We start from the raw sequence: 127,224 nt of genomic DNA on the forward strand, positions 1-127,224 counted from the left end.
TTAAATATTCCTTCTGGGCAGTTGAACAGACGTATTGCTTTATTATAACTGGCAGTTGAGCGCTATTAGAAGTGCACCGCCTTCAATGTGCTCTCAAACAAGTCATTATTATTCAAGACACCACATTATAATGAAAAATCTGCATTAAAATGTAAAATACTTCAGCCACTACTTTGTCAATTTGCTGTACTCAACAACACAATGTATTTTTGCTTTTTTTCATTTTCTAATGTCTTATTATTGATCGTGTTGGGTTGTGGTCCCGTGGTTAGTGTCGCAGACTCATGAGCCAGAGTTTCTGGGTTCGAAACCACTACACCACAATATGATACCTTTATTAAGGTAAGTTAAGAATTAATATTTTATAGAAAAAAAACACCTTCCTTACCATCAAAAAGTGGTATTACACAAAGTAAACCATTGTTTACTTTGTGTAATACCACTTTTTTTACACTTATTTAATGATGGAATGATTTTCCGAAACCGGTAGTCACAAATAAGTCTTCAAAAAAGTGGTATTACACAAAGTAAACAATGGATGGTAAGGAGAGTGTTTTATTACTATACCACAAAGGTATCAATGCTTTTAATATACAAAATAATCAGAGAAAGCTCATTCGGGAAGCTTTTCTCGTTTGTCAACAAGCACTATTTCTATGTACAGTATACCTGCCTTTAACGTCAAGATTATCGTCCGCGTTATCAGAGGGAACGTTATAAGGTGTTTATCTTCTTTTACCATATCCGCTCCCTATGTGGAGCATATGGAGTCCACAAAGTGTTTCCAGACATTTTGTCGCCCGCCAGCTCCCTTGCATCCACCCAAGTCAGGTCCGCGTCCCGAAGTTTAGACGAGAACTGCCGACAAATTGTCAGCAGTGGTCGTCCTGGGCGGCGTGAACCTGATGGCTCTTAAAAAAGGCAAGCGTGAGTAAGGCTCTCGGGAGGCATGCGGAGTACATGGGTAAGCCAACTGAATCGCCTTTTCGTGACGACAGTTGGGACCAAGATTTGCTGCGTCCTACGCCTTATCTCTTCATTCCTCATAAAGTTAAATTATTAATTTCTTATTCTCAAATCTATAGAGGAGTTTATGTTCTAAATAGTATTTTACATTTTATCCATCGCAATCTAAAACATTTACCCTCCATAACGTTTCCTCCGATAACGCAATACTTATATCAGCGTTATAGGGGGGTTTACTCTATACATATTTTATACGAATGCACCGCCTAGGAGATATTAGTCTTCAGGTGTTGCGGTGTGCAGAGGTCAAAACGGTATAACTACTTTAAACACTTATAACGACTAGTATATATAAATTTCATTGCGTTATAACAGATTATTGTGAGATTCAAGATATCTAATCTATTAAAAGTAACAGCCGTTTCACAATTGTTTAAAAGTAATATTTCATACCAATGCGAACGTTTAAAGTTATGACCACGCTAATCAATTCAGAAATGAGCCCTTAAATAGTTATTATATTTAAGAGGGAAGATCAAGTATTTTCACAAAACCAGCTACGAGTTTTCCTAAAATTTTATTCACATACTTAGTATCCTACTTGCAGTAAAGCCTACAAAATAAAGAAATTGAGAGTTAATCCTTAAGAAATTATGTTCACGCATAATGTATTGTATTTAGTCTAAATAACTTAATGAAACATATTTATTTTATTTTTATTTATTTTATTTTATTTCGAACTTTTTGTACAATATGTGTGTACATTGGAGGGCTTATTGCTATAAAGCAATATCTTCCAACCAACCAAAAAAAACAGACTAGTGTGAACGATCTAGGCTTGTACCTTTTGATGTCTGTTAGAAATTAGTGGGGAGATAATGCTTGAACAGGTTAAGACAAGGATAAGAAAAAAGAAAATCAAAGAAACATAAGAGAGCATAATTACAAATTAAGAATTTAAACAGGGTAACATGAATAGAAAAACAAAATGACGATAGAGTAAGGAAGGCATGGGAAAAGGGAATCAGGTAGAAAGTTTAAGGAAGAGAGGAGGGGTCAGGGGAGGAGGAGATGGACAGTTAGGGTTCTAAGGTAAGATAATGATGTTTCAGGCGTTTTTTGAAGGTTAAAATAGAAGGTGCATTTTTTACGTGTAGAGGTAGTTCATTCCAGAGTCTAGCCGCTTGGACATTAAAGGAATGACTGAGGAATGCTGTGTTGTGGCAAGGAATGGAGAGTGTTCTCTCTTGGGAAGAGCGAAGCGATAGACCATGATCAGAAAGGTAAACGAAGTTTTCTACAAGATAAATTGGTGCACTGGGGTCGTGAAGAATGTTATAATAATAATAATAATAATAATAAAATTGGATAACTTATATAGCGCCATTTTCGTAAAAAAATACGGAAATATACTAAAGGGCGAAAGATTGTGAATTTATGCGTTGTTTAAAATGATTGTTGTTGTTTATTCATTTAATTTCTTGCACAAAATTAATACGTTGGCGGGCTTATTTTTAAGAATAGAAGCAATACATGTCAACCAACCGGAACAAACGAATGCTATATGGCATTGGTTTTTTCTGGTTGGCCTATAGGTCAAAGTTTATACTTTATACAAGCGTTTGAAAATCATTGGATAGGTAGTGATTGTATTATAATATATATGAGAAAATTAAAATACTTCTACTACTATTTTCACACCGTTTTTTTGCAGTGGTTGGATATACACTCCTAGCTTTCCTCACATCCAAACATCTAGTCATTCATGTGCTTTGGGTACGTAGACTCAGGTTAAAAAGGTTCGCCATCACTGACATATTGTGTCCAAAATAGACGAAGCATCTTTTTATACGCACGTAGCATATGAAAGTCTAGGCGTCCTCAGGGGCTTCAAACTGGCATAGGATGGTTCAATTGATCAGAACGTTATATAGTGTATAGTGATTAAGTAATTTGACCAGAACGATTAAGAAGAGTTCTTTAAGGTGGTATGGAGTTTCTACTTCATAAAAAGCTTCTTTACATCTTACCAATAGATGTCTCTAGTGATTCAAGAACAAGGTTTCTAAATTGGTTCAAAAATATAGAACTTCCAAGAATTTGAGTAGTGTGGTTGTCAATAATAGGTAGAATTGGTGAATGTTACACGTGTGTAAAGTGATCACTTAAACCAGCCTATGACGGTCGTCAGCCCCGTAAATGGCCAGACTTCCATATTCTTCTTCATCTTTGATAGGATGTCAAAAAATATTATGAAAATAACTCCTGTAATTGGAGATAATCCAGATTTTATGAACAAGTATTTGGACATACTCAAAATGTTGTATAAAGTGATCACTTAAACTAGCCAATGTATGTAAGTGCTGTGAATACCTAGACTTCCATATAAAAATATTGGTCTACGAAGGGCATAAAGACGTCTGGTTACATTTAAAATGAGATATATCCGAGGTTTTTATTATTGTATATTTGTGAGTTGGCTTTTCCTTGTTACAATTCCTTGCCTATTATGAACAAGTATTGCATATTTAGTATTTATCTCTTAAAAATAAAAATGGATGAGTTTAATTCACAATAAATTAATAAAGTTGATCCCAAAAAAAAAACAAAAAAAATAAAATATTCAGGTGTTAAATCCAGTGCTTGAATATAATAAAATAAATAATACTGTATTTTTAATTGAACAGTGATTAGGCCTATATTCTATCTATGGGATGCCATAATTTAATCTAAATCTTTTGGCTTCCCTTTATCCATGTGATTAACACACTCCAATCCATCATTTGAACATTCATTAAACAACGCATGTTGACATGTTGCGATAATCACACTTCTTCGTGAGATGAATCAATCCTGACATGATGGTCGACAAGATGTTTTATGTATAACAACATAATGTATGTGACTACTCTGATTTTACCAGAATCTGGATCATCATAAGGGACAATTTCGCGATTGAAAGTGTATGAAAATAGCTTTTTCGCCAAAATTGAAATTAAAACAAATATTGAAATTTTAATACATTAATTATAAAAATTATATAAACAAATATTATATCGTAGTAGTACAGGAGAAAGTGACCAACTAACAAAACGTAAAATGTTCAGGAGGGCCATTTAAGTCACTATTGCTTGGCAAAAAAATAAACATCAATGCAGTGAGTAAATTTTAATAATAGATTTATATTATCCACTGACACTTCGTGATGGAATTGCATTTTTGATATGTTATTAGATTAAAACCAATATTCTTAGCTTTTCCACTTTATTTAAATAAAGTGGAAAATAAAGTGGAAAAGCTAAAAATATTGGTTTTAATCTAATAACATATTAAATTTTAATAAGTCGAAATATTATACTTCCAAGTTAAAAATCCTTCGGGATTTTTTTCAGGTCTATATATATGTATATATATATATATATATATATATATATATATATATATATATATATATATATATATATATATATATATATATATATATATATATATATATATATATATATATATATATATATATATATATATATATATATATATATATATATATATATATATATATATATATATATATAAATATATATATATATATATATATATATATATATATATATATATATATATATATATATATATATATATATATATATACATATATGTGTGTATTTATAAATGTCTACTATGTTTTTAACAATTATAAGCAATCAAATCTAACAAATAATGCCGAGAACAATGGATTATTATTCGATTAACGAGTTCTTGCTTTAGTTTCGCTTAGTAAAAATGTGAAAATCAACAATAGACCGTAAAAAGTGTGTTACCAGCTTACAGTTTCTTATTGATTTTATCGACAATGTGCCTTTAGTATATTATGCGCAACCTTCGAATATATATATATATATATATATATATATATATATATATATATATATATATATATATATATATATATATTGTATATATATATATATATATATATATATATATATATATATATATATATATATTGTATATATATATATATATATATATATATATATATATATATATATATATATATATATATATATATATATATATATATATATATATATATATATATATATATATATATATATATATATATATATATATATATATATATATGTGTGTGTATATATATACATATTTATATTTATTTATATATATGTATATATATATAAATACATAAACACAAACATATACATTCAAATTTAATTAGTTACAAGACTTTTTAGTTATTTTAATAATAATAATAATAATAGAAATAAGCGTATGAATTTTTAAATGTTAATGATCATATTGAAATCAGAGCTTTTTTTCACTTCATGTCAAGCTTTTCAAAATATATGTATTTAAATGTCATATAAACATTCATGACAATACCATATTTTTTCATTTTGAAATCACGTAAGCACATATTGGGTGTGATACAAAATGAGGCCTTAGTAGCTATTTGCATATTTCATAAAATTAGTATTTTTAGTTTATATCACATGTTGGCCAATTTGATAACATCATTAAAATGCACGCTGCATGTAGACACATTAAATCTTAAGTTCACAGGCAGATTTTATTCTGAGGATGAGCAGAACGATAAAATTCAGCGATTTGTGTAATGTTGAAATAACTTTATAGCTTCTTGCTAGGCAGTATTAAATGGCAGGTAGGGAAATACCGCCTTCAAAATACGAACATTATATCCTTAGTAGATAGGAGCATAAAATTTACCCAACCAAGCAAATTGTACTAAATTCAAGATCTCTCACGAATAATATTTTTATTGCATTTTAAATCATGTAATATCATCCAGGATCATGTTATTTTTTGACATCTTAACAAAGATGAAGAAGAATATAGTAGTCTGGGTGTTTACGGGGCTTACAACCGTCATAGGATGATCACTTTACACACGTGTAACATTTTCCAATTCTACCCATGATTGACAACCAAACTACTCAAATTCTCGGAGGTTCTATATATATGATCCAATTTCGAAACATTGCACTTGAATCACTAGAATTTTATGTTGAGATGTCAAAAAATAATATGAAAAATAACTCCTTTATTGGAGAGAATCCAGATTTCGCTCACTCCTTTCAAATTTCAATCAAAATTCGTCAATTTTCAGTTGTGCATGTTTTCGGAATGCCCAGAAAATGTACCATATCCCAGGAAAAGAGGGATATTTTAAACTTAATATTTACCCGCTCCAGGGCAGAAAGTGTTGTTTTTGCATTTTGAAGAAAAGGTATTGTTTAATTATTTTTTTAAATAAACTAAATATTTTTCAAATTGAGAAAAAACATTCAGGTTTTACTTAAAAAGATCTGTTGCACAGTAAAAAGTTCAGTAAGTGGCTTGATATTTATTTTTAACACATTGTATTATATTTTTAAACTTTAAAAACGTTCTCCTGAAAAATCAAGTTTTTTGATTTATGACGTTCTTGAAAGGAGTGAGCGATTTGTGAACAAGTATTTGGACACACTCAAAATGTTGTAAAAATCATGTAATACTATCCGATATATTTTTTCCTTCTATTCGTTTGCGAGTGTTTTAAGAAATCCAAGATCAATTGTTCGCTTTCCTCTATGGCTCCAATTGCTGGAGGATGTACAACACCTACTCTGGGAAACTAGAAACTGCTGAAATGCGAATGCTTAGTGTCCCTTAGAGATAAAATACAGAGCATATCCGCATTCGTGGAAGCCTGGGTGTAACAGACATCAATAGTAAGGTAGAGGAAAGGCGATTGAGATGGTATGGGCACATAGGACGTAGAGAACCAGAACATGTTGTAAACCAGGCAATTTCTACGGATCTTCCTCGAAATACATCTAGAGAAAGACCAACAAATTCATGGCTGTTACAGAAAGATAACATATTTATGATAGAAGGACCTTACCTGAGGATAAGGAGAGCTGACCCCAACAGTCTACAAAGACGACAAATTGGGATGGAGCCAGGAAGAAGAGGAAGAAGATCGTTCTCTAATAATGTTTTTATTTTACAAAAACCATGTGTAATTGTCCAAGTTAATCACTAATTATATTTTTATTGTATGAAAAACCATGTCATGTTATGCAAGATCTTCTACTAATAATATTTTATTGTAAAAAAAACCATTCATAATTGTCCAAGTTAATCACTAATTATATATTTTTTGTGTATGAAAAACCATGTAATATTATGCAAGATCTTCTGCTAATAAATTTTTTATTGTATTAAAACCATGTAATATTATGCAAGATTTTCTATTAATAATATTTTTATTTTGTAAAAACTATGTAAATAAGTTGTTGGGGAAATTTAGAAAATTGTTCTTTCTTTATCTATAATTGATGCCCCTAAATATAATAATTTAAAAAAAAAGATATATTTAAGAAAAGAAATACCCTCTAATATTGTGAAACTTATAAAAGATCTATTCACCAACAGCTACACAAGGATCAAAGCAGATGGCGAACTCACAAGTTCAGTTCCCACTTCAGTCGGAATCAGACAACGAGACAACATCAGCCCATTTCTTTTCAATTTGATTATGGACAAATTGATAGAAGAGGTTGCCAATATGAACCTGGGCTACCAACTGGGCGAAATAAAAAATCAGAAAGAATCAGTAATATCTGCTACGCCGATGATGCCACCATTATAGGAGAATCCGAAGACGACCTCCAAAGAATGCTTTTCAAGCTCCACTTGACATCGGAAAAGTTCAACATGATGATATCCATCCACTTACTTCCACGTATCGCCCTCCAAGGCAACCCTGAAGGACGCAGACCCCCAGGCAGACCTCCGAAAAGATGGAAAGACAGCTGAGAGTCAACATCCAAGGCACAAACAGATCCCTAGGATCTACAAAAAGAAGGAGAAGAAGAAGAAAAAATATTATCTAGAAATTATACAGAACCCCTCAATATCGTAAGGATTCATTATTTTTACAATTTATTTAATACGATAATTACAAAAGTGATAGTTTTAATAGGGTTATTTTAATTTCACCGATCAAAATTGTTGATCGAGATATTCTTAAGCGAAAACTTCACTTTTCACATTTTCTCTTAAACTTTGATTTGAGTTTGGCTTAAACTTTTTGTTAGCACGTTTACTGGTCCAAATAATAAAGGGATAATGACGATTTTTTTCAACATTGTGTGAGCAAACATAAGTCACGCGTCGTATTTAAATCAATCGATCAAAAATTTGTTCGAGAAGATGATTGTTGAAAGATGACGACCAAAATAATTGTCTTCAGAGGGCTGATTATACGAACTATACAATAGTTACCTACGAGTGAATTTTTTGTGATAGTGAAAATCATTTTATCTTTATAAAATTAATAAACTTTGTTTTCATATTATTTTTTGACATCTCATCAAAGATGAAGAAGAATATGGAAGTCTGGGCATTTACGGGGCTGACGACCGTCATAGGCTGGTTTAAGTGATCAATTTACACACGTATAACATTCACCAATTCTACCCATTATTAACAACCACACTACTCAAATTCTTGGAAGTTCTATATATATGAACCAATTAAGAAACCTTGTTCTTGAATCACTAGAACTTCACTAGAGACATCTATTGGTGAGATGTAAAGAAGTTTAGTTTTACTAAGCAGAAACTCTTATATTAGTATGTGAGATCCGAATCCTGGATTATAATCACACACATGAGAAACGCCAGAAAATACCATTCTCATTTTTATTATTAAGCTTATAATTTGACCAGATAATTTATTTACAACATTTTGAGTGTTGAAAAAAAAAAAAAAAAAAATAATAATAATAATAATATGAAAATAACTCCTGTAATTGGAGATAATCCAGATTTTGTGAACAAGTATTTGGACACACCAAGAGTCGCGTCCACTTTGTTGGACGCGACTCTTTTCCAATGCAGGCCCTCTGCTTTCCTAATGTCATCGGACCATATTGTCTACGGCCTACCCACGCTTCTGCGTCCTGTTCTAGGCCTCCAGTCAAGCACCTTTTTCGACCATCTATCTTCAGACATGCGAGCCACATGTCGCTCACTTCTTTCAACTCCTTTATTGGAGAGAATCCAGATTTCGCTCACTCCTTTCAAAATTCAATCAAAATTCGTCAATGTTCAGTTGTGCATGTTTTCGGAATGCTCAGAAAATGTACTATATCCCAGCAAAAGCGGCATATTTTTAACTTAATATTTACCCGCTACAGGGCAGAATGTGTTGTTTTTGCATTTTGAAGAAAAGGTATTGTTTAATTGTTTTTAGAAATATTCTAAATATTTTTCAAATCGAGAAAAAACATTCAGGTTTTACCTAAAAAGATTTGTTGCACAGTAAAAAGTTCAATAAGTAACTTGATATTTATTTTTAATACATTTTATTATATTTTTAAACATTCAAAACGATCTCCAGAAAAATCAAGTTTTTTATTTATTTGTGAGCGATGTGTTACTTTGGTTTTTTCCCTTTCATTTGAAAACATATTTACGCATGTAATTAATTGATTCCACTGTAATCTAAAATAATATTCGCGTATAACTAAATCGCACAAAATTGGTATCCGTCATTTTTTTCTAATTAAGATTTCGTATCACGTAATCATCGTCCGGAACTATCGGCTGTGTCAACTGGTGTCGTTCATTCAGCAACACTTTGACATATGGCGTTACGTGATACGAAAATTAGTCTGTAATTTACTTATTATGCAGAAATATTCGACCATGATAATACTAGCATAGATATCGTAGTCATACAGGAGAAAGTGACCAAGTGCATTTCTTACAAAAACGTGATCATTGACTATTTGATATCTTACTAGCTTAATATTGCCCTGAAAAAATTCCCATAGGATTTTAAACTTGGAAGTATAATATATTAACTTGGTAAAAATGACTTACTGCATTGATGTTTATTTTCTTGCCAAGCAGAAGTGACTTAAATGGCCCTCTTGAACATTTTACGTTTTGTTAGTTGGTCATTTTCTCCTGTACCACTACGATATAACCATGACGCCTGCAACTTTAGTGCAAATATTGTATTCTCAATATTATTTATATTTAAAGCATTTACTTTGTATTATTTTTTGACATCTCAACATAGATAAAAAAGAATACGGAAGTCTGTGTATTTACGGGGCTTACAACCGTCATGGGCTGGTTCAAGTGATCACTTTACCCACGTGTAACATTCACCAATTTTACCCATGATTGACAACCACACTACTCAAATTCTTGGAAGTTCTATATCTTCTTCTTCTCGAGCCCACTGACCTCCTCTGTTGGATATAGGCCTCTTCCTCTTCTTTCCATTTACTCCGGTTGGTTGCTGTTTTTACCCCCCACAGCGACAATATGATCAGACCATCTCTTTTGGGGTCTTCCAATACCTGTCCCTCTCCCAATATATATATAAATATATATATATATATATATGTAATAAAATAACTAGGTACCTACCTATACATTTTATTAAGTACTTACAAAAAGTACCTACATAAAACAGTTCTACCACCAGATGCCGCATGCGTCGCACAGAATTAAACAAAAGAGATCCGATAGGAAAAATTAACTGTCAGAATCAGATAGATAGATAGATAGATAGATATAAAAATTATTATAAAGATAAATTAAGAATAAACTTTAATTATAAACTTTAATTACAAAGCAACACATTGTTTATTTTATTATTATACACCCACTTTACATATTATTTACACTTAATTTTCAAAAGGAAAATATTACCACGTTATAAAACGACAATTTTGTTAATTGGAAATGGATTATGAAACATTAGATGTATTAAAACAATTACTACAATATGTTCGGAGTGAGAGAGAAAAATTAGAAGATGATCAAAGAAAACGATTAGAAGATAATCAAAGAAGACGTGGAAATTTAAAAACTAGTGATAAAATTAAAAATAAAAATCATGTGAAAAAAATTTCTACAAAATATAAAATAAAATATACTCCAGAAAAGAAGAATTTCGAAGCAGATTGTATGAGCAGGAATCCAGTATTAGAATCGAAAGAAAATGCAAATGAACAATTAAAAGTTGTAAATTTGGTTAAATTAGAAGATATTTTAAAAGATCAGAATAAAAACGAAGACATACAAATAACACAGAAACAGTGCTTGAAAAATGAAAATAAAAATAAAGTAGAAAAAACTTCTACGAAAGATAAAATAAAATATACTCCAGGAAAGAAGAATTTAGAAGTAGATTGTCTAAGCAGGAATCCAGTATTAAAATCGAATGAAAATGCAGATGAACAATTAAAAGTTGTAAATTTGGTTAAATTAGAAGATATTTCAAAAGATCAGAATAAAAATGAAGACATACAAATAACACAGAAACAGTGCTTGAAAAATGAAAATAAAAATAAAGTAGAAAAAACTTCTACGAAAGATGAAATAAAATATACTCCAGGAAAGAAGAATTTAGAAGTAGATTGTCTAAGCCGGAATCCAGTTTTAGAATCGAATAAAAATGCAGATGAACAATTAAAAGTTGTACATTTGGTTATATTAGAAGATACTTTAAGAGATCTGAATAAAAATGAAGGAATTCAAAAGAAAAAAACAAATGGATTGAGAAAAACTGTGTCTACTTTAAAAGGGTCAAGAAAAAAAAAATACAAAAAAAGAAAGAAAGAAAAAAGAACGGAAAAAAAGAAAGAAAGAAAAAAAAAAACAAGAAAGAAAAAAAGTCAAAACCAGTCCCTTCACTACAAGAAGATGATCCGGAGGACGAGTGAAAATTTTACTATGAATTTTCATCCCCAAGGGGGGAGATGTAATAAAATAACTAGGTACCTACCTATACATTTTATTAAGTACTTACAAAAAGTACCTACATAAAACAGTTCTACCACCAGATGCCGCATGCGTCGCACAGAATTAAACAAAAGAGATCCGATAGGAAAAATTAACTGTCAGAATCAGATAGATAGATAGATAGATAGATATAAAAATTATTATAAAGATAAATTAAGAATAAACTTTAATTATAAACTTTAATTACAAAGCAACACATTGTTTATTTTATTATTATACACCCACTTTACATATTATTTACACTTAATTTTCAAAAGGAAAATATTACCACGTTATATATATATATATATATATATATATATATATATATATATATATATATATATATATATATATATATATATATATATATATATATATAATATATATATATATATATATATATGTATATATATATATATATATATATATATATATATATATATATATATATATATATATATATATATATATATATATATATATATATATATATATATATATATATATATATATATGTAATAAAATAACTAGGTACCTACCTATACATTTTATTAAGTACCTACTTACAAATAGTACCTACATAAAACAGTTCAACCACCAGATGTCGCATGCGTCGCTCAGAATAAAACAAAAGACTTCCGATAATATTATTAACTGTCAGAATCAGATAGATAGATAGATAGATATATTATAAAGATAAATTAAGAATAAACTTTAATTATAATCTTTAATTACAAAGCAACACATTGTTTATTTTATTATTATACACCCACTTTACATATTATTTACACGCAATTTACAAAAGAAAAATATTACCACGTTATATATATATATATATATATATATATATATATATATAAATAAATATATATATATATATATATATATATATATATATATATATATATATATATATATATATATATATATATATATATATATATATATATATATATATATATATATATATATATATATATATATATATATATATACAGTATCTACTCAATGAATTAGGGCCACCCATTATTTTTTTGAATACTCTGAAATCTTTTGGATTATTATATTTATTTTACATAAATACTTTAAGTTTTCTATTGACATCTAATATCATGTATATTACCTTCAATAATATGTAAAATTTACCTGTATTATTTAAGCCTTTACAAAATTTCAAACCCTTTTTCTGAGAAAGGTCCCTAATTAGCACAGGTAGACAGATAGTTGAAAGTTCAAAAAATAGTCCTATCTCATTTATCAGTGAAATTTCTTGAGTTCTGGTTGTTGTTTTGTTCAGAGAGGTTATATAGTTATCGTGTCTTGTGAAAAAAACTTAATTTTTAATTTTAGTTCATAAAGTATAATTTTTTTTTGTAAACACAAGTGTTTTTTTTGAAAAGGACAAAATGGGAAAAAGTAAAGACATTTCTGAGGAAAAAAAGTCTAGTGTTATAGTGCTACTGAAATAAGAAATACTATCTAATAGAGAAATTTCAAAAAAAGAAAACGTTTCTCGTCAAACAGTGGACAGAATTTCAAAATCAATAAAAAATCAGTCACCCGCCACCAGCAATCGGCGAAAGAGCTGTCGTAGGATTAGAAAAACAACAACGAGGAATGATCGAAAAATCGTTCAAAGTGCCTTAGAAAACCGTAGTGCATCAGCAAAAACATTAAAAATAAAATTGGAAGAAGAGGGTATAAATATATCGGTATCAACACTGAGGCGACGTCTTTACGAAGTAAATCTGAAATGCAGGCGCCCTGTAAAAGTACCAAAATTGACACCACGAATGAAAGCGGATCGATTAAAATGGGCCAGGCTACATCGAAATTACTCGGTAGATGATTGGAAAAAGGTATTTATTTAAATTGAATTTTCAACATATCATTTTAGTAAATAAACTCATATATTTGAATTAAACTTAAATTTTCATTATTTTTCAGGTCATCTTTAGTGATGAGTGCCGGTTAGAAGCCGTGACAGAGAGCCGTCGATTCTTCAGGAGAACACCAATGGAACGTTACAATGAGGCCTGTGTGGTAAAAGTTATCAAACACCCCCCTGCAACAATGATATGGTCATGTATTATTAACAATTTACCTGGGCCGTTGTTTTTCGTGGAAGGAACAATGAACCAAAATTCCTATAAGCAGGTCCTCGAACGAATTTTATTGCCCTTCTACCATACACTCGACCCAACAGAAGGTCCATACACCTTCATGCAGGATGGGGCACCTTGCCACCGGGCTAAATCAATAATAAAATTTTTGTCTAAGAAAAATCTGCCTTTGCTCCCCTGGCCTGGAAATTCTCCGGACCTTAATCCTATAGAAAACGTATGGAGCATGTTAAAAAATAAGGTATACTCATTTCCAAATCCGACAGTAGACTGTCTAAAAAAAAATATTCAAAAAATTTGGTCAGAAGACGAAGAAATAAAAAACATGATAAAACAGTGCATTTTAAGTATGCCAAAAAGAATTGAGGCAGTTATTTCTGCCAAAGGTGGAAATACTAAATACTAACTATATTTATATGAAAATATATGCATAATTTAAGCGTAATAAAGTGTTCATGTGTAAATAAAATTCAATGTTGTTTTATTCAAGGTTTTCTCTGAGTTATTCCTGTTTGAATTGAGAAATTGCGCGAAATTCTGCGTGGCCCTAATTCATTGAGTAGATACTGTATATATATATATATATATATATATATATAAGACAAATGAATTACAATTGTGATTCACAATCACAGGCTTGATGGTTAGTTCGTTGATAATAAGTTGGTAGATGCTCAAATCTATTTGACAATTACCATGTGGTATGATTAAGTAATATATTATGCTAAATGTTTTGTAACATCGGGAATTTCGTAGTATTTCAGTAAGTCCCTGCAGTAATAAGTAAGGTAACTTTGAAATTATAAACTACAGGTATCTACATAACTCTTAAAATAACAAAACTTCTATAAACTTAGTCGGGAGAAAGATTTATTATGGTAAATAACATAATATAGGTTTTAATTTGTTCAGTTTAATTTTTCTATTACGTGACATATTTATTTCATCATCTCTTCTTCTTCAAACCCTTATTAACACCAACGCGGTGTTATCTTGATTGTTTACATATGAAGGAAAGGTGATCAGCTCTCTGCTTCAGGCACCAGTACAGGGTAATATTGAATCAATATTATAGTAAGAAAATCAATTATATTTATTTGACCCCCCCCCCTTGGAATCGAACCCGGGACCTCCAGTACGTTTGTGATTAACATTACTCTACGGAACGAAGGATATATCTGGGAGTTCCATAAATTAGAGTACCTAGTATGGTTGTCAATCATGGGTAGAATATGAATGTTTCACGTGTATAAAATGATCACTCAACCAGCATACGACAAATACTCAGACTTTTATATTATTATTCATCTACAGTATCGAACAGATTAATTTAAACAAAACATTTTTTCTGTTTTTCAACACCCTCTAAAAAAATGTTTTGGGGATGTTCCTCGTATTATGGACCAGGGATGCTTCTTTCAGTGATTGAGATGATGAATAGCGAGAAGTAATACCTAATTCTACTGGCAAAGATACTACTAGAGATACAAATACGAAGGTTGAATGGTAATGGAATATTTCAGCAGTATTTAACCCCCTGCCACAAATCCAAAAAAAATGAAATTTTTCACACAAAAACAATGAACTGTGTTGGACTGGTCAACAATTTGGCCAGACCTAATTGAAAATCGGCAATCTGTAAGAATCAGCTCTCCAAAATTGATTTCACTACGGTGAAAAAGCTCATTTTGTTCATAATTCAGGTATGATTTCGAGACGAAAAAATGGCATTCACGTGCCGAAACCTTATACAATAGATGCCAAGAAGAGTAAAATCTTTGATTGAGCCCAAATGAGATCATATTAAATAGTAATTTGTGATATAACTAATAAACAAAAGATTTTACAAAACGTTTTACGAAAATACAACAAAAAAAGTTTTGTTGTATTTTCAAATGAATCTGTTTGATACTGTACATTGAAATGTAAAAAAAAATATTGATTTACAGCGTTATTAATTGTTGAATACTTAAAACTATGGATGATTCAAAAGCATTTCTTTTTATTTTCTGCTTATGTAAATTTAAGAGAGTGCATTACACGTTTTTAAAAGCTTATATTAACGCAGCATGCTCCAATAACTTACATTATATACTCGTACACTACGTATCATGTTGTATTGTTGTCTCCCAGGGTGTTTTACATTTGAGAGCTTTTTAATGGCTTGTCACATTACAACCTCCTAGCAATCACTCTAACCTTAAAATGTTTACAATTTAAGGAATTGCTTTTGGTAGACATTGGCTTCATTTTAAACCTTTCTCATCTTATATCATTATGTTATTTTACTTTTAATTTATTATACTTTTATAAGAGAATTAAACGTCCTATGGCTAAACTTTTAAATATACATAAGTAGGTACTCGTAAAAATCAGTAGGTACGTGACCGGTTGCCTGAGAAGCCACACAGAAGTCCACGCATTTTTTTTTATAATATACATACTCTGTTTTTTTTTAGAATATATAATGAAAATATATTTGTGTAACTCCTTACCTTTCAGTACTCTTTTCTTTTAAAACCATTTATTTATTTCGAAGAAAAACTTATTTTTCCAATGCGAAAACGGTGCTTTAGGCAAAAATTCAATTATGTTTGCATTGAAAAATTAAATAAAATTAAATATTTTGTTTAAATGTTCCTTTCCCCTGAATCTATACTTATATCGTCTGCGTTTTCATATTAGACACGTCTCTCAGACTAAAAATCAGACGTCTATTACACTGTTGCATTATTATCCTGGTGCCAATATTCAAATCAAAACTTAGAGTAAATAATGTTAATTCTAATATATTTATATTTTTTCACCATGGTCACCCTATGAGAGTTTGGCATTCTTAACTGGTGACAACTCTACGCGGTGAATGTTTAGATTACTAGACCCAACCCTTATAAGATTGACACAAAAGAGACTGCACACGCTTGTCCATTTACTGTCATAGCGACCTGTTGAATAAACCGAATGCATCCTAATTACGAGTAATTATTACCGATACCCGAGCCCCGTAGTAAGTAGATACATAGTACACAGTAGTACTCATATTTTTCACTATCCTTTTTTTTATATTCAGACAACCTCAGAAAAAAATACGCACTCAAAAAGCCGCTACGAAATAAATAAATTATTTTGAGAAAAAGAATGTAAAATTAGAAAATTTCTCGAGCAGATCTTTGATGCCTTGGAGACACCTATCTTTTTGATTGCTTTGGGAATATTATGTGCTACGCGAAGTGGATTTTTAACATTACATAATTTTCAATCTGCATCTGTTAGAAGTAGATCACTAGTAGTAACTCACATAAGTATCTTGTATAAAAAAACTTATTTTTTATTTTACGTATTTAAATACGATACAATAGGAAAATGTTTTTGGTTATGTATAATTTAACAAGATGTAAACTGATAAAATTTGGGTCCAAATGGGATATTTTTTTAAACACGCGGATCAACAATTTTTCTGAAATAAAAATATGTTTTATTTCCCTATAGGACTGCATAAATAAAATATAGAATTCAAATATATTTTTTTATGGGTTAACATTTTTTGTAGCAACTTTTTCCAGCCAGAGGATGGATGGAAAAAGAATATAAATAATTAACAATAAATATAAACATAAACTTTATTTTTCTTACATATAAGTATAAATCTACCACAGATTTTCATTTACTTTATTTTTTATTTTATTTTATTTACATAAATTGTATACATTTCTTTTAAGAACAATTATAAACATATTTAAAAAGTAATTTATATTTGAAGCACAAAATTTTTATAATTAAAATGTAAAATCTTGGTTTTAAAATCACTATAAATATTTTATTAAAGCTTGATTATAATGTCTACCGGTTTCGAAGCTAACCGCTTCTTTATCAAGACTGATTAATACTAAAACACTATATACTTAACAATACTCAAAATATTTTGACGGCTAGGCAAAGGAGCTTGGGTAGATCTCAAGTGGCTTTATTTTGTATGATATAGACATAGTCTAAATAATAATTATTATTCTGAATTTGCCAATCATTTAATAGAAAAAAATCACTCATTTGATAAAAATAAAGGTCTAAATATATTACACACTTGCAACGGAGGACTTTAATTAGATTGTTAGAAAAATTAGAAATTAAAATGGAATAATTTACAACTAATAAATACTCAAGTAAACGAATTTTCTAAAAGTCCGTTATTAAATATGTTTCCAATCACTCAACATTCCTGATCCCTTTTGACTGTGACTGCTAATCAATACAGAAAAATAAAGCCACCTCTTTTGCCTGACTGTTAAAATATTTTGAGTATTGTTAAGGAGATGGTGTTTAAGTATTAATCAGTCTTGATAAAAAAGCGGTTAGCTTCGAAACCGGTAGACATTATAATTATGTTTTTAATAAAATATTTACAGTGATTTAAAAAAAAGTTACATTTTAATTACATTTAAAATATTTTTTGCAGAGACCCACCAAGCCACCTTGTGTATCTTGACGGTGGAGTTTGATTGCCACAATATTTACCACTTTATATACATAGTGTTTTGTTTGCTAATGATTATCACTCAAGTCTACTGATTGATGTACTTTATTAATTATTATCTCAGATTTAGTCTGCAAAATAAAAGAAACAAGAAATATACTAACAGTGGCATATACATATCGCTCACTCCTTTCAAGAACGTCATAAATCAAAAATTGTCGATTTTCAGTTGTGCATGTTTTCGGAATGCCCAGAAAATGTGCTTTATCCCAGCAAAAGTGGCATATTTTTAACATGATATTTACCCGCTACAGGGCAGAAAGTGTTGTTTTTGCATTTTAAAGAAAAGGTATTGTTTTATTATTTTTTTAAATATACTAAATATTTTTCAAATGGAGAAAAAACCTTCAGGTTTTACCTAAAAAGATCTGTTGCGCAGTAAAAAGTTCAAAAAGTGGCTTGATATTTATTTTTAATACATTGTATTATATTTTTAAACTTTAAAAACGTTCTCCTGAAAAATCAAGTATTTTGATTTATGACGTTCTTGAAAGGAGTGAGCGATATATAAATCAAACTGCTACCAACCAATACCAATGTAGTTCATACATACATACGTATGAATTCCGGAAAATTTAAAACAAGGATCAGGGAACATGAATTATATATGAGAAATAAAAAAAAATCAAAGATCACTAGCCATTTAATAGATAAATATCACACATATAATAACAATAACGTAGAAATCCTAAAATACAAAAAGTCATCAACTGCAACAATATTTTGAAACAGTAGAAATTGATAATATTATTTACAAATATGATAATAATATATATATATATATATATATATATATATATATATATATATATATATATATATATATATATATATATATATATATATATATATATATATATATATATATATATATATATATATATATATATATATATATATATATATATATATATATATATATATATATATATATATATATATATATATATATATATATATATATATATATATATATATATATATATATGTATATATGTATATATATATATATATATATATATATATATATATATATATATATATATATATATATATATATATATATATATATATATATATATATATATATATATATATATATATATATATATATATATATATATATATATATATATATATATATATATATATATATATATATATATATATATATATATATATATATATATATGACCCTTAATTAACAATATGACTGACTAAAGCCTCTCCCCTATTGTCATTGTTCCCACTGATAAAAAAATATAGATACAACTACTTCATCCTTCAAAGTTCCAAGGCCACAGCTCTAAAATTTTGACTTTGCTTCACATACCGTGTTTGGAAATGGTGCGGAATGCAAAATAGATTTTAAAAAATAGTGATATTTAACAAGTAAAATTTAAAATAATATAAATACAGCTTGTTTGTTAAATCACTCTTCCCTTAACACTAGCAGTATACTCTATTATAGAGGTAACTCAAACATTATATAACGCTCTCCTTATCATTCATCATTCACATTGTGTATGCTTTTAATATACAAAATACAAAAATTATATAATGCTCTCCTTATCATTCATCATTCACTTTGTGTATGCTTTTAATATAAAAATACAAAAATTATATGGTTTAGTAATACTGTATTTTTTATTTGTATTTTTAATTGGTAATAGTAACGAGTGAATTTGAAGGTGGTTTTCATAAAAAAAAAACATTCTTAATGATGCAAATTATACAGTTTTCAATGTTCTTTAAACTGGCAAAATACACAGTATATTTTATATATATATATATATATATATATATATATATATATATATATATATATATATATATATATATATATATATATATATATATATATATATATATATATATATATATATATATATATATATAAGTGTGGTTTTAAAAGTAAATTCAACTTTAAGTTTAATAGCTAAAAGCTTTAAATAATAGGGATCATTCAAACAGGGATTCTAGAGTTAACGTTTTTTGCCTGTATACCAATGATATGTTTTAACTAAACACTGTAAATGAACAAATAATAAATAAAACCCTTATCCGCACCCCAATGGTGCATAGGGCACTGCGTCATATAAACGCAGTGTTTTCTTGATCGTTTACACATGAAGGAAAGGTGATCGGCCCTCCGCTTCATGTACCAGTCCAGGGTAATATTGAATAAATAATACAGTGAAAAAATCACTCATATTTATTCATACCCCCCCTGGGAATCGAACCCGGGTCCTCCAGAACGGTAGCCGATCTTACTGACCATTACACTACGGAGGCGGACTAAATGAACAAATTTAATTAAAATATTTATAAGATATATGATAACAATTTATGACTACAACTATTGTCATATTTTAATATATGGCCGTAGGTAAATCTAGGTAATTACATTTTGAATTTTATGAAATAACTTCCTACACTACAGAAAAAACTTTATCATGCGTCCATGAAATCATCTATCACACAATATTAGAAAATTTAAACTAATGACTATCCATAAAAATCAATTATTTTCGTTCATCAAATGAAATTCTGAAAATATATCTGTTAAAATAAAAATATCAATTAGGAAAATAAATAATCTTACAGTAATTTGATTAATTGATTCGGCAGTCACTTTGTGGTAAAATCTATCCATTTTTATTTAATGTTTTTCACGGTAAACACCACTTTTTCTTAAAATCTACTATGATACGTGTTTCGATGCATTCTGCATCATTTTCAAAAACCGTATATGGTGTTTGAAAATGATGCGGAATGCATTGAAACAAGTGTCACAGTAGATTTTAAGAAATAGAGTTATTTACTAAGTAAAACATTAATAAAAAATCTTACAGTTTACTTTGAAATACTAAGATAAGATTAGATAACATTGCGTCACAAAATACGATTAAAAATGTAAGATTTTTTATATTAATATATAAAATCAAATTTATATATTACCCTAGACTGGTACCTGAGGCGGAGGGATGTTCATCTTTCCTTCATGTGTTAAGGACCAAGATTACTCTGTGTCAATGTGCTGCAGTGCCCTATGCACTATTAGGTGCAGATTAGGTTAGAAGAAGAAGAAGATATATGTATTTATGAAATTTTATCAAAGAAGATGAAAGTCTGAGCGGCCCATGGCTGGAGTATGCTATATACGTCACAAAATTATATATATATATATATATATATATATATATATATATATATATATATATATATATATATATATATATATATATATATATATATATATATATATATATATATATATATATATATATATATATATATATATATATATATATATATATATATATATATATATATATATATATATATATATATATATATATATATATATATATATATATATATATATATATATAAATATCCAAATCTATCAAGTATCAACTAACCTACAAAAGGAATCCAACAGTGCATGTATATGTTTTTCAAAAATAAATGCAATATGAATGTTAAATAATGGGCAGAATGGTTAATATTACACAAGTGTAAAATGTGATCACTCAAGCCATCCAAATGCCAGGTTGTAAGTCCTGGGATGCTCCACAACCACCATCTACCATCGTCTTTTATATATTTTTTTAAGGAATACCCTCCAAAGCGTCTACTTTCAATAAATTATCCGCAGGCAGGATACTAAGGATAGGGGAGGTAAATGTGAAGAATACATCACAAACACCCAGACCTTCTAACACAGGAAAGAAATCTTTCTTGAACTTATTTTGCAACTGGTGGGAATTGAACATTACTTGCCGTATAACTATCGTATACCTATAATATCTTCTTCGAACCGTCATCCGCACCCGATGGTGCATAGGGCACTGCATCATATAAATGCAGCCTAAAATACCTTTAATATCGTAAACATATAGTAAAAATTCTGGCATAAAGATCTTTTCACTGGGTGACTGCCGAATAAATCATTTTAGAAAAAAAAAATTATAATAAAAATTATAATGATAAAAATGTATGCTCTTATCATCAAGAAGGTAGCAACGTTTCAATAATTTTCATTCACTTAACTTTTTTAAGATAAATTGCCATTCTCAAGTTTGTTTTGAATTCTGGCATTTGGGAGTATCCGTCGTCACTTTTCTCTGAAACAATATAGTTGACATCCATACACAGTTTGATGAAATCAAATTCCTCTTCTTTCTTAGAAATTAGATCGCAAAGGGTTTGTATGAACCACGTGCCATTTAAAGGGTCACGATACGATACTAAACCAGAACCAGTGGCATAAAATATAAGTATATCCGACCTATCGGGGATGCTGAAACTTGGACCATCAGTTTCGATCGCCGGCAAGAGTGACTTTGGTAGCTTGTCTTCCCCCTGACAAGCTTGTAAAAAGAATAATTTTGGTTTCCCCGCAAGCTTGGGACACTTTGTAGCGTAAAACATTTTCTCTATGACTTCTACATCGATTTTCTCACCATCTGCTGCGAGAACCGCCCCGTTGACTCCATGAGATAAAATGCACAGAGCGAATATGCAGTGACTCTCTAGCACCATATTCGCACAGACGTTCCTCATTTCCAATAAAAGTTTATCCCGATTCAAGTCAGTATATACTTTGACGGAGAACCCTAAAGATTCTGCGGCAATCTTTAATTTTTTCACATCTGCATCGGAGCCCCACCGTTTATCGAAATCCTTTACGAGCTCAGGATTGGATTCATTTTTAAAATTTACTTGGTTGATTATTACAAACAATCCAATTTCTTTTCCTGAATAATCTATTTTATATTTCTTTTCCAGTGAAGTGTCACTCTTCACTCTTAAATTAGTCAAGCCTTTTTCCAGGAGCGTAGATATGTTCTGCGAGTGATTTTCCATGACAGATTTTGTCGATGCGCAATTATCAAAATGCGTTCCAATTTTTTGCAAATCATTTGCGTAAGTCGTTAACCCTAATTTCTGCAATACGGCACATAATTTCCCTACATCCGAAGGTTTGTTATCAGAAGTACTGCTAGTACCGCAGCACGTGTGCGTATCAAGTGGAATATAATTGCACGCATATAGCTTAAGAATGAAATGTTCTAAGCATTCAGAGTCCAAAAGATCGGAAGTTATATCCGGGCAATCTTGGAAGACGGCAGTGATAAATGCATTTGTTTCACTTTTCCCGAGGGACTCGCATAGATTATATAAAAACTTTTTCTTAGGGTGAATGAAGAGTGATGTATGTTTACAAGACGGTAAAAAGTGGTCTGTGAGCATTTTTAAATCGAGTCCCAATTTTTTGATATTGCTATTCGCTCGAATGATTAATAGCGCTTCAACTAACCGCTCCATCCAATGAGGTCCACTTTTTTGAGCCCAGTTGCTCAATAGATCAATGGAAACATTTTCTTTTACTTCGTGAGCTTTAGCAACGAGCAACATTTGTTGCTGGGCAACACGGATGTCGCAATAAAGCAAAAATATTAAAGATATTTTTTCATTTTTCCACAAATCTTTTTCCAAACAATCGAGTTGTGAAAAACTTATCGGATTGGGGAATAAACAATTACGCTGGTCTTTTTCCATTATTTAAAATAATGAACAACTATTTTCACGAAAACATAAAAATAGTAAACGGTGGATCTTCGTAACGAGCACAGACTAACTAATTACATATACGAATTACTAATTATTTATATTGTACAAGCACAAAAATTAATCAAATGACAGAGCAATGACTAATTTGAATGACACTGATGACAGATGATTCCATAGAACAAAGCAGCAAAGGCATGAATTGATAATAACCAAAGACTATTTATTTATGATAATAACCTAATAACGGATTTTTCTCCAATGGTAGGTAATTATCACGCAACATTCAAATTCAATTATGAGAATTTATTTAAAATCAATCCCCACGTTAGGGCGCCAAAAATTATCAAGCTCTTATTATTTTAAATTTTGAGTTAGGGTTTGTTGGAGTTGTAAGAACAATAAAGATGCGGTACATAAAGCATTCAAGTCTTTTAATTATCCTTCCGTTACTCAATTTCATCTTAGATAAAAGTTGGGTTCTTTCTTTCTTTTAGATATTTAAATTCACTAGGTTAGATGCAACTATCATTGCTGGTTTTAATATAAGGAAATACATGGCGAATAATCAACAACAATGAGAATAGTTGCTTCTCCTTCATCTCACCTATATTTGGTATCCAAGATGTGCCACGGGAAACGGATTGTTTCCGTCTTTTCATACGCATGGTTACGGAATTTGAGTTTTACCGGCTTCGAGAGAATCTTTAATGACTCTAAATTTTTTTCCATACCACCGCTATCCATGCTATTCTTATAACAACAAACCCCACCTCAATATTAGAAATTAAATAATCTATCAATATCACCAATATCCTATAAATAAATACAAACTAAAATAGTCTTTGCTGTAAGTGTAATAAAGTGCATATGTGCATATCAAGGTTTCAATATTTTCATACACGTTACACTGATATTGTTCTATCTAGCCACGGATTAAAGAAAAATTGACAATCTTTGCGAAAATCTATGTCAACCATCAACGGTCGAAATTGAATTTGAAACTTGTTTTATACATTTTGTAATTTTTATTTTAACGCCTTCGACGTTTATTTTATAAAGTTGTTATATGTCATTTTTGGATCACCATATTTCCAGTCGATTTAAGCTTTCTTGTCTATCACAGCGGAACATCTTTTGAATTCGGAAGATCTCCGATTCGCTTACAGATGGCTCAGTTTAATTATCTTAATGAAATCAATAGTCTAATATCATTGGATGGGCCCGTGACGAAGGGTCCGATGCCAAGGTGGCAGAAAAAAAACCTCGAGAATTCTAAAATAAACATGGCGAACATGAAGAATACCAACTCCAGTCTTCTGAATATGAGCTCCAATATATCATTCCAAAAGCTCTCGGTTTCTTCTAATCAGAGCATGAACTCGAGTTCCGCCAACGTGAAGTCTAGAAGTCCTTCCGAGAAGAAAAAGAAGACTCCTTCAAAGAGTAAGTCTCCAGGTCAGTCTGAATGTACTAGCCCTATTTTTTTACTAAAGTATTCATTGTTTATTTTATCTTCTTTTTTTTAAAAAAAACTTTCGTGTCACTCAGTTTTAAAAGCTTCCTTTTTCTTCTTCATCTTGGTGTAGGCCTTGTTGCCTGTTTTTAAGAGAGATTAGCCTCCTGAGATGTCGATTCCCAGCTATCGACCCATCTCTTTGGTGGTCTGCCCGGGGATCGTCTACCGTAGGGTTGGCCGTACAGTGCGATGTGGGGGAGTCTGGATGGTTCCATTCTCCTCACATGCGCATACCATTGTCTCCTTCGTTGCTTTCCCCACCTAACGGCATCTTCGATCTCGCATATTTCCCTGATCCTGACGTTTCTTATTCTATCTCGAAGACTCTTGCCAGATGTGGATGTTAGAGACTTCATTTCTGACACTAAGCGCGTTTTTTGTGCCAACTGTGCCCGCTCTACTGTCAATCCCATACGTCATGATGGGTCGGACACAAGTTTTGTAAATCTTGATTTTGCTGCCGATCTTCAACTCAGGATTTTTCCACAAAGCATTTTTCAGGCATCCTGAGATGGCTGCAGCCTAGTTTACTTGCCCCATCACTTCGCATCGCTGATCCGTTTGACCACACAAGTCCACACCCAGCTATTTAAACTTTTCCACCTGCTCTACTGAGACGCCATCCACAGTCACGCTACATCCCACTGGGATCAGAGAGAACACCATACTCTTAGTCTTTGTAGCGTATATAGTCATATTATATTTTTGACTAGCAAGATGAAATGTGTGCGAGAGAAGTTGCAGGTCCCCTCCACTCTCAGCGAATACAACAGTGTCATCAGCATAGCAGACAACATCGATGGTTTTATCTCCCAGTCTGTATCCTTTATGTAGTCCTTTAATGTCCTCCACAATCCCATCCATGATAAGATTGAAGAGGAATGGACTCAGACTGTCGCCCTGCCTCATCCCAGTACCGACTCTTACAGGATTTGAGAGTTTACCATCTACTTTGATTCTGGTGTTTGTGTTTGAGTTGAGTTGCCTGATTATGTTGACTATTTCCGGGAGCGCTCCTTTTTCAGCCAGTATTTGCGTTATATCATTAAGTCTGGCTCGGTCAAACGCCTTAGTGAGGTCAATAAAGCATACGAATGCAGGCTAGTTTTAAAAGCTATCAAATTTAGTAGGCCCGAATGGGTATGCTTTATTGACCTCACTAAGGCGTTTGACGGAACCAGACTTAACCCATCCGCATATCAGTTTTTTTTTCAAAACATGTATATAAAGACACCAATTGAATTTATCCCCGCAAGTAAGAAAGTTGCCCCGCCCGGAGGGGAGGTGATATGGGTTGTCAAACAAGGAGGCGCTAATATTTTGCACCTGATAAAACGAGAACAAACATAGAAATAATCTTTAATGCAGAAAAAGGTACCGCACGCTAAACATTTGATGTATTGAGGTATTATTTTGTGAAAATGGCGCCATATAAGTTATCCAAATTTATTATTATTATTATTAGTGCGCGGTCCAGCAGCCGACCAATGACACCGCGCGCGTGGCTGCGGCATCAACAGCGTTCAAATTCATCTCATAAAATTATAACTTTTACTGTTTTACCAATAAATATGGTACATATAACTATTATGCACGTATTTTATTGTGTGTCTAGATCAGAAATGTGATAAATTAACATGAAAACTTGAAAAAATAACTCAATAAAACATTACTCTTGGGATGTAAAGTTTTGATTTCTCACTGATTTTAGTTGATATTTCAATCAAAAGGATAATTCTATCCTTACAGGGACATCTTTGGTCAAGTGTCGTCAGTAAATTTGTATTAAAATTATAAGAATTAATGCATTACAAAAAGCTTTCTATACTGATTTGTAGATATCACACGAAAGTATCTTTATAATATGAACTACCACGAATGGGGGCGTGGCTTAAACGGCGGCTGATTTGCAAATGTAAAAACATACCTACCGCCAACGGTTGGCGGCCGATGGGTTAATAATATAACGCAAATATTGGCAGAAAGAGGAGCGCTCCCGGAAATAGTCAACATAATCAGGCAACTCAACTCAAACACAATCACCAGAATCAGAGCATACAGTCAACTCTCAAATCCTGTAAGAGTCGGTACTGGGATGAGGCAGGGCGACAGTCTGAGTCCATTCCTCTTCAATCTTATCATGAATGGGATCAAAAATACAACATGACTATATCAGTTATAAAGACTAAGAGCATCGTGTTTTCTCGGATCCCGGTGGGATGTAGCCTGACTGTGGATGGCGTCTTAGTAGAAAAGGTGGAAAAGTTCAAATATCTGTGTGATGGGGTAAGTAAACAAGGCTGCAGCCATCTCAGGATGCCTGAAAAATTATATATGGAAAAATCCTGAGATGAAGATCGCAAGCAAGAGATTGAAAGAAGATCAGACATCCTAGTCACAAAAAACGCGCTTAGAGTGTCAGAAATGAAGATTCTATGAAGCATATCTGGCAAGAGTAAAATACAGAATAAGGAACACCAGGGAAATATGTTAGATCGAAGATGTCGTTAGGTGGGGAAGGCAACGAAGGAGACAATGGTATGCGCATGTGAGGAGAATGGAACCATACAGGCTCCCCTACATTGCGCTGCACGGCCAACCCCAATGTAGACGACTCCCGGGCAGACCACCAAAGAGATGAATTGACAGCTCGACAGCTGGGAATCGACATCGCAGGAGGCTAACCCCTCTTAAAAACAGACCACAAGGCCTACACCAAGCAGTAGAAGAAGAAGAGAAGTTTCAAGAACCTGGGAAATAATGTCAAGTTGGCCAAGTTCCCTAATTTCATCTCTGATTTGAAAATAAAATCAGCAAATTAGTATATTTTCCTTCAGAAAAGTTTTAGTACACAATGTCATTTTCAGTCGTACAAAAGTAATTGACATATTCTTTTCTTTATTTGTAGGTAGAAGTTCTTCGACCCCGACCCCGAGAAAAGGATCCAAGACACCCAACAGTGGAGGAGCAGACAGGTTCATTCCCTCCCGCTCCAACTCCAATTTTGACTTGTGTCATTACATGGTGCGATTCTTTTATTTCTGATATGTTAACATCTGATGATGCACCACTACGTATAAACATTACCTTTTATTTCTGATATGTTGACATCTGATGATGCACCACTACATATAAACATTACCTTTTATTTCTGATATGTTGACATCTGATGATGCACCACTTCGTATAAACATTACCTTTTTCAATTCAATTTATTCAATAATAAATATATACATTACAAACTAACATTTAAGGCGTATACATTATAAAAACAAATTAAAAAGTAAGCAAGAAGACTCTTGTTAAATGTGTAGAAGAATCCCGCTTCGGAAGACTCCTTCGGACACATGGAATAGATCAATATCCAATGTGATATTGTTCAACATAGCGGTAGCTCTTCCTACAGGCATAACCATCGGCAGGTTGGTCCTGTGTATAGGAATGTGAAACAATCTATGCCGACGCTGTCTTAGGTAACTATCGGGAACGTATAGACCAATGCTCCGGATAATTTCAGGATTATCGATCATACCATACGCAACAATCGACAAAAATGCGTAATCAAATACACATTCCTTCTAGTCTCTAAACTATTGTAGCCAAGCATACCCTGGAGAAACTCAGTCGGGTAGAGCCAAGGATAATAGCCGTACTCTCTCATGTAGAGATACCTCAAAAACTTCTTTTGGACTTTCTCTACCATAAGAGAGTACTTAAGCTCGTGTGGCTCCCAAATCATCGAGCCACTCTCGAGTCTACTTCGCACCAAGGAGGTATAAAGAGTTCTCAGCACGCGGGTATTTTCGAATACCCTGGCAGTATGCAGAACAAATCCTAGAATTTTCAATGCATTACCACTGACTGCCTCTATGTGATCGTGAAATGTCACTCACAAACTCAATGTCAAATGTCACTCACAAAATGGGTACTCACAAACCTAACGCCCAGATCCCTAACATTCGACGCTCGCATCAGATTTTGGTCGTTCATTTTGTAGCAATAAAATAAAGTTTTTTGGGCCCTAGTGAAAGACGTGACCGAACACTTAGAAACATTAAACATTAGTTTGTTTCGTCTTCCCCATTCACATATATTTAATATATCTGCTTGGAAAAGATGAAAATCGTCAAAAGTTGTCACCTTTAAGAAAAGCTTTAGGTCATCCGCAAATAATAGAAACAGTGAGTTTAAAATTATATTCTTAATATTATTAATGAAAATTGAAAACAATAATGGATCCGGTTAGAGCCTTGCGGGACACCCGAGAAAGTATTGTAGGACTCTTGATGCAAATAGACCGTAGGAGACGTATTGGTTTCTGTTTTGAAGGTAGCTCGCCATTAATTTTAGCATACCATCCGAGAAACCGATCTCATACAGTTGGCATTATGGGAGTCATGTTAGTTATGTTACTTGTCCAGATGATGCAGAAAGCCTCGCAGGCGGAGGCAGAGGGCGAGGAGGAGAGCGGCACGGAGGCCCAGGAGGCCATGCGCCGCGCGCTGGCCGAGAACATGAACGCCCCTGTGCCGCAGGGCCAGCGCCTGCTGCAGTACACCTGCAAGGCCCCCGCCGCTCCGGAGGGACACCAAAACCCCCTTCGGGTGGTCTACTCGCAGGTATTACGCATTTGACACTCTCCTTGTCACTCATCCGCCACTGTGTGCAATACCACACTTACATATTCATGTGTTGAGATGTCGTAAATGTAATAATAATAATAATAATAGTAATAATTTATGTATTAATTTTAAATCAAACACAGATTTTTTGAGTCTACTAAGTTGTATTTTATTAACAAAAACACATAAAATAGACATTCGTTTGATAATGCCCTAACAAGGCGAAACAATTGTCACAATATAATTTTTTATGTGTTTTTGTTAATAAAATACAACTTAGTAGACTCAAAAAATCTGTGTTTGATTTCAAATTAATACATAAATTAAAATGGAGTTCTACAAATTAAACGCCAAATCAATAAATAAATAATAATAGTAATATTGAATCTTTATTCCAGCTTGACTTAAGTGGTGGGTGCAATACTTAGTCAGCCATATATGTTTTACAACATTTTTTTGTATATAAAATGAAATAAAAGTAATAATTAACAAATAAAAATAGTGAAAAGAAACGGTGAAAGAAAAAAAAAAAAAAATTTGGAGAGATGTAGATGAAGATTAGCTCGCTGGTAAACGCAGCACTGTGCTCCAGTGCCGCCACATGCTCAGCCCCCATCTGTGCTCCACAAGCTGCTTTATGATGAGGTTTAATGAAATGGTTACCTTCTCAGATGCAGAACAGTTGACCATGTACCAGTGGTCACAGATTAGCATCCTCTGCTGGAAGAGAGTTGTGTTAGGGCAGGAGTAACTGAACTGTCTCCCTAGGCCAGTGGTCTGCAAACTTATTAGCCACATATCGCTCACTCCTTTCAAGAACGTCATAAATCAAAAAACTTAATTTTTCAGGAGAACGTTTTTAAAGTTTAAAAATATAATACAATGTTTTAAAAATAAATATCTAGCCACTTATTGAACTTTTTACTACGCAACAGATCTTTTTAGGTAAAACCTGAAGATTTTTTCTCCATTTAAAAAATATTTAGTTTATTTAAAAAAATAATTAAACAATACATTTTCTTCAAAATGCAAAAACAACACTTTCTGCCCTGTAGCGGGTAAATATTAAGTTAAAAATATGCCTCTTTTTCTGGGATATAGTGCATTTTCTGGGCATTCCGAAAATATGCTCAACTGTGAATTCGCGATTTTTGATTTATGACGTTCTTGAAAGGAGTGAGCGATATGCACATTACAATGATTAAAATTTTATTTTCAACCCCCCCCCCCCGCTGGGAATACTCCTCCAGTACGGTAGCTAAACACGCTGACCATTACAGCTCCGACTCGGACATTACATTACACGCTGACCATTACATCATTTAGGTTTCTGAAACACCATGCCAACACTTCACATCTTATCTCTTGCAACTTGCATCCCTTTAGACTTGAAAAAGATAATTTACGATGTTGTCGATTTTATAATTTGGTGTATATATGGTGCACACTGTTAGTGAGGTGCCCTATTTATACTGTTACGGGAAAAATGAAAATTTTGATACATGACCGCAGTGGGACAAATCTAAAAACGAGTTATCCTAAAGTGTGGATAATTTTATCTATGTGCATACATATATCGGTGGTGTAATGGCAAAGGGGTATATCTGTCAAATTTTTCATTTTCTAAGTTTGTTCCATAAAACGTCTAAAATATTCCATAATCTAGTAAAATGATATAGCTGTAGTTGCAATACTTATTTAGTTTTTCAAAGATATGTGCGTATAAAAATACATAAAACAAATGAGTTATTTAATTTCACAAGTTTGTTTTTGCTCTCCTGTAAAACTTGGTCTCAGACAGATTTACCCCTTTGCCTTTACACTACTGATATATGTTACATATTTCTTTTTTTATTGTTTTTTTTTATTTATATACATTTATTTAAATCACAATTTAAACATATTTACAGCATTTTTCTTTTTGCAGAGACCCACCAAGCCACCTTGTGTCTTGTAGGTGGAGTTCTTTTATTTATTATCAGTATAGCCCTATATATATATATATCTATATAAGAGCGAGCAATGATCCAGTTATTCAGATTTGTCTTCACTGTTTGAAGATCACATTTATTGTATCTTATGTAATGTAAAAGTATTTATACATTTGCAGTCGAAAGCTCCCTCAACTGTTAAAGCAAATAGCAGATACATTCCGCAAGCTCCTGACAGAATCTTGGACGCTCCCGATATCATTGACGATTACTGTGAGTCCTTACTTAATCTATTTATTTTATACACATACATATGAACATAAAATAATGTAATATAAATGCCACATAATTAATTTTCAGCTAAAATAATTGCATTCCATGGCAATATTTTGTATTTCAAAAGAATCGTGTAGATGATGTATTAAAAAACCCTTTGTATATATGCAGAGTATGTTAAGTCCGCCTCCCGTTCTGGAGGTCCCGGGTTCGATTCCCAGGGGGGGTCTAATAAATACAAGTGATTTTTGCACTGTAATTTTTGTTCCATATTACCCTGGACTGGTACCTGAAGCGGAGGGCTGATCAACTTTCCTTCATGTGTAAACGATCAAGATAACATTGTGTTTATATGACGCAGTGCCCTATGCACCATTGGGGTGTGGATAAGGGTTTTATTATTATTATTATGTTAAATTAAATTTTTCTCCCGACTGGATAATGCACTATTTGTGTGAATAAATTTGGAATTTCTTTTAGATTGAAAATTATTGAAAAAAGGAAAAAAATATGCAAAAATTAGGTGTTTTTGTGTACATAGTTTGAACACCCATAAAATTTGGTACATATTGGCATATGAAATATCTTTTTTATCAAAGACACTACGATGATCATTCTCAAGACCATAAAATTGGCTGCCCTTGAAATAGATGAAAGTCGTCTAGAACATTAATCCGCAAAGTGTGTGCCGCGGCACACTGGTGTACTGTGGAAAAAAGTCTAGTTTTGTGAAAATAACTCAATTGCTCCAAATTTTTATTGCCTGTGCTCAGTTAAGTAGGCTCACATTTCGCATTAAACATAATATGTTAAATATGTTACCATAATATGGTAAGTATGCACCTGAAATTTCTTAATTTGGTTGGTGTACCTTGAATAGAAAAAGTTTGCAGAACACTGGTCAAGAGGAATTCAATTCCAAAGAATTCATTGATGCTACAGAAAGGTAGCATGATTCAAAGGCACGGCCTAGGTGACGCTGCCCATGAAGAATATGTTGTCATAGAAAGTCCTACATTCTGAGGAAGAGGAGATCTAACCCCAAGGGTTGTGGTAGTAAAAAAATCTTCTTTTTCTTCTTCTTTATGTAGATCCTAGGGATCTGTTTGTGCCTTCGCATGTCGCTCTTGGGATGTCGACTCCCAGCTGTCTTTCCATCTTTTCGGGGGTCTGCGTCCTTCAGGGTTGCCTTGGAGGGCGATACGTGGAAGTCTGTCTTCTGACATTCTGTTTTTATGTTCCTTCCAGTATCGCCTTCTTTGTCGTCCCCACCTCACGATATCCTCCGTCTTACACATGCTTCGAATGTCGGTATTTCTTACTCGGTCTCGCAATGTGTTTACGGCTATGGATCGGAGAGTCTTCATTTCGGAGGTTCGAGATTTTGTAAAAAAATCAATTTGATTAAACTTGTGGTTATAAGAGTGCGTTAGGCCAGATTTGTATTGTTTCCAGATTTGAACCTGTTGGATTGGAGTGCATCCAATATGCTGGCGGTGGCGCTAGGAAATGCGGTGTACCTGTGGAATGCGGGCACCGGCATCATACAGCAACTGCTCTCGTTGGACGGCTCGGAGCACGTGTGCTCGCTGGCGTGGGTCCAGGGCGGCGGATCCCACCTCGCCGTCGGGGTCACCAACGGCACCACCGAGCTCTGGGACACGGAGCAGATCAAGCGACTGAGGGTAACATTTTGAAATCTACAAAAACATTTCATAGTATTCAAATTTTTTAATTTTTTGGGGACCCCAAAATGAGTAGGGTAAACGGCTAGAGTAGGGGTCAGCAACCTCTTGGACCAAATGAGCCAAACGTGAGTAGCAAAACGGTTTGGAAATTTTTGGGAAGCCAAGTTCTAATTTACAATAATTTAATTGAATATTTTGAATGTTTAAAGGAACCTACAAGTATTTTAGGTAACAGATTTTTAATCAGAGATACTTTTTGTGCACATTTTTACATCTATCATAGATTTATAAATCAGCCCGAAAAAGATTTGAATACCGCCTTTTTCTATTAAAATAAACAATAAAAATAAATAATAAAGTTTTTTTTAAATATCTGTTACTCAAAATTTTATAAAGGTACCTTCAAACATTCAACGATTTGTGTATTTTATTGTGCTTTTTTGATTTTGATGTAAAGATGACAGAATAAAACTTAAGTACATATTTAAAAGTTTTAATTTCTTTTATGCAAAGAAAAATGTCATTTTGAATTTGACAAAGAAAGAGGCACACAAATCACTTAAAGAGCCACATGTGGCTCGCGAGCCACACGTTGCCAACCACTGGGCTAGAGGCATTTGAGATGTGGATGCATCGAAGAATGCTTCAAATACCCTGGACGGACATTGTCAGCAATACGAGAGTTCTCCAAAGCGCCAGAGATTTCCAACTTAACAACTTTTGACAGATTATGTTAAACATAGACGTTATTATGTATTTTCAATTTTCTACCAATTGCTGCCATTGGCCAAAAAAAATTTTTTATTTTAACATAACATTGTTTGCAAGTAGACTACTGATAAATCATTTTTACTTCAATATAAAACAAATTTCTCTAACCCTGTTTCTGTGAAAGTTTATTAGGTGCCTAAAAATGGTGTGTTTAACAATGTTAACATGTGTTATATTCATTGATTTATTTATAATTTATTTGCTGTAATCATTATCTCAGCCTTGCATAATTTCTCTATATCATAAATATTATTTATGGATAGATTGTTCGACGATTGCTGTTACTTGATTTTTTCCGTGAAAAACCTTTGGAAATTTTACCTGTCTCGCAGTTCTCATAAGGTTATTTTTTTTAAATCTTCCAGATAATGGAGGGTCACGTTGGGCGTGTTGGATCACTAGCTTGGAATACTTACATTCTATCCTCTGGTAGTAGATCTGGGACCATTGTTCACCACGATGTCAGACAGAGAGATCACATTGTCTCCACGGTAAATGGACATTCGCAAGAGGTAATAATACTTTCTTTTCTGATTAAATTTACTTTTGTTAGTATAGCTGTAAAAATAGAACTTATCCTCCATGTAATGAATGATGCTCTTCCGATAATAACTATTTTATAGAATGTGAAATTTTCGCAATGTCTGAGACTCATTGCTTTACTCGACAAAAACCAAGTGTCTTCTCTTTAACGCCTGCATTCTAACAGTGCTGCTGTATGGGTGTGAGTCGTGGCACCTCACCAAAGCTCAAAGCAAGAAACTAGCAAGTTTTGAAAAAAGGTGCCTGAGGCGAATACTGGGTGTAAAGTGATATGACTTCGTCAGGAATGAGGATGTGAGGAGAAGACCCCACAGGCCCTCATACTGGAAGTCCTGAAGAGGAGAAGGTAGACATTGTTGAGGATTCTGGCGCCCCGGAAGGCCGCTGAAGACCATTCACCGACTATACTCAACGGAACTTCGAGATGATCTCGAGGGAAGCCAAGGAGATGGCGCACAGAGTGACTTGGAGATGTCTCGTGTTAGCCATATGCTCCACCTAGGAAGCTATACCCTTAATGTGTTTTACCTTGTATATATTGGACACAAATTATATTTATTAGGTTTTCATTGTTTAGACTTGTCTACTCATGCTGATTTCCAATTTCCCTCTTTCTTCACTTTCGCTGTCACATTCTTGTGTTACTTGCCTTATTATGTCATTGTCATTTCTTATTACTACTGGAAACAAGAAAAGAAATCTCGTATTTTTTAAAGAAATCACTTTTTTTTTAAAGGCAGTGAACGTGTTATGGTAGGGACTGACGGGAGCCTTTTTGTTGCATAACACGTTACAATGTAAGCATTCGTATAGTCAGTACGGTGAGCCAAGCGCTCCATCCATAGTCGGAGTGCTCACCGCGAGCGATGTTACGACGTTATGTTACGACGAATTTCTCCGGTCAGTCCCCACCTTTAAAGGACCACTGGGCGGCTAAAGGTTATTTTGTATCAGGTGTGCGGGCTGAAGTGGTCGCCGGACGGCAGGTATCTGGCGTCGGGCGGCAACGACAACCTACTGAACGTGTGGGCCGTGGCGGGTGGGGAGCACCACGCGCAGGCGCAGCCGCTGCACAGCTTCAACCAGCACATGGCGGCCGTCAAGGGGCTGGCTTGGTGCCCCTGGAGCGCCGGCGTGCTGGCCTCGGGCGGCGGCACCGCGGACCGCACCATCCGCATCTGGAACGTCAACACGGGCGCCAACATCAACACCGTGGACGCCAAGTCCCAGGTTACTTTACTACTAACCTATGCAATAGGAGCTCTTATCGCAAACCCATACTTTTGATCCTAGTATGTGGTATTAATAATAATATTAACCACTTAATATCATTAAGGTAGGGTTTTCTTACATTGAAATAAAAGGAGAATTTGTTTCTTATTTTGCTTGCATGCAATTTGCGCGAATTTTTTTTGCCAGTCATCGTTCTGCATTGGTCACGTCCACGTGTTGATATCATTACGTTACAGAAACAAAATTCTCTCAATTTCTCTATTAATTTTTGTAATAGTAAAGATCAGAGGTATGTTTCCTATGCAATAACAAAAAAAACAGCTATACGCAAACGTAGGAAACTCCCTGATAATTTGAATAAAAAAAAAATTTGTGTTATTATTTACATAAATATTTCAATTTCATACACTTTCTGTGAGCCTAAGCGGCTCATTATTAGAAATAGGTATCAAATTGTAGTAGAGTGGGTTCAAACCGAGAAAGTCAACTTAAGAGTCCGCGACACTAACCACGGGACCACAGCCCGATACCCAATTGATTTTTTTTGGGTCAAGAGTCGTGGAGTTGGAGTTGTGTTGTTGGTAAATATAGATATCGAAGTCATATTTTTTTTCGGACTCCACAGCCCTGGTAAAAGCTATAAAATATTGGTTGATACTCCATATTTATTCCACATTTGATAAGATGGCCTTTATTCAATTAATATAAATGCTAACTATTCACTTTGTCAGGTCTGCTCTATCCTCTGGTCGCACACGTACAAGGAGCTGATCTCCGGGCACGGCTACGCCAACAACCAGCTCATCATATGGAAGTACCCGCTCATGAGCAGGGTGGCGGAGCTCACGGGGCACACGGCCAGGGTGCTGCACCTCGCCATGTCGCCCGACGGCACCACCGTCCTCAGCGCGGGAGCTGACGAGACCCTCCGGTACAGCATTCACTTGTCTTTATTTATTTTTTGTTTGTTTTGATCTTACGTCATTTCTCCAGAATCTTATATACAAAACAGTGGAACCTCTCATATCGAGTAATTCGCATAGCGAGTGACAAAAAAAAGTGAAAAAAAAAGTTGCTCCCTTAACAAGTGACATTTCTCATAGCGAGTTACAGAGAAAGGTCTAGTCCGTTTTACACGACATTAACTTGTGAGCTGGGACTTCCGCGCCAGTCTAAATCTAAAAATATTTCACCTAACTAGTAAGATTTTGAAACAAATTATGTTCGTTATGAGAGGTTCTACTGTATTTGTATTTGTATTCCTTATTTTTTTGTTACTTTTATTTGTATTTCAGGTTTGTGGTTAATTTATTTTTATTTTTTATAGACTATGGAAATGTTTTGTTCCCGATCCGTCCAAGAGCAAGAAACCCCAAGAAGTGACCGTTGCAAAGAGCATATTCAAGCAAAGTATTCGATGAATTTTTTTTAAAATAAACTGACACTTTTTAGCTATTATGCAATAGCATTTTTTTAAATTTAGAGGATTCATTGAAACACATCAATTCCATTTTGCTCTTTCTTAAACAATATCTTCAACAGTTATAATTAAAAGCAATCCATGGAACATACTGTTGAAAAATGCCTTGTAATTTAATAATAATGAACACACAACAAATGTGACATTAGTTCCTTGAGGCGAGTTAAAGAAATAAGTATTTTTTTTTAACCCTTTGATTAGCAGGACTTTTCGGGTTACTATGCCAGAAAAACCACGATTTAAACATGAATAATTCAAAAGTTAAAGTTGTTTGATAATTTATAAATTTTCTGTGTCATTGTTTTATCTTCGACATGACGAAAATCTCTCGGATTTTATTTAACTAAATGTATGCAACGTTTTAAAAATTCACCAATTAAATGACTAACAAGTAAATGCTGCTCGCTTAATTTCCGTCTCCTTTTTATCCCGTACGTATAACACTGGAGATCAAATGACTTAACAATTTTTTTTTTTTAATAATGCAGTACATGTATTTTATTTGTATCAATTTATTGCATATTGCTTATTAACCTTGACATGTAAAAATGTATATTTTTTAATAATATCAGAGCTTTACACAACTTACTTTTTGCGGAAACAAAATTGGTTTAATGTTCTTGGTTTTTCTCATTTCCCTTAGTATTTTTGTAACTTCAATTGTTGTAATTTTACAGCAGTAAGATGTAAATGAACAAAAATTCTAAATTTCGATGTGTAACTTATTTAAATAAAAAACATAATATGAATGGAAAATTTTTGAACAACCCTGAAAGAATCCCTAACATACTGTCCAAAATGTATCTGATACTTTTATAAATCATGACATCGGATTCAACGGATCCAGTATTTCTTGCTAGAGTACCGAAAGCCGATATATCGGATTTTGGTACCAAAAGGTTTTAAAAGAAATCATTGAATCCTCTAATTATTTTGACGTAATTAATGATTGATATTTATCTTTGTGTTTTGTTTGTTTATTGACATAACGTTTGTATTTTTATTTGATGTAAACATTTTTACCATTGTACTTTTAATTTTATTTTTAACTTTTTTTTTTATTAATAACTTTACAGTAATGATTATTTTATAGTAGAAAACTGCACCTTTTTTATTCACACACATGCATATTTATTTAATGTTTTGAAATAATGTTTTTAAACAATGAAATAATGTTTTACCAGCATATGAACGATCTCAAAAATATTTATCTTATTCACAATGAATACTTGAATATTGACTGCTTAAATGTGAGATAATCTCACTTATAATATATATAACATTTAAAAAAATTATTTAATGCAATTTATTTTTATTTTTTTATATAATATGTAGTAGTTTTGCACCCTAGGGACATTTACAAACAAACTGAAATAAATGTTAATTTTTTATAGTAAATAATATAATATATTTGTATGAGTTTTTTGTCTTTGTTTAAGTTGTTATTAATCAAAACAATTAATATTTTTTAAAGTCTTCTTCTTCCTGGCTCTATCCCAACTTATTGTCTTCGTAGACTGCTGGGGTCAGCTCGCCTCATTCTCAAGTTGTAGGTCCTATCATATACAACGTCAATAAGGCCATGCCTTCGAATCATGTTATATTTCTGTAGCACCCATGAATTTTTTGGTCTTCCTCTAGATGTCTTTCGAGGAAGATCCATGGCGATCGCCTGGTTTACAATATGTTCAGGTTCTCTATTTTATGTGCCCATACCATCTCAATTGCCTTTCCTCTACCTTAAATTTGATGTCAGTTACACCCAGTGAATGCGTGAACTCTTAATATTTTAAATAAGTCATATGTATAAATGTTTATTTGTGTTCAATAGATTTGCAACTTGAATATGTAATTCTTTATTTAAGCACTTTGAGATGTCACTCGTGTAAAATGCACTATGCACAAAAAAATTAAGCTAAGAGGTATTTAAAAAATGTATTTCTACATTGATATTGCTTCTGAGCAATAAGCCCGCCAATGTGCACTGATTATGTACCAGAATTTTAATAAATTAAATTATTTGGAAGAGGTCCGTAACAAAGTATACTTCATTAATTGATTCCGCAGTCACTTTGTGGTAAAATGTATCCATTTTTAATTTAAGATTTACTTAGTAAATATCACTATTTCTTAAAATCTATTGTGACACGTGTTTTGATGCATTCCACATGTTTGAAAATGATGCGTCACAATAGATTTTAAGAAATAGTGACATATATATTTACTAAGTAAAACTTAAAATAAAAATTATTCTTCATTAATTTATTATTTTTTGCATGAGATATGATATGTAATTTTATTCAAATTGTAATTAATCATTTATATATTGTGTTCTCATAATTTTTAATGTTTAATTTTTCATACATTTAATTTATTCTTGCATTTTGATATTACTAAAATTAATGAAATGTGTTATGTTTATACATAAGTATGTAATAAAGAGTTTTCAATAATTCACTTGTTTCATTAAGGCGGGATGGGATAATCGATAATCCGGAACTAAATTTTCTTTACACCCAGGTAACATTTACAGCACCTTTACTGTTTCGTCTTATTACATAGACATTATCAAACACTGACTAATCGTTGGTATTTCAGAAGACGAAACGCGTCACATATTATCAAATATATGTAAATAAAAATAGAATTCAATCCAATAATCTTGTTTAATTTTGGATATACATATCGCTGAGTCCTTTCAAGAACGTCATAAATCAAAAAACTTGATTTTTCAGGAGAATGTTTTTAATGCTTTAAAATATAATATAGTGTATTAAAAATAAATATCAAGCCTCTTATTGAACTTTTTACTGTGCAACAGATCTTTTTAGGTAAAACCTGATGTTTTTTTCTCCCTTTGAAAAATATTTAATATATTTAAAAAAATAAGTAAACAATACATTTTCTTCAAAATGCAAAAACAACATTTTCTGCCCTGTAGCGGGTAAATATTAAGTTAAAAATATGCCTCTTTTGCTGGGATATAGTACATTTTCTGGGCATTCCGAAAACATGCACAACTGAAAATTGACGATTTTTGATTTATGACGTTCTTGAAAGGAGTGGGCGATATGTACTACCCAAAAATTTAAAATGGAATTCTACCAACTGTCTGAATTCAATCCAATAACCTTGATTAATTTTGGATATATGGTATTACCCAAAAATTTCAAATGGAATTCTACCAAATGTCTGCAGTTACAATAAATACCTTTACTGCATTGAGAAAAATAAGTTTTCTTGGAAATAAATGTATGGTTTTGAAAAGAAAAGAGTTATTGGAAGGTAAGGTAATTTAAAAAAAAATCAATTGTGCGTGAACAACACGTGTGGCTTCTCACGCAACCGGACGCGTATAATTGCATTTTGAGAGTACACCCTTAAGACCCCACAATCACTTTGACAGTTTGAAGGTAAAAATAATCACTTATAGAATGGTGACCTAAATTTACCATAAAAAAGCCTTTTTTCTTTGTGTTTGGGACGGATTTTAAAATAATATAAATAAACTTTATAAAATAAAACATCTTTGTTTTAATCAATTAAAAATGGTTAAAGCAAAGTTGTTTTATTTTGTAAAGTTTATAAAATGTGCCACAATGTATCTGCAAAAAACATTCAAGAAATAAAAATAAATACCATTGCACTAGCATTATGTATTGCGTTTTGTCAGATTCACATTTTGGCAATCCATTTATAACAAATATCAACTAGTGTGCATCTTAGAAACAGTACATCGGATGATATGGGTAAACCAATTCTTAAAGTGGTTTGTACACATCAGGAATGTATTATCTAGAAGGCACTGTATTTTGGACTAACACATCTGAATACCTTTAATATAAAATAATTTAATACCAATTGAAATAAAAATATTTGTTTTGAGTACTTTACTTTATTAAGATAATGCCTTCTTTTATTAAAGATTAATTAAATTATTAACATGCTAAACTCATAGAGGTATCCAATTTTAGTCTTAGAAAGTTTTTAAAAATAATATAGGGTGATTTCACATAGTTTTTTTTATTAGAAAATAAATTAATATGTATAAAAAACACGCAATCAAAAAACGGTACTTTTCTTATTGAAATCTGCAAAGGAGCAAGGATTCAAGTTTCTATAATTTGAATGGTGGAAAAATGGACAAATTGTGATGTTATTACATGATCAAAAACCAATTGTTGGTGTATTATAAACCTTGTGGTATGTATATAGCAGCAAGGAAAATAATCCACTGGAAGAAAACAAGACAAGTTTTTAAAAACATCACTGTATGTAACTATATTAGGTTTGCTGATTTATTTAATACAGTAAAACCTTGATATAATGGACCTCTATTTATTGAACTTTGGATATAATTGACAAAAAATCTGGTCAAATTATTGACTATTTGTCAGATAATGAGTTCAATTATATTAAATGCATTTTTGTAATTTTAGAGTTGATTATAAAAAAAAAACTAGCAAAACTTGATTCCTTTTTCAAAGCAGGATTACCGAAAACAAGCACGTCGATATCAAAGAGCAACGTCACTTCATAACCAGTATGTACAGTTTTCATATTTGTAAAAAAAAGTTTTTTTAATTTATTTTAAAACTATTTTTATATTACGGGCTATCGGCTTTAACAGACACCCCCTCCACCTAATTAGTCTGTTATATCGAGGTTTTACTGTATTTAGAATCAAACCTGTTATAAATTTAAAACTGTCATTCACTGCATCAAATTAATTTGCTCAAAAATGCATGAATGCACTTATTTGCTTTCTGAAAAAAAAATTATACTACATATTATTTGCATCCTTACTGTGTCTTAGTACAATCCACAATTTTTAATGCTAGGTTTTAAAGATATTTGTAGAATATTATCTACAGATGTAAATCATAAAATTAAAGAATATGTGTATAATGTAGCTAATAAATAGTAAAATTACACAAGTTCAAATATATTTGTATGTTAACAATTAGTAAAAGTTTGAGGATGTTCATATACTATGTAGGAGTAAGTTTGTTATATTGATAGTTTAATTAAATAAATATGTATATTAAATTATTTATATTATTTTACAAATTCTTAATGAAAATTGAATACATACTGAAGTTTATTAAATACCCCATTTATTTCAAATAGAATTATAAATTCAAACGTTCATCTATATGTTGTGTCAATTGTTTTATTTGTGTTTTAAGTTTTCGTTACCCATTCAATAAGATTTTTTAAAAATCAGTAAAGAAAACATTAGTGTTTTTTCTGATAAAATGTAAGTTGATAATCTTGGATTATTTTAAATGTGCAATTAGATTTGATGAACTGCGTAAATTTATTTTATGTAATATGAAAATATGTGCAGATGAGTTATATGACACGTTAATGTTGTATATCAGTGTTCATGGGAACCTATTCCATTTTTAGACTTTAAAATCGAATCCTATTCCGTGTAAAGATTTACAGAATTCAATAATTTAACAATATATGTAACAACATACAATAAAATTTATCTAGCTAAACTATCATACTTATTACTTTATTTTTTCTAGATTTTTTTAATATGCGTCATTGTGGAATGGATAGGAAAGTGATATTTATTTACATTCCATACATATTCGTAGTGGAACAGGGTATTTAAAGACTTCATTTACATTAAGTAGGTACTTACAAAGTTTATTATTTACAAATGTCTAAAGTTAATCTTATACTAATATTGGCAGGACTTATAGCACTATCTTAAATAGTAAGAGGGCGTATCCGATGTCTCGTTTTATTGTACTGAGATTCACATCACAACGCACTGGAAATGTTTGTTTAGTATTCTACAACTGTTTGGTATAGTAAGTAGGTCACAGAGTGTCTCAACGTCGTATCATCACGCAGGGTTTGCACGTGCCGGGAACGACGAAGGAGGGATGACATTGCGGGCATTGCGCATTTTCTCCATAATATGGATGCGCCTCATTCTCATTCAACGCTTGCGGTATTCTCACTTGGAAGGAAGTTATCGCTCCGTCCTCCTGATAGCCCGGGTGTTGCTTGTCTAAAGGAAAAACGTAATTAGGAATGAAATAAGACGATGACTTGAAATCTACATTTCCTTCACTAGTGACTTGGTCCGGTGTAGATCGTTCCGTCGGGTTGGTATCCGGTTTGACTGTCGGAGGTCTCGGCTTGGCAAAATCCGGTTTCCCTTCCGGTTTTACTGTTTCTTCTTGTCCTCGCTTTTGAATATTGTCTTTTTCATTTTCCACCGGTGGGAATGGAGGTTCTAATTCTTGAGCCGGTGCTGCCCATTTCCATTCGTAATATATGATCGGGCCCATGGTTGAAGAGACTACTTCCGAATATTCTGTTTCTGGTGGCAAAAGTTCCAAAGATGGTGGTGCGATGTCATTATTAGTAATTGTTGTGAGATTATTTTCTTTTATTTCGGATTCTTTACTTGGTTTAGTAAAAATTTGGGTCTGAATTGACTCAACAGGCGCGATTGTAGTCTGCTTCGATTGTTGGATTCTGTTGTTCTCTTGAATGTTCTTTCTGTTTTGAGTAGGAATTTGATTTTTCGTCCCGGATTGGGTGATGAAACCGGCTGTTTCGGATGAAGATTGAATTTCAAATCCTTTATCGGAAGGGCCACTTCCACCGAAACTATCACCAGAGGTAAAATCATTTCTATTGATTGGGTTATTTTCTATCGGTCTGGGTACCACCTCGTCAGTATTAAACCGCTTAATGAATTTGAACACTGCATCATTAGTTTTCTGGGCTTCGTTCGATTGGTTCTCATCCGAAGCTTCTAAGGAGATTGGCGGTTGGAACTCACTAAGCAATTCGTTATTGAAAGAAGATATAGATTTGACAGTTGTGCTCTTCAAAATGTTTATCTTTTGATCTGGTGCCGGAGAATCAATATTGAACACGGGTGGATTCAAGAATTTAGATGGCGGAGTTACTCCAGATTCAATATCTGCATTCGCATTAAACTCTGTCTTGAAATTATTGTTTGGAATATGGTTATTTGTGATCTGCGTATTAAACACGGGTTTGAAGGTGATGTCTTGTCCTCGGTTGAAAGCGGGGGAATGACTTAAAAATCTGGAATGTTCTGTGCTTTGTGCTATCAGTCCGTTACTATTACTTTTAAGGGTGTTTTCTTCATCACTTTCTATGATTATGGGCTTTCCAGTAAATCCTTTATCGCTTGTTCTGGGTGCTATCGTTGTGAATCTATGAATATTACTTATTTCAGTAGACCAGTGCGTTGGTAAAGGAAATCTCTGAACTCCATCGTTCAAGTCATTATTTCCATTTGCGATTGAGTTGTCCAAATCCTTTCCGGGCCCGGATTGAATCTGTGAGGGTCAAACAAATTAATTAGTACATTACAAGACAACTTTTATATTTAAAGCATTTTAGGTGACGGCTTCTCTAATAAATTGGTTCATTGGATTTTATAAAAGAGTTGCAGTTTGTAACTTACAATATAATAACTAAAAAACCTGGTTTTACGGTTTATAGTGTAGAAATATTTGAAATTATAATATTTCACATGGTTAACCCCTTCAATACCCAAAAGTATAATATGACCGTACCCAGCAGGCTGTGATTTTTTAAACAAAAATGTGAAAGCTTTTAGAAAGATGACTAAAACTTTGATAATATCGGTAAATTGTTATATTTTAGCATTTCTTGATCTTCTTATAGATGTCTCTATATATTCTAATAAAAAAATGTCATCCTCGTTCTATGGTCCCAGTTCACATTCGTCAAATAAACTTTCTTTGTCATTTTCTCGTTATCCATTTGTTCCGCATGTCCATACCGAACCAAATTGTAATTTTAAAAAGAAAAAAAAGTTTTTTTACTGATTCTTGAAAGCCTCCGTAGTTATTGAATCCTTGAGCATACGGAGCAGAAAGGATATCGGGGCGAGGGGTTCTCTGATGATCCTCGGAGTCCGATACAAACGGTTTATCCTTCTGGCCTGCAAAAGAAAGAAGAAAAATATCATTTTACACATCACCGTTTCATGTAACATCATGTTTGCTTAGGTGTAAAAAGTGTTTTGAATATTGAAAGCATTAACTTTGTGGATCATATTGATATATTTTTTTGAGAAATAAAAAGACTTTGACATTGACTTTGACTTTGACAACCAACAAGTTTCGGCAACAACCTGTTGCCCTCTTCAGGGTTTAATATCAGAGTCATAAATTAAACCCTGAAGAGGTTGTTAGTAAAAATGTGAGTGGATCAAACAACAGTCTTTTTATTTCTCAAAATAATATGTAAAAACTGTTGCTTAATTTTGGGCTAGGTTTATATGGTGAAAGAGTTGAAACTCCTTAATTAAAAATTGAAAAATATTTCAACAAACCAACACGCTGCCTCCGCAGGGGTAGGCAGAGAGAATAGAATACCATATAAATCTGTCTTAGCAAACAATCTTCGACTCTTCCACATTCATACATCTCCTCATAAATACCCGCCGATTATTCCGACTTCTAACATAACCATGCCCAAGTATTTGAAAACTTGATCTTACCAAGTTTTTATCGGTCTTCCTCTGCTTTTTTTACCAACCACATTTGCTTTATAAATTTGTTTTAGTATTCTTTCTTCACTCATTCGATTCACATGCCCAAACCATCTCAACACACATATTTCCTAATTTCATTTATATTTATTTTAACTTCATGTACAGAAACAAAATATGCACATTGGTGGGCTTATTGCTAAAAAGCTATATCCTCCAATCAACCATTTTTTTTCATCTATGATGCTTACCTTCTTAGCCTTGCATTCTTTCCTTATCGATGGCCCCTACGTAAAGTACTCTATCACCAAATCTGTTACTTTACAGGAGAGAGCTTAGAAGATTTTTTCAACATATTTTTTTTTATTAACTAACAGTTTTATCTGAAATTCTAAACTAGTATTATACATTAAAAACACGATAAAATAATCTATTAAATCGTTTTAAAACTTTATGCTTTGCCAAAATTAAGTAGTTAGCATTTTAGGAGTTCAGTTCATTTCGAAAATTAGATGTAGATAGCGTATTATACTCCTGAAAAGTAGGCGTAATTCATTATATACATTTTTTTGTGTATTTATATTTATAGATAACGGTCAGTTGATAACGTACACCAAATATCTCAAAATTGACAAAAATGTAGTTAGAGCACTTTACGTAGGGCACGTCGTTATATCACCATTCAAAAATCTATCATACATCGTTTTGTCGTACATTTGTCTGAAAGATCAAATTTTGACTGCATTCAGTCTACTTTCATCCTTGTTTTGCTAATTCCGTGCTTCACTTCCATGGGTTGGAACCAGCACTCTATTGTGCACTGCCAGTTTAGCAGAGTAAGTGCCATACATTATGTTTATGAAAGCTCAGAAGAATGTGCGACAAAACGATGTATGATAGATGTTCGAATAGTGTAATAAGGAAGGAATGCAAAGCTGAGACAAGCATTATCGATAAAATTAAGAAAGGTGTGTTGAGATGGTTTGGACATGTAGAACGAATGAGTGAGGAAAGAACGATAAAACAAATTTATGAGGCAAATGTAATTGGAAAAAAGAGCAGAGGAAGACCGAGAAAACTTGGTATGGTCAAGTATGCCAAATACTCGAAAGTGCTCAGATTAGGAGCCGAAACAATCGGCGGGTATGTATAAGGAAGATACATAAACGTTTAAGAGGCGAAGAATGTTTGCAAGGACAGAGTGGTGTGGCGTTCTATTCTCTCTGCCTACCCCTGTGGAGAAGTGGCGTGAGGGCTAGTTAGTTAGTAAAGCTTTACAAATCATGGAACCGAGAGTCACAATCAGATTGTAATCTGAGAACGGATCCGTTTTTTTTAACGATTTGGGATGAATGAAATGAACAGTTACCGATAAGAAGATTGGCGCTGTAGTCCTTTTCAGATGCAGAACAGTTGACCATGTACCAGTGGTCACAGATCAGCATCCTCTGCTGGAAGAGAGTGGTGTTGGGGCAGGAGTAGCTGAACTGTCTCCCCAGGCCATCGCACATGTGGTACACCTAAAATAAAATACATACATCACATTACATCTTGTATATTGAAAGGATTGTTAACTTTGTGGTACGGTAATATAACACTATCTTTATCATTCATTGTTCACTTTACATAATACCACATCACAACACTACTTCATGACTACCGCTTTCGGAATAATCATTCTGAAACCATTCTGAATCATTCTGAACGATTATTCTGAAACCGGTAGTCATGAAGTAGTGTTTTTTAAGCAGTATTATATAAAGTGAATGATTAGGCGGCATGCATGGTTTGTCGTTTAACTCGAGTGCCGCCATAAAGGCGGCATGCATGGTTTGTCGTAGAACTCAAGTGCCGCCATAGAGGGGGCATACATGGTTTATCCTATAACTCGAGTGCCGCCATAGAGGCGGCATGTATGGTTTATCCTCTAACTCGAGTGCCGCCATAGAGGCGGCACGAAGGTTTGTCGTATAACTCGAGTGCCGCCATAGAGGCGGCATGCACGGTATGGTGTATAATGAAAAAAGTAATGAATTAACCAGTAAAGAGGAGAAAAAAAATATGATTATATGGTATAATAAAGAAAAAAAAGATATTACCTGACATCCTGTGTCGAGATCTGCGTAGTACCCGGAAGCTCTTCCCTCGCAACTAAATTTAGTTTTGGGAATTTTGACGTGCTGCTGAAAAAACAATGGAAAAATACAAAATCAGTTTTCTCATCGAAATATATTTTTAATGTGTAAATAGCCCTGTGCCATGGATATTCAAAATTCCACTATTTAAGGGGAGCTCATTAAAAACATCATTTTCGTATTGAAAAAAAAGTTTTTCTTAAAAATAAAAATACGATTTTGAAAAGAAAAGAGTAATTAAAAGGTAATGGGTTAAATAAATATGTATAAAGAAAAAATTTCAATGAATATTATAAAAAAACAAAAAAAAAACAAGATACTCGTATATTCTTTAAAAAAATCAGGCGCGAAATGACGTGCGGTTTCTAGTTTTGCCGAACAGTGAATGAGATCTGTTATTGCGAGTATCCCCTTAACTCCTTACCTTTCATTTACTCTTTTCTTTTCCGAACCATATATTAATTTTAAGAATAATTATTTTTACCTATCTACATTGTTTTATTTATTTATAGATTTGGCGTTTAATTTGTAGAACTCCATTTTAATTTGTGTATTAAATGATAAATCAAACACTGATTTTTTTTGTCAAATTTGTATTTTATTGTTAAAAAACAAATAAAATCAATTTTGTGACAATTGTTTCGCCTAGTTATGGCATTTTCAAAGTTTGAAAGGCGAAACAATTGTCACAAAATGTATTTTTTTTCTATTCATGAACAACAACAAATCAGTTATTTTTTGACAAATCATCAAAGATGAAGAGGAATATAAATGTTGGTTTAAGTGATCACTTTAGACAACATTTACCAATTCTACCCATTATTGACAACCACGCTACTCAAATTCACACTACTATTTAAACCAGCCTATGACGGTCGTCAGCCCCGTAAATGTCCAGACTTCCATATTATTCTTCATCTTTGAAGAGATGTCAAAAAATAATATGAAAATAACTCCTTTAATTGGAGATAATCCAGATTTTTTGAACAAGTATTTGGACACACTCACAATGTTGTCAAAAATCAGTGTTTGGTTTAACATTTAACGCATAAATTACATTGTTTTAGTTACAAAAATAAAAATAAAAGCCCTGGACATGATAGTGGACTCAGGTTTCCTGTTTTCCTTGAAGCGTTGCCCCACTGTGAGCTCCAGTCTCAAGGTCTAGGTACAGATAATGTTCGATGATCAACATGACCATCGACCTCACATCGGGTAAGTCCGTACACACATCGCATCAGATATTCTCATATCGCTCACTCCTTTCAAGAACGTCATAAATCAAAAAACTTGATTTTTCAGGAGGACGTTTTTAAAGTTTAAAAATATAACACAATGTATTAAAAATAAATATCAAGCCACTTATTGAACTTTTTACTGTGTAACAGATCTTTTTAAGTAAAACCTGGAGGTTTTTTCTCCATTTGAAAAATATTTAGTATGTTTAAAAAAATAATTAAACAATACCTTTTCTTCAAAATGCAAAAACAACACTTTCTGCCCTATAGCGAGTAAATATTAAGTTAAAAATATGCCGCTTTAACTGGGATATAGTACATTTTCTGGGCATTCCGAAAACATGCACAACTGAAAATTGACGATTTTTGATTTATGACGTTCTTGAAAGGAGTGAGCGATATGTAAACGGACTCAATACCGATTAGTAGTGGAAAGCTAGTGACATTAAAATGTAGTGTTTAGTCACATTTTCTTATTTTTTTACCTTATGTTTTTTGTATTTTCTCATTTGTTATTTTTTCTCATTTTTTATATTTTCTCATTTGTTTATTTAAAATATGCTTCTTACTTTATGTTTTTCTCATTTATTTCTTTTTAATATGCTTCTTATGCCTATTTATTATCCCTGTTTATTGTTTTTATATTTTGCCATGGATTAGATTTGGTTGTTTAAAAAAAATATTTTTTTTTGTAATTTTATTATTTGTGTTCCAGTCTTGTAAACCTTAATCCCATGTCCCAAAATGAGAACTAAAAATTACTTATCGGGAATATTATATATATGACTTATATATGTAATATGTTTTGAAAATAAATAAATAAATAAAATTTAGTCGTACGTGTAACGACAGTTACATTTTTTTACATTTACTGAAATTAATAATTTTGATACTTAAGGCCTTACTCGCAATAATATAATTCATTTAGTGTCTGGCAACGCAGAGAGCCAGACGCCAGGACACGCCTATTTTTTTTATTTTTAAGAATACGTATCGCGTTTTTTATTTTGTTTTTTGAATATATATTGAACTTTTTTCATGATAACTTATTTTTTATGATTAAAAAAAAACAAATACGTTAAGGCCTTAAGGCCCAATAAACGATAAATCGCAATTTAATTTTTTTTAAACCCAGGAACATTGGACGTAATTGAATTTTTTGCTTAAAATACCGTTTTGTATTTTTTTTAATTTCTTCGAAATAAATAAGTATGGTTTTGAGAAGAAAAGAGTTATTAAAAGGAGATAATTTTTTTTAAATATATGGTATATTCTAAAAAAAGCAAATTACATTATAATAAATGTTTTTTTAAAAACCTTTCGCAGAGATACGACCGGCTTCTGGCGCAGCCCATCGCATACTGAATCATGCAAATTGTGAGTTACCCCTTAAATAAATCCTACGATAAATTTAAAGGTTTGAGTTATGATTATAGTTACATTTATATATTTTTTTGCGTAATATTAAATAATGAGTAAATCTTCAAAATAAAAAAATTCTAGAAAAAAAAAATGAGGGTGTATTAAATACAGTGGAAACTCTAATAACGAGTAATTGGCATAACGAGAAAAATATGTGAAAAAAACACTCCCTTAACGAGCGGCATTTCGCATAACGAGTTACAGCGAAAGGGAAAGTCCCTTTTCCACGACATTCACTTGTAAGCCGGGACTACCGCTCCAGTAAAAACAATGTTTGCTTAACGAGTGTTTCGCTTAACGAGTAAGATTCTGAAACGAGTTATGCTCGTTATGAGAGGTTCCACTGTATTTTAAAGCGCGGTTGTCAGCATTTAAATAGATAATTAGATGCGCTGAATGCTGAATGGATATTTTGTATTTTTATTTGCCCTAAAAACATTTTACGTATTTAAGATATGTACATACATTACATGTGCAAGAAGTTTTTTGTGGACACATTGTAAAGACGTTTAAAGTATACCGCGTTCGCAAGAATCGGCCTTCAGTCGTGAACACAATACATCGTGACATGTATTGAGATATTTGCATTGAAAAATACAGCTTCTAAAGCATAACTCAAAAATGCATTAAACAATGTTGAAATTAGTGTGAAATAACGAATCGCATATAGTTCATGGCTGAATATTTAGATTCTGAACAAAGATGAAGATGAATATGGAATTCTGGACATTTACAGTGCTGACAACCTGTCATAAGCTGGTTTAAGTGATCACTTTATATGCGTGTAATATTAAGCATTCTATATTATTTATTGATTCGGCATTAACTTTGTGGAATGACATGATTATTTTAATAAAATTAAACTCTTGAATAATCCACTGAATTGAGTTTTATTTTTATTTACGACTAGTTTCGTAAACGACAGTTGGTTTCATCTTCTGGTACAAATCAAAACTGTATTATTGTTTTGATTTGTACCAGATGATGAAAACAATTGTCGTTTTCGAAACTAGTCGTAAATAAAAATAAAACTCAATTCAGTGGATTATTCAAGTGTTTAATTTTATTAAAATTAAGCATTCTATTCGTGGTTGACAACCACACTACTAAAACTTCCAAAGTTATATTTATGCTTCAATTAAATATATTCAGAGACATCTATGGTTAAATAAGTGTGTTTTTATAAGCAGAAACAACCATAAAATATATGTAAGAATCTTTCCGAATTATTTTACATGCCAGTAGACGCCTGAAAATATCATTTTAAATTTTTACTAAACTCACCAGTATTTTTATTAGTAATTTGTGTGTATTTTTTGTTCGTAAATTTTGAATGTTTGCTCCATTAAAGACTTATTTGTAATGGAGATTTTAAAAAAATGCAACAAATCGATTTAACTCCTAAGCTGAGTAAAATCCATAACATTGCAATAAAAAATTGATAAAAATAATGGATTTTATTTTATTTGATCTATCAAATACTGGATAATCATTCACCCATAAGTACATCAAGATATATAAGGTGTTTCAGAAATTTTTATAAGGGAAAATGATTGTTTAAATACTGCATATAAGCTCCTTTTTCTTATAGACGTATCACTAATGTAGTTACTTTACTATAACTTTTTACTTTTTTACATAGATTTTTACTATTTCATCTTTTTTATTTTTATTTATTTTTATTTTTCATTATATTTTTTATTTACTTTATTTTATTTATGTTTTCTGTTTGAAACGTATTCTGTATTTTTTGTATTTTATATTAACACTTTTATTCTAGTTCTACTTTTATAATACTCACAAAGGCATGGCCTGTGTGGGATCTTTTTTTGTGTTTATATTTTATATTTATTTTTTGTATTTGTATTTATATTATATATGTCTCTAGTGAAGTTCTAGTGATTCAAGAAAAAAGTTTCGAAATTGGTTCATATATATATAGAAATTCCAAGAATTTGAGTAGTGTGGTTGTCAATAATTGGCAGAATTGGTGAATGTTACACGTGTGTAAAGTGATCTCTTAAACTAGCCTATGACGGTCGTCAGCCCCGTAAATGCCCTGACTTCCATATTCTTCTTCATCTTTGATGAGATGTCAAAAATAATATGAAAATAACTCCTATAATTGGAGATAATCCAGATTTGAGAACAAATATTTGGACACACTCAAAATGTTGTATATTTATCTTATGTTGTATAATGCAAAATAATTTAAAATAAAGAAACAAAATACCACTTTTGAAAATTGACGCAGTATGGATCCTCAATACTGGTAAGAATGGTGAACGTGGCTAATATTTTAGAATTGACGTCAAATGTTTATATATAATACATACATGCATACAGGTTATGCATTCACCTATACACTGCTAGGTTCATTCGACTTGCAAGGAATTTCTCTAGCAGCCTTGACCTTTAGATTCTTCCACATCCGATACTGAAATAGTTCAGCAATCTATCATATGTAGGAAACCCGACACGCCTTCTGCTTCGTCTACGCGAGTAGGTAAATTAATAATAATAGCATGTTGGGTACATTATAAAAAAAAATTGAAATAACAACCTTCAAAGCTTTTTTATTTAAACTTCTTAAGGAATATATGTATGTACATTGGTGGAAAAAGCTGTATCTTCCAACATACCAAAATTCACTCCATAATAATATTTTCTTCTTCAAACTCTTATCCGTACCCAAATGGTGTATAGGGCACTGCATCATATAAAAACTGTTATCTTGATCATTTACACATGAAGGAGAGGTGATCACCCCCCGCTTCAGGTACCAACCAGTCCAGGGTAATATTGAATAAATATCAGAGTAAAAAAACACGTATATTTATTTGACCCCCCCCCCTTGGTGGGGTGAATAATGCAGTGTCTGATAATAAATTATCATTTTAAATAATTGTTGCGTAATATATCCAAAATTAAACAAGGTTTATTTGGTTGAACTCTACATTTATTTATGTATATGTTAATACGTGTGAGTGTTTGATAATGTCCTAAGAAGACGAAACGCGTCACGTATTGACATATACATAAATAAATGTACAATTCAACCAAATAAACCTTGTTTAATTTTGGATATTACCCAACAATTCAAAATGGAATTCTACCAACTGTCTGCAGGTACAATAAATATTTTAAATAATATTTTTTTTATATTAAAAAATATGATTATATTAATTGAACAAGCTGTTGGAACTCTTTACCTGATGCAAAATAAATACTTAGCCCTGTTTTTTAGAAGCTTTCAAAATTTGAATTTGTTAGTTTAAATTCGTAGTTATTTTTTGATAAATATGTAGTAACGCATTTCCACTTCATCTAATCCACTTAACCAAATGATATCATATAATATAATATAATTATCACTTCAATAGCGGTGTTCGGTAGCACAGTAAAGATGTGCTGGTCGAAGAGTATTATATATAAATATAGGGTAATAACCTGAGAGTATTTTTGACTTTTGCACTCGACACATTAGCTCTGAGACAGGCCATCAATTATTTATCAATGCCAACGAGTTAGTAGAAGACACCATGGGTCGTGATGGCGTCTTACCTGATATGTAATTAGCAGTTTTACTGCGTTGTTCTACGTCGTTACTCGCTCAAATAAAATAACATGTAATTAGGATAAAAATGACCTACCGACAACTCTCTACTAAGATGCCATAACGTACGTTGTATGATTATTATTTATTATTTTTCTTATCTAGAAACTCCACGACGGAGGATGGATAACATCATGGTAATTTTATCTTTATCTGCAGATGCTCTGATCGATGATTTAGTGCTACTCGTAAAGCGAAACATCACTATCTCAAGATCTATATTGAATCGCTACCCATATGTTAAATACGTCCAAATCATTGTACACACATAACTTGATTCAAGCTTCGATGGATTGTTATCAATATATTGAAATAAAAAAACAATCTCTCGTGTGTGATATCCAGAATTTATGTAATAATTCGCTGTCGATATATTGAATATGTCTAAATCATTGTACACATAGCTAGATTCAACCCTCGATGGATTGTTATCAATATACCGAATTAAAAACAATCTCTTGTGGGTGAAATCCAGTATTTAAGCACTATATCGCTATCATTTTATTGAATATGTCCAAATCATTGTACACACATAGCTAGAATTAACCCTCGATGGATTGTTATCAAGATAACAAACTTGATAAAATATTGATTTAACACGTGACACAGTACATGTGAGTTCACAACACCTATCTACATATGTAGGAATAGGGAAAGTTTTTTTTAAAGCAGAGACTCTATTTATTTGTATGCAAGGTCTGAATCCTGGATTAAATTCACATATAATACTTTGAGACCCGTCTGAAAACATGATTTTTTAAAATTATTTTCATATAGCTTATAATTTGACCAGTTATTTTATTACAACATATTATGTTGCAAATAAATGAAATTCGTTTCGTTTTTGACGCTTTTCTAATATTCAACTAATAAAATATATACATGGTGGCACTAAATGAATTAATTTTTTCTATAGGAAGATGTTATCATTTTGGCAAATGGCGTTGTACGTCAATCATATTTGATATTTGTGAACTAGACAACTGCAATAAACAGATTGATAAAACCGACACAAATGTGTATTAACACTGGCGGCAGCCACTTGTCGATATCATTTTTTCTACTTAACAGGAAAAAAATTAAAAGTCGAAATAAAGATTTCCATCTCTTAATTTTTTTTTGTTAAAAGTTATTTAAAAACTAAATTGGATGATTTATTTTACGTCACGTTATATTTGTTTGTATACAGCAGCTGTCTTGTTCGCAAGTATGAAATTTGATTGATGTACGTCATTTGCAAAAATTATAACATCTTCCGATAGCGTGATTAATTTTGCGCCACCTGTACATGGTTGTTCTCTGCATTATATTTTAAGCGAAACGAGAACTTAAAGTAGGCATCCAGTTGAGTGAGTTACCTTGAAGATTTTCAGACATATTATTATATAATCCAACCGAAGATGGTGGATCCAAACTTTTCACGGCCAAATTTCGATTACAAATTTACATAATTTAATAGCATCGCACGCTTGTCAATCATAAATAATTTTACTCGATGTGTGAGAATGGATAAAATTTTAAAAGTCAAAATAACTTTAACATATCGTAAATCCTACCTTTCTAATATCAATTCTAGTCGATTCGTATTTTTTACTGTTTTATTACTAAAAATATGATTTTTTCGATATCTTCTTCACAAGGTTGTTATTTTTTTGGTAACTGTAAAATTTGGCGATGTAAATAAGTAGTATGTGTATCCGTACCTTTATTGCAATCAGTACATGAAATTCTGCGTACTTACAGGGCAAACGACTTGTCATTGGCTGGTTTATCTGATCAATTTACAAAGTACGTACAACTCACCATTCTACTTATGATTTACAACTAAAATACTCAAATTTCGAATGTTGTGTATGTATATTTGAAGTGATAGAAACATTAATATGCTTCTTATTTATTATTTAGTAGCTGCTTGCGTTGCTGTGACTCTGTCTGGTTAACCCTTTGAGAACAGAAAAAAAATTTACTTAACACATTTTTATTTCTTGAAATTATTTACAAATAAGTGTATACAGCAACTGAAAATTCACTGAAAATTATGCACACAGATTGATACAATATTTATCCCTCAACAAAATTAAAAATACACATTATGTGCCTGGTAGTTAGCAACAAAGACCATGTTTTATAAAGTATAAATAAAAGCATGTATTCTTGAAAATATGAGGTAATATATAAAACTACTTATTTTTAATATTATTTTGACAATAACTCGCTATTGTTTATTTCGTTCAATAAAAATTGATAAACGAAGGTACAGATAACCTATAAATATCCCGACATGTGCACATCGCCACAATAAATAGTCTGAAATAAGCTCCAAGTCAATGATACCAACATGAAATCCATACAAGTACTATTTCTGTTACATAGGCAACACATATTGCACTATGGTTTTAACTAGAAACCTGTAGGCCTCTTAAATCAGTAACCAGTTGTCCTGAAAGAGTTAAATGCAAAATAGAAAGCATACATTTGTAATATGTTTTATTCCATAATTTTATTTATTTATTTATTTATTTAAACTTCATGTACAGAAAATAAAAAGTACATTGGCGGGCTTATTGCTAAAAAGCAATATCTTCCAACCGACCAAAGACGGACTAGTGATATTGATCAAAACGTTTGATAACATATATAGCCGTTTGCAATCAGAGGGTAGATAGTACTTGAACATTTAAAAAACATAAATTAAAAATTGACATTTAAAAAAAAAACATAAATTACATATTAATATACCAATTACCAATTAACAAAAGACGATAATAAGGAGGGCAAAGGAAGAAGGGAGTTTAGGGAAGGAGGTAGAGGGAGGAGGTTTGATCGACAGTTAGGATTCTAATGACAGATAGTAATGTCTCAGACGTTTTTAAAAGTTAATACATATTATTGTCTGATGTAATAGATTTTATCAAAAAACTAAAAAACAAAAAGATGAAAATGAAAAAAAAAAACAAATAACTATTCTAGGATTCTAATGATAAATAGGTAGAGTCAGGTAGCAAGTTTAAGGAAGAGAGGAGGGGTCAGGGGAGGAGGAGATGGACAGTTAGGGTTCTAAGGTAAGATAATGATGTTTCAGGCATAATGCTTATAAAACAAAGAAACTTCAAAGCAATCGGTGGATTCGAGGAGATTTGAGATTCGGAACAAATTAACATTCGAATTTTATTTATATATTATGGATTGTTGAAATATTTACTCAAATTGATATGAGAAAAAATGCATTTCTGATTCGTGAATTTCTTGCAAAATGAAAAATGATATTTATAAAGCAAAGGTTATATTAATTTTTCAATCACATCTTATTTTACGTACCGGTTCATATGAATAATATTACAAAATTAATATTATTTTTTTGACATCTCATCAAAGATGAAGAAGAATATGGAAGTCTGGGCATTTACGGGGCTTACGACCGTCATAGGCTGGTTTAAGTGATCACTTTACACACGTGTAACATTCACCAATTCTACCCATTATTGACAACCACACTACTCAAATTCTTGGAAGTTCTATATATATGAACCAATTTAGAAACCTTGTTCATGAATCACTAGAACTTCACTAGAGACATCTATTGGTAAGATGTAAAGAAGCTTTTTATTAAGCAGAAACTCTTATATTAGTATGTGAGATCCAAATCCTGGATTATAATCACACACATGAGAAACGCCAGAAAATACCGTTTTCATTTTTATTATTAAGCTTATAATTTGACCAGATAATTTATTTACAACATTTTGAGTGTGTCCAAATACTTGTTCACAAAATCTGGATTATCTCCAATTACAGGAGTTATTTTCATATTATTTTTTTGACATCTCATCAAAGATGAAGAAGAATATGGAAGTCTGGGCATTTACGGGGCTTACGACCGTCATAGGCTGGTTTAAGTGATCACTTTACACACGTGTAACATTCACCAATTCTACCCATTATTGACAACCACACTACTCAAATTCTTGGAAGTTCTATATATATGAACCAATTTAGAAACCTTGTTCATGAATCACTAGAACTTCACTAGAGACATCTATTGGTAAGATGTAAAGAAGCTTTTTTATTAAGCAGAAACTCTTATATTAGTATGTGAGATCCAAATCCTGGATTATAGATTATGAGTAGTGTGGTTGTCAATAATGGGTAGAATTGGTGAATGTTACACGTGTGTAAAGTGATCACTTAAACCAGCCTATGACGGTCGTAAGCCCCGTAAATGCCCAGACTTCCATATTCTTCTTCATCTTTGATGAGATGTCAAAAAAATAATATGAAAATAACTCCTGTAATTGGAGATAATCCAGATTTTGTGAACAAGTATTTGGACACACTCAAAATGTTGTAAACAAAATTAATATTGAACTTTGTAAAGCAATGTTCATTTTTTGGACAATGTTTATTTTTCTCTCAATCTCTAACGTGTATATTACCAAAATTGTAAATAAAAGTGATCATTTAAGATGGAGTATGTAGGAGGCTGTAACAAGTTTACCCACATAAATATTTTTTTAAAATAATTTTTATTTATTTAATATTGTTACATTGTTTTTAACAATTTTAATTAATTTTCTAAACATTTCTAACAATCTTCAAATTAGGAACGCAGTTCTCTCTAACAGAGAGACTAAGCTTTTATGCTTGGAGGGGGACTTACACTTGTTTTACAAATTACATTTTTTTTCTTTCTGAATTAACATTTATAATTTTTTTTTTAGCATTTTAAAGTTTCCAATTTTTTTATGTCTGTAGTAAGGTTGTTGGAGTACTAGTTCCCAATTTTTTTTGTTTAAATAGTAATAAACGACTTATTATTTACTAATATTTTGTTGATAAATATAACTCGATCTAATTTATTTTATTTTTTCTTTAATTGATTCGGCAGTCAGTTTGCGGTAAAATCTATAATTTTTTTATTAAACTTTTACTTGGTAAATACCACTATTTATTTAAATCGATTATGACACGTATTTCGATACATTAAGCATTATATTCAGTTTTTCAGAAACATTTTTTTTTTAAATCTCACAAAGATGAAGAAGAACATGTAAAAGTCTGTGCATTTACAGGGCTTACGACCGTCATAGGCTGGTTTACGTGATCCTGATGATTGACAACCACACTACTCAAATTCTTGAAACCTCTCGTTGTCAATTGCGTGTAGAATTGGGGAACGTTACACGTGTGTAAAGTGATCACTTAAATCAGCCTATGACGGTCGTAAGCCCCGTATTTTTCTTCACACGTTCTACCTGCCTGTATCGTAATTTCCAGACTCCGTCACTGAGCGGTAGGTACTGCCGCCGTGAGCCTAATATGAAAGCAATCTCATATTCCAATAAATATTGAGATTTCATAATAAAACTAAATGGCAAACGACTATTCCTCTAGCTCAAGGGTGGCCAACCCGCGGCCCGTGGCCCGCGGAGCATTTCATACATTTTTTTCTTTCACATACATAAAACCACAAAAAGAACATTCTATCGTGCGTAGTTCGTATCATATCCCATATACGGAAGTATCTTACTATCGTGACAATTTCTTCAATGGTATATTCGTGTTCACAAACAATCACAACAATTTGCGATCGACTTTTAATACACATTGATAAGAATAGAAGCTGTTATAACATAACATAAGTCAAAATAATATGTAAAAGCTATTTATTCAGTAGCCATGATAGCTAGTCGAATGAAACACATTAAAATCTCAAATGAGAACAAGAATCACTGATGAGCATTTGGAAAAATGTTTGCGTGTAGCATCAATCGTTTAAGTATCAACATCGATGCACTAAGTTCTGACAACAAAATCAGACGTCTCACAAATTTTTATTTTTAAAATTTCGTATAACCTTACTCTTATTTTATTAATATGTTTGTTATATGTTTTTCATATTTTTGCTATATCGCTCACTCCTTTCAAGTACGTCATAAATCAAAAATCGTCAATTTTCAGTTGTGCATGTTTTTGAAATGCGCAGAAAATGTACTATACAAAAGAGGCATATTTTTTACTTAATATTTACCTGCTACAGGGCAGAAAATGTTGTTTTTGCACTTTGAAGAAAGGGTATTGTTTAATTATTTTTTTAAATACACTAAATATTTTGCTAATGGAGAAAAAACGTTCAGGTTTTACCTAAAAAGATCTGTTGCACAACAAAAAGTTCAATAAGTGACTTGATATTTATTTTTAACACATTGTGTTCTTTTTAAACTTTAAAAACGTTCTCCTGAAAAATCAAGTTTTTTTGATTTATCACGTTCTTGAAAGAAGTGAGCGATATCTTATTTAAAGATTTTTTTAAGGCCCGGAAAGATATCTGATTTCTTAAACCTGGCCCGGCTGCTGTAAATGTTGGCCACTCATGACTCTAGCTGATCACGATGTGATGAGTGTCGGGGAATAACTTCTAAAAATATAAGTGCACTTATTACATGCAACTTCGAATCACTTGATCCGATTTCACGAGAGGGAATTTAAGTGGCTTATAAATATAAAGGTCAAGGATCTTCGGTAAAAAAACTGTTGTTAGGAAAAAATCAAAAATACAAAATATATACCATACCTTTTTATATATCTATCAGAATGTGTTAATTGAGATGTGTTATAACTACGCGCCATACTTTTGTGTTTTTATCAAGATTTTTTATTGATTACCAAACATAAATGAGGAAGACTATGGACGTCTTAGCATTAACAGGACTTATGAGCTATCATTGCCTGGTTTAAGTAATACCTTTATACAAGATTCTACCCATGATTGACAATCTCATTGGTCAAATTTTTATTTATGCTTTATTGAAAAGGTATTACACAACTTTTGAGTGCATCCAAATACTTGTTCAAAAATTATATTCAGTTCGGGGTTAATTTTCCATTTTTGACATCTAAACGCTATGTTTATGACAAGTCATAAGCCCTGTAAATACCCAGACTTTACATACCTTTCTTAAAATATTAAAAAAAGATCTAATACTGATACGCGTAGGCGACATCTGTGATTGATATTGGTAATTTATTTGTTAGCTGAATCCTTCATGAAATGTATCGTAAGCCCTGTAAATATTTATGTTTGTTATAACACATCAAAATATAAAAATAAAATAAAATTAAACTAAAATTAAAATAAACGGGAAACAAATGAGAAAATATAACTAATCACTAGCACAAATATCTTTATTTTTATTTTGAAAGAGAAATATATGTGTTTTTATTATTTACACAAATATTTCAATTTCATACTATTTCTGTGAGCCTAAGCGGCTCATTATTAGAAATAGGTATCAAATTGTGGTAGAGTGGGTTCGAAACTAGAAACTCTGACTTAAGAGTCCGCGACACTAACCACGGGACCACAACCCGACACATAAAGTATAAAGTGTTTTTCCATAAAGTATTTTTTCTATAAAGTACCTATTTTATTCGATTTATGATTTGATAATGATAATTAAATAAAAATGTCCGCCTCCGTAGTGTAATGGTCAGCACGCTTAGCTACCGTTCTGGAAGTCCCGGGTTCGATTCCCAAGAGGGGTAAAATAAATATTAGTGATTTCTTCAGTGTAATATTTATTCAAAATTACCATGGACTGGTACCTGAAGCGGAGGGCTGATCACCTTTCCTTCATGTATAAACGATCAAGATAACACTGCGTTTATATGACACAGTGCCCTATGTACCATTTGGGTGCGGATAAGGGTTTTATTATTATTATTAAATAAAAAACGATATCAAGACTAAAACTGTGTTTTCTACTTCATTCAAATCTTAATTTTGGGATACCTTTATAACAATAAATGAACAAGAGGAGATGAACAACAAGACACAAATAACAAGAGATGAATAACGATTGATTTGCTTCCGACAAATCGTCAACTCAACGTCTTTAACTTGACTCGACCTTGATTAAACAATCCAATAGAATTATCTAAAGATCACGGTCTGTCTATCAGTAAACGTATAATTTGATTCCATTATACGGCTCTTCAATTTTTCTCTGTATTATTTGTATATAAAAATATCATAACATAATAATCTAATTCATATTATTTTTTAACATCTCATCAAAGATGAAGAAGAATATGGAAGTCAGGGCATTTACGGGGCTGACGACCGTCATGGGCTGATTTAAGTGATCACTTTACACACGTGTAACATTCACCAATTCTACCAATTATTGACAACCAAACTACTCAAATTCTTGGAAGTTCTATATATGTTACGGACAGATCGCGCACCCCGTGCGGCGGCCCTGAAAAAGAATTCCAGGCGCCTGGCGGCGAGCGAAACGGTCGCCCGTCGGAATGCGGCCCGAAGAAGGGCCTCTAGGGATTGTACCGATTTCTCATGTATTTACAGAATGTATTAGATATAAGAAAGAATAAGACAATGTATTAAATGCGCCTAGATACTAAGTAGTATAAATAGATTACTGATATAAGATAGGATAAAATAACGTGTAATGTAATAACGAACTGTTGGAACGGCACCGGTACGGTATGAAAGTGTAGCCCGTCCGGTGCCCATTAGAGAGAGACAGAGATATGGCTGTCTCTCTCCCCCGGCCGCTGATTGGCTGTACCTTCCCACTGTCGGGCGGTACGCGATCACGGCCGGGTATATAGAGGGCGCATTTTTTAATAATAAACCAGTTCTGGTGTGACTGTTGAAACCTGTGTTTCATTTCTCCGCTCCCGCTCCTTGGACTACTCGCCGCGCCGCCAGCCTGGACCGCTTCGCCTCATTATACCGATTCACGGACCAGTTTCGGAAAGCCCTTATCAGGGCTATTGAGGTTGACTTGTCGGTCCAGTGCCGCTCTTCCCGGCTCATACATCCATTCACCTCCGTCCGTATCCAGCTTACTCGGTAACTCGGTACGGCGGGGCCGTCTGGAACGTCACCCCTTACAACGGTGGCATAGTTGGGAGATTCCGAAGAAGGCCAGGCGTGTACATTTTTGAGAGTCATCGCACGTAACCCACGCCGGTTACAATATATATGAACCAATTTAGAAACCTTGTTCTTGAATCACTAGAACTTCACTAGAGACATCTATTGGTGAGATGTAAAGTAGCTTTTTACTAAGCAGAAACTGTTATATTAAGACTTCCAGACTTCCATATTCTTCTTCATCTTTGATGAGATGTCAAAAAATAATATGAAAATAACTCCTGTAATTGGAGATGATCCAGATTTTGGACACACTTAAAATGTTGTAAATAATCTAATTCTACCGAGTTAGGATATCGAATAAGTTGAACAAATTTACTCCGCTTGTATTCATCAGACTCGCTGACCATGACATTAGGAAGAATTCCATTGCTTTTATTCGCTTGGTCCATCCATAAATGTTTTTCATTAAAGTAACGTGCTTCTAATAATAAATAAATCCGTAGTATTATGAATTATTATTAATTATTAATCAATTGTCGTTTTTGGACCAACAGTATCAATTTATTTCATTAAAACAATTACTAATTTATTTCCTTAAAAAAAGTTTTAATTACAACATTTTGAGTGTGTCCAAATATTGTACTTGTGTTTGGACACACTCAAAATGTTGTAAATAAATTATCTGGTCAAATTATAAGCTTAAATAATAAAAATTAAAATGGTATTTTCTGACGTTTCTCATGTGTGTGATTATAATCCAGGATTCGGACCTCACATACTAATATAAAAGTTTCTGCTTAGTAAAAAGCTTTTTTACATCTCACCAATATATGTCTCTAGTGAAGTTCTAGTGATTCAAGAACAAGGTTTCTAAATTGGTTCATATATATAAAACTCCAAGAATTTTGGTAGTGTGGTTGTCAATAATGGGTAGAATTGGTGAATGTTACAAGTGAGTAAAGTGATCACTTAAACCAGCCTATGACGGTCGTCAGGCCCGTAAATGCCCAGACTTCCTCATTTTTCTTCATCTTTGATGAGATGTCAAAAAATAAAGTTTTAATTGTTAAATCGAACACAGATTTTTGAGTTTACTAAGTTGTTACAGTTGTCACAATATTACTTCTTATGTGTTTTATTTCTAAATAATAAAATAAAATTTATTTTTTGACGTCTCATCAAAGATGAAGAAGAATATGGTCTGGGCATTTACGGGGCTGACGACCGTCATAGGCTAGTTTAAGTGATCACTTTATACACGTGTAACATTCACGAATTCCACCGATTATTGATAACCACACTACTCAAATTCTTGGAGTTTCTATTTATAATATATGAACCAATTTCGAAACATTGTTATTGAATCACTAGAACTTTACTAGAGACATCTATTGGTGAGATGAAAAGAAGCTTTTTATTAAGCAGAAACTCTTTTTTAGTATGAGGTCCAAATCCTTAATTATAATCACATACATGAAAAACGCCAAAAAATATGATTTTAATTTTTATTATTTTAGCTTATAATTTGACCAGTGAATTTATTTACAACATTTTGAGTGTGTCCAAATACTTGTACCCATTACAAATTTCATCTTCATCTTTGATGAGATGTCGAAAAGTAAAAAGGAAAATAACTCCTATAACTGGAGATAATCCAGATTTGTGAACAAGTATTTGGACACACTCAAAATGTTGTAAACAAAATAAAGAGTTCACTCATTCGTGGAGGTTTGGATGTAACTGACATCAATAGTAAGATAGAGGAAAGGCAATCGAGATGGTATGGGCACATAGGACGTAGAAAACCTGAATATATTGTAAACCAGATCGCCATGGATTTTCCTCGAAAAACATCTAGTCTATGTGTGTACACAATCCCAACATGAGGAATGGAAGTTACTCATCGGGAATATTATATATGTGACTTATGTATGTGATATATTTTAATAATTAAAGAAAACACTTCGTTTTTTACCACTTGAGTTTTATTATAGACTACATGTTTCAGAAGTTAAACATATAAAATAGTTAAACGTTAAACTATAAATAAGGAGAGGGGAAAGTAAGGGGAAGGGGTTAGTCAAGGAACGGAGTTTGAAAACAAAGGAAAAATTGAAGGCAATGGCGAAGAATTTTGAAACAATATATTATTTAATAAATTATTATTAGAATTCAGGTTTTTTTGTATTTCTAAATTTTCAAGATAATTCATAATTTGGCCTTTATATGGAACAAGGTGTAATTATTTTAATTTATAAATAAAATAATATATTTTAATAAAAATAAATAAATTATTTAATGGAAATTGCGTCACTCGAACCCCAAGCGTGCTCATGTTCATTGAAAACTACCTATAATTTTCATTAAGCAGTATTTTAAGTACTGTCAATGTCCATTTATAGGCTTGCGAATCTTGAACAATATTGGTTTTATGCACGTTTTATCTCTTTCCTAAAACCGATCCGGTCTAGAGCTCTGCAAACACTACAAACGTAATTCTTGACATTACATCTTTAAACCAAATATGTATTTTTATACACCCAAGTAATTTTTATAATATTCTCGACAGCTGTATATTATATATATTTATAAAATTCGTAGGATGCTGCCTCACTATCTCTGGAGATGACTGACTAACAAACATACGGATACAAGTCAGATTTATTTTTTAATTTTTAATTTCTTTAAGACCTTTTACTTCTTAATTACCCTGGACCTGAAGCGGATGGCTGATTACCTTTCCTACATGTGTTTACGATCAAGATAACACTGCGTTTATATGATGCAGTGCCCTATGCATCATCGGGTGCGGATAAGGGTTCGAAGAAATTCTTTAGGATAGTTTTGATTTCTAGTTTCTTCCGATACTTAGGACCTATGGGTATGTATATTCGGATCGTTAAAAAATCCTCATCTGAATCACTCAAATGATCCGGTCATAAAGAATGATCAGTTAAAAGGATCTATTAAATTATTCTGTCATTCGTTCTTCATTATTCGGATGGATAAAGATCGTCCACCAAAAAATCTTTTTTTACATGCGTCGGCTAGTTAGGAGGGGTAGGGAAATTTCTTTACAAATTGTATCGACAACAATGACTAAAAAGAAAAAAAAGGTCAAAGAAATCTTACTTTACACTTTAATGAAGAAAAAAAAACTTGATATTCGTATTGAACACTGAGCCAGATTTAAGAGACAGATTTATTCATCGTATCAACCATTCAACAAATCGCCAAAATCGTTTCTTTGCGAACGATTCACATCAATCATGTGGAATAATAAAAAAGGATATTTCCGAGATCTGTTTTTTCGTCTACCAACCAGCGAAAGTTGAATAATTTTTTACCAAATTTATTTTAATGTTTTAAAACATCATTTTGAAAAATGTTAATATTATAAAATACGGAGGTATTAAAAAGAGTTCAGGCAAGTATATTTCACTCTCTCTCTCTGGTCTCAATCCTGCGGATTGGTCTGTAGCAACAGATGACATCTCTTTCGCCATTCTCGCTTATTTTCGGAAGTCCTCTTCAGCTCCTCATACGTTGAGCAGCCCTTGTCTTCGTTTAAGTCGCTTAGGTATTCGCAGCGTGGGCGTCCTCTGGCGTTTATTCCCTCCATCGTCCCCTCTATTATTTTATTCATTATATATTATTTATTTTACGACAAAGAATTAGTTCAAAACAAAATGTAAGTACGAAACTTAAAGACAATAATAACATCTTGTATCTCTCAATAATAAATACTTGTTCACAAAATCTGGATCATCTCCAATTACAGGAGTTATTTTCATATTCTTTTTTAATAATATGAAAAACAAGTATTTGGACACACTCAAAATGTTGTAAATAAATAATCTGGTCAAATTATAAGCTTAATAATAAAAATGAAAATGGTATTTTCTGGCGTTTCTCATGTGTGTGATTATAATCCAGGATTCGGAGTCACATACCAATATAAGAGTTTTTGCTTAGTAAAAAAGCTTCTTTACATATCACCAATAGATGTCTCAAGTGAAGTTCTTGTGATTCAAGAACAAGGTTTCTATTGTAAATTAGTTCATATATAAATAACTTCCAAGAATTTGAGTAGTGTGGTTGTCAATAATGGGTAGAATTGGTGAATGTTACACGTGTGTAAAGTGATCACTTAAACCAGCCTTTGACGGTCGTCAGCCCCGTATATGCCCAGACTTCCATATTCTTCTTCATCTTTGATGAGATGTTAAAAAATAATATGAAAATAACTCCTGTAATTGGAGATAATCCAGTTTTTGTTAACAAGTATTTGGACACACTCAAAATGTTGTATATACAATTATTATGTTTTTTTTAATAAATTAAATTTTAAAACATGGACGAGTGATAAAATTTGCTTGTGTGATAAAATTCGCTATCTACTGACGTCAAACTTGTGCTGGTATAGTTGTGAACTTCAGGTGACACGAAAGATAGGTACTTCTACAACAGATGCTTTCAACCCACTACCCAAGTATTGGGTTATTGTTACTTCCATAATATTCAGCCATTCTTACTTCATACTATTTTATATGCCAAGGTCACTATTAACCTACTTCTGACATCTTTCTATTAAAATGTATTGAGTTTATTTTAATTTGGACATTAAAACATGGATTTCTGGAAGCCCAAATTACCGTTTTTGAACGGGTTCTGATAGAAAGTATTCTTTCATATTATTTTTTGATGTCTCATCAAAGATGAAGAAGAATATGGAAGAACATTTACGGGGCTGTCGACCGTCATCGGCTGGTTTAAGTGATCACTTAACACACGTGTAACATTCACCAATTCTACCCATTATTGACAACCACACTACTCAAGTTCTTGGAAGTTCTATATATATGAACCAATTTAGAAACCATGTTCTTGAATCACTAGAACTTCACTAGAAACATCTATTGGTGAGATGTACAGAAGCTTTTTATTAAGCAGAAACTTTTATTTTAGTATGTGAGGTCCAAATCCTGGATTTCAATCACACACATGAGAAACGCCAGATAATACCCTTTTCATTTTTATTTTTAAAGCTTATAATTTGACCGGATAATTTATTTACAACATTTTGAGTGTGTCCAAATACTTGTTCACAAAATCTGGATTATCTCCAATTACAGGAGTCAAACCCTGACAAAACTTGACAAATCAAGATTTTTTTCCGCTATAGTGTATATAATCGTCATTATTTGCATAAACTTGTCAACGTCTAAAATGAAATCTGTTGGTGTAATTGTTCCCCATTTGTCGAATTGTAACTCATGAAACACGTTTATCGGTTTAAAATATCGCTGTATTCAATAACTAAATAATGGCGAAGGCTCTGAACTCGCTTGCAACGTATTTCTCAACGATATCTAATCATGAAAAGACCATGTCGAATCCATCTCTTGCATCCACTTCACAGTATTGTGTCATACCAAACTTAAACGTCCTCTTTTTCCAATGCCTTCCATGCCACTTTTTTCACTCACATTCGCTACAATGTAACTGAAATTTCAAAAGATTTTTTGCAGAAACCTGCGATGTCTAAAATCGAGAACAAGTTCAAAATCTTAAAATACGAAATAAAACAATAATGTATGAATTGTAGATGAGTCCATCAGAATATTGACATTATATTTTTTATTTTTATAAAAAAGATACCAACAATATACAGGTGGCGCAAAATTGATCACCCCGTCGGATGATGTTATAATTTTTGCAAATGGCGTCGTACTTCAATCATATTTGACATGTCGCTCACTCCTTTCAAGAACGTCATAAATCAAAAATTGACTATTTTAAGTTGTGCATACTTTCGGAATGCCCAGAAAATGTACTATATCCCAGCAAAAGCGGGATATTTTTAACTTAATATTTACCCGCTACAGGGCAGAAAATGTTGTTTTTGTATTTTGAAGAAAAGGTATTGTTTAATTATTTTTTGAAATATACTTAATATTTTTCAAATGGAGAAAAAACCTTCAGGTTTTACCTAAAAAGTTCTGTTGCACAATAAAAAGTTCAATAAGTGGCTTGATATTTATTTTTAATACATTGTATTATATTTTTAAACTTTAAAAACGTTCTCCTGAAAAATCAAGTTTTTTGATTTATGACGTTCTTGAAAGGAGTGGGCGATGTATGAACAAGACAGCAGCGTTTACAAATTAAAGATGGCGCAAAATTAATCATCCAATTTTATTTTTGTATATATTTTTGGTAATATTTGTACTAATATAACTAACATTTTTGTATAAAAATTTTAAAGTAAAAATGACTTACCACAAATTGAACGCTTTAAATATTAATAATATTGAGAACATAGCTTTAGCTAGCTTTGGTATTTTTACAATATTTTGATATATGCATATATACAATAGACAGGTCTGCACACAGATGTGCGAAAAACGGTATAAAATTAGCATTTTTTCTACTCTTGATGTCAAAATCAACTCTCAACACATCGAATGACTTTTTTCATTCATGACTCATTAAGCAAGCACCGTTCGAATAATGACATGTGCAATTATATTATAAAAAATACGTATTTCGATGAAAACGCTAGACAAAACGTAGAAATTCACAATCTTTCTTATTAAATAAAAAAAACAGTTTAAATTGATAATAGTCTGCCACATAATATTACAAGGTCATAATTGTTACAAGCAGAGAGAAAATTTCGAAAATATTTGGTGTAAAAAATCTTGATATACATCCAATACCATTAAGGCCCAGTATTTGTTAAATCGCTACTTAATTTTCTATAAATTTAGATAACGTTTGTCGTAATAGAATTTATTTCTTAAAAAAATCGTTTTTGTATTGAACAAAATAAGATTTTCTTAGAAATAAATATATATTTTTAAATAGAAAAGAGTAATTGAAAGGTAAGGAATTAAAAAATATATAAAAATATTTTTTCATACATTATAATATATCTAAAAAACAGAAAAAAAATGTATGTGTATTTAATAAAAATCGGGTTTTAAATGACGTCCGGCTCTCAGCGCAACCGGACGTTTAATGAATTCTATGATTGCGAGTAAGGCCTTAAGATTTCTGTATCTTGGATGAACTGTTTTATTTTTAACGAGACGGCTACGCGTTGCTGTGGTGAAAATCAGGTGAAATGGAAAATAAAGAAAATAGAAAGCACACAATTCTATTATGTTTAATTTCACAATATATTTTTTAATTTTTAACCTTCATTACAAAAACGGCGTTTTAAGATAAAAATTCAATTACGTCAAATGTAACCTGGGTTTAAAGATAATTATGTTGTGATTATGGCCTTAATATTGCCCCCAAATATGTTTCTAGTAACTGTTAGATGGTCGGTAATAGAACGTTTGCATATTTCATATCTGAGAAAATTCCACATAAAAAGCAATTTTACGACATTTTAAAGACCACAGTTCCACATTTTTCTAAAAAAAAACCTAGAACTACTCAGTTTGTATTGCATTTGCGGTGACAAAATTTCAAAATTGCACAATTATCCATCGTGAGCACCTATTTGAATATTTTATACACAATTGGCAAATTGTTTTCAATTATGCTATCATTAGACCGCTTTTATTCGATTATGGTTTAGACAAAAAATATATTTATGCGTTTTTTTTCCACATCATGTTCTGTTGACATACTTTGTCACTTCTGATGGTTTCTCAATTTTATTTTTTACTGTAACTGATGGCGTTAAAGACAATGTGTATATTTTTCGCCTTAGCTTAGCAGATATTTGAATACTTTGACTTGTACATAAAAGCACAAACGTATGCATTCACATATTTAAAACCGGCATATAAAAATACCAATCTTTTTCTACATATAGAATTTCAATTATTAATTAAAAATAAACATGATTAATTTATGCATACAAATAAAAGAATATGGACCTATATTTACATATATTGTTTAGGCAATAATAATAGAAATATAAACATTAATAAACCGGAAGAATAAAAGGGTTACAATATTAATTTCAAATGCATATCCCATGTTTGTATTGTAAAAATTACTACAATATAGTGATAACGCGTATATATTATATGTATGCCCTTATAAATATGCATTCACAGATATTAAAATAACAATTATATAGTTTTTCCACATTTATTTTATTTGACCAGTGACAGGGTTTCGTCGTTACCGACATCATCTAACTGGTGATGTCAATGATCCCTTAGTAGATATCCCAGTCTAATAATGTCGGTAATGACGATCACCGGTCAAATAAAATAAATGTGGACAAAACTATATAGCTAGTGGTTATTTTATTATATAAAATGTAGTTCCACCAAGAAGTGTCAGTATAAATCTTATAAAAACGTATGAATACGTTATTTTAGTAGCCGAACAAAAAGTGTGAGAGTAAAATGGATAAATAAAAAAAAACAAACAGGCAATGTTTCACATATATTGTTATTCTTTGATTGGTACTCCAATTGTTAAAGGTTTAATCGCCATACTGGAATCAATCTCTCTTTTTTGTGTTTATATTAGGTTAAAATCGTTAAAAACAATAAAAAAATGTATTAAAAAAAAACTCCACCGATAAGACACACAGGGTGGCTTGGTGGGTCTCTGCAAAAAAAAAGTTCTAAATAAGTATGTAGATTTAAATAAATGTTTACAAATAAAATAAAATTAAATTAAAAAAATGTTTCTCTAGGGTGAAGATATCCTTAATACGTTAAATCTCCGTCGACTTCCTTGTTGGGGAGAGATATCCATGAGTCAGGACTTCCTCGTACTGCCATTATCCTTCAGGACCCCATTCCCGCATCATTATTGAATAGAGAAGTTGGTACCGGTCATGTATATATCATGATGTATCCCAGTTACTCAACATCCTTTCCCTTGATTACAAGTCAGTAGTTGGTAAATTTTCTGTAATCTGCTTCAATTATAAAGATCAACTGCATTTTCGAATAAAGTTTTGTATTCTACATCTTTGGTTAAAAAAGGGTAATTATTGTTTTAGAACTAAAATAATAATTGAATAAGTTTATAATATCATTTAATGTAATCAAATTAAAAGTAATACGTTCCATTTATAATATAATATATACATTTTAACATCATACATACGTACCTATACACTTCTGATTCAATAGTATCAATATTAAAACGAAAAAGTACACAAAAGTCACATGATACACCTCCACAAATAAAATAAAACTGTTTCAATGGGTTGTTTAATTTTGTCCCATTATAACTACAAATTATTGTACGGACATATTTCTGGATACAACTTTAATTTATTCACCCAACTAAGATAATCCTGTCTGGACATGGGGAATTCATTGCAGATGGTAGCACTAGTTCCGACAACACACGTGACAGAATTTCCATCAGTAAAACGAGAAGGTCCATGGTTAATACCATTGTCTTCGGCAGCTTCTAATAAAGAGTTCAAGCAGGCGCATTTCCAAGGGTTACCACCCAAATAAATCACTTTATCATAGTTCGATTTTACCTCGAAGAAATTCAAGGATATCTGCGTCAAGTTGTTGCAAGAAATATTTAGTTCGATTAGTTTGTCTGGATAAAGCAAGTCGTCAGGAATGCTGCTAAGCTGATTACTGTCTAGGTTCAGAGAGATCAACTCTTTCAAGCCTGAAATTATCTGAATTGAAAATGATGACAATTTGTTGTTGGAGAGATTCAGATACCTTAGAGCTACGGTCTTTTGAAATGTGTTTGTGGTAATGGTTTTGAACAAATTCCCAGAAAGTAAAATCGAATCCAAAGCAACATTTTTAGAAAATACACCTAATGGAAGACTGAACATCAGGTTATTTGACAAATCTATATAATTCAGATTTGCGAGAGTATCAAATAGTTTTGGCGGGAGCCGCTCTATTTTGTTTTTGTTCATATTCAAAACGAGCAGATTCTTGTTTTCTGCAAATAATTGAGCGTGCAATAAAGATATTTCATTATGCGAAAAATCCAGCATCTTCAGATTTTTGCTGGAAGAAAACAACCCGGGATCGTTGAGAGAGCTAAGCAAATTATGGGACAGATCGATTCGTTTCAAATTTACGTTGTTGACGAAGAATTTTCCTGGGAGTTGAGAGAATTCATTAAACGAGAGATCTATCGAGTTCAACAATTTGCAATTTTGCAGCAATTTTTCAGGCAGTATGTTAATTTTACATCTGGATAACACGAGGGTACTAAGTTGAACAGTTTTGGTCAAGCTTTTGTCGTCGAAAGTGACCATCGGTATCCTCGATGCTATTAGGGTCTTGAGATTCGGTCGAATATTCAAGGTCGATATTTCAATTTCTTGATTTCCGGCAATGTGCAGAACGCGAAGCTTTTTCAAGTGGTCCAGGCAACTTTGGAACGTGTCGTCAATCGTTAAAAGGTTAAACGAAAGATCCAGCTCCTTAAGTTCAATCAAACCTTTGAAAGTGTCAGGTTCGATACTTGAGATGACGTTCGTAGAAATATTGAGGGTCCGCAAATTTGTGACGTGTCTGAATGTGTTATTCTTGAGATCCGTCAAAGTGTTTTTAGAAATATCCAAATGTTGGATGGGCCTGGCGTTGATAAAAGCGTTGCCATCCAGCAATGCGATGTTGGAGTTCCACACGTTGATGGCGATCACCTCGGTCCACACTTGTTCCCCGAAGTTAGCTTTATCGATCAAAGCGTTGAACTGAATGCCCAATGCGGAACAATCCAAAACGCCACTTTTATGTTTCTCCAGTTCACAGTATAATTCGGCTTTCGTTAAACAAACACAAAGCAAAGCGCATAGCCACGATGCCAATAAAGCCATTGTTGATATTCGAGTATGTATTATACTATATAAAGATTAGATAATAATCCTTGTAGAAACGAGTTCTTGCCGAGTCGCGTCTGACACTCGCTAAAGTTAAGAACGGAACTGAAATGGCCGAGTCCGATTGTTATTTGAGAACTGATGATGTAGAAATCCTGATCGATAATGATATCATAACCAATGGGTTATTAAGGTGACCACGACTTTAGTTATTTTATTCTTTATTTATTCGACAGCATAATATTATTTATAAACTCAAACGCAAAAGTATTTTTATTATTATTTATACTATAATTTTTTTTGGTCCATGTACTTCTTTTGTATTTGATCAATTATTACGATGGATTTTAATTTTCTCTGATTGGAATAATTAACATATTTACGTTTTTTGTACAGAAAATTTTGTATTATTCGTAGTTTATTATAATTATGATTTTATGGTATACTAGCTGTACTTGGCCATGCGTTGCTGTTGCTCACTTGCTTAGTCTTGTTAGTAAAGTAAAGAATATTAAATAATGAAAATAGAAATCAAGCATTTTCAAAATGGTTGTGACGCAAAATGAATATTTAAAATCTATGAAACAACAATGAAATAAAAAATTATAAAAATGCTAAGTAACAGCAGCTGTCTGTTTATTATTGCGCGTGTAGCTGTTATGGTCAACAGATCAAAATACAATTGCGGTCAAAAAAGTTTTTTTTTAAACTAAAAAATATGTTTTTACTTTGGTAAAAAAAATATATAATATTTTGATTTTTCTACGAAGGGTGACACCCTACTTCGATTTTTTTTACAAAAACTTGTTTGGTACAAGATACACATATGTTTATACAAATTCAACATTATAAAATTTGTAGGCGCAATGAGAATTTCTGATTTAATTATTATATCATTTGATTACAATTTTTTTAAAGATAGATAATATTCACAATAATTATTTATCTACTTACTCCATTAAACAATTGTTAGTGAATACGGTGAATATTATACATATGTGAATATGTATAATATTCACCGTATTCTTATGTGAATTTAAATGCATTTTAAGGCACAGTATTCGTTATATCGCAAGATAATTTTCTATAAACCCAGGCAACATTTGTCATGATTTTTTCTTTTTAAAACTGCGTTTTTGTATTGAAAAAATAAGTTTTCCATCGAAATAAATAAATGGTTTTGAAAAGAGTTAAAAGGTAAAGGTAAGAAGTAATTTTTTTTTTTAATACATATTCTAAAAAACAAAAACAAAAATCCAATATACTTTATGAAAAAAATTGAGCGTGAAGACACGTGCAGCTCTGAGCGCGGCCGAAAGCATTCTGAGTTGAACGGTTGAGATCTAAGCCATAAGAATGAAAATAGTTTCTCATGTATGTGATTATAACCCAGGATTCGGAACTCACATACTAATAAAAGAGTTTCTGCTCAATAAAAAGCTTCTTTTCATCCCACCAATAGATGTCTCTAGTGAAGTTCTAGTGTTTCAATAATAATTTTTCAAAATTGGTTCATATAAATAGAACTTCTAAGAAAAGTGAGTAGTGTGGTTGTCAATAATGGGTAGAATTGGTGAATGTTACACGTGTGTAACGTAATCACTTAAATCAGCCTATGACGGTCGTCAGCCCCGTAAATGCCAAGACTTCCATATTCTTCTTCATCTTTGATGAGATGTCAAAAAATAATATAAAATAGAATAGTTCATTCTGGATTCATGAGGTGGATTGTAAATTTTTATTGAAATAAAAACATATTACCGATATATTTTTTTTCAACGAATATTCATAACTATACTCTGTTCTTAGACCGCGACATGTGACCCCAGAAATTTGATAATATTACACAATCAATGTTTACGTATAAAATAATGTACATGTAAAACTAAAATTTTAAATAACCGCTTACATTCTCCTTGAACTCCATAGTGTAGTGGTTAATATCTTAGATGCTGACGAACGAGCTCATGATTTGATTTCAGGATCGATAAATTGATAAGTTGATGAGACACAAAAGAGATGACTATATGCAATGTTTAAGTACCACATTTGACAATGAATATAACTTTTAGAGGTCATAGTTAATGTTATCAATGTTGCCACGTAGACAAATATGGGAATTTATTAAGTTATCTATTTTTATTTCAATATACACATAATTACAAATGAAATAAGTATAATAATTTCGTTAATATAAATTGATTCGGCAGTTACTTTGTGGTAATAACTGTCCATTTATAATTTAAGTTTTACTTGGTTAAATACCACTATTTCTTAAAATCTAATGTGACACTTGTTACTATGCATTCCGCATAATTTTTTAATCATCACACGGTTTGTATTTTTAATGACTTTATGGATAGTATTTCTGTATTGTATTACTATCCACATATCTTTAGAGACCGTTCGAGGTTATCTTCCCAGGTTAGTTAATCAAATATGTGCAGATGAAATTACTAATGTCTTATACACACACACACATATATATATATATATATATATATATATATATATATATATATATATATATATATATATATATATATATATATATATATATATATATATATATATATATATATAAATATATATATATTTATAAATTAACTTCTATTCAGTACGCTTATCGCTTATCGCTTAACGCTTATCCAGAACTTTTCAGGATTGAGTTATTTATGTCCCGACAAAAAAATTCCATTTCAAAAGAAAACATTTTTAAAAAATATGTATTTAAAAAAATAATAAAATAAAAATACAAAATTGATACAAAATAATACCAAAATTATTTGTGTCGACACAAAAGTGGTACCTATATCGATTCTTTATAAATAAAAAGATTGCTTTTTTACTAACCTGTACAGATAAAGATGCTGCTATAAACGCAGTTAGCACTGCAACGCGTACCATCGACGCCATTTTTGAAGAAAAAAAATATTTTCACTTCACGATTTTTTGTTCAGTTTTAAATATCTTCACTCTTTTTTAGATAATCCAATCGGGCAGTGCCAAATGGCCATTACATCTGAAAAGAAAAAGTTTATTATTATTACATTTATAAAATACATAACAAACCACGATCAAACGCGGTTAATTTAAGGATTGTTTTTTCATAGTTAGGCTGTACAAACTTAAAACACAGTGAGGGACATTTTTTTATAGTACTTTTTTTGTATTTTTGGATTAAGTAGATTCTACTTAGTCCAAAAATGCAAACAAAACGTACTACAAAAATGTCCCTTTCTGTGTTTTTAGTTTGGACAGCCGAGTTGACATTTATCATAAAATCCACTTCATAATGATATACTTATTTGTCAAATAAAATATATAGAATTTATAATAACTGTTGAATCCAGTTTCATTTAGGTACTACATACATGTAAAAACTCACGTTACTTCATTCGTTGTTATTGATATTTACAGGATGAAAAAACTTGAACATATATTATTCCTATTGCCAAGTGTTAAACGAAAAAAAAAACTTTATCATATTTATTTAGTATTTTGTATGGTATTTTGATGTAAATGTTTATTCTTTTATTATCGTTTTAATATTGTCTGACTAATTTTTGAAGGAAAAACAAACTGAAAATTAACCGTATTTTATTCAATTCCTAGTAAAAAATGGATACAATTTTAAATGGTTCCCTTTGAACGTAAAGTATAAAAAATTTCAGTCGGATTTTTTGACAAGACGCTTTTCCAGAATTTTTCACAATTGATTTTCTTGAAACCCAGGTAACAATTCACATAATTAGATTTTATGCTTAAAACGCCGTTTTTGTATTGAAAAAATAAGTTTTTTACCGAAAATTATATTTTAAAATGAATAGAGCTATTGAAAGGTAAGAGTTTCAAAAATGATAATAAAAAAATTATTTGAGGAATTTTAAATAGTAAAAATGCACGTATAACACGTGCGGCTACTAGCGCAGCAGGCCGCGTACTGACTTTGTATATTTAACAGTACAATCTTAAATAAAATGGATGAATATTTAACCACCCGGGCAGACCTCAAAAAATATAGATCGACAGCTGGGAATTGTCATCGCTGGAGGTTAATTCCTCTTAAAAACAGGCCTACACCAAGAAGAAGAAGAAGAAGAATATTAAACTTTGAGGTTTTGCTATTAACTGCGAATAAATAGCCACGTGACTCGCTTGGCGATTTCTGTTTGTTTCTGAAACACTCATAACGGTGAAAGGAAAATTATTGGCATATCGCTCACTCCTTTCAACAACGTCATATATCAAAAATCGACAATTTTGAGTTGTGCATGTTATCGGTATGCCCAGAAAATGTACTTTATCCCAGCAAAAGAGACATATTTTTAACTAAATATTTACCCGCTATAGGGCAGAAAGTATTGTTTTTGCATTTTGAAGAAAAGGTATTGTTTGATTACTTTTTTTTAAATACTTAATATTTTTCAAATGGAGAAAAAACATTCGGGTTTAACCTAAAAAATCTGTTGCACAGTAAAAAGTTCAAAAAGTGGCTTGTTATTTATTTTCAATACATTTTTTTGTATTTTTAAACTTTAATAACGATCTCCTGAAAAAACAAGTTTTTTTTATATATGACGTTGTTGAAAGAGTGGGCGATATGTGAAAGTGATTTCATACATCGCACTTTAGAAAGACTTCTTATCCCTTCAAATACGGGAAATTCAAACGTAATTCTACCTAATTGGTCTGATAATCACTTCAATGTGCATTGTCTGATTTGTTACTGCAATGCATCATGCAATATTTAAACAATGCATTAAGAACCTAATTATCAAACGACAGAACACGTACAATATTATGCGGAACACCAATGGTTTATGCTTTAAAATAAAACTTGTATTACCCGGTCTTGTATATGCAATTCAATTCATCAATAAATAGTCTACCAAAAAGGGTATTTTAATTATTGTAATTGCAATTGAAATTGATTGTAATTTTTTTATGTTTTAGCTTCAATCAATGTTCAATACTTATAAAAAGATAATACCACGTTTTAAAATTAATCCATACGAATAGATTCAAAGATATTCTACAGTAGGTATCAATCAATTTACAATTTATTACAGTCGCAATTGATTGTTATATTCTATGTTTTAGTATGAATTAATGCAATATACTTTTAGTAGGTTCAAAATTAATCCATAAAAATAGCTTCGTAGATATTCTAAAGTATGTATCAATCAATTTACAATTGATTGCAGTTGTAATTAATTGATATATTCTTTGTTTAAACATGAATCAATGTACAATACTTTTAGTAGGTAATATCTCGGTTCCAAATTGATCCATACAAATAGATTCAAAGATATTCTCCAGTATGTATCAATCAATTTACAATGAATTGCAGTTGCAATTCATTGTTATATTCCATGTTTAAACATGAATTAATAATGTACAATACTTTTAGTAGGTAATACCTCGGTTCCAAATTGATACAAACAAATAGATTTAAAGATATTCTACAATATGTATATATCAATTAACAATTAATTTCAATTATTCAAGTATTTCTAATAGTCTATGTTAAAGCATCAATTAATGGACAATACGTATAGTATGTAGTAATCAATTCACAATTAATTGCATTTGCAATTATTTGTAATAACCTATGTTTAAGCATCAATTAATAAACAATACTTAAAGTCAGTTCAAAATTAATCCATAAAAATAGATCTTAAGATATTCTACAGTTTGTGTCAATCAATTTACAATTAATTGAAACTACAATTAACTGTAATATTTATTTAAAAAAACACTTGAAATAAACCACTTACTTCATGAACTTTCATTAATTGGTTTATTGCAAGGGTTTAATTATTTTTTAAATAATCAGCTTGTCATTTCACAAAGTCAAGCCGAATATAATAAAATTGTAATATTTATGTTAAATCATCAGTTGATGTACAGTACGTATAGCAGGTAATATTCAATTTATAATTAATTTTAACTGCAATTATTTATAAAATTCTATGTTTTAGCATCAATTAATCCATAAAAATAGATCCAATGATGTATGTATCCGCATTAAAATTAATTTCCATGCATCCAAAACTCTTATCCCTTACTCTCTCGTTTTTTTTCGTAAAATATTTATATTACTCATATTTACATATTCATAGAATAAAAACTTAAATAAAATTAAACGATGAAATTATTTATGTCCAACATCGTGACTTATGGTGTGCTGATGAGATAATTTAAGACATTCGTGTTAATGAACTAAGAGTTATAAATTAATACCATAATACCTTTTATAACACAGTATTTGCGAAAGTAATGTACAAAAAAAATAATACTAATAATTACTTGTATAAATAAGTGTTATACTGACATTTCTTGGTGGAACTACATTTTATATAGAGAACAATAACTGTTTTTTATTTTTCTATTTTTATTTTATTCGACCAGTGACCGGGTTTCGCCGTTACAGACTAGTCAGATAAAATGAAGGTGAACTGTACAGAAAAACTAAACAGTCAACTCCCCTATAGCATTGAATAGGTTTATCGTTGTCGGATGGAACATTATAGGGGTTAAAAATTTTAATTTTATTTTTACATTTTAAGCTGAAAAGACTCGCGCAATCAAGGCACACGGACCTACTGCGTTATACGGGGGACCATCGTTACAGGAAAAAAACTGCCATAAACGTTATAGGGGGAAATGTTATCAGAGTGTACGTTTAAGGAGGGTTTACTTTATGGTTTACATTTATTTTCGAGTGTGTCCAAATCCTTTTTTCACGTATCTGAATTTCTACCCTTAGGAGTAGTTTTTTGGCATCTCAACATAGATAAAGAAGACTATGGAAGTCAGGGTATTTACAGGGTTTATGACCTTTAATAAGCTGGTTAAGTGATCACTTTACACACGTGTAACATTCACCATTCTACTCATGATTGACAACAACACTACTAATTTTTTTGGAACTCCTACATATACCATAAATTGATGATAGTTCTAGATCGGGGTGACGATATTCTTTTCTTTTTTATAATACGTCTACTATAATATTCCAGCACGGTCGCTTAACACGATAATCATTACACCACGGAGGCGGAGGTGGGCTGGAGGTCCCGGTTCGATTCCCAGGGGAGGTGAGAATAAATATTAGTGATTTTACACTCCAAGTTTTATAATTGATATGTAAGTTTGTTTTAAAATCGCTATGAATATGGTGATTTTAAAACAAAGTAAAATTTAAATTATGAAATGGAAAATCACAAAGCTAGTGCTTCAAATATAAATTATACTCTGTATATAATATTTGTTTAATATTTCCCTGGACGGGTCCCTGAAGCGCAGGAGTAATCACCTTTCCTTCATGTAAGTAAGGATTAAGATAATACTGCGTCAAAACGATTCAGTGCCCTATGCACCATTGGGTGCAGATAAGGATAAAAAGTAGCAGAGGAAGATAATATTTACATTTTTATACTATAGGATGTACATGCTAAAACTTAGGTGCATAACAAAATGTACATACCTATCTATCTAACTGCAATTTTTGAAAACACTAGTGGGTGATATTCATTAAATTTTTATATTTTTTACATATATTCCATCGCCTGAGGGGTCAAGTATGATTTAATTAAGGTTTTTAATACGCTGTTTTCATCTGAATTGCAAAACGCATGTCAGACAAAAGATTATGCGTTGTATTGTGTAAGCATAAACGCTATACTTTACATGGAAATTAAGCAGAGTGTAGGTGAAAAACATACTAATTTCATTTCTCAGGTCTATGGTTTGTAAATATTTAACAAGTCTATGTCCAGTCTTACATAATTTAGCAGTCTGGTATTATTTTATCATCATAATACAACTGACTAAATTTGTACCATTATATCGTAAAAGATTATGTTTATTTCAAAATTTCTCAGAATGGTTAAAACAAATTAACTTAGGTATTATACAACACAATGACAGCGTTCAGAAGGAATTGAGAGTGCGTTTAGGGCTTATGGGCATAGTATTAAACAATATGGAAGCTTTCATATTATTTTTTGACATCTCATCAAAGATGAAGAAGAATATGGAAGTCTGGGTATTTACGGGGCTGACGACCGTCATAGGCTGGTTTGAGTGATCACTTTACACACGTGTAACATTCACCAATTCTACCCATTATTGACAACCACACTACTCAAATTCTTGGAAGTTCTATATATATGAACCAATTTTGAAACCTTGTTCTTGAATCGCTAGAACTTCACTACAGACATCAATTGGTGAGATGTAAAGAAGCTTTTTACTAAGCAGAAACTCTTGTATTAGTATGTGAGGTCTAAATCCTGGATATCAATCACACACATGAGAAACGCCAGAAAATACCATTTTCATTTTTATTATATAAGCTTATAATTTGACCATATAATTTATTTACAACATTTTGAGTGTGTCCAAATACTTGTTCACAAAATCTAGATTATCTCCAATTACAGATGAGATGAGATGTCAAAAAATAATATGAAAAGAACTCCTGAAATCGGAGATAATCCAGATTTTGTGAACAAGTATTTGGACACACTCAAAATGTTGTAAATATGGAAGCTTTTCATAGGTATCTCAACTTGATGTGAAACATTTTTTTTATTTTAAAGATAAATAATTGTTTTTTTATTATTATTATTATTTACACAAATATTTCAATTTCATACTATCTCTGTGAGCCTAAGCGGTTCATTATTAGAAATAGGTATTAAATTGTGGAGTGGGTTCGAACTGAGAAACTCTGACTTAAGAGTCCGCGACACTAACCACGGGACCACAACCATCGCTAATCTTTATATGAAAGAAGATAGAAGTCTGAGCATTCTAGGTTTTACGAACTGGCATTTGGCTGGCTTAAGCGATCACTTTATACACTTGTTTAACGTTCACCATTCTACCTCATACATACCCGCCGATTATTCCGACTCCTGACTTGACCACTTTCAAGTATTTAAAATACTTGATGGTGCCAAGTTTTCCTCAGTCTTCCTCTGCTTCTATTACGAACCGTATAAGGACCGGATATGGATAAGTAATTAAACACGCTTTGACAGATGTTATTCTCCACAACGTAGTGAACAAAGATTTATTTTAAGAAACACGATAAAATATTGATTAAGTAATTAAAGTTATTTGCAAACCCCCTCAAAAGAGTCACCGTTGACATTTTAAATCCGGTTTTATTTTTTTCCCGGATCATATAAGGCGTTTTTAAAATTTACATTCATAAATTGTCAGAGCAACACACTTCATAGAAAGACAAATACGTTTAATAAAAATCTTCGAATAGATAATGCCCTCTTCAATATATTCAAACAATTGACTTGAAACCATGTAAGTATATAATTTAATGTGCTTAACTGAATATTATTAGTATGCAAGCTTTTTTCCAGTAGCATATACTCGTAAATATAATCGCAAAAAGATCTCTGCCATAACTTATGTCTTAAAAAAATCGTTTATTTTTTTTTTAAATAAAACTGGAATCGTGTTTGAATATTTGAATAAAAGACATAATAATTTAATTTTATGATTTTAAAACCTTTTACAGTTGATAATTGGTATTAATACATATAAATTAATTAGGAGTAAAAATATTACAAACAAATGATGAAGCGTCAAAATTAAATGACATTCTTTCCTAAACCATGTAACTATTTCGAAGAAAAACTATTTTTTTCAATGCAAAAACAGAATTTTAAGAAAAAAATCAATTACGTTCAATGTTATCTGGAGTAAGAGAAAATTCAGTGCGACTTAACGAATGCTGAGCCTTAAGAATACAACAAATAAAACTTGAATTTATTTTACAACTGGTAGAAATCGAACCTGCATCGAGCGACGCCAGTTTCGTAGTATAGCGTCTACCTTAAGACGCCGACGTCACGGTGCCAATCAACTGATTAAAAAAAACTACAATTATGTATATATGTATTTGTGAATATTTTAAATTTGACTTGTAGTTGTTTGGTGATTTTTTCTGAACGGGTTAAAATATACCTATAATATTCCACTATTGACTAAAGGATGGCGATATTATTTATTGATTCGGTTTTAAATGGAATGACAGGTTGATTATTTAAAAAATATATTTGTATTATACCACTCGACTACCGTTCTGGAGGTCCTTGGTTTGATTCCCAGGGGTGGTCAAATAAATAAAAGTGATTTTTTCACTGTAATATTTATTCAATATTACCCTGGACTGGTACCTGAAACGGAGGGCTGATCACCTTTCCTTCGTGTGTAAACGATCGAGATAACTCTGCGTTTATATGAAGCAGTGCCCTATGCACCATTGGGGTGCGGATAAGGGTTTTATTATTATTATTTATTATACATCTTAATGAGTTTTATTTCATTACACACCACTAGTTTAAAAACTAACAGATGTTTTCATCTATAGGTGAAAAGTAAAACTTTTACTTTTCACCTGTTCATAAAAATGTCTCTTAGTTTTCGAAACAGTCGTGTGGAATGAAATAAAACTCATTAAGATGTATAATACAAGTGTTTAATTAAAAAAAAAATATGGCGATGTTAGAATTGATAAAATATTATGCATTATCATAAGTACGAGTATTTTGATTGGGCTATTTTGTAACATATATTTTTCGGACATGAAGTATCATTGAAATGAACAGTCTCTATAATAATATATTATAAAAATACACGTTTTAACAAAAACAATACGATTAGGATACATTCCATCACGCTTCGTAGATTATCGGTAAAAAATGGACATGAAGTGTTATTTTAATATTTTAGCAGATACCTTATTCAATATAAAGAGTGTTGGAATCACCAGGGCCAAAAAAAAGTGTATTTATACAAGTGCGTTTAATCAAATCAAACGCACTGCATATTTGAATCGAACTCAAAGCACCGTTTCTTATAAATACTAATGTAAGCCTTAGGGTGAAGTGGATTTGATGCGTCTTTCGCAAATTAACGAGAAAATGGAAAGAAGTCTTAATTTAATTCTTTCCGAATGTGTGTTATGTGTGCTTTTAATGAGCTCATGGGGTAATAATGTATTCCAATAAAAATTTTCATTAAAAACACAGTAATTTTCACTGAATAACTACTAATTTTATATTATTTTTGACATCTCAACATACGAGTACATAGATGAAGAAGAATATGGGAGTCTGGGCATTTACGGGGCTTACGACCGTCATAGGCTGGTTTGAGTTATCACTTTACACACGTGTAACATTTACTAATTCTACCCATGATTGACAACCACACTACGCAAATTCTTGGAAGTTCAATATATATATCGCTCACTCCTTTCAAGAACGTCATAAATCAAAAAACTTGATTTTTCAGGAGAACGTTTTTAAAGTTCAAACATAAAATACAATGTATTAAAAATAAATATCAAGCCACTTATTTAACTTTTTACTATGCAACAGATCTTTTTAGGTAAAACCTGAATATTTTTTCTCCATTTGAAAAATATTTAGTATGTTTAAAAAAATAATTAAACAATACCTTTTCTTCAAAATGCAAAAAAAACATTTTCTGCCCTGTAGCGGGTAAATATTAAGTTAAAAATATGCCGCTTTTGCTGGGATATAGTACATTTTCTGGGCATTACGAAAACATGTACAACTCAAAATTGACGATTTTTGATTTATGACGTTCTTGAAAGGAGTGAGCGATATGATTCAATTCCGAAACACGGTGTTTGAATCACTAAAATTTCACTAGAGACGTCACATTGCTGGTGAGATGAAATAATATGAAAAATTAACTCCTATAATTGGGATAATCCAGATTTGTGAACAAGTATTCGGACACACTCAAAATGTTGTACTTCTTTTATATATGAACAAATATATTATTAAAAATATTTAGGAGATATTTCAGCCTTCATTTTTTTCAGTATTTATTGATGCTTTTTTTGCAATTGGCAAAAATCAAACCCTTGACTCTCGCTATTTAGTGTTAACCTAGCTTGATAGATGTCTTGACACTTGTCGTACAATTAAAAGTACAAATTACTATAGATAGGGTAAACCTTCAGTCATGGGCCGGCTCACTTATTTTTGACCTCTTATTTTTAAATGTTTGTCTGAGAGAACATTTTATCAACGCATGAAAATTCTATGTTTGTGATATTTTGTTGTTAACGTGTATTTTTTTTACCCTGACCTAATAACTTAACCAAGCTAATTGAATCACAGATAATACTCAAACACAGAAAAGTTGCCAGTACAAAGAGAAGCATGACACTTGAAAATTAAATGTCCCATACGCGCTAAATGCATTGCTTAATCTACAGAACAGTACAATATTACTACTAGATACTTCTACCAACACTCTGCTGTAGTCTGTGAACAAATTAACTCAAAAACTTTTCTAAAAAAATATCCCTAACTCAGCTAACTACTCATAAATGATGTTTTAATTTTTTATTCTATATATATCGACTTTGAGATTTCACAAATCGCTCACTCCTTTCAACAACGTCATATTTCAAAAATCGTCAATTTTCAGTTGTACATGTTTTCGGAATGCCAAGAAAATGTACTATATCCCAGCAAAAGCGGCATATTTTTAACTTAATATTTACCCACTACAGGGCAGAAATTGTTGTTTTTTTTTCATTTTGAAGAAAAGGTATTGTTTAATTATTTTTTTAAATAAACTTAATATTTTTCAAATGGAGAAAAAATGTTCAGGTTTTACCTTAAAAGATCTGTTGCACAGTGAAGTTCAAAAAGTGGCTTGATATTTATTTTAATACGTTCCATTATATTTTTAAACTTTCAAAATGATCTCCTGCAAAATCCAGTTTTATGATTTGTGACGTTGTTGAAAAGAGTGAGCGATATTTGTTAAGGAGATCGTTTTAATATGGTTTGAATAAAGTTTTGAGGGTAAAATTTGAAAATGTAAATAGAATATATTTAAAAGATCTAGAAATATGAGGTATGGCCAGAAGACAGATCTCCTGACTCCGGAATATACGAGTTTGGACGGGGATCAGAAATATTGTTCGCAAAGCCGAAAATATACTGTTGACTTACGGAAATAAAACAGTAAAAAAACAAAAGTCAATAAAAGATTATTTACAATGCATTATATAAAAATTCTTTTGGTTCTGTCCAGCTTCGTATTTTCTTTAAATAAATAGGTTTCTGTACATCCTAAAATTGTATTCTTCTTAGAATTTTAACCTACCAATGGTTATTCAGATTGGGAGGACGGTATCTGTACTCGATCGTATCTCCTTATGTATTGACTTCTCTATCCCGCTTTCAAAGTTTATTTTAATAGGTCCCTTTAAAAGCGATACATGTATGTGTTATATGTATTATAGCTCTTATTCAAAGCGTACCTCAAAAAGTTAGGTCAGTTCCGCATCGAGGTAGACTTTTACGGATTAGGCCGGCGATACGATAATGTCACGACCACGCCTACGCTGGCACCACTCTGCCCACTATACAATAACCCAAGGAATATTCTCACTCAGATGACAGTTTAATTACTTTTACCCACAAACGCCCGGTTATTGCTGTATTTAAAAAGAGGCATGTAAAACTAACCGCAATCGAGCATAGCGGCCATTGTTTCTCCAGACAATGGGACTTGTCGCAATGCCGAAATAAAAACATTTTATATGAGAAGTCTACTACACTGTCACGCAATATGCGCCGCACAATGGCGAATAACCTGCAAAATTAAAAAAAATGGTTTTGCATAAAACGGTAGGTAGTACCTACCTACTAACCAGTGGCGAACTGTCACTTTTTACTTCTTTTATATTGACATCTCAATATAATTAATTGTTTCGACATTCACTTTGTGGTGACACATGATAAATTCTAAATAAAACACTTGTTTTTTTATATCATATTTCCCCGGACTGGTATCCGAAACGTGAAATTGATTACCTCCCCTTCATTTAATTAAGGATCAACTCAACATTTTATAAATTTGATGGAGTGCCCTATGCACCATTATGTGCAGATAAGTGTGAGAAGAAGAAAAAGTCATGGGTATATACTACACTAGTTTTAGTATTATAAGTGTATATATTAATGGATATTTTTTGATAATAATCGATTTCCCTGGATTCATAAAAAATGTTTTTAGAATAAAAATCGTCTTGTTTGAAGGTCCTTTATTTGTTTTTTTTTTTTATCAATGTTTACATCGAATGCCAACTACTGAAAAATTTAGAACAAAATTTGTTTCTATATGTGATCGAATTAATGAATTTTTTTTGTCAGTCAAAGTTATCCGGATAATATATATTTCGGATAATAATTCGTATTTCAATTAAAAATACTAAAATTTAATGTCTCCATCGTTTTCAATCCGCTTCTGTCCAAAACAAACGAATTGTTGTCATTAGAAATATTTATAAATGACCATTTGTAGTAATTAATAGATCGTGTAAGATATTCATTACTTTTACTGAGGTTAAGAAATGTTATTTTATTCGATGTTTGGACGCAATGATACTCGTAAACATTCTTCTCATACCAGCGAAATACTTCTCCGTTCGTGCAATTTGACATTCTTCCAGCATCGTTCAAAATTAAATTCGACATTCGTACGACCGCGCGATATTCAGACAAACGAACGAATGTCGAATGTTACCACGCGATCCTTAGGTCTGCGTCTTTCTCCGTTTTACGTGTATCAAGTAAACACACGAAAAGTGGTAAAATTACCATTTTTTATATCGGTTGTCAAAAATAGTAATTAAATCGACATCTTTTAAAACAACATATACACTGCTATTTATTTTATTATTTTATGTCATGTCATTATTATTGTTTCATTATATTTTAAATTATGCATATACCATTTGAACTTGAAAGCTCTTTGAACTTTTTGCCTCATAGTTTGGATTAAAAATATAAAAAATAAAAATAAATAGGTATCGAACTTTTAAATAATAATTTAAATTCTGTCAAATGCATTGTTTTCATTCAATATAAAATTAACGAAAAAAAAAGCAAACAAATTCACCCTGCTGTCAAATTTGTGTAGCAACAGTTAAGGGGAAACTCGCAAACATAGAATTCAGGGGACCAGAGGTCTCTCCACGCCCATTTTTGTTTTGAATAAACATTTTTTTATAGAATATATTTCGATTTGTTTTTTAACTCTTCACCTTTCCATAACTCCTTTGTTCTCAAAACCATATTTTTATTTCGAAGAAAAACTATTTTTTTAAATACAAAAACGGTGTTTTAGGAAAAAAAATAATTGCATTAAATGTTACCTGGGTTTTAAACCCAAAGTAAGTTGGGGCCATCAATTATTCCGCCTTACGAGAGCGATTATACTGTATTATATGTAGACTAGGTGATCAGTCCTGTGGTAACTGATATAGGAGTGGTATAAATTTAATGAAATGCAGATGATAACTAGTGTCGGGTTGTGGTCTCGTGGTTAGTGTCGCGGACTCAGAGTTTAAGTCAGAGTTTCTCGGTTCGAACCCACTGTACCAGATTTTGATACCTATTTCTAATAATGAGCCGCTTAGGCTCACAGAAATAGTATGAAATTGAAATATTTGTGTAAATAATAAAAACACAAATATTTATCTTTTTTATAAAAAAAACAGTCAAGGAGTTAAGGGTGAAGGACATGTGAAAAACAAAATAGAGGAGGAAAACAAAATAGAGGTAGGTTCGAGAATTGGAATAGCTGCAACGTTTTAAAAATTATTAAAAAAAAAATACTTATATACGTATATCGTAGTAAAAGGTAGTGTGAATGGACCATATTAATAAATGAGAATACCATATTACTCATTGGAAAATATCTCCTCTGCTTCACTATAATTTGCCTTTTATACATTTCTCGGTCAGTGGATAAACCTATTACAACCAAACTATCAATGATTAATATTATAAGTAACGTTTCAGAGAATCCATATATATACAATATATTAGAATGTTAGAGGTCAAAATAAAATATGGAACAAAGACAAAATAATGGAATGGGTAAATGATCAAGAGTTAATACTGTAAAAATTGCAAAATAGTTTATACTCTTAATTTTCTCACTCTTTTTGTGTGTATATTAGGTTAAAATGGATAAACGCAATGAAAAAAATGTATGTAAAAAGAACTCCACCGACAAGACTTGGTGGCTTGGTGGGTCTCTGTAATAAAATATTTTTTGTTTACAATTGTTCTTTAAATAAATGTATACTATATATGTAAATAAAAAATAATAAAAATATATTAGTTTTGCCTAGATGTAAAAACGTGTTTCCTGAATGTTCAGTTGAGTTTACTGACGCATTAGTTAAAAAGAAAGACGGGAAAAGTTGGAATTTACGCGGACGAATTAATCAGGTCAAAGTCTGTAATTTACCCGGAAATATGAAGTGAATCATAAATACTTTTTTTTCAAATAAATTTCAAACAAGTATCTATGAACATTTTTTACTAAATAGACCTTTGTATTTTGTACTCGGTATAAGTAAAAAAAAATATCATTTAAAAATATATGTATATCAATGTGAATTCACTACTACCAATGACCTTTGTAGGCAAGCAATGGTCCAAAGGGCACTGCGTCAAAATGAATGTAAATTTGATAATTTTGACACCCAACATAGATGAAGAAGAATATGGAAGTCTGGATACTTACAGTACTTTTGACCCATCATAGGTCTCACGGTTCATCTATGTTGAGAAGTAATAATGTAAAAATAATTCCTAAGGAAGGAAACTTATATTTGGGGACAGTAATTTGAAATTAATGAAAGAAATCAGAAGGATAAAAGTAGACTGAATGCAGTCGAAATGCGATCTCTCAGAAGAATGTGCAACAAAACGATGTATGATAGATGTACGAATAGTGAAATAAGGAAAGAATGCAAAGCTGAGATAAGCATTATCGATACAATTAAGAAAGGTGTGTTGAGATGGTTTGGACATGTAGAACGAATGAGTGAGGAAAGAACGGTAAAACAAATTTATGAGGCGAATGTTAGCGGGAAAATAAGCAGAGGAAGACCGAGAAAAATATGGCACGATCAGGTATGCCAAATACTTGAAAGTGGTCAGGTTAGGAGTCGTAACAATCGGCGGGTATGTATGAGGAGATGCATGGACGTGGAAGAGGCGAAGAATGTTTGCAAGGACAGAGTGGTGTGGCGCTCTATTCTCTCTGCCTACCCCTGCGAGGAAGCGGCGTGATGGTTAGTTAGTTAGTTTTAGTTAGTAATTTAGATACACCCAAAAATGTTGTATATTTTTTAAGCTGTCCCGAGAATAAAGTTTAAATCCCGTGTTCGGTCTCGAACTTCATTCCCGCAAATAAAAAAAGCAAAATAAAAGTGTAAACATTTGAAAGGTTTAAGTTGAAAAATCTACAAAGACGAGAAGATTAAAAATTAACATTGAGTGACATCAGAAGAAACCGGCTTGTTAATTTTAGATAATCACGCTTAAAATACGTCATTTAAATTAGCTAGACACATTAAAAAATATATAATAAATTATTTGTAGATTCTACAGCAAGTCAAATACGTGTGTCTTTTTGGAAAATCTATAATAAGTAATGCAAAATAAAAATTTATTAACAGTTAAATCAAATACAAAATACTACATAAATAAAATAAGCTATAGGTATAAGGTATCAAAAGTTTTGACTAATCACCAGTCTGTTTTGGTAGATTGGAAGATATTGCTTTTTAGCAATAAGCCCAACAAGGTACTTATTTCTTTTCTATACATAATGTTTAAATGATTAAGATAATAAAGAAAACAAACGTGATTTTTTTCATTAATTGATTCGGCAGTTACTTTGTAGCAATATACATATGTATATCTATTTTAAATTTAAGTTGTACGGTATTTTATTTATTGTTTCTGCATTAACTTTGTGGTAAGACATGTTACAATGATTAAAGAAAACACTTGTTTTTTAACACTTGAGTTTTATTATAGACTACATGTTTCAGAAGTTAAACTTCCACCATTCAGGTCTGTATAATAACATTTGAGTTATTATACAGACCTGAATGATGAAAGTTTAACTTCTGAAACATGTAGTCTATAATAAAACTCAAGTGGTAAAAAACAAGTGTTTTCTTTAATCATTGTAAGTTGTACGGTGTTTGAAAATGATGCGGAATGCATCGAAACACGCGTCAATATAGATTAAAAAAAATAGTGGTATTTGCCAAGTGAAATTTATGTTTAGAATGTAATTTTTATTAGATTGATGTTTTATTTTGACATTTCTAGGTAGAACTGCATTTTATATAATCAAAAGACATAATATATAGCTTTTCCCACATTTATTACATTTCACCAGTGACCAAGTTTCATCGTTACCGACATCATCAGACTGGTGGTCGATTCAAAAAGACCTTTATTACTTCAACCTGTATATCCATAAAAGAATATAAAAACAAAGTATTTTCAACAATCTTCTTAAGGCCCAGTATTCGATAAGTTACAACTTAATTAAACCCAGATAAAAATTGACGTAATTGATTTTTTATTAAAATACTGTTTTCATATTGAAATTATAAGTTTTTCTTCAAATAGTTATATAGTTTTTAATAGAAAAGAGTTTTTGAAAGGTATGGAGAAAAAATGTAAATATATAAATATATCTTAAAATACCGTTTTTGTATTGAAAAAAAATGTTTTTCTTCGTAATAATTCTATGGTTTTGTTATTGATAGGTATGGAGTTGAAAATATATAAAAGTATTTTTTTTCTGTATATGTTCTAAAAACCAAAAAATATCTAGTATACATTCGTTCAAAAAATCAGGCGTGGAAAGATTTGTTACCTCCTCGGCGGTTGGCAGGCGGATGAGTTCTGTCTTTGCGAATATCACCTTAAACCCCTTTAAAAATGACATTATACATAAAACTAGATATCTTTTGAGTCCATATTTTTAATTACTTTTGAAGTAAACTTCACTTCACGAGTAGGTACTTCAAGATTTTTCGTAACTGAGAATCATTATTGTATCTTTCAAGAATAATTCGTTCTATTTTGTTTATTGATTTCTCACACAATGTAATAAAACAATAAATGCGTTCTCTTCAGAACATTTAACCTAGTTTCTTATGATTATTATTATATAATTCTCAAATGATATTTGAACACTTTAGTATAAAATGACGTTGTATTTCTTTTAAAAAAGTACTGCCGAATCTTACTATTAGATCAATTCTCTTTCCGCAATATCTGAATTTCAACCATTTAAAAAAAATGTAAAAATAAAACGATTTTTTTTACTATGAATACTCTTACATACATCACATAAACATGATATATTTATATATATATATATATATATATATATATATATATATATATATATATATATATATATATATATATATATATATATATATATATATATATATATATATATATATATAAATATATATATATATATATATATTGTATATATATATATATATATATATATATATATATATATATATATATATATATATATATATATATATATATATATATATATATATATATATATATATATATATATATATATATATATTTAAATATATATATATAAATATATATATAAATATATATATATATATATATATATATATATATATATATATATATATATATATATATATATATATATATATATATATATATATATATATATATATATATATATATATATATATATATATATATATATATATATATATATATATATATATATATATATTTAAATATATATATATAAATATATATATAAATATATATATATATATATATATATATATATATATATATATATATATATATATATATATATATATATATATATATATATATATATATATATATATATATATATATATATATATATATATATATATATATATATATATATATATATATATATGTATATATATATATAAATATATATATATATATATATATATATATATATAAATATATATATATATATATATATATATATATATATATATATATATATATATAAATATATATATATATATATATATATTGTATATATATATATATATAATATATATATATATATATATATATATATATATATATATATATATATATATATATATATATATATATATATATATATATATATAAATATATATATAAATATATATATATATATATATATACATATATATATATATATATATATATATATATATATATATATAAATATATATATATATATATATATATATATATATATATATATATATATATATATATATATATGTAAATATATATATATATATATAATATATATATATATATATATATATATATATATATATATATATATATATATATATATATATATATATATATATATATATATATATATATATATATATATATATATATATATATATATATATATATATATATATATATATATATATATATATATATATACTCGCATATGTGTGTAATTATATACAATTTTTAAGGCGAATGTATATGGAAAAAAGAGCAGATGAAAACCGATAATAAATTGGCATGATCAGGTTTGTCAAATACTTGAAAGCGGTTAGGCCAGATGTCATAACAATCGGCGGGTATATATGAGAAGATGCATGAATGTGAAAGAGGCGAATAATGTTTGCAAATACAGTGTCAACGGCCCAGCATAATATGATATACATAAACATGTATGTAAAACACGTAGTATAATTTAGGAGTGGGCATAACTTTCCCTCGAAACAATAGATCACTTCCACAAGTCATTAAATCACTGTAATTAACCGGATGATATATTAATCGAATCAAAACATGGCAAAACATAAGTTGCATGTATCAAGGTATAGTGCGGACTATTAATCAGGGAATTACAAAGTATTCATTTCTGAATACCATAATAGGGTATTATCACTCGGGAGGAATATCCAATTTAACATACTCAACCTATAACAGATTGTGTAAGACCCGTTTTGTGTTTGTAACAGCCGATATAATAAATATTTTCATTCATCATTTTCTTGTGCAAAATTCGCGTTCGTAAAAACGTTGTTTTCGTAAGTTGGTAACGAATGACATCACAGAAACGAATCCACACAACTACTATTATAGCTCTATAAAGCAGATATATACATAAAGAGAAAAGCCCCATAACACACCCGATGAAGTAAATTATGACGATAGCGGTGTCCGTTTTTCGTTGTATTAAAATATCTCAAGTTTAAACCTTAATATCTCCCTTACTTCTCTGCAGATTTCAATAAAAAAATTGCCGTAGTGTTGTGATTTTTCATATTAATTTATTAGCTAATAATAACACAACATCAGAATGATCCATTCTCTAGTACTTAACCCTTTAGTTACTAGGACTTTTGGGGTTACTACGTCAGAAAAAGTACAATATAAACATAAATAATATAAATATAATTACGTTCGATAATTTATAAACACACTGTGCCATTATTTTATCTTCGGCGCGACAAAAATATCTCTCGGATTTTATTTTACTAAATGTATTCAACGTTATTAAAAATCACTAACTAAATGACTAATCTTTTCATCTTCTTTTCATCTCACCAATAAATGTCTCTGGTGAAGTTCTAGTGTTCAAGAACAAGGTTTCTAAATTGGTTCATATATATAGAACTTCCAAGAATTTGAGTAGTGTGGTTGTCAATAATGAGTAGAATTCGTGAATGTTACACGTGTGTAAAGTGATCACTTAAACCAGCCTATGACGGTCGTCAGCCCCGTAAATGTCCAGACTTCCATATTCTTCTTCATATTTGATGAGATGTCAAAATAATAATATGCATCTTTTTTATTCACACACATACATATTTATTTAACGTTTTGAAATAATGTGCATCTACCAACATATCGTAGTCATACAGGAGAAAGTGACCAAGTGCATTGTTTTACAAAAACGTGATCATTGACTATTTGATATCTTACTAGCTTAATATTGCCCTGAAAAAATCCCAAATTATTTTAAACTTGGAAGTATAATATATTGAGTTGGCAAAAATGACAAACTGCATTGATGTTTATTTTCTTGCCAACCAAAAGTGACTTAAATGGCTCTCCTGAACATTTTACGTTTTGGTAGTTGGTCACTTTCTCCTGAACGACTACGATATGGTTGGTCTCGACCATATGTATGTAATTCACGATGAATGCCGAAATACCGGATTTCGGTAACCAAAGGGTCAAGTCCAGTAAAGTAGAGTCCGGTTAGTCGAGAATGACGTTACGTAAGTTAATCATTAGCGGTTAGCGGTATTACAGATTACACACTCATCTCCGCTTTACTGATCCGGAAAAGTAATAATTCTAGCAATTCATTACAGGTACGGTACAAGCTGTGGATCCCCGTTCGCGGATGTGATGTAATTCTGCGGTATTTTGCCAATACTGGCGAATTTGTACTTTTTCCGCGAGTGAATAGGAAGTTAGAAATTCTGCGGTCTTTCTCAATAAAAAAAACAGAGTTAATATTTTAACGGAGAATATTTTATTATTGATTTGAAAAAAATATATGAAAATTAATTTTAGCGGAAATTTTACAATGCTTTCTTGCCTAAGGTAAAATTATGTGGTTCCTTCTGTTCACTTTCCGTAGTAAAGTGGATTGTAATTTTGGTTATCAAAATATATCTGTATGGTTATTGGTTCGATTCTCTGTAGGATTATAATAAATCAAAAAAAGTGTTTGCTTAATGGTTTTTTCGGATACATTGTACATTTTATAAACTTTATAAAATATATAATAAAAAATTTAAACCACTTAAATATTATATACTATTATTGATTAAATGAAGAATTCTTGATTAAATGAAATATTTCTTTTGAAGATCACTTTCCATTTATTCATACTCTAAAAAATATGAGACAATAGTAGCTGAAGCGTGATACAAATAATTTAGACTGAAATTTTTATAAATAACGAAAGAATACTGCTTCAATGGTAGTGCCTGATCTGATTAACATAGTCTGATCTTTGTCAGGCGTTCAATTTTAACTTGTTTAATTTTTTTTTAAATCACACACATATAACATGTTAGAAGGAGAAGAAAATGACTATATGAAAACAGTACAACAAAAGCTTTGGATTTACGATTCCTTTCATATCATATCAATAAATTTAATTATCGTATTCAGGTCAAAAGAAAACGAAAGGAGACTATAAAATAATACATTTTATGAGCATTGATACTTCATACATACTACTCGTACTTATAATTGAATAACGTCAGTGATTTTCCAATGTACCGTATCTGACAAAAACAAAATTTGATACAGGGTATACTAGACGTAATAACTCCATTTCCTAAAACACAGCGAGGGTACTTAACTGTGTTCTATAATTTTTAATTATGTATATGATGAAATAAAAAAATAAATATAATAAAAAATAAGTAATACCGTAAATTCAAAACGTTGAAGATTTTTTTTCGTTATTTATCTCATTCGTAATTAGCTTTTTGGTGAAAATTTTACGATCAAAATAATATACAGCCAAATAGCCAAATACTATTCAACCGTTTAGAAGAATAAGAAAATATTTATTTCAAGTAACAAAAATGCGGCGAATTTTTCTTTAAATAAATACATTTTTGCTATAATTTAGAAAAAATATTAATGTTTCATCGTTTAATTTGATTGTGTTTTATATTGATTTCAACGAATATTTAAATACAGTTTTCGATACAAATATTCAATTTGACAACTATCTTTTGTAGGTGAGATAAAATTTTCAACTAAATACTGTTACTAAATTATTTTTCACATGTGCAAACCATCTCAACACACCTTTCTTACACTGATCAATAATGCTTATCTTAGCTTTGCATTATTTCCTGTTTTCAACATTTACTTAATTTATAAAAACAAATTATAAATCGGTATTAAATTGAATGGCAGATGCAGGGTTTTGATAAATCAACGAGTATATTATCAAGAGCTTCTTCGATGCAGAAGTGCAGATAATTTCATTTTAACTGCACCATTCAATTGCATCACCATTAAGTGAATAAAATTATATGCATATAAAATAATTAATTTTATTATTAAAGTACTGTGGGTATGTACCTACATAAAATCAATCTATAAGGATTAAAAATTGAAAACTTACCGAAATTCAATAAAAAATTAAAAAATATATACATACACTCGCTTTGCGTAGTTTCACTTTACGCTTTTCCGAAGTTGCGTCGTTACTGAATTAAGACACATTTTCGCTATATTTGATGTTTATATGATTTCCAATTAAAAATAGCAATTCACTTTGCGTTGTTTCAATTTACGTCGCGATATTTTGGAACGTATCTACGACGCAAATTGAAACAACGAAAAGTGAGGTCTTAGTGTATATTGCTACACTTTCTGAGGTGCCAATATCGATAAAATTGATGTTTTAACCTCTAAACACAACATGGCATAAAGTACAAAAAAAGATGGATTAAAGTATACTGAATGCAGTCAAGATGCGATCCCTTAGACTAATGTGAGGCAAAACTATGTATGATAGATGTTAGAACGGTGAAATAAGGAAATAATGCAAAACTGATAAAATTAAAAAAGGTGTATTGAGATGGTTTGGACATGTGGAACGTATGAGTGAAGAAGGAACGGCAAGATAAAATTATAAGGCTAATGTAGTTTGAAAAATGAGCACAGAAAGACTGAGGAAAACTCGACATGATAAGATACGTCAAATACATGAAAACGGTCGGGTCAGGAGACGAAATAATCGGCGGGTATGTATGAGGAGATGAAGAGGCGAAGAATAAGTAAAGACAGAGGGTGTGGCATTCTATTCTCTCTGCCTACCCCTGCGGAAAGCGGCGTGATGATAAGTTGGTTAGTTAGTTTTAAACACAACATCCTATGTCTAAATGTGTTACGCGAATTTCGCATACAGAGTATATATTCCTCTCGATGAAAGAGTAATGTATACTTTCATTACACACCTTACTTTGTATACTTAGCTCGTGTAACATTAAGATATTCTATTGTTAGGCTAGTCACTATACCTACAGATCATTGCTCCATTCTACATCTTGCTGTTTCTTAATGGAAACAATATTACTGTCTCACATTTGAGACCATCACTATGAGAATATTGGAAGATTGTTGACGGATTGAATTTAATTTAATTTATTTAAACTCCTTTGTTTTCAATAACCCCCTTTATTTTCAAAACCATGTTTGTATATTTATCGCTCACTCCTTTCAAGAACGTCATAAATAAATAAAAAATTGATTTTTCAGGAGAACGTTTTTAAAGTTTAAAAATATTATTTAAAAATATATTATTATTACAATGTATTAAAAATAAATATCAAGCCACTTATTGAACTTTTTACTGTGCAACAGATCTTTTTATGTAAAACCTGAAGGTTTTTTCTCCATTTGAAAAATATTTAGTTTATTAAAAAAATAAAAATAAACAATACCTTTTCTTCAAAATGCAAAAACAACACTTTCTGCCCTGTAGCGGGTAAATATCAAGTTAAAAATATGCCTCTTTTGCTGGGATATAGAACATTTTCTGGGCACTTCGAAAACATGCATAACTGAAAATTGACGATTTTTGATTTATGATGTTCTTGAAAGGAGTGAGCGATATATCGAAGAAAAACTTATTTTTTCAATACAAAATTTGTTCTAAGACATCAAATGTTACCTGGGTTTAAAGAAAATTAATTGGTTATTTAACGTATGTAGTCTAGTTTTTAAGGATAAGTATAGTAATAATGAAATAAATATCATCAGCAGATAGTTCGTTCCATTCCAAAAAATATACAGACAGGTAGCTCAAATATTCTGACAGCAGTGTAAATGCAATTATATCATGTAGAGTTTAATTTATTACATAAGTAATTACGAGTTCGGCCATGAGGCAGATAGTTTAATTTTTTAAGTAAACACCAGCATCCCCGCTGCTAGCTACGAATACGTTTCTATTGTGCGTCGTAAGGAAGTGTAATGTTCTTCTTCTTCTTCTTGGTGTAGATTTAAGGTCCTGTTTTTAAGAGGGATTAGCCGCCTGCTAAGATGATTCCCAGATTTCATCCCATCTCTTTGGTCGTCTGTCCGGGAATCGTCTACTTTAGGGTTGGCCATTTAGTGCGATGTGGGGAGTCTGAATAATCCCATTCTCCTCACATACCATTGTCTTCTTCGTTGTCTTCCCCACCTAAAGACGTCTTGGATCTCGCATATTTCTCTTATCCTAGTATTCCTTATTCTCGTAGACTCTTGCCAGATATGCTCCTTAGAGTTTTCATTTCTGGCACTCTTAGCGCGTTATGTTACTGGATATGATTTTCTGTGGTATATCCGGTATGTGGTGTTTTACCAAATATCCGGTCGATTCGACTACATGATTTGATATGAAGATTTAAGCTATAATGCTAGTACCACAAAGTCTGCTAATAAAAAATATTTTATATATTATAAATAAATTTTTATATTTTTATTAATCTCTTTTAAATTTCGGTAATCAGTCAGGTATTAACAGAATAGTTAAAGTTCGGTTACAATTATTTATCTGCACAATTTTTTTTTACTGATGCATCATCTAACAAACTTAACAATTTGAGACTGTTTAAAAAGAGATTTGGGAAGTTTTTTTAAATGATTTTGTCACAAATTCTGTTATTATAAAAGACAACTGAAAAAATTAAATTGTCGACTGTTTTTTTTTTTATGATGACGTTTTTATAAACTTCAATTTTTTATATCAAATTTGTCATTGTATTTTAACTATACTGTGTGATTAGTCTTACCTTATTTCAGTGCGTAGGTATCTACTTTAAAAGGTCGTAATATACATACAAACCCATAATAATTGCACCATAGAAATTAAACATAGGTTGTTCACTAATGGTATATTAATAATCAATGACATTTCACTGTAGAGAATCGCCTCACTTTGTAAAAATCATGATTAAAATACATAATTAGAAAAATAAAATAATTTGATTGGCACTTAATTACACACTTATTCATATTAACACTTCAAAATTATCTATCGATAGATTTTTTTTTAAAATACTTATTTATATTTTTTTTCAATATTTTCAGATTGTCAAAATTTGGTGAAAAAAATTCATTTCATAGAAACTTATTTTCTATTTTTGGTATGTATATAAGTATATTTTTAAAAATCGTATTCGATTCGTAAAATGAGTTTCAATGTTGTTTTTTTTTTCTTTGTTGTAGATCTAGACTGTTTTTTCGACATCTCAATATAGATTAATAATAATTTGGAGTCTGAGCATTTACAGGGCTTACGACCTGTAAACGCCTTGGTTAAGTGATCAATCTACACACTTGAATGTTTCACCAATTCTGCCCATCATTTTACAATCGCACTTCTCAAGTTTTTAGAACTCCAAAATACTCGTATATTGATCAATCTCGTGACACTGTACGTGTGAGCTCACAACAGCCATCTATGTTAGACTGTGTAAAGCTTTTACTAAGGAAAACCTCTTTTTATTTGTATGTGAGGTCCGAATCTTGGATTATATTCACATACTTGAGAAACGCTTGAAAACATGATTTTCAATTTATTTTAGCTTATAATTTGAACAGTCAAGTTATTTACAACCATCATTTTTATTTCAATGCTACGTCCGAATACTGGATTTAAAAAAATATATATATCTAAAGCACGTTTTCCATAATAAACTGAAGGTTTTTTAATTTATTTTATTGAAAAGTAATAATGCTCCACCTATATTTTGAATTTAAACAGCACCAGATACCTACGTATGGTCAAATAAACCTCGTAATAATATGTATTTTATACGGACATATGTATACTAGTATGAAGACTGGTTTATGGCTGATAATTATGTCTTTTATTAATCGATTGACCCGTCAATGAAAGTGAAAATGTGTAAAGTTTAACGTCTATAACGCAGCTGTTAAAAACGAGCTTTGATAACCTTGAGAATACGTTATTTAAATTTATTCGATCATCTAATATATATTTATGACACTATAACACATACGTACATTAACATAATAGGATGATGCATAGGATGCTGCATTTGAACAATTTAGCGACAATTTTTTAACGTTTACATATCCGCGCGGTGACGAAATATATGACATTAAGGCGGGATAATCAATACCTCGCAACTTAATTTTTTTTATGGCTTTACTCGCGATAAAATAAATCATTAAGCGATCGGCTGCGCTGAGAGCCGGTCGCCACTTGAAGACCGATTTTTGTTAAGAATATGTATTGGATTTAGTTTGTTTTTTAGAATATATATTAAAATGTTTTTTATATACTATTTTAAACTCCTTATCTTTCAATAGCTTTTTTCTTTTCAAAACTATATATTTAGTATTTCGAATTGTTTTTCAATTTGAAAACGGTGTTGCTTGTGTCGGGTTGTGGTCCCGTGGTTAGTGTCACGGACTCTTTAGTCAGAGTTTCTAGGTTTAAACCCTCTCTACCACAAATTGATACCTATTTCTAATAATGAGCCGCTTAGGCTCACAGAAATAGTATGAAATTGAAATATTTGTGTAAATAATAAAAACATAAGTATTTCTCTTTTTTAATAAAAAAAATATATAAAACCAGTTACGTCAAGTGTTACCTGGATTTAAAGAAGTTTTTCTTCGAAAAAATAAAAGGTTTTGAAAAAAAGAGTACTAAATTGAAATGTAAAAGGTTGAAAATATTATAAAAAATATTTATTTGCCAAATTCCAACATATATTTTTTTAATGTGCGCAGATAACACACGTGGCTTTTCCCGCAGCCGGTCCCGTACTGACTTTGTATATTTGAGAATACACCCTTAACAGTAACATATACAAGTTCAAGAAGAAACAATAAAAAATACAACAATTTAACCTATTATCACAAAAATGTCTCTCTTTCTAGAAACAAAACTTATTTGTTGACACCTATTTATGAACTTATTAAATAAATTATAGCAATACTTCTCTTTCAAACAGTTCAATTTTGAAATATACATAATATTTGTAGGTATTTTAATAAAAAATATTTGTGTCAGTTAATCATATAAGGAAAATCTACTCATCGCCTAGATATGATAATTAAGCAATTATCATAAATTAAATATTGATTTGTGTCTTCCATTTTGCTACTTATAATAAAATAAAAGTGACTAGCGCTTTGACTAAACGGATAAACGATCGCATTGCGACACAGAAGTTGTGGGTTCAGTTCGAATCGAAGGCTAAAAATGCTTTTTCTTGCATGTTGCCGAATCGCAGTGGGTTTATAGATAAGTTTCGATAAAATATAACCTATTGCAGAAGTTTTGTAAAAATATTTAAAGGAAATTTATAATCCATTCGGGAGTCACTTTGTGGTAATATCTATCAATTTTTTAATTACACACCAAGTGATGCGGAGTGCATCTTAACACGTATCAATACATTTTATGAAATAGTGGTATTTATCAACTAAAACTTAATTTAAAAATTGATTTTTATTACTTTATGAAAACAAAAACTTTGTTTTTAACCACTTTTATTTTTATGCTTTTTTCCAATTGGTTTTTAAAAGACCCTTGTCAACTTCAGAGATGGATGTGTAGTAAACTTAAAACAGTGAAATATTCACTCACCTAACTGTGAATATTTCACAGGATTAAGTTGAGTATATATCCATCCCTGAAGATGAGAAGGTTCTTGTCAAAACCGGTTGGACCAAAGTACTAAAGAACAAAGTACCAAAGTGATTAAAAACAATGTTTTAGTCTTATTAGATATGAATAGAACATGTTTGTCACGCAGTTTAACAAGTGATCACATAAACCAGCCAACGACAGGTAAGCCTTGTAAAAATTTTAACATATTTAATATTCCCGTTGTAATTAATTTCTTCAATTATATTATTTATTTTAAATTCGTAAAGTTTATATCCGCTTTCGCATTTGTCTAGTAGTTACTGTATTTGGCTACCATACATGAAGTACCGGGTTCTATTTGTAGAAAGCTAAAATAAATAGTTGTTTTTTTTTATTCTACATATGTCTATTACTAGTATTTGATATCATACTAGACTATGCTTTAAACACAAGTTTTTACATAGCCTTCATGAGATAAATGATCATGTTTACACTACTTCGATTCAATGCAACACCCTATGCACAGATGGTGTGGATAAAGGGTCAGAAGAAGAGATAAAAGAATATCGATGGTCTAGTGACATTTTTAAAATTTAAATACTTTTGATTTGCTTACACAACGAGTGACACAACTCATCGGCAGTCAAAAAAGTAATCACTGCTGAAAAAAAACTCGCTTTGTTCATTTACATATGGTATTATTTCATCAAATATTAACATATTGAATCTAACACTTTCAGTTTTTATTTGCTGATGCAAATTAATGTATTTGTTTCAACAAATATGCGTCATCATCTGTGCATTTTTTTTGGTATCAACCCGCCATTTTATATATTTTTTCGTTTTTAGGTATAAAAACGAACTTATAATAATATGGATCAAGAAATGTGGCGCCGTTTTCGTGAAAATTCACCCCAAAGGTGGTTAAAGATTTACAATTATTTAAATATTTAAAACGACATTCGTAAATAATTGTTTTTCGCGCGAATACATATCGCTCACTCCTTTTGAACAATCCTTTCGCTCAATCCTTTAAAGTTTAAAAATATAATACAATGTATTAAAATGAATATCAAGCCACTTATTGAAGTTTTTACTGTGCAACAGATTTTTTAAGGTAAAACCTGAATGTTTTTCGTCTATTTGAAAAATATTTAGTATATTTAAAAAAAAATAAAGAAAACCGTTTCTTCAAAATGCAAAAACAACACTTTCTTCCCTGTAGTGGATAAATATTAAGTTATAGATATGCCCCATTTGCTAGGATATAGTTTTTTCATAAAGTGACTGTTGTATAAATCATCTTACGACCTTTTTTCCATTTAAAGCTAAATTAAATTCTTTTATTTACTGATTGAATTTTTATCCAAATTTAAAGGTGATATATGGAGGCCTCAGAGGTTCATAGGGCATGTACATTAGATAACCAATAATGAAAAAAACATGACATTTTATAATGATTTAAAGAAATAACAATAATAAAAAAATTGGCAAATATTTTTAACTTTTTTAAACTGGTTCCAAAACTCAAATATTTCCTTACAAACCTCAGACCCGGCTCGCATTGGTGATCAGACCGCAGCGACCACTAAGGTTTTTAGTGACTTACTCACTTACCGTCGAGCATAATATTTACTTAATCATATTTTCCTCTTATAAAATGTATGTTAAAAAAAGTTTTCTTAGTATTGACACTTAATGCGATTATTTTGTAGAGATAAGTTTAAAATAATTTGAATTTGAAGCGGTCGAGAGACAATCTCTTGAAATGCAAACTGTGCGCATACCCTTACACGTTGACTCCGTTTAATTGCGATGTTTTTAGGTCCAGTATTCAATAGCCCGCAACTTAATTTTCTTCAAACCCAAGTAACATTTAACGTAATTGATTTTTTACATAAAACACCGTTTTTGTATTGAAAAAACAAGTAAAAAAAAAAAAAAAAAAAAATATATATATATATATATATATATTGTATATATATATATATATATATATATATATATATATATATATATATATATATATATATATATATATATATATATATATATATATATATATATATATATATATATATATATATATATATATATATATATATATATATATATATATATATATATATATATATATATATATATATATATATATATATATATATATATATATATATATACATATATATACATATATATATAAATATATAAATATATATTATGAGTTCGAAAGGTAAGTAGTTTAAAAATTATATCTAAATATTTTTCCAATATATATTATAAAAAGCATGGTCGTTGAGAGATGTGAACGTTTACTGAATTATATGATTGCGAATAAGGCCTTAATGGCTTTTTCGTCCTATTACCTAAAAGAAGTCGCACACATTACACAAGTATGTAAGGTACGGTAATGCTACCTCGGGTGCCATGATTATTGTTGCTATTTTCCTTTTCCTGTACATGCTTTTGCTCCTCCATTTCCTTTAACGTGGAGCAGTAATATTCAATATGACGTCGTTCACTCTAGTTCACACTAGATCCGAAAATTAAGAGGGAAGGGCATATTAGTGAGATTTTTTTATAATCAACGATTATGTTAACTCTAGGTTGATCAGTTTTGAAGTTTTATGGACCATAAGGTGCATATAATTTTATTCTGTTATTTTTAATACGTAATATTTATATTTAAAAACCAATAATGTAAACCTCCTTTTTTACGACACAGTCAATATTACATATTTATGTGGACTAACATCGTGTGACAATTTTTTTTTAAGAATTTTCGTTACAAGATAAATTTACAATTTAGTAAATTATTTCATGTAATGTTAATAAAAAAAAAAAAAAAAAAAAAAAATTAAAAATCATCACCACCTCAATAAATAAATAATTATATTCGGTTTATAGTAACAATTTAATATGTGAATTTTTTTTTGCAATATTTTATATAAAAGTGAAAATAAACGGAAGAACCTTTCATTAATTGATTCGGCAGTAACTTTGTGGTAAAATCTATCAATTTTTAATTTAAGTTTAACTTAGTAAATACAATTATTTCTTAAAATCTATTGTGACACATGTTTCGATGCATTTTACATCATTTTTAAACACAGAAAATTACAGAAAACGCATTTTCTAATTACGGTGTTTGAAAATGATACGGAATGCATCGAAACAAGTGTCACTATGGATTTTAAGAAAAAGTGGCATTTACTATGTAAAACTTAAATAAATAAAAAAAAAACATTTTAATTATTTACTGTCTAATGGAAAATAAATAAAATAAATGCACAACATTAATATTATTAAAAAAATATATATTTACCTTATTTTCCAATTTTGATTTAAAACTTCTGTGCATCTGAAAATACTTTTTTATTTTATTTTTTAATTCTAATTCACAATGCACCATTCACATTCACTGGAAAATAATATCCTAATACAGTATTACTAATTTAAAATCGATTTATGTTTTATAACTTATTAATAAATTAAAAGACAATTAAATAATAAATCTATAAAAATGTAACCTAACAAGTTGTTAAAAAAAAGAACTTAGGTAGGTAGGTACTGATATTTATTTATATTTATATTTTTCTTTATGAAAATCAAATGTCACTGGCCGCTAGTAATTTAAATGGCAAGGACATTCTAAAATATTTAAAATAAATTATAAAATGAAATCTATAAAATTTATTTCACGATCAAGGAATATTTGCCTTAAATTAGTGTGATTTATTTAGTAATTAGCGTTTTTTTTACTGTGTTAAAATGTTATATAAATTATTGATAATCTATTCAAACAAAAATCGATTTCGTTTTCGTAGTTTTCGAACGAACGTTTTCAAGCGTTGCAGCGACGCGACCGACCGCGCAAGATTCCCGCCAATTACTGCACGAACTACGAACTGACATTTCCTAGCCGTTTGCCGCCAAACGGAATCCGATACTTCGGAGAGGTAACGCGACGATACCATAATACTGTAATATGCCCTCTTATCTGTTTATGCAGGCGGTAGGAGTATTTAACAAAGATCAATTTACGTAATCCCTTGAAGGGAATTATCTCACATTGGATCCGGCCCGAGCCCAGATAACTTAGCGGGTCATGTGCTAAGAGACGACATTGTTGTAGTCGATAGGTCACGTGTTATGTCACACCGAAGGGGTATTGTTTTCACCTACTTTATGTAGGTACTAGGTACCTACCTTATATCTTCAAGTAACCCTGATAACCATAATGCATTATACAAAAACATAATTTAAGTTTAAATGTCGTCGAAAAAGCATTGCAAATCAATATGAACACAGTATTATCTTTTATTTATTGATATTTACGTAATAAAGTATATCCCCAAAAATACCAACATGTTTAACAAACAAAATAATCAGTACTTTTTTTGGTATGAAATTTTAATGTTTTATAAAATTTGTGGTATGGTATTTAATAAAACATTCTCCTTATCGTTCATCGTTCACTTTGTGTAATACCACTCAAAAACTCTACTTCGAAGTAAATGAATGCTTGTATTTTCAAAATGTCAATTTGTAAAATAAAATTGAGTATAATAATCGCTCGCATTATTCAGCTGTGTCGTATTTGATTGCATATTACAAACAATTTATTTTGACATATATTTATAAAAAAGTAATATAAAATGTGTCATCGGCACGGGAAAACTCAGTGTGGGCAAATTATTGTAATTAACGACAGAAAAAATAAAACGCCCTGAGAGAAAAAATCCTTAAAAACTACATTTTGACATCTCAACATAGATGAAGAAGATTATTGAAGTCTGCGTATTAACAGGGCTTATTACCTGTCATAGGCTAGTTAAGTGATCACTTTACACGCGTGCAACATTCACCATTCTACCCGTGATTGGCAACCAAACTACTATATTTTTTTGGAAATCTCAGATACGAGTATATGATCAATCTAATGACACAGTACATATGAGTTCACGACAGTCATCTATGTTGGATTAAGAAAGCTTTTTATTTAGCTGACCCTTTTATAAATAACCCTTCGATGTTTCTTAAACACCCAGACTTCCATATTCTTCTTCATCTTTGATGAGATGTCTATAAAAAATAACCTTGCGAAATGTTTCATTCTATACAACTTTGGTTGATCGTTTTTTGTGAAAAGGAAGATTGAAATTGATACATTGTACCGATAGTAACGTTGTTTGTTGAACTGTAATATTTCAACAAATCGTTTACACTATTTGCCGCTCGTTGATTCTGAAATAGGAACTCCTCTTGCTAAACTTGTCACGCCTCGTTAGATTCATACTCTCCATATGCATTATTAGAAAGGTATTGCATAGCGAAGATAATAATGCGATCGTCCATACAGTTGATATAATCGTAACATGTAATAATAAATATGTAGGTACATTGCACCCCCAGATCAAAAGAGTATTAACTCAAAAAACTGTTTTTTCAGGAGAGTCGAAAAACGCATAGTGATGTCGCCTTATGTAATAGAAGTTTCCTGTTTTCTTTTATGAATGGACAATGCATATTAAAGAATATTTACATTAAAACATTTCATTCTGTACTAACTATCACGCCGCTTTCCCGAAGGGGTAGGCAGAGAGAATCGAACTTTATTCACCAAAAGGAACATATAGTGCATGGGTGGCCAACCTTTTCAGCAGCCGGGCCAAATTTTAGAAATGAGTTTTCGTACCGGGCCGTAAAACAAAATTTATTTTATTATTCAAAACAAATATGAAATACATTATTGTTTGAGAAGATATCACAAAAATGAGAATGAAACATATTTATTTGATTAGAGTTGGGCAATACAAAAAATAATCTTTAAAAATAAACAAAATAAAATAAAACGTGAAATGTCTGATTTTATTTTTCAGAACTAAGTGCATCAACGATGATAAGTATAAATCTTTTTGCTTCACGCAAACAATTTTCAAAATGCTCATCAGTTATTCTTTTATGTAATAAGTCGGATAAAACAGGTTTTATTCTTGTCAATGTGTATTTAAAAATCGATCACAAAATGTTGTTATTGTTTTGACACGAATATACCATAGAAGAAATTGTCACGATAGTAAGATACTTCCAAATACAAGATATGATACGAACTACGTACGATGGAATGTTCTTTTGGTGGTTTTATGTACACTTATAGAAAAATGTGTGATTTGCTCCGCGGGCCACAAGAAGACACCCGCCGGGCCGCATGCGGCCCGCGGGCCGCGGGTTGGCCACCCTTGATATGGTGCTTTATTTTGAAGAATATTTAAGATGTTGACAAATCGGATAAATTGATATATTCGTCTTTGTCTGTAGATTCCGTGTAAGTGATTATCTAAAAAATCATAATGTTTTTGTTGATACAGTTTTGATCTAGGTGTGTGATATGTATATTAAAATAAACTATTATAGCAACTCACTTAAATGACAATGATCAACAAGCGGAAAATGTTTCTTTACTGCCTTTAAAAATGAATGATATAGTCTATTTTTACACGGAAGACATTGAGTTCTAATTTTATTAATCACGTGATATTTTAATTTTCATAATATAAAACATAGATTTTAAAGATAAGATGTACCTGTTAATAGCTGTTTACACTTCCTCTTAAAATAAAATGGTAGGTTTCAATATTTTACTATTGACAGATTATAAATGGCCTTTGTTGTTTGCTGCAATGCAGTCCAAAGGTCGAAAAACATTTTTTTGTTATCGTTTTTCTCAACGAGTCATGAAAATAAAAGAAATCCGAAAAAAAATATAAAAAAAATTAAAAATAGTTTTGTGTTTAATTAATAGAAAAAAATCCTTACATGTTCTTAAAAAAAAATATAGAAAATTTTAATACTTTTTTGTATGTGTTAACCATAAATATATAAATAAACTTTGTGGTGTGGTATTAAATAAAACAATTACCTTATCGTTGATCGTTTAGTACCGACTTTATTTATTTATTTTTAAAACATATTACGTACATAAGTAACATAAATAATATTCCCGATGAATATCGAAAGGTATTATATTAATATAAAATATATTTGAAGCACTAACTTTGAGATTTTCCATTTTATAATTAAAATGTAACTTTGTTTTAAAATCACTATAAATATTTTACTATAACATAATTATGTTTATTATATAGTGTTTTAGTATTAATCATTCTTGCTAAAGAAGCGGTTAGCTTCGAAACCGGTAGACATTATAATTATGTTGTAATAAAATATTTATAGTGATTTTAAAACAAAGTTACATTTTAATTATATCATATTAGTCCTCAAATAAATGTCTTTTACATGAGTGGTGTACGGTAGACGAAATATAATTTTGCATAGGTCTATTCTGTATTATTTGTAATTCGGAAATTTTGTTCATTGATGTGAAACCATTCACTTTAGAATAACCATTCCCTTGTCAGGTCAAATATAGACTATATTCTAGTATAGTTGACCTGACGAGGTCTCAACGTGAACGCTATGAACGATAGGGAAAGTGCTTAATTGTAATATTATTTCAATCATAAGATTAGACCAGTTTTACGACATATTTTTTACCATTTATTGTTTCTTTTGTAGACGAATTTTAAAGAAATGCCTTGCCTTTAAAATGCCCTATGAAAGCGAAACAGTTATAATAGTGAATGAATACGTTGACAAATTACCTTCCGTGAATAAGAAATCATTTATTTTATTTTTTCATTTGTATTACAAAATAAATACCATGAGAACTTTATTTCAGATGGTTTTTAACTTGCTATTTTTATAATACTCTCCTTATCATTCATCGTTCACTTTGTGTAATACCACTTTAATAAACACTAACACGGTTTTCAATCATGGGTAGAATGGACAAAAATTTGAGTAGTGTGGTTGTCAATCATGGGTAGAATGGCGAACGTTGGACACGTGTAAAGTGATCACTTAACCAGTAAGCATAAGACTACTATACTTGACAGGTCATAAGCTCTGTAATTACTTAAACATCTACATTCTTCGTCATCTATGTTGAGATGTGAAAAAAGATGTTATTTTAAAAATATTCAATATTTTTTATTATTTCATATTTTCACTAAATTATTAATAACTTATAAAATACATTACTAATAATTTCACTCACTTATATACAATGTATTGTAAAATCTTTTATAGGGGGAATTATGTTTTATGTATTAAATATTCATCAATATACTATTTCCCGAATAAAACAAAAAAATATTAAGAAATTCACATTTTTGTGCGAAATATACTTCATCATCAATTTATATCCGGGGTTATTATTTTGAAACAGCACCATTATTTCGTATTTATAATTGATCGACCTTTGTAATATAAATTACTTTTTGTACTTACGATGGTACATATTACTAAATTTCTATTAGGTAGAACGAGTCGTAGAACATTATAAAACATTCGTTACCGTGTACAATAACGTCACTTAGATACATCATACATTTTTATAATTAAAACTTCTGAAAAGCTGAAAAACTTCTGCTTTTTGTAATGATAAAAGTATTAAGAATAAAAAATTCTTCCGTAAATGTATTTTTTCTACATTATTATCTGAGATTAGGTAAGCTGTGAACTTTAACATTTTTGACAAAAAAAAATATAAGAATACATACTCTTAACATATTTATAATTTTCCTTTTGAGGTATAAGTACATATTATTAGTTTATTAAATTACGCAAGAATATAGGAATACGGTTATGCAAGCTCGAGTGGCCTAACTATCAATGCTCCTCTTCTTTTCTTTTTCTTCTTTTTCATCTTGTTGTAGGCCTTGTGGCCTGTTTTTAAGGGGAATTAGCCTCCTGCGATGTCGATTCCCAGCTATCGACCCATCTCTTTGGGTGGTCTGCCCGAGAATCGTCTACCATGGAGTTGGCCATACAGTGCGATGTGGGGGAGTCTGGATGGTTCCATTCTCCTCACATGCGCAAACCATTGTCTCCTTCCTTGCCTTCCCCACCTAACGACATCTTCGATCTCGCTTATTTCCCTGATCCTGGCGTTTCTTATTCTATCTCGAAGACTCTTGCCTGATATGCTTATTAGAGTTTTCATTTCTGACACTCTTAGCGCGTTTTTTAACTCCGTCATTGCCTGTCCCAAGCCCGGATGAGAAAGGGGGAGGTTTGGTGCGAAAGGTTAGCAGCCTACATCCCTTTAAAAAGATCCAACGCTCACAGCAAAGAGATCTTAGCCACCTCTTCTTTTGCTACTAAATATAAAGTTTTCATTTTATTCACCCTGAGTTCAGCTATTTTTATAAACAGTATGATTTCTTTTCAGAATCTTTCTTTAGAACAGTATCATTCTTCAGAACCCACAGGTAAAAGTTTTTGTTGAACGCAAAAACCTAACCTTAAATCTATGAAAAAAAACCATCTTTATTTCTATTGGTCGATATGCATATGAACGAAATTTGAAGAAATAAATTAAACGAAAAAATAAAGAGATATTTTTTGTGAAATAAAAAGACTTTGTGTTTTGATCCACTCACATTTTTATTAACCAACTAGTTTCGGCAACAACCTGTTGCCCTCTTCAGGGTTTAATTTATGACTTTAGTCATAAATTAATAAAAATGTGAGTGGATCAAAACACAAACTCTTTTATTTCTAAAAATAATACATCAATATGATCCATAAAGTTAATGCTTTCAATATTCAAAACGGAAAACACTCAGGCCGAGCTGCGATACGATTTGGGTTGGAATTCTAATTTGTACAATTCTCTTTAGTAGCACACCTAAGTGAATCATGACAATTATACGTGAACCTGAAATAAATTAGTTAAACGTTGTTTTCTTATTTATGAATACTGCATTTTATGCATAACTATCACGAAAGGTGCAGCAGGATACTATCTTATACGAACATATTTTGACAAAGATTCTCAAACGTTTACAGCTCATGACCCCTTTTATAAAATGAAAAAATATGTAATTTATATTTGAAGCAATAACTTTGTGATTTTCCATTTTATAAGTAAAATGTAATTTTGTTTTAAAATCACCATAAATATTTAATTATAACTCAATTATAATGTCTACCGGTTTCGAAGCTAACCACTTCTTTATCAAGACTGATTAATACTAAAACTCTATCTGCTAAATAATATTCAAAATATTTTAACGGTTTAGGAAAGAAGCTTAGGTAGATCTCAAAGCCACTTGAGATCTACCTAAGCTTCTTTCGCTAACCGTCAAAATATTTTGAATATTGTTTAGAAATAGAGTTTTAGTATTAATCAGTCTTGATAAAGAAGCAGTTAGCTTCGAAACCGGTAGACATTATAATTAAGTTATAATTAAATATTTAAAGTGATCTTAAAACAAAGTTTCATTTTAATTAGAAAAAAAATGTATCTACCAATAAATCTCTAGAATTTAAAGACACTGATATAATATGAAACAAAAGTAAATGTCACGTAAAATAATTTTCTGTAACAGCGGTGTTTTTAAAGTAATAATATCGTCAATGCAAATGTAAAGAAAACAACAAATGCAAAGAAAACAAGTTTTAAAATTTTAATAAATTTAAACTAAGATGGTATAAAATATGGTAATCTGTGCACATAAGCATTTAAAAAAATTACACACCGTATTTATTATAACGTTTTAACGGAATGTAAAGCTCAAATTTCAATGCAGAACGGCACTTTCAATATAAGTGTCGTAAGCCTTGTAAACAGAGTTTTTATATATTTTGAATATTTTTTTAAATTTAAGTTTTACGTTTCTCAATAAAACATTAATTTTAGATAGATAGATTAATTATTTTATTTAATTATTAGAATATTCCGCATATTCTCAAGAATATGGAATTACATTAATTTTATTCAAATTAATGAAATTCCATATTCTTCTTCATCTGTGTTGAACTTAAAAAAAAATATAATTTTAATTCTTTTAATTTATTTGGAATTTATTTTAAAAAATACGTAAGCTTTAATGGATCCCTGTATGACTAATATTATTTTACAATAAATATTTTTTAAGTCATCTCCTTTTAAGTCACTTTGAGAATCCTATGCAACAACTGCTTTGTTCCTTGCCCCAAATAGCGTTAAAATGAAGTATCGCTACGCTAAGAAACCTCATAAGTTTTGGACATTGATAAAGTGGCAATCATCACTTTTTTAGGAAAATTACGAAAATTAATTTATTTTGCAGATGCACACTTAAGTAAGTAGATAGTAATATTTTATTTTGAGATATTACAGTTCCCTTGAACTATGAACAAGAAAAATCACGCTAGTAAATAAATTTAATGTCAAAAGGCTTTAATATTCTAAAAGGATTTTTGGTTGCATTCTTGTTCCACTTTTTTTACACAATGATATTCTTTCTCGTCTGTCCATAGTCAGCTGACGAGAACAGTCGTAGAGCAGTCACGTTACCATTTGTTTTGTGGTGCCTGTCAATATTGGATGTATTAACTAACTGACTAACTAACCGCTACGCCGCTTCACCACAGGGGTAAGCAGAGAGTGTGCGCTTCCGCAAACCAATTTCTCTGCACACAATCTTCGACTCTTCCACATTCTTACATGTTCTCATATATACACGCCGATTATTCCGACTTCTGACCTGACCACTCTCAAATATCTGAAATACTTGATAATGCCGATTTTTTTCTGGTCTTCCTCTGCTTCTATTACCAGAGGGCTGATCACCTTTCCTTCATGTGTTAACGATCAAGATAACACTGCGTTCATATAATGCAGTGCCCTATGCACCATTGGGGTGCGGATAAGGGTTTGAAGAAGAAGATAATTAACATGTCACAAATTTTATATAGAGTGAATATATATTTTTTGTAGAATAATGGTCAGGAATAAAAATAAAAATAAATTTAATATTTTTTACGATTTAGTATAACAAAATCTTGTAGATATGCAATAAAGGATTAAGATAAAATTCCCTTATATGGACAATGGATGGGATGTCATATCCTCAGCTATAAGGAAATGTGTGTTATTTAGTTAACGTATATTTAGTACCTGCCGAATCGATTTGCCAAAAGCAAAAAATGCAAGGCCGAGAGAACATCACCGAAAGGATCTAGAATCTGTTCCCAGACATAGGGAAAAGGCGTAGTGAAAGAAAGGTAGGTATACAGATAACATATGCATTATCTTAAGTGAGTTTTGAAATAAGGAAGCTGTAGAATTTGCATTTAACATCGTGTGACGGAGATTATATGGCCCACGTGAGAATAAGATACAAAGATATTTGGTATCTTCTAGACCTAGACTATGCACCTCCATGTATATGCAAAGGTCCCGGGTTCATTTCCCAGGGGGGGTCACACTCTAATATTAATTCAATATCACCCTGGGTTGGTACCATGAAGCGGAGGGCTAATCACCTTTCCTTCGTGTGCCAACGATTATTGCATACACAAGAAGAATATATTATTTTTTGACATCTCATCAAAGATGAAGAAAAAATATGGAAGTCTGGGCATGTACGGGGCTGACTGGTTTAAGTGATCACTTTACACACGTGTAACATTCACCAATTCCAACCATTATTGACAACCACACTACTCAAATTCTACATATGTGAACCAATTTAGAAACCTTGTTCTTGAATCACTAGAACTTCACTAGAGACATGTATTGGTGAGATGAAAAGAAGCTTTTTATTGATCAGAAACCCTTTTATTATATTATGTCTTCCATATTCTTCTTCATCTTTGATGAGATGTCAAAAATAAAATGAAAAATAACTCCTACAATTGGAGATAATCCAGATTTGTGAACAAGTATTTGGACACACTCAAAATGTTGCAAGAAGAATGTGTTTAATGTTTAATTCAGATGAAATAATGAGAAGAGCTCAGTGTAAAGAAGACACTACTGTTATTTGAAAAAGGTAGCAGAGAATGAAAAGTAAGTACCATAGGAGGAAAATAGGAGAATATAAGTAAAGGCTAAATAATCTTGTGTAAGTTTTATAGTGTTAAGTTTTGTACTGACATTTCTTGGTGGAATATTTCTGCAATTTATATAATAAAATAACAACTATATAATTTTTTCCACGTTAATTTTATTTGACCAACAATTGGGTTTCGTCGTAAGCGATATCACCATTATGATGATGTCGGTTACGACGAAACCCGATTGCTGGCCAAATAAAATTCATGTGGAAAAATAACATAGTTGTTATTTTATTATATTTTATAGTGTTAATACGAGCATAAACGATTTACTTCAGGAGTACTGTAGGCGGATTCACATAACTTTTTTTGGCGTTTTGAAAATATCTGCTTAGATTATTAATAAATTCATCTATCCATAGTTTTTTTGCAGATTAATACGTTGAACATGTCGTTATAAAGCTGTCTCTAACCTCTAAATCGTGTGGGCGAAGTTCAGTAATAACTACTGATACTCGATAACGTTTGCATCCTCTTCGCTTCAGTAGGATAGTCGGCGTGGGCAGGATGAGTGTGTGGAATGCCTTTCAATGGAGACATTCCCATATAAGTCCCGGACTGGTATTCCTATTTCCCTTCTAGTCCGAGATGGACTTTTAATGACTGAAACGAGTTTCTGACTAAAACAATATCATGTGACCAGGTATATGTATACAGTATTATTTATATAATATATCTGCCCTTGAACTTAGAAATAAATTTAATATCGTCGAATTCAAGGCTCCTCTCTCCTAAGCGTTATGAAACCAAAATTAGTGCTTTATTTTCATAAAAAATGTATCTGATTCGAATAAATTAATTTTTATTTTATAGACCTTCACTCGTTTGTCTCTTACAAACAACATATATTGTATTAATAATAGTAAAAATATAACACTTATTACTGAAATAAAAGAGAATTTAAAAGAATTTATTCGATCTGCGTTAATTAAATCATATTAAAATGTGGACGATTAAAATTACCTTAAAAGCAATTATGAAATGTGGATAGTATATAGACAAACACTGACACACACACACACACATATATTGATAAACATTTATGTATATATATATATATATATATATATATATATATATATATATATATATATATATATATATATAAATATAAATATATATATATATATATATATATATATATATATATATATATATATATATATATATATATATATATATATATATATATATATATATATATATATATATATATATATATATATATATATATATATATATATATATATATATATATATATATATATATATATATATATATATATATACATATATATAAATAAATATATATATATATATATATATATATATATACAAATACATACAAACATACACACAAATACATTTACAAAGGTATATTTGATCAAACAAAATCTTAGCTGGAGATAGAAACGTTTCTTTCATTTTCTATTAAATATCTTCTTCACTAAAAGTCAAATCGTGTCATACAATTATAGTGCTAGAGGAGGGTTAAATCCGTTATTTAGAAGATCCGCATCAATGGCTCTGTATCACCGAAGTGATCCGGTCAATTATACCGGATCCTTTGAATGACAGGTCATTTCGGGGCGAACCAATGAGCCAATGAATCCGTGACCCTTTGAATCAGTGACCCAATGGTTTAGTGAACCAGTTACCGAATCGAATCAATAAAAGACTCATTCATCAGATTGGATCAAGGGTTCGCCTCAGCGATCGTGAACAGGATTCACTAAAAATTGAGATCCGACCGGTATCTGAACGGATCATTATTATCCGTCGTTCACGAACTTCAAAGTTCAATCTTTGCCATAAAGGAGTTCGAATTACATATGTCATCATGATAAAGGATTCCATTTTTCTGCTAGTGTCTTTAATTGCGAACAAAATATTGTACGATTAATTGTGTACACCTTTTTTTCTATTTCATAGCGTTCGCCATATCATCTGGACATATTCTTTAAAAGGTTCTTTTACCTTACCGGGTTAGTTTTGGACACATACGTTTTTGTAATTGAAACAACTTGAAAATGATAGTGTATAAAAAAACCCTCTCACACAAAATAATTTCATATATTTTTAAAAACAATTCACTTTTCATCGCTTTGATGTAAACAATTAACCCACATTGCGTTGCCAACGCAATTTTAAAGTAAATTCATTGTTTGGCGTTTATTTTCTAGAATCTACAATAAGCGATCCATCATCATGAACCCCGATTGTAGACAAACAATTATTTTATTCAATTACAGAAATGGCAACAGACAACGGCACTTCTCACCGATTTGGAGCACTAGACAATGTGCATAGACTAATGATGCGAAAATCTAAATTTAATTTGCAAACCGACTTGCTAATAAACAATCTGAAGACATTGAGGTAAAGATAATCATAGTGATTAGCTGAACCCACCTCAAAGGCAAAAAGGTAAATCTAATTTATTTTCATATTTTTATAATAAACAAATTTACGATTTAAATTTATAATTATATGTCCTCACTAGGGTTTTCCCATTCTGAGGGTATACATAACAATATGTATTTAATAAGACACATTTTTTTAGTTTATTGTATATCATGAGTTTTGCAATCATAAATGATAAGGTTTCGACGACCTATTTCAAATCTATCCAAATCCATTATCCACTAATAGTTATTTTATACATATCCTCGTTATTTAATGACTTGAGGCGGGATAATCAATAGCTCGCAACTTAATTTTCTTTAAACCCAGGTAATATTTAACGTTTTTGCATTTTTTGTTAAAAAAAATAAATTAAAGGTTTTGGTAAAAGAAAGGATTCATTGAAGGGGGCTTAAAAAAAATATACAAATATTTTTTCAAAATGTATGCTAAAAAAAGTCAAATTGCAAAATATTATTGTGCATTCTTTTAAGAAATTGAGCGTAGAAAGACCTGCCTATTAATAGCGTTCTGGATTGAACGTTCGAGATTTCAGACTTAAGTTCATAACTATCTACTATAATTTAATGTAGATGATGTAATGCCCTGCAACTCAAAGTAGTGCATTGCTAAATGATAGTTTTTTTTTTTACTTAATTTTAATTAATAAAATTGTTCCAGTTTATATACACATATATGTACGTACAATGTAAATTTACAAAAGAGAGATTGTTACATATTTTCTGCAGTGTTACATTTTCAAAGACGTTTACATTAAAAAAAAACGTAATGCAGGTTAACCTAAATGTTAGTTAAGGTGACCCGCGTTCCGGGTTTTTTTTTTAGATTCAATTCAATTCGATTTATTCAATTTATTTATTTTCAATTAACATATACATAACAAACTAAAAAAAATTAAAGCGTATACATTAAAATACATACAAAAATCTAAAATATGAAAGAACTATTGCTAAGGTATAGAAGAATCCCACTTCGGAAAACTCCTTTAGACACATGGAACAGATCAATATCCAATGAGATATTGTTCAACATAGCGGAAGCTTTTTCTACAGGCATGTTGGTCTTGTATGGTATATAGGAATGTGAAACAATCTATGCCGACGCTGTCTTAGGTAACTATCGGGAACATGTAGTCCAATATTCCGGATAATTTCAGGATTATCGATCATACCGCGCAACAATCGATATAAATGTGTAATCAAATACACTTTCCTTCTAGTCTCTAAACTATTGTAGCCAAGCATACCCTGGAGAAACTCGGTCGGGTAGAGCCAAGGATAATAGCCGTACGAGAGATCATGTAGAGATACCTCAGAATGATGAGATACAGCCTTAAATTTGGATGTTCAAAAACAAGATTTTCGGCCTCTTTAACATTCAGTAGTCACCTCTCACTATAACATCTAACAAGCCGAGATCCTGTCACAACTTTACACCTGTCTATCGCCACAAAATGGATAACACATAGTCATCATTCACCATCTTCTCACTAATTTGTCAGGGCATTGTTTTGAAGAAAAAAATGGCTATTGCCATTAGCGAAATACGATACTGAATAGCAATTATGTATTTCATTATATTGTGCTCATTCCGCATTGGTCAATATCAAATAGTTAACACGCTTTCTAACAGAATACATTTGTTTACATTGAAGTGATGAATAGATGACACACATATTATTTTACCGGTCAGATGGAATAACACAATGAGATCCAACACTTTTCTATCGATTCCAAAAGATTCCTCTTAATTAGAGATGTTCCTAATGGGTAATGTTACTTTTACGGTTACTAGATTGGAATGGTAAACGTTACTTTTTCTAGGTTCATTTTGTTTCCAGCTTAATGTAAAATTATCAAATAAATCAGGAGTTAAAAATGAGCAATATCTAACCGAATTTTAGTACTGATTGGCGTGATTAGTTGATCGAATCAAAAAACCAAATTAAGTTACGATTTATTTTGAAGAAGTCTCTTTCGAAGACCTCTTGGTAGATGGGACATATTTTTGTGGGTAAATGGAAAATATAGAAATTATAAAGCACACATATCTAGTATGTTTAGTTTTACAATGCTTGTGAAGCAATTAAAAATCTATGAAACCTCAGTGCTATAAAAAAAATTGAAAGTGCTTAATCATAGCAGCAGTCAAAAAAGCACGCTTTCCGCCATAAGCAATTCTTAGCATTATGTGTGTTGCTGTTACCTTCGACAGATGGCACTGCCATTGAGAAAATACCTGTCACTGGTATAAACATACCCGCATTCGAATGCTACGTTGTGTCAACACTTTAAATTATATGTAAAATAAACTTGTATATTGTAGGAATGTGGAAGTCTTAAAACGTTATTTTTATATGACTTTTAAAGAGTGTGTAATAATTTTACACATTGATAATTTACGAACCAGATTTTAATACTTGTTTCTTTTAAGGGACAATAAATCACCGATATCCGCTTTATTAAAATGAATGGAAATAATTTTAACGCTTTTTTATAATAAAAATGACGTGATGTAAGTAATTATATTAATATGGCCGTATTCAGAGCGCCTGTCAATTTTTATCTTAAATTTTAGTCAAATATATAGATATGTATAACTTCATAAGAATATTGTTTTTAAACTCCTTTATACTGAAGGAACGAATATCTGTTAGTAAAATGTGTCGGAAGTGAATGGAAAAATAAAGTAAGAAATGAAGGTGGTTAAAAAAAGGATTGTTTAGTATTTCTATTAATTTAAAAAAAAAAGTATAGACAAAGAATTAGAATAAAATGTTTTTTATGAAGTTTTTAAAAATATGCTTCCAAGTATCAAGAAAAAAACTGATTTTTAATTGGAAGGAGTTTTTAAAAAATGTAGGTACTTTAATGTATCGAGAAAAATTATAATTAAATAAGTTGAATGAATTTTTTGAAATGTATTATAAAATATCGATATGGAATATAAATTGGAAGTAGTTTTTAAAAATATACTACAAAGTATCGAGAAAAATTTGAATTTAATGAGTTGAATGAAGTTTTTAAAATGTATTATAAAGTATCGATAAAGAATATAAATTGGAAGGAGCTTTTAAAAATGTACTACATAGTATCGAGAAAAATTATAATTGAATGAGTTGAATAAAGTTTTTAAAATGTATCAAAACGTATCGACAAAGTATTTGAATTGAATGAAGTTTCTTTATGTACTTCAAAGAATCGATAAAGAATTTTAATTGAAAGGATTTTTTAAAATGTACTACTGTACAAAGTATCTAGAAAAAATATGAATTGAATGAGTTTAATGAAGTTTATAAAAATGTAATACAAAGAATATATATTTTTTTAATTGAATTAGAATTGAAATATATCCAATCCTGTTCTATATTTCGATGATTTCTTCCTAAAAACTAGTTTTCTTACTTGACATTTAAGTTTCGATTCAATGTGGCTGTTTTTTCTTGTCACACACCCAACGTAAAAATAACACCATAAATCCACAAAAAAATATAATCTCCATTCCGGATATTACTCAACTATTTTTCCTTTTTTTTTCAACAAGATTATTCTAATACCTACGTACTGATGTTTTCACTTTCTAATAATTATTAAAAAAATACAATCGTAATTATTCAAATCAATAAAAACGCATGTTTTTTATTTATGTCAATATAATCAATTCCATAAAAGTATCAACGAAGGTAGGTATAACTTTATCTAATTGAGAAAATTACAGTGGCTTGTTGGCTGTACAGAAATCTCGTTTTGCAATAGGTCGAGGGTTCGATTAGTTTTAGGTAGGTAATCAAATTATTTTTACAACATTTTGGGAAAATTAGGAGATAATCCAGATTCGTGAACAAGTATTTGGACACACTTGAAATGTAGTAAATAAATTAACTGGCCAAATTTTAAGCTTAAATAAAAAAGAGAATGATATTTTCTAGCGTTTCTCAAGTACGAATATAATGAATATAATCTAGGTTTCAGGCCTCACATACAAATGAAAAAGTTTGTTCTTAATAAAAAGAATCCCTCATCCCACCATAGATGTCTCTAGCGAAATCAAGCATCGTGCTTCGAGTTTGATCAATATATCAAGAAGTGTGGTTGTCAATCATAGGTAGAATTGGTGAATGTTACACGTGTGTAAAGTGATCACTTAAATCAGCCTTTGACGTTCGTAATCCCTGTAAATGCCCAGACTTCCATATTTTTCTTATCTTTGTAGAGATGTCCAAAAATAATGTAAACTATTTTTATATCCATAAAGGGAGGGCTTATTGTCTTTTTGCGTACAAATAATACAGAAAAATATATTTTTAAACTCTTTACCTTTCAATAACTGCTTTCTTTTCAAAACCAAATACGAGTGTTTTAATCATAAAGTTCAATCACGTTGAATATTCTTCACCAAACCCGCAACCGATGGTGCATAGGGCACTGCATCATATAAACGCAGTATCGTAACAAATTAAAGAAAGGTGATCAGCTCTGCACCTTGGTACCTGAAGCGGAGGGCAGATCACCTTCCCTTCATATGTTGACGACCAAGATAACACTGTGTTTATATGATCCAGTGCCCTATGCACCATCAGGTTCAGATGAGGGTTTTTGAAAAAATATAAAAATATTGCAATTTTTTACCTCTTAAAATCACGTACAATCTCTTGTCCTGTGCTTTTTATAAGCATCTCGAACGTGGTGCATTCTTTTCAATATCGTACGTCTGTACTTATGAGGTCGTCTAATAGATTATTCTGCTAATATAAGAATCAGTGAGACTTTTTGAAACAGTGTAATTATTTCTAACGAAATAAAAAATTTCAAACCTTGAATTTTCAAACGCATTAAAACTTTGAGGAGGTATAATGCCAGTGTCAGAAAAAAACATCTCAGAAAATAATTATTATTATAATATAAAAGTTAATGATTATTTCTGCTCATGGTGCTAGGAATTTGGATTAATATTGTATGATTTGATGTAGGTATATACCATTAATACATGAATGAAAATATAACATTAATTAAGGTGACCAGAAGGTCTTGATATTAAGTTTAATTGGTATTGTAATGGTGCGAGAAATAAGGATCTTGAGAAAAAGGTAAGGTCGAGAATGCTCATGGATATTTTTATAGTTTTAATATTATAAGGTTAATGACCGATAATTTTATAAATCATTAAAACATTGGATTAATTCAGCGAAACATATTATATACATCGCTTACTCCTTTCAACAACGTCATAAATCAAAAAACTTGATTTTTCAGAAGATCGTTTTTAAACATAAAAAATATAATAAAATGTATTAAAAACAAATATCAAGCCATTTATCGAACTTTTTACTGTGCAACAGATATTTTTGGGTAAAACCTGAATGTTTTTTTTCCATTTGAAAAATATTTAGTATGGTACTGAAAAAAATAATTTAACAATACCTTTTCTTCAAAATGCAAAAACAACACAATTTGCCCTGTAGCCGGTAAATATTAAGTTAAAAATATACCGCTGTTGCTGGGACATAGTACATTTTCTGGGCATTCCGAAAACATGCACAACTGAAAATTGACGATTTTTGATATATGACGTTGTTGAAAGGAGTGAGCGACATGTCACATACGTAAATGAAAGATTGAGTGATTTTTGTTTATCGTAACATTTTGAAAGTGTCCAAATCCTTGTTCACAGCTTCTTCTCCTTTTAACTACTATCTACCCAATGGTCGTATTGACGCAGTGTTATCTTGATCGTTAACAGATGAAGGCAGAGTGATCATTCAGGCCTCAGGAAACAGCCCAGAGAACTTTTAAATAAACATTCTAGTGTAAAATTACTAACATTTGTTTTCACCCCCTTCCCCCTGGAAATCAAACCTCTAACCACCAGGTATCTAAGCAGGCTAACCATTACACCACGGAGGTGGTACACCAGTATTGAAGGATTAATCTGATCACCTTGTTGTTACTTCATAATAATAAGATAATGCAGATTTATTTGGAAGCGATGCCATATGCACCATTTAAAAGATCGTGTAGATATCGAAGTGAAGTTGGTAGCAAGAAAACCGTCGAGAAAGATTTCCATTGGAACATGTTTAAAATATTCTAAATGAACTTTTGAAATGTCCTCATGCATTCATTGGGTAAGAAAATGACAAATAAATACTAAAAAGAAAACAAACAAAAAAATATTTATTACACAATAATAATATATTTCGATTTCACTTTCACAAAATATGTTAACATGTACAATCCTAACAAATGTATGAACCTTAAAATAATATTTAATAGAAAGTATTATGTAAGAAAAAACTAATTTACAATACAAAGCAATAATCCTTTACGCAATTTACAAAAAAAGCATAAAAACAACCACAAAACACAGTGAAAGTGAATTTTGTGACAGTTTAACGTGTTTTTATTAATGTGTAATTTATTCAAATTTATTTAAAATACTATTACTAAATAGTTACATACATTCATTTGTTTCTAAACCGATACATACGTTAGTACATTAATCTTACTAGAATAAATAATCAAATGTTTTCATTGTATGATGATTTTAATACTTTCATGTAGGGTTTAAAAATTGTATTAATATTTAAAAATATCTATCACAAATATTATAATTATTTACTACAATACTTTAGCCGCTAATTCCCGACCTGTGGTCCGTGTTCGTGCGTAGAAAAGTGCATACAAACATTAGTGCATATAAAACATTAAAAAAAAACAATTTTTAAACTTGTTATAGTGCGTTCTGAAATCAAATTGTGTCGGTTTGTGGCCACGTGGTTAGTGTCGCGGACTCTTGAGTCAGAGTTTCTCGGTTCGAACCCACTCTACCACAATTTGATACCTATTTCTAATAATGAGCCGCTTAGGCTCATAGAAATAGTATGAAATTGAAATGTTTGTGTAAATAATAAAAACACAAATATTTCTCTTTTTTTTAAATGGAATGAAAAATATTGTAATATAGTTTTAATTAAAAAAACATCTCTAAAACAATCGCAAGCAATTTTTTAAAAACTGTCACTCTACATACTGCTTCTTTCCCTTTTATAGTTCTCAAACTTTTATCAAAACATTTATAGTTGATTAAGGATGGTTTTTGTTGAGTTTTGGCTCAACTTATGGTTGAAAAATTGTAAACAGCAATATGTGTAAATGTAAACAAATAATTTTGAGACTAAAATTGAGTAATAATCATGAAATAACATATTTGCTTATTTCGCTAGTTAAATGCGAAAGAACCACAACGCAAAAAAATAAACTCTATATGAAAAAAATGGTATCTAAAACAACATGTTCATATTCGAAATAGACATCCATGATTCTAGCGTTAGAAATGTTAATTTATAATGACGATTTAGATACCATTTTTGGAATAAAGATTTTATTTTTGCATTATGGCCCTCTAGCATTTAATCAGCGATATGTATACGCTGAATTTGAAGTTACTAATCACAATAAAATAATAAATTACTATTTTATAAATAGTCACGATATGTTGGTC

General features: G+C 30.8%; 4 protein-coding genes across 11 annotated transcripts; 1 reads left to right on the plus strand and 3 right to left on the minus strand.

The window, feature by feature from the left end:
* Window positions 1-21,859: 21,859 nt before the first annotated feature.
* LOC148304487 (caspase-8-like) lies at window positions 21,860-24,183 on the minus strand. Its single transcript, XM_088268152.1, has one exon. It carries the CDS (start codon window positions 24,021-24,023, stop codon window positions 22,503-22,505), a length of 1,521 nt encoding a protein of 506 aa, XP_088124278.1. The 5' UTR covers window positions 24,024-24,183; the 3' UTR covers window positions 21,860-22,502.
* An 800-nt stretch (window positions 24,184-24,983) lies between these two features.
* Window positions 24,984-40,542, plus strand: LOC148304488 (cell division cycle protein 20 homolog). 2 transcript variants are annotated; one of them, XM_088268221.1, is made up of 9 exons: window positions 24,984-25,490; window positions 28,460-28,575; window positions 29,973-30,170; window positions 32,284-32,377; window positions 33,836-34,065; window positions 35,205-35,351; window positions 36,337-36,612; window positions 37,347-37,546; window positions 37,943-40,542. In XM_088268221.1, the coding sequence occupies exons 1-9, from the start codon at window positions 25,202-25,204 to the stop codon at window positions 38,034-38,036; spliced, it is 1,644 nt and encodes a 547-aa protein (XP_088124347.1). In that variant the 5' UTR covers window positions 24,984-25,201; the 3' UTR covers window positions 38,037-40,542. The 2 variants fall into 2 exon arrangements, with proteins under 2 accessions (XP_088124347.1, XP_088124348.1); XM_088268222.1 differs by having other exon boundaries at window positions 24,984-25,478.
* Window positions 40,543-43,339: 2,797 nt separating this feature from the next.
* Window positions 43,340-108,243, minus strand: LOC148304489 (uncharacterized). 7 transcript variants are annotated; one of them, XM_088268214.1, is made up of 7 exons: window positions 108,190-108,243; window positions 107,675-107,770; window positions 77,587-77,755; window positions 48,722-48,805; window positions 47,992-48,142; window positions 45,952-46,070; window positions 43,340-45,438 (listed from the first exon to the last, which is right to left on the minus strand). In XM_088268214.1, exons 3-7 carry the CDS (start codon window positions 77,647-77,649, stop codon window positions 43,945-43,947), a joined length of 1,911 nt encoding a protein of 636 aa, XP_088124340.1. In that variant the 5' UTR covers window positions 77,650-77,755; window positions 107,675-107,770; window positions 108,190-108,243; the 3' UTR covers window positions 43,340-43,944. The 7 variants fall into 7 exon arrangements, with proteins under 7 accessions (XP_088124340.1, XP_088124345.1, XP_088124341.1 ...); XM_088268219.1 differs by having other exon boundaries at window positions 43,730-45,438; window positions 107,675-107,710; XM_088268215.1 differs by having other exon boundaries at window positions 43,730-45,438; window positions 107,675-107,785.
* LOC148304490 (uncharacterized) lies at window positions 72,947-74,867 on the minus strand. Its single transcript, XM_088268184.1, has one exon. It carries the CDS (start codon window positions 74,728-74,730, stop codon window positions 73,156-73,158), a length of 1,575 nt encoding a protein of 524 aa, XP_088124310.1. The 5' UTR covers window positions 74,731-74,867; the 3' UTR covers window positions 72,947-73,155.
* Window positions 108,244-127,224: the final 18,981 nt, after the last annotated feature.

Source organism: Brachycentrus maculatus, unplaced genomic scaffold (assembly GCF_059751285.1).
Source record: "Brachycentrus maculatus isolate JH-2025_06_01 unplaced genomic scaffold, ASM5975128v1 h1tg000315l, whole genome shotgun sequence".
Classification (NCBI taxonomy): domain Eukaryota; kingdom Metazoa; phylum Arthropoda; class Insecta; order Trichoptera; family Brachycentridae; genus Brachycentrus; species Brachycentrus maculatus.

What these genes read in the sequence shown, in the direction of transcription:
- LOC148304487 (XM_088268152.1), bottom strand. Translation starts at nt 24,023, where the DNA reads ATGGAAAAAGACCAGCGTAATTGTTTATTCCCCAATCCGATAAGTTTT.
- LOC148304488 (XM_088268221.1), top strand. Translation starts at nt 25,202, where the DNA reads ATGGCTCAGTTTAATTATCTTAATGAAATCAATAGTCTAATATCATTG. An exon ending in TTCAAAGAGTAAGTCTCCAG is followed by an intron (nt 25,491 to 28,459) that starts GTCAGTCTGAAT and finishes CTTTATTTGTAG; the next exon opens with GTAGAAGTTCTTCGACCCCG. An exon ending in CGATATCATTGACGATTACT is followed by an intron (nt 32,378 to 33,835) that starts GTGAGTCCTTAC and finishes TATTGTTTCCAG; the next exon opens with ATTTGAACCTGTTGGATTGG.
- LOC148304490 (XM_088268184.1), bottom strand. Translation starts at nt 74,730, where the DNA reads ATGGCTTTATTGGCATCGTGGCTATGCGCTTTGCTTTGTGTTTGTTTA.
- LOC148304489 (XM_088268214.1), bottom strand. Translation starts at nt 77,649, where the DNA reads ATGGCGTCGATGGTACGCGTTGCAGTGCTAACTGCGTTTATAGCAGCA. An exon ending in CAGCGCCAATCTTCTTATCG is followed by an intron (nt 46,071 to 47,991) that starts GTAACTGTTCAT and finishes TTTCTTTTGCAG; the next exon opens with GCCAGAAGGATAAACCGTTT. An exon ending in ACGGAGGCTTTCAAGAATCA is followed by an intron (nt 45,439 to 45,951) that starts GTAAAAAAACTT and finishes TGACCCTCACAG; the next exon opens with ATTCAATCCGGGCCCGGAAA.